Genomic DNA, 138,388 nt, shown 5'->3' with positions numbered 1-138,388 from the left:
TTTTAATTTAACATTGATTTTCTTCTATTCTTTGACTCCAAAAGCATTGTGAAAGTATTTGATAAGGCAACATTACAAGAAATTACTAGGGGATTAACCTTTTTTAAAGGATTTTATTTATTTATTTGAGAGGTAGAGCTACAGAGACAGAGAGAAAGGTTTTCCATCTGCTGGTTCACTCCCCAGATGGCCGCAACAGCCAGAGCTGGGCTATCCAAAGCCAGGAGCTAGGAGCTTCTTCTCCATGCTGGTACAGGGGCCCAAGTACTTGAACCATCTTCCACTGCTTTTCCAGCCCACAGCAGAGAGCTGGATCAGAAGAGGAGCAAAGGGAACATGAACCAATGCCCATATGGGATGCTGGTGCCACAGGCAAGGGTTAGCCTACTACATCTCCATGCCAGCCTCTGGGGGTTAATCTTAAGAATTTACACTGATGGCTTCTCTGCTCCTGTTTTTGATTTTCTTTCTTTTTCTTTTTTTTTTTTCTTTTCTTTTCTTTTCTTTCTTTCTTTTCTTTTTTTTTTTCTTTTTTTTTTTTTTTTTTTTTTTTTTGACAGGCAGCATGGACAGTGAGAGAGAGACAGAGAGAAAGGTCTTCCTTTGCCGTTGGTTCACCCTCCAATGGCCGCCACAGCTGGCATGCTGCAGCCAGCGCACCACACTGATCCGGTGGCAGGAGCCAGGTACTTCTGGTCTCCCATGGGGTGCAGGGCCCAAGGACTTGGGCCATCCTCCACTGCACTCCCAGGCCACAGCAGAGAGCTGGCCTGGAAGAGGGGCAACTGGGATAGAATCTGGTGCCCCGACCGGGACTAGAACCCGGTGTGCCGGTGCCGCAAGGCAGAGGATTTGCCTGTTGAGCCACTGCTGGCTGATTATCTTATTTCAACAATAGACTCTGTATGCTACTTTAATCAACCTTACTAACCTATACAATACTGATCATGCTGTCATCAATTAACATTTCATGAACATGTGCTATGTACCTGGCACTGTGCTAGGCACTGGAGACACACTTGAGAACAAAACACAGTCACTGTTTCCTTGGAGTTTACATGCTAGGGAAGCAGGGAAGGGAAGGTGGGGAAAAAAAAAAAGAATGAACATGCAATTATACAATATGTCAGGTGGTACTGAAGAAAAGTGCTATGAATACAAATTAATTGGGGTGTGAGTTGACAAAGTGATGTGGATGGGCATGAGAGGTGCAGTTTTATTTAAGAATGTCAGGGAAGTTCTCTCCAAGGAAATCTGTTGGAGCAGAATCATGGGAAGTGAGGGAGTGAGCCAGGTACCAGTCCTGGCCAAGGAGCAGCCCAAGCAGAGATCTAGGCAGGGATGTGTTCAGGTGTGGAGACTGCAGGTGTAAAATTCCTGAGCACAAATGTTCAAGCATCCCAATGTTCAGGGATGGCCAAGGGGCTAGGTGGGTGAGGAAAGGTGTGACCTTGTGGCCACAATGAAGATTTGGGCGGCCAACAAACACTTGGAACTAGTTCAGTGGGCAAAATCAAAAGCAGAAGGAATCAACCAAACTGCCAAGATAACTACGAGTGGTTTCATGACTCGGTTACATTGCTGCCTCAGGTGATGGAAAGCCCTGAAGATAGTACACACCGAGTAGAAGACAGCCAAGAAGGAGATGGCTCCCATGTAAAACATTGTGGGGAAGGATTGTTGGACAATTGAAAAGCACAACCTGCAGTTGTCTTTTCACTGAATTTAAGTACAATCAGTTGTGCTCTCAGGCTTGTTTTGAAAATGCAAATTTAGGGGGCCAGCACTTAGGTGAAACAGGTAAAATCCATCTGCAGGCCCGGCATCCCATATGGGTGCTGGTTTGAGTACCAGCTGCTCCACTTCAAATTCAGCTCTCTGCTATGGCCTGAGAAAGCAGTGGAAGGTGGCCCAAGTCCTTGGGCCCCTGCAACCACGTGGGAGACCAAGAATAAGCTCCTGGCTCCTGGCTTTGGACTGATTGGCAGGGCTCCTGCTGTCATGGCCATTTGTGGAGTGAACCAGCAGATGGAAGACTTCTCTCTCTCTGTCTCTGTAACGTTGCCTTTCAAATAAATAAATAAATAAATCTTAAAAGAAAAGAAAATGCAAATTTAGGGGCAAGTGCTATGGTACAGCCTGTGGCACTGGCATCCCATACAGCCAACGGGTCAAGCACCAGCTGCTCCACTTCCAATCCAGCTCCCTGCTAATGTGCCTGGGAAAGTAGCAGAAAATAGCCCAAGTGCTTGGGTCCCTTCCACCCATGTGGGAGACATGGAACAAGCTCCAGGCTCCTGGCTTTGGATTAGTCCAGCTCCATATATTGCAGAAGGAAGATCTTACTCTCTGCCTCTCCTTCTCTCTCTCTCTCTTTCTATAACTCTGCCATTCAAATAAATAAATAAATATTTTTTAAAAAAGAAAATGCAAATCTATTCCTCTTGAGTGGTATATTAGGGGATAATTTAAGTATCATGTGAACCAATTGATCATAATGATAGGACTAAGAACCAAAGGGATCATATAAAGAAGAATAGTGTCTGCAAATACTAGCTGATAGAATAAAAAAGGGAGAGAACGATCCAACATGGGAAGTGAGATACACAGCAGACCCATAGAATGGCAGATATCCTAAACAGCACTCTGGTCTCAGAATCAGCCCTTAAGGCATGCAGATCCAGCCCATGAGAGTATTTCAGGCATGGAAAGCCAAGACACTCTGGGGAAAAAAAAAAAATCTAAATGAAAGATCTCCACGAGGGAGATCCCAGTGGAAAGAACGGGTCATCAAAGAAGGAGGTACCTTTCTCTGAAGGGAGGAGAGAACTTCCACTTTGACCGTGGCCTTGTTTAAATAAGATCAGAGTACTCAGGGGGCTTCCATAGCCTTGGCAGCTCATGACAAGAGCCTAGGGTGATTACTGAGGCCATAAACAAGAGTGTCAATTTGTTAAGTCAACAACAGGAGTCACTGTGCACTTACTCCTCATGTAGGATCTCTGTCCTTAGTGTGCTGTACATTGTGATTTAATGCTATAACTAGTACTCAAACAGTATTTTTTACTTTATGTTTCTGTGTGGGAGCAAACTGTTGAAATCTTTACTTAATGTATGCTAAACTGATCTTTTGTATATAAAGAGAATCGAAAATGAATCTTGATGTGAATGGAAGGGGAGAGGGAGTGGGAAAGGGGAGGGTTGTGGGTGGGAGGGACGTTATGGGGGGGGAAGCCATTGTAATCCATAAGCTGTACTTTGGAAATTTATATTCATTAAATAAAATTTAAAAAAAAAGTATCATGTGAACTTTACATTTGCTCATGTGAGAGATTTTGTCTTGGAGAAACACTAGACAGGCACAGAAAACTGCACCCAGCTGATGGGAGCTGCATAGGAATGCATGAAATGCACACACACAGAAGCCCTGGCCAGGACAGTGAGCCACACCCACCCCCATCTGATGTCTCAACTTCCCCTCTGATTTCAGACACTCCTCCTTGCACCCCTTCACCAGAAAGCACAAGCAATCACCTATGCAAAAGCCACACTGCTGTGTGGCCCCAACCATCTCCCTCCCTTTAATTTCCCTTCCTACTTCTCAGCCTAGGATGGTATTTCCTCTCTCTTCTCTTTTCTCTCCCTTTTTTGTACTTCTGTACTTTTCCTCTCCCATATAGGTAGTAGGCCTGAAAGCTGGCAGATGACTGCGTGGGGGAGGGCAACCATTTCCGTGAGATAACTTCAGATCTCTTCCCAGCTAAGCAGCCAGGGTTGTAGCATATGTGTGCCTCATAACCATTGAACATACATTAAGTTGTGCTGCCATTGAACACTTGAGAGGCAGAGAGCCAGAGAAAAGAGAAAGAGAAAGAGAGCGTGGGCACTCCTAATCTTGGTTCACTCCTCAAATGCCTGCAACAGCCAAGGCTGGGGCCAGCCCAAAGCCAGTAGGTGAGAACTCAATTCAGATCTCCCACATGGGTGGCAGGAACTCACTTGCACCATCACCACTGCTTCCTTGGGTCTACATTATTTATCTCTGGTATGCAGGCATGGTTCAACATTTGCAAATCAATGTGATACATCATATTAGCCAACTGAAAAACAAAAACCATATGATTATCTCAACAGAGGCAGAGGAAGCATTGGATAAAATCCAACATCCATTCATGATGAAAACCTTAAGTAAATTGGGTAGAGAAGGAACAATCCTCAAAAAATCAAGGCCATTTATGACAAACCCATAGTCATCATTGAATGGGGAAAAGTTGGAAGCATTCCCACTGAGATCCAGAACCAGACAAGGATGTCCACTCTCACCATTCTATTCAATATAGTCCTGCAAGCCATTAAGCAAGAAAAAGAAATCAAAAGGATACAAATTGGAAAGGAGCAAGTCAAACTACCACTATTTGCAGATGGCTTGATTCCATATCTGGAGAACCAAAAGACTCCACTAAGAGACTACAGGAACTCATAAAAGAGTTTGGTAAAGTAGCAGGACATAGAATCAGCACACACAAATCAATGGCCTTTGTATACACAGACAATGCCATGGCTGAGAAAGAATGTCTAAGATCAATCCCATTCATAAAAGCCACAAAAAAAAGAAATACCTTGGAATATATTTAACAAGGAGATCAAAGAGTCCCATAATAAAAATTACAAAATGTTAAAGAAAGAAATAGAAGAAGACACAAAGAAAATGGAAACATCTTCCATGTCCATGGACTGGAAGATTTAATATTATCAAAATGTTCATACTACTGAAAGCAATTTACAGATTCAATGCAATCCCAATCAAAATACCAATGGCATTCTTCTCAGACCTAGGAAAAATGATGCTAAAACTCATATGGAAACACAAGGGATCCTGAAGAGCTAAAGCAACCTGATGCAACAAAACAAAGCTGCAGGCATCACCACAACGGATTTCAAGACATAACACAATGTAGTTATACTCAAAACAGCCTCGTACTGATGAAAAAAAAAAAAGATGTGTAGAGCAATGGGACAGAATAGAAACTCCAGAAATCAATCCACATATCTACAACCAACTTGTCTTTAACAAAGGGGCTAAAATCAATCCCTGGAGAAAGGACAGTCTCTTCAACAAATAGTTCTGGTAAAAGTGTACCTCTGTGTGCAGAAATTGAAGCTAGACCCCTATCTTACACCTTAGATTACACAGAAATCCATTCAAAATGGATCAATCTACAACGTGATACCATCAAATTACTAGAGAACATTGTGAAAACTCCGTAAGATACTGGCATAGGAAGAGTCCTTGGAAAAGACCCCTGAGGCAATCAAAGCCAAAACTGACAAAAGGGATTACATCAAGTGGAGAAGCTTCTGCACTGTAAAAGAAACCCCAGCAAAGTGAAGAGGCAACTGACAGAATGGGAGAAGATATTTGCAAACTATGCAACTGATCAAGGATTAATATCCAGAATCTACAAAGAGCTCAAGAAGCTCAAAAACAACACAACAAACAATCCAGTTAAGAAATGGGCAAAGGTCTTAAACAGGCATTTCTCAAGACAGGAAATTCAAGTGGCCAACAGACACATGAAGAAAGGTTCACGATCACTAGCCACCAGGAAAATGCAAATCAGAACCACAATGATGTTTCATCTCACCTCAGTTAGAATGGTTCTAATACAGAAATCAAGAAACAGTAAATGCTGACAAGGATGTGGGGAAAAAGGTACCCTAATCTGCTATTGGTGGGAATGTAAACTGGTACAGCCACTGTGAAAGACATTACTGAGATACCTCAGAAATCTGAAAATATATATATCATACACCCCAGGAATCCCACTCCTGGGAATTTACCCAAGGGAAATGAAGTCAGCAGGTTATATGGTTATGTACCCCATGTTCATTGCATTCAATTCAAATAGCTAAGCTATGGAATCAATCCAGATGTCCATCAGCTGATGACTGGATAAAGAAACTATGGCATATATACACTATGGAATATTTCTCAGCAGTAAAGAAAAAATTGAAATCCTATCTTTTGCAAAAAAAAAAAAAATGGATGCAACTGGAAACCATTATACTTAGTAAATTCAGCCAGTCCCAAAAAGACAAATACCATTTGTTTTCCCTGATCTGGGGCAACTAACAGACTACCTAAAATGTAATGTATTGGAGTGAAGTTTACATTGTTTATAGCCCTTGTCTTTACTGTTGTAGAACAGTGTTGTTGTTTTGTTCTTTCATACTGTTTGTTGAACACTTTACTTAGTGTATGGTTAATCTTATAAGTAAACTGAAAATAGATTTTTGCAAAAATTAAGAGTGGGTGTCAGTGCCACTGCTCAATAGACTAATCCTCCACCTGTGGTGCCAGCATCCAGGTTCTAGTCCCGGTTGGGGTGCTGGATTCTGTCCCTTTTGCTCCTCTCCAGTCCAGCTCTCTGCTGTGGCCTGGAAGTGCAGTGGAGGATGGCCGAAGTGCTTGGGCCCTGTACCCGCATGGGAGACCAGGAGATGCACCTGGCTCCTGGCTGTGGATCAGCACAGTGCGCTGGCCGCAGCACACCGGCTGCGGCAGCCATTGGAGGGTGAACCAACAGGAAAGGAAGACCTTTCTCTCTGTCTCTTCTCTCACTATCCACTCTGCCTGTCAAAAAATAAAAATTAAGAGTGGGAATAGAAGAATGAGAACATGGGAACATGGGAAGGAGAGAGGGTAAAGTGAGAAGTATATCTATGTTCAGAAATCTGTATATATGAAATACATAAAATTTGTATTCTCTAAATAAAATTTTAAAAAGTAAGGTGAGAGGGGCCATCGCTGTGGCATAGTGGGTAAAGCCACTGCCTGCAGAGCCAGCATCCCCTATGGGTGCCAGTTCAAGTTCCCACTGCTCCACTTCCGATCCAGCTCTCTGCTATGTCCTAGGAAATCAGTGGAGGCTGGTTAAAGTGCTTGGGCCCCTGCACCTGTGTGGGAGACCTGGAAGAAGCTCCTAGCTTTGGATTGTGGCCATTTGGGGAGTGAGCCAGTGGATGGAAGCTCTCTCTCACTCTCTCTCTGCCTCTCTCTAACTCTTCATTTCAAATAAAATAAGAAAATAAGTCTTTGAAAAAAAAAGTAAGGTGAGAGGAGAAAGAGGAAGAGAAGAATATGGTGGAAGTACCACTGCACAGCTCAGTTGGATGCAGGGAATGTGGTGCTGGCCAGTACAGTGCACAGAGACCCCATGTCCCCAGCTCAGCAAAGATGTGAGTGCGAATCCATTTCTGCAGCATGCCAGCTCCTCTCTCAGGTGACTCTGCTAAGCAGTTCCCAGAGGGCTGGTTCAAGCTTTCCTAGAGCCACATTTCAGTCTTGTTAGCATCTGCTGCCTTCTCCCTCTCCTTCCAGAGGTGTTGGACTCCCAGTGGGGTCTGCAGATGCTCCCTGCTTCCTCCTGTTCCCGCCTCTCTATCCTGCACACAGCCTGAGGGAGGTGTTTGGACTGACCGTGGGCCAGGGGGACAACTACCTCTGTGCCATTTACAAAGTGTGATCTCACCTAATCCTTACAGCAGCCATGTCAGGCGTACTTTACCAGAGAGGAAACCCGGGCTGAGAGTATTTAAACCATTGCCTAGGGTCCCGTAGCTAATAAATGGCATGGCCAAGTCCAGCGTACTATCTTCTGACCACACACATGATATCGTTTTCACTAATGTGATGATAGTCAACTGTTTGGAAATTGTTAAGGCAACATAAGACCAGAACCCAAACACAAATGTCTTCCTTTTTTTGCTTCCAAATCTGTTCTAATAGGCAAATTCTGCATACAAAGTAACCTTACAGTTAATATGGGTATCATTTTCACCTGTTTATTCCCATTAGCATGGTAATGTCATGCTTTTTCATGATCTTATTTTTTATACACTGCATTAATTATAGCACAATGAATCTAATCCTTTCTCTGCTATTAGCATTATATGTTATTTCTTATTTGGGGGCTCCTTTTAAAAATATTTGCAGTGACTACTACTCCTTCTTGCTGGGATTTATTTCCTCAAACTGTCTATCACAGAGTGGGATTACTGGGTGAAAGGACATGAAGCACTTCTGTGCCTTTGCTATGTGCAGCCACTACTGGGTGTGCAGACAAGAGGAGGACATAGAGAAAGACACTAGCGGGGCTGGCACTGTGGTATAGCAGGTAAGGCCGCTGCCTGCAGTGCCAGCATCGCATATGGACACTGGTTCAAGTCCCAGCTGCTCCATTTCCAATCTAGCTCTATGCTACAGCCTGGGAAAACAGTAGAGGATGACCCAAGTGCTTGGGCCCCTGCACCCACTTGGGAGACCTGGCTCCTGGCTTCGGATCAGCACAGCTCTGGCTGTTGCGGCCAATTGGGAAGTGAATCAGTGGATGGAAGACCTCTCTCTCTTTCTTGACCTCTCCTTCTCTCTCTGTGTAACTCTGCCTTTCAAATAAATAAATATTAAAAAAAAAAAAGAAAAAAAAACAGTAGCAACATCAGAGAAACAAGATAAGGGCCTTTCACCTGTACAGATCCAGGACAGATCTGCTTCTTGCAGAAGTCCTTCCCAGTGCCTCCCAGGGGAATTCACCTCTCCCTTGCCTCCACCATGTGTTCTATCAATAAACACAACACCTCTTCTTGGCTGGGAACACTTCAGCTCACAGAGCCTATCTACAATCATATAACTGCAGCAGTGCATTTATTCCCATTTTAGAGATGAGCACACGGAGACTCAGAGTAAACGCTTTGCCCAAGGGCACCCAGTGGCAAGAGGCAAGGCCAGGTCCTCAAACCCTGGCTTCTGTCAACTCGTGCAACAGTGAACTTTTTGTCCATGGAGGTGGCTGTCCAGAGAGTTGGACACTTTTGCTCTAGAAATTGTGCTGACTTTCCCACATGGCCAGGCAGCCTCTTCAGCTTTCAGAAATGCCACCAGGGACAAGGGAGTACGTCCTGCTTTCTTCTAGAACACTGGTTCTCAGCAGAGTGGCCAGAACCATTGTGTGGGGGGGAATAAGAACCACCTTTCTCAGGTACCGATGAGCCTGGTGGGAGGTGGAGGTGGGGGTGAGGAGGTACAGGATCTGGAGAAGGGTGAGGAGGCAAATGAGAGTTGGAACTAGAAAGAGTATCTGATAAGTACCTTAGACAGAGAATCATTTATCTACCCTGAAGATCTGCTGGATGTTGGAACTGGGCTTTCTTTCCTGGGTCTGAGTGGGAAATGCTCATTACAATGGGATATTTTATATACAGTTCATTTGATTCTGATGGCAAACAACACATTCCTTATACATATATGACTTTATAAGAACAAAGAAAAAATTTAAATAATTAATTAATTTGAAAGACAGATGGATAGAGCAAAAAGGAGGGAGGGAGGGAGGGAGGGAGGGAGAGAGAATCTTCCACCTACTGGTTCACTCTTCAAATGGCTGCAACAACCAGGGCTAGGCCAGGCCACAGCCAGGAGCCAGGAACTCCATCTAGGTCTCCTACATGGGTGGCAGGGGTCCAAGTATTCAGCTGATCTGTTTTCCCAGGCACATTAGCAGGGAGCTGGATTGGAAGTGGAGCAGCTGGGACTCCAACCATCCAGCACTCACAGGGAATGCTGGGATGCCAGTGTTGCAGATGGTGCCTTGAACTGCTACACCACAGTGCCAGCCCCCCAAACAAAGAAAGTTTAAGTGCAGACAATGAAAAAGGAGCCTCCCCATTGTCTCTTCATTCCAGGGCTTGGAAGAAAGCGACAGGGGCCTGATTCACCTCTCACTCATGGATGAATGGCCAAGTAGGGAAAGTTGTTTACCAAGGAACTGGAAGCCATCTGAAATGCACAGGGACTTATCACCTGCTGTACAACTGCAGGCTTTCTCTACTGGCCCCAGTGCCTTGAGAGCCCAGGAGGTATTCACCCTCCAAGTTGATGCACTGCAACCAGAGTGGGATGGTCGAGAGGAGGGTGGGTTTGAGCAGATTATAAGTAAAGAAAACACTGGTATGTTGTGGGCCGAATTGTGTTCCAGCACCGCCTAATTCATTTGTTGAAGTCCTAACCCTCAGTCCCCCAGAGTGTGACTGTGTTTGGAGATAGGGCCTTTTAAGAGGTAATTACGGGCCGGTGCTGCGGCTCAGTAGGCTAATCCTCTGCATTGTGGCTCCAGCACACCGGATTCTAGTCCCGGTCGGGGCACCGGATTCTGTCCTGGTTGCCCCTCTTCCAGGCCAGTTCTCTGCTGTGGCCAGGGAAGTACAGTGGAGGATGGCCCAAGTACTTGGGCCCTGCACCCCATGGGAGACCAGGAAAAGCACCTGGCTCCTGCCTTCGGATCAGCGCGGTGCGCCAGCGGCAGCGTGCCATCCACGGCGGCCATTGGAGGGTGAACCAACAGCAAAGGAAGACCTTTCTCTCTGTCTCTCTCTCACACCGTCCACTCTGTTCAAAAAAAAAAAAAAAAAAGAGGTAATTACGTTAAAATAGGGTTATTGGCTTGGTCCCTACATCCAAGACAATGGTGTCCTTATAAGAAGAGGAGATTTGGATGCAGATGCTCACATGCACACACACACACACAATCACACACACACACAATCACACACACACGCCAATGGTGTCCTTGTAAGAAGAGGAGATTTGGATACAAATGCTCACAGGCACACACACACACACACACACACACACGCCAATGGTGTCCTTGTAAGAAGAGGAGATTTGGATACAGATGCTCACATGCACACACACACACACACACTGGCAATGTGCACACACAGAGGTAATAACCACCTGAAGAGGGAGCAAGTGGGCAGCCACCTACAAAGCAAGGAGAGAGGCCTCAGAGGAAAGCCAGGCTTCCAAGACCTTGATCTCAGACTCCCAGCCTCCAGGACCTGGGAAAATAAATTCCTGCTGTTGAAGCCAGCAAGTCATGGATCTGTACTCTGGCAACCCCCGCCGACCACTACACAGCATAACGCCTCCATGTTCCTAGCATTCTAAGGCAAGCCCCTGTCCTTTTTCAGTGTTTATAACTATGTAAGGGGACATACACGGGGGAAAAACTGTAAGGCAACACAGCCAAATGCTAATAACAGATGTACCAGGATAGTTTGATTAGAAATGAGTTTTTATCTCCTCTATCCAAAAAGAATGAGACATAGTTGCATGACTTTTCCCATTTTTAAAAGAACTTTTCATTTTGCAATAGTTTAGGACTCGCCAGAGCAGACAGATCATTTTTAAGAAGGCCTGTGGTGGAATGTGGGGATCTAGAAGCAGAGTCCTCAAATGTGCATGGCCTTGGAGGGTCTGGCTCTGTGCCACACAATCCCCAGTTGGAAGCCCTGCCAATTATGTGACTCCTGTTTGACCCACTTACTCACTCTACCCGAATCCCCAGCCATCTGATAATAATAACAACTTGGAATGCTTGTCCAGCCTTCTCTCAGCTCTTGTTGATGTCTTCCTCATTCCTTTAGGTCTAATTAAATCCACAGCCCAGTGGGCCATCCTGGATTCATCTGGGGACAAGGAATTCCCACCTGTGTCTGAGCCTTGTTTCTGGATCAGGAACTACACCCTGCTTTGTAGTACATCACTTCGTGCTCACGTGTCCTCTTCACTATGTAAATATTTATTAACTGCTAAGTATATATGGAAGATGCTATTCTGGGTTCTGGGCAGAGAGCAAGGAGTAAAACAAAGTCCCTCTTTCCCATGGCACCTATGAATGTGAGGAGAAAGATAATAAGCAAATAAGTCTCTCCCGTGTCTGGAGGTGAGGAGAGCTGTGAAGGACTGTGGAATGGGGAGAGGGGTGGAGAGTGAGGAGCTGCCAACAGGAAAAGGAGCCTGATGTTTGGATGGGGGCATCGAGAAAGGCTCCTCTGGTGGAAGACTCCAGCCCTTGGTTCTCAAAATGTGGGGCATCTACAACACTTGGGAACTTGTTTTTTTTTTTTTTTCAGTAGGGCCACATTTATTGAACACATTGCAAGGAAGCAATGAGCAGGCAGGTCAGCTAGACATTCATTTGGGAACATTTAAAAGTGTCCATGCTCAGGCCTCACTCTAAACGTCTTAACTCAGAAAGCCAGTACAGCCTAGCAATGGGCATTTTACCAGGCACTCCGGCAGAGTCTGAGTAAAGTTGGGGTGCCACTGCTGGAGTCCCCAAGAACATCCAGCTGGAGTTTATGTGCTTACTTCTGAGCTGAGCCTTGCATGATCAGCTGGTAATCAACACCTTAGGAGGAATGGAACGGACAGGTTTCTGTGTTCAGTTGCTCACAATGTGCTGTTCTCACCCTGCCTCCATTAGGAGCAATGGGGTGTGTATCATAACACCCCTGATGTCTTGGTTTGATGCTCTCTTCTCACTTCCCTTCCCTTTACACATAATTCCCTTTATACTGTTCCCTTTTAACATTTTTTATTTATTTTCATCTTATTTGAAAAGCAGAGAAAGATTTCCCATTTGTTGGTTCACTCTAAATGCTCACAAAAGCTAGGGCTGGGCCAAGCTTTAAAGCCAGGAGCCCAGAACTCCATGCAGGTCTCCCATGTGGGTGTCAGAGAACCAAGTCCTTGAGCCATCACCTTCTACCTTCCAGGGTGTGCTCTGGCAGGAAGTTGGATCAGAAGCAGAATAGCTGGGACATGAACCAGGCACTCCAGTGTGAGATGAGGGTGTCCCAGGTGTCCCACATACAGGCTTAAGCTGCTGCACCAAATGCCTGCCACCATGGTTCCCTGTTCAGTCTTCCTTTTTCTTTATCCTTCAGATACCATTTCTTTCCTCCTATATTCTCTAAGAAAGAGAAATCCCCACTGTCTCTCCCTTTGATCTACGGAACTCTGAATGAACACTATTTTGCATTCACTTGAAAGGAATTCAGAGGCTGTGTCTAGAAGGAATTTGACTTTCTTTCATCCAGCATCTACTATGCACTGGGTGTTGTTTTAGGCAGGGGCAGGTCAACTTTCTCTGTGAAGGATTCAATAGCAAATAGTTTGGGCTTCAAGGGCCACAAGGCAATCTCTTCAACACTTTAAGCAACTTCTCTCCCTAAAAGGCTAAAAATGTGTTTTTTTTTATTTTTAAAATGTAAAAACCATTCTTAGCTTGCAGGTTATATAAACAGTGATGGGCTGGATTTGGTCTGTGAGCTGTAGATTGCGGTAGTCAGCCTTTGAACAAAAGAGGTGAACACTCTCTGTCACAGATCTTACACTCTAGTTGAGGCAGACAGAACAGAAGCAAAGTAAGTTATGTGACAATGAAAGAGGGCTCAGTGCCATGTGAGGACTGAGGATTGGGAATGTGGTACAGGAGAGAAGATAAGATGCTCAGGGAAAGTCTCACGGAAAAAGTGGTAGTTGAGCAAAGACTAAAAGGAAGTGAAAGAGTGAGCCATCAGGCTATTCAGGGGAGTCTTCCAGGCAGTGGGGAGTCAGTGCAAAGGCCCTGAGGCAGAAGCATGCCGAGCACATGAAGCCACCAGAGTGACCAGAGCCAGAGTCAAAGAGGGCAGTGGAGAGTAAGGTTAGTGTGTCTGTGTATGTGTGATGTGTGTGTGTGTGCAAGAGTGTATTTGATGTGTGTGGAGTGTGCCTGTGTGCATTGTGTGTAGCACATGTGTGCATTTGTGTGGTATATGTGTGCTATGCTACATGCATGTGTGTGTGTGCTGTGTGTATATGTGTGTGCATCTGTATTGTGTGCACATGGGTTCTCTGTGGCACAGAACACATACATGTGTGCATGTGTGGCACCTACGGGTTGCATTTATATGCTGGTGTGTAGGTGTGATGTGTGCCTATGTGATGGTATGGCTTGGGCATGGCTTTGTCCCCCAAAGGCTCATCTGCTGGAAGCTTGGGCTCTGATGCACTGGTATTGAGAGATGGTAGAACTTTTGAGAAGTGGGGCCTAGTGGGAGGTAATGAGGTCACAGGGGCGGCACCCACAGAAGAGAGGAACACCTGCTTCTCAGGAGTGGATTAGGTCTTGTGGAACTGGATTGGTTGCCACAGAGCTGGCTGGTACAAAGTGAGGCCACCTATGCATCTGGCCTTTCTGCTTCTGAGGCTCTGGCCACTCTGGTGTGCAGCCTTGCCATGTGTGGTGCCCTCTGTCATGCTATGGTGAAGCACCAGCCCCTCGCCAGATGTGGTTGGCTGAGCTTGGATTTTTTTTTTAAGCTTCAAAAATGTGAGCCAAGACAAACCTCTTGGAGCTGGCATTGTAGTGCGGTGGGTTAAGCCACAGCTGTGACCCTGGCAGCCTATACTGGAGCGCCAGTTTTGAGTCCCAATTCCTCTGCTTCCAATCCAGCCTCCTGCTAGTGCATCTAGGAAGGCAGCAGCAGATGGCCCAAGTACCTGGGACGCTGCCACCCATGTGAGAGAACAGGTGGAATTCCTGACTCCTGGCTTTAGCCTGGCCCAGCCCTGGCCATTGTGGCCATTTGAGAAGTGAATCAGTAGATGGAAGATTCTCTCTCTCTCTCTCTCCCCATCACTCTGCTTTTCAAGAAAATAAATAAATCTTTAAAAACAAACCTATTTTCTTCATAGATCATGCAGTCTAAAGTATTTTGTTACAGCAACCCTGACTAAGACGTGGTGTCTGTAGTGTGTGCATGCATGCGGTGTGTTTGAGCAGCTGTATGTATGGGGGGGGGCTTTTGAGTAGGGAAGAGTGGCTGCTGGAAAGGAAGATCCGGGGTCCCATTTGGCCCCATTCTCTCAGGTCTCTGCTCCCGGCTGGTGGGGAAACCAGAGGTGGGAAAACGGGCCGATTATGTTTTCAGGTGTGCTTAAAGGTCCATTAGAACATTCAGACAACTTCTCAGCTTGGAAATACGGGGGAAATTAAGGGTTTCCTATTACAGATGGAAGGTTCTGGCTTTGGAGAACCAAATGGGAAAGAATGGGTGTCTCAAAGGTAGCTGCTGTTCAGGGCCTTTACTGGATGGAAAAAAAAAAATCATGCTGGGGAAGGAAAGACACTGGCCCACTCCCATTCCAATCAAGGTTTACCAATAGGAGAAGGATGTGGGGAGCTCCTATGGTTTAAGGTACCCCAAGCACCACATCCAGGCCTGCTGTGGCTTAGGTCGCCTAAGTTCAGGTGTTAAGAGGACACTTTCTACACTGCAAGATAAACAGGAGCTTGGAATATGGGGTTCCCATTACCTCTTCCCACAATCCCCAGTTGTGTCCAGCCTGCCTGCCCCTAGCCCATCCTCCACATCACTGGCAGGGGGACTTTTCAGAAATGAAAATCTGGGCCGGTGCCACGGCTCACTAGGCTAATCCTCCACCTTGCGGCACCAGCACACTGGGTTCTAGTCCCAGTCAGGGCGCTGGATTCTGTCCCAGTTGCCCCTCTTCCAGGCCAGCTCTCTGCTGTGGCCAGGGAGTGCAGTGGAGGATGGCCCAAGTGCTTGGGCCCTGCACCCCATGGGAGACCAGGATAAGTACTTGGCTCCTGCCATCGGATCAGCGTGGTGCGCCAGCCACAGCGCGCCGGCTGTGGCAGCCATTGGAGGGTGAACCAATGGCAAAGGAAGACCTTTCTCTCTGTCTCTCTCTCTCACTGTCCACTCTGCCTGTCAAAAAAAAAAAAAATAAAGAAAGAAAGAAATGAAAATCTGATGGCGCCAACCCCTTCAAATGTCTCTGATGATCTATTTTAGTAATTTGCATAATGTTGGAATCTCCAGGCCTGTGCCACAAAAACTGGGGAGATGAATGGAGAATTGCAAATTTTTATTTTTATTTGTTCATGATCATTTGATTAACAAAAGGATGTGTAAACACCAGAATAGAGGAATGACACGGTGTCAGAGTATGAGAGTCATTTTAATTGAATACAGTTACCTCTACAAAAAATTCACTGTATATAAATTATGTATAGGTACATATAATTATATCCATAATGTGTGACTTTGTATCTATAATGTGTGATTATATATAATTTTAATAACATTCCCGCAGACTAATGACAGCTTTGGCACAGACCACAGCTGGCCCCAGGACTGTGGTTTGGAAGCGCCTCTGGCTATGGAGGAAAGCTCAGCCCCTTCATGTGGGGTGCAGGGCCCTGCTCTGCTCCTGGCTCCCTAACACTTCACACTCTAGACGTCTTTGCTCCTGACTCTCCTGAGCCGTGTGCTTTCCTTGGCTTGTCCTTTCTGCTTGGGTGCCCCCCCCTTTTTTTAGATCTCCTATGCATTTCTCAAAACCCTGCTCAGTTGTTACCTCCTGCTCAAGTTTTCTTTGTCCGCCCTCTGCCCGTAAGAGGAGAGACCCGATCACTCATGCCTCCAAATGGTGTCTGAGTTTGTTTGTGCTGTTGTGACAGAACATCTGGGATTGGCTGATTTATTAAGGACAGAGGAGGTGAAGCGCCAGATCAAGGTGCTGGCATCGGGTGCATGCCTTCCTGTTGCATGGCAGACGGCAGAAGGGTCGAGTGAAAATGAAAGCTTTGTCCTCCTCCTCACTGAGCAAACCCATTCCCAGAAGCCTTTTGATGGCTGTGTCAATTCATTCAGGGGGGCTCGGCTCTCATGTCCTGAATGCCTCCCAACACTGTTGCATGAAGGTTACGTTTCCAACCTATGCATTTAGGGGGATACATTCAGACCAGAGCCAAACGTCTTGCATTCGAGCTTTTGTCCTTCCTCACTGAACTCTGAGTTCCTAGTTTATGTAGGTCCCACCAGAGAACAAAGTATGTAAGAGGTGCTCGTGAAATGCTTACCAAACTGATCTGATTCTGGGCAGAAATCTTGCAGTTCAAAGGAAAGTTGACTTAATGAGTCAGTCATACATGAGCCAACTACGTAACAAAACCACCTCCCTGCAGTGGCGACACAGTGTACTCCACGGGGCACCAAGTCACTGGTCTCAGTATTCAGGAGGATCTTGAGAGAGAAAGATCATTTAAAATTATTGCCCACAGGGAACAGTGTTTTGGCACAGTGGGTTAGGGCACCACCTGCAACATCAGTATCCCACATGAGCACTGGTTCAAGTCCCAGCTGCTCCACTTCCAATCCAGCTCCCTACCAAGGGCCTGAGAAAACAGCAGAAGAAGACCCAAGTGTTTGCGTTCCTGCCACCCATGTGGGAGTCATGACATGTGGGAGAGATGCAGTTCCTGGCTCCTGGATTTGGCCTGGCCTAGCCCCCTGACTGTCACAGCCACTTGGGGAGTGAACCAGAGGATGGAACATGTCTCTTTCTCTCCTCTCTTCTTTCTTTGTCACTCTACTTTTCAAATAAATATTAAAAAAAAAAAAAAACTCCTGCCCACAAATAGATCTATATCTGTTCAGATAATGTTATTCTACAGATAATTTGGGAGAGAAAATACAGCTGATCATTTTATTTTATTTATTTATTTGAGAAGCAGAGAGAGAGAGAAAGGCCTTTCATCCGCTGGTTCACTCCGCAGATGGCTGCAACAGCCAGAGCTGGGCTGATCTGAAGCCAAGGGCCAGAAGCTTCTTCTGGATCTCCCATACAGGTACAGGGGCCCAAGCACTTGGGCCATCTTCTACTGCTTTCCCAGGCCATAGCAGAGAGCTGGTTCAGGAGTGGATCCCATCCCATATGGGATACCAGCACCACAGGTGGTGGCTTTATACACTCTGCCAGTCCCTCGTATTTTTAAAAGAGCAAACGAATCACACAGAGCTTATGAAGCTATTACTAAAAAAATACAAAGCACATTGTATGGTAGGTATATTTAACCTGCAACTTGCTCAACTGCTATTTTCTGCCCAAAGTCTAACTAAAGGACAAAATATCCTCTCCACTTAAAACTCGCTTTATCTGCAGTTCTGTGCAAGGCACGGACAGGCCTTGCAACCAGGCAGCTCTGCAGATTCAGAAACCGACAGGACTCCCTGAGGCCATGTGTTCCTGAGGCCCTGGTAACTCCGCTATGCATGCCCTGAGTTCTCGTTAGAAGATGTGAAACTAAAACAATCGGCAGAACCCACTGACTTCAGCCCAAATATGGTGCCACAATTGGGGTAGGGAACACCCCCCCCCCCGCCCCAGGGCTCTCACACACGCGGCAAGGTTTATGAGAGACAAGCACTTATCTTCTTCCAGGAACTCAAGTGCTAAATATTTACACAAGCGAGGAGGGGCTGTGTGCCGGAGACCCCTCTCAAGGGACCAGTGGCTGACGGACAGCATTCTTTCCCTCTTTGGGTTTCCACGGCAGAAATATTAGGGCGACACAAGGGCTGAGAAATGGGAAATGTGTTCAAGCAGTGTTTGGATGACCTGGCGCGGGCCGGCTGGCGTGGCCCATCTGCTGAGCTCTGTGGGGAGGCCGCCCCCTGCCTGACTGGTCACAGCGTTGGGCTCTCTGGGACCAGCTGTCCTGCTCGCTGGGAGGCCAAGTAAGCAATTAGGCCTGAGAAGTGGACTTTTTTTCTCTTTTAGTTGCATTTTGAGCTAATGCTACCACTCTCCACTGCATTTATTTTGCACCAGTATATCTAAGTTTAAAAAAAAAAACACTTTTTTGTTATTAAAAATAATCAGACTTCTTAAAAAATTCAAACATTCAGAAATGTCTAATATAAAAATATTTTTCCTTTGCCTTTCCTACATCCCATACTCCACAGATAATTTGGAATTATCCTTCCAAAATTGTTCTCTGTGAATCTAGTGTGGGGAACACAGACTGCCTGGGTGCTCCTCCCAGCCTAGCCACCTTGCTAGCGCTGTGGCCTTGGACCTGCTACTTGATCTCCTGTGCTTTGTTTTTCTCATCTATAAAATGGGTACAATTATGCTAGCCACCTCCTGGGTTTTTCTGAGGCTTAAACGAATTACATATGTAAAGTGCCTGGAGCAGTACTCAGTGTATAATAAGCATTAGATGTATGTTAATATTGTTGTTATGGTAGTAACAATAATACCAAAAATACACACTGTGTCACTTGCCAAGTAAGATTTGCGACTGGGACAGAAACCTCACGTTACAGTAGCTCAAACAAGGCCGAAGTTCATTCCTCTTTCTGGAAGCAGCTGGCAGAGTGGAACAGGGCAGGCAGTTGCCTGTTTCACAGTCCCATCCCCTAGCAGGAGACCCTGTTTGCATCAAAGCGTTATCTGTGGGGTGCAGCCACAGGAAGGGGAGACGGATCAGGAATGACAGCTGACTTCCTTTTGCAGGATGTGAGCCCTGAGTGGCATGTATATTTCTCACATCTCAGAGACTGGAATTTAGACGTTTTGCCAAACCTGGCTAAAAGGGAGGCTTTGGCTGCCCACTCAGCATGTGGGATTGGGCCACACTTTCTCAGGGATCTTCACACTCAAGCCAATGCAGGCTTCAGCCACCACTGAAAATGGGGCCAGACTTCTGGTACTAACAAAGAAAGGATGTGAGGAGCAGTGAATGATCTCCGCCACACACACTTTTTCTTTAATGGGATCATTCTGTACATAGAGCGCTACACGCTGATTGTTTCGTTAGCAACATATTTGGGTGCTGCTGCTCGTGTCGGCGTGCACAGCTCTGGTTTATGTAGTCCGTCAGCCCCACTGTGTTCTGGGAAATGGAGCTCCCTTAGTCCCAGCCAGGCCTTGCTGATGGCCACTGAGGTTCTCCGCCGTTTGCTGTTGCAAACAAAGCAGCAGTGGACATCTGTCTACAGTTCCCCCCAACCCAGTGTGGAGGTGGTAGTTCCATAACAAAGATTTACAGAACTGGGTTGCTAAGGGAAAGGTTTATACCTTTACAACTTTGATACATCATTCTGTGAAGCGCAGGGGAGTCCTCGCCTGGGAAGGCAGAAGACAGGCCAAGTTCTTGAGTCCCAACCACCCATGTGGGAAACCTGGATGGAGTTCCTGACTCTTGGTTTCAGCCTGGCCTAGCCCTGGCTGTTGCAGCCATTTAAGGAGTGAACCAATGAATGGAAGCCCTCTCTCTGTCTATCACACACACACGCACACACACACCTCCCCTCCAGAGAGATAGCGATTCCCATCTGAAGACCTTGGTACAGGACTGTAGGTAGCAACAACCCCCATCCCCATCCATAGTGACAGTCTTGATTCACAGTTGGCACTGGTAGAAAAGAAAGGAAAGGAGACAGAAGCCTGTGCTATACTGAGAGCTGAGCATTATTTTTCTTGCCTTGTAGGTGTGGAAATAGAGGCATGGAAATTGTTATATAATTTGTACAGTTTCCCTAGCTGATAGTTTTCCTCATTCATTCTTTCCTTAAATCAGCTTTACTGAGGCACTTACATGCCAAAAAATTCACCAACTTTTATTATGCAAGTTGGCAATGTTAACAAATGTCCACAGTTATGAACCTCCTACCACACTCATGATCTGGAACATTTTCATCATTCCGGAAAGATCTCTGGTGGTCTCTACACTGTCAATCACTTTCTTTCAATCCATTGCTGGAGAACTGGGATCTGAATCCTGCTGCTGGAATTTTGTTTTTAGTATTTCATATCAATGGATTTATATAGGATGTAATCATTTATGTCTGACTTCTTTTAATTAGCATAAGCATATTTGAGATTCAGTCATGTTGTTACACATAACTGTAGCTTATTCTTTCTTAAATTACTGAGTGTTATTTTATTTTATGGATAGACAAATATTTGTTTATCCACAAGTTGATGGGTTGTTTGGTTTGTTTCCATCTGGCTACCACAAAGAAAACTGCTTGAATGTTTGTATAAAAGGATTCTGTGAACATGTTTCGATTTCTCCTGAGCAATCCAGGAGTAGGATTCTTGGGATTAAAGGTGGTATATATTGAACTTTATAAGAAACTGTCCAGGGACTGGTGTTCCGGTGTAGTGGAAAAAAAGCCACGTCCTGCGATGCTAGCATCCCATATGGGCTCCAGTTCAAGTCCTGGCTGCTCCACTTCCCATCCCGCTCCCTGCTAATGGCCTGGGAAAGCAGTAGAGGATGGCCCAAGTCCTGGAACCCCTGTACCCACATTGGAGACCTAGAAGATTCTGGCTCCTGGCTTCAGTCTGGCCCAGCCCTGGCTGTTGCAGCCATTTGGGGAGTGAACCAGCAAATGGAAGATTTCTCTGTCTGTCTGTTTGTCTGTCTCTCTAAACTTTGCTTTTCAAATAAATAAAATGAATCTTAAGAAAAAGAAACTGTCTAAATATGATTGTACCATTGTACATTCCCACCAGCAACATTAGAGATACTCTAAAAGTTCATGCAATGCTCTGAATATAAAGAGGAATTGTACATGTTAGGAAGAATACAGCCAGTGCCACGGCTCACTAGGCTAATCCTCCACCTTGCAGCGCCGGCACACTGGGTTCTAGTCCCAGTCGGGGTGCCGGATTCTTTCCCGGTTGCCCCTCTTCCAGTCCAGCTCTCTGCTGTGGCCAGGGAGTACAGTGGAGGATGGCCCAAGTGCTTGGGCCCTGCACCCCATGGGAGACCAGGAGAAGTACCTGGCTCCTGCCATTGGATCAGCGCAGTGTGCCGGCCGCAGCGGCCATTGGAGGGTGAACCAACGGCAAAGGAAGACCTTTCTCTCTGTCTCTCTCTCTCACTGTCCACTCTGCCTGTCAAAAATTTAAAAGAAGAAGAAGAAGAAGAAGAAGAAGAAGAAGAAGAAGAAGACGACGACGACGACGGAACAGTCCCTCAGAGATTGTGAAGTCTAATGTAAGCTCCCTGGGATCTTAAGTTCATTTTTTTTTTTATTAAGATTTATTTATGTATTTGAAAGGCAGAGTTACAGAAAGGCAGAGGCAGAGGAAGAGAGAGAGAGAGGTCTTCCATCCACTGGTTCACTCAATCTTGACTTGTGTTTCCATAATGATGAATGAAGGTCAGCATCCCTTCATCTGTTCAGTATCTATTTGTATATTTGCTTTTTTAAAAAAAGATTCATTTATCTGTTGTGAAAATCACAGTTACAGAGACAGAGGACACACACACACACACAGATATCTTCCATCTACTGGTTTAGTCCCCAGATGGCCACACCACCAGCACTGTGCCAGGCCAAAGCCAGGAGCTTCATCTGGGTCTCCCACATGGGTGCAGGGGCTCAAACACCTGGGCCATCCTCCACTGCATTTCCCAGGCCATTAGCAAGGAACTGGATCAGAAATGGAGCAGCCAGGATACAAACCATTGCCCAAATGGGATGCTGGCATCACAGGGGGTGGCTTTTCCCACTATGCTGTAATGCCAGCACCTCAACATTCTCTTTTTAAAAAATATTTATTTAAGAGACAAAGAATAAATAAAGGAGAAGAGGAGGGAGTGAGGGAGGGAGGGAAGGGGGAGGGAGGGAGAGAAGGAGAAGGAGAGGGGGAGGGAGAGGGAGAGATCCCATCTGCTGGTTCACTCCTCAAATGCTGGCAATTGCTAGGATTGGGTTGGGGCTGGGAACTGGGAACTCAATCCAGGTCTCCCACATGAGTGGCAGGAACCAATTCCTTGAGCCACCATTGCTGCCTTCCAGGGTGTGCATTAGCAGGAAGCTGAAGTCAGGAGCCAGAGCCATGTATCAAACCCAGGTACTCCAAAGCAGAATGTGGGTACCTTAATGCACCATTTGTATATTTTCTTTGGTGAAATGTCTATGCACATATTTTGTCTCCAGATCCAACTTTAAAAAATAATATTGTTTGAGTTCTTATTATTGAATTATATGAGTTCTTTATATACAATTCCTTTAAAAATATTTTGCAACTACATTCTCCCATTCCATTGCTGTCATTTTTGTTTTCCAGCTGTGTATTTTGAAGAGCAAAAGTCTTTAGGTTTGATGAAGTACAATTTATCAATTGTTGTAGGGATCATGCTTTTGGTGTCATATTATGGTAACTGTGTTTTCTTATCTTCTGTACTTTTGATGCTCTAAGCCAGGGGGGATTGCCCCTCTCAGGGTTAGTTAATTCCTAGAGACTAAGGGGCTTGCCTAGTAGAGTGTCTTTCATATGCAAATCAACGATTCCAGAGCCTGCACCCCCAACCACCTCCCATACTAGGCTCTCACAGTCTGAAATCACTGTACCCCTGCCCTAGTCACCCCCAGGCCAGGTACCAGATGACTAGGGACAGCTTCCGTATGTCCCAGAGCCCATCAAAATTATCCATATTCTAGTTCTAAGGCCACTTACCTTGCTTGCCCTGCTTACGTCTTCCTTCCTGTGAAAAGTGCAATAAAGGCTGCCCCACCCCCACCCTACCACCACCCTCAACTGCCTGCTCTGCCCATCTTGCCTCAGTGGCCCATTATGGCTGGGGTTAGGCTGGAACAAAACTGGAAGCTGGGAACTCAATTGAGGTCTCCTACATGGATGACAGAAACACAACTGAGTCATCACCTGCTACCTCCCAGGGGCACATTAGCACAAAACTGTAATCAGGAGTGGAGCCAGTACTCAAACCAGGCATTTCTATATGGAGTGTGTGCATCCCACTTGCCAAGGCTGGGCCAAGGGTTGGAGCCAGGAAGTGAGACCTCAATCCAGGTCTCCCCAGTGGGAGGCAGGAGCCCCGTCATTTGAGCTATCACTGCTGCCTCCCAGGGTGTACATTAGCAGGAAGCTGATGTCAGGGCCCGGAGCCAGGCATCATACTCTGATACTCCAATATGGGACACAAGCATCTTAACCACTAGGCTCTGAGACTTTTCTTTTTTTCTAAAACAAGTGTTTATCACTGTATTCTCTCTAAGTGCTGTTGTAACTGCAGCCCCCAAATTTTGATATGTTGTGTCTTCATTTTCAGTTAATTCAAAATATTTTCTAATTTTCTTTATGATTTCTTTTGTGGACACAGGTTATTTAGAAGTATGCTGTTTAATTTCTTAATACACTCCAGGTATCTTTCTATTACTGATTTCTAGTTTAATTCCATTGAGGTCAGCACACATACTTTGTATGATTTCACATTTCTCTTGAGCTCCTTGAAACTCTATAACCTAGAAAAATGATCTACCTTGGTACTCAGTGGAACTTTATTTAGGACCTAGAATATGGTCTGCTTTTATGAATGCTTTCTATGCCCTCAAAAAGATGTGTACTGTCCTCCAACTGGATGGCTCATTCTACAATGGGGTGGTTAGTATTGCTGTTCAAAGCTTTTATATCCTAACTATTTGCTTATTCTTCCAACTCCAACTATGATTTTTCAGTATCCAGCTATGACTATTTCTCTCTCTCTCTTTTCAGTTCTGTAAGTTTTGGATGCACAGATTTTGAAGCTCAGCTCTTATAGACATTAACATTTCCATTTGCGTCTATTTCTTTGTGTAAGGAGAGGCTGCATTTCCAATGAAACAGTAGGTAAGACATGGATACCTATAGCTCTTGTTTTATGAGTCACAGGCTCTTCAAGGTGATAGGGATTTAGAAAGTTGGAGAACTTGGTGCAGAGGAGGATACAGGGCAATAGATCTTAAAGAAAATCAATACCCCAAGAAATAAAATGAGTCAGTAGAGTGAGAGCTGGAAGTCAGCTTTGACCCAGACTGTCTCCCAAAGTTAGAAGACATTAACAACAGCCTTTCATTTCTACACTGTCAATGTCCTACCAACCTAGAATATAGTTCAGTGGCTTCCCAACTGGTCTTGGGTCTCCCTGACTCCTCTCAGACCTGGAAGGTATGGCTTCTTTGCCACTCTTCTGGTGGATCTCCCTGGATACAACCCACGTGGCATGGACAGAAATGGAAGGGGTGGTCTGAAGGGAGTAAGTGAGAAGTCACCCGCCAGAAGAGGGATTTCTGGGAATAGGAACCAAGTAGCTGCAAGGCCCTCAGGGACAGAAGCCATCAAGGCAGACAAGAAGGGAGAGCATGTGTGAATTGGCAAGTGAAAACAGGAAGAGGGACAGGATAAGAGATTTTTGACTTTTAAAAAACATTGCTAAACTAATCTGAGTCATGAGGGACTATGCTGGAGATGCCCCATAGGGTTGGAAGGGCTGGGCTCTGTGGCAGGCAAGCTGCCTGGGTTCCAGTCCTGCCTCCATCACTTACTCATGCCTGGATCTTGGGAGAGTCACTTAACCCTTCTGTCTCAGCTTCCTCACTTGCTATGGTTATGGTAAGGATCAAGTTAATGCATGCAAAGTGCTTCAAACAATTCCTGGCCCATTAAGCACTAGAGACCTATTTGCTGTTCTTTCATCCTCCTCCTCCTCCTCCTAACCATTATGTACCTATAGATTAACTAGGCTGATTTCATGGGCATTCCAATATTACATGGGTACTAAAAACAGGTGTTCAGATTACACTCACTGTGCCCCCTCATCAGAGGAGAGGTAAGAATCATTACAGGGAAATGGGAGGCCCTGGTTGCAGCACCTCAGGCTTTCAGTTCTTGGGCAGAGTTGCCCGATACACATAGAGGAATATAGGGGAGCATCTTGTATAGATTTGCATGGGTGCAGAATTTGACAGGCAATGGGACAGATGGGGCGTGCTCCACATTAATCTCCTGTGAAGATGAGCAAACATCCAGCCTTCCAATCATTAGTTCAAACTTAGTCTCTTCCTAATATCTGGTTAGAGTTAATCATTTTGCTTGGATAAATATAGCTTCTTGCCTACCCTAGACATGTATGGTTTTGTTGCACAACTAGACATGCTTTCATGTTAATTAGAAATGCATGTATCTTTTGCAATCCCAAAGACTATAAAGTAGCAGCATTACATTCCTAGGGACCTCCAGCACTTCCTTCCTTCCTGGCCAGAGTATTTTACTGTCTTCTAAAAGCACTGTCTGGGGCAATGTGCCACGGTGGCCCTGGAGGAAGCTCCATGGATCTGGAAGTCAATTCAGGACATCTGGTCTGGCAGGCCACCCACGTAATGCATTCAGCAGACCTCAACACAGAGGGTCCCCACAGCCTCTCCCCAGTGAACAAAGGCAGAGGCAGGCAGAGAATTTGCAAGCAAAAACTATTTATTCATAAGGTGAGAAGAAAAAAGAGACAACTGAACAGAACAACAGCCCACTGCAGTGAGGTTTCTGGAGCTTCGGGAATCATCTTGTAGGATCCTTGAGGGCCACGTTGGTGTCTTACCTGTGTCTTACCTCTGTGAGTTGTTCAGTAGAAAATGAGGCACTCAGTGGGTGCAGGCTGAGGCCTCCTCTCCCTTGGAATGGTCCCTTCTGTATGGCCTCCCTCCTCCATCTGCGGCAACCTCCTGGCATCTTTGATGGTCTTCCTTCTTCTTGCCACCTTTGTGTGCTGGTGCTCTTGACATTCACCCCTTTTCCTGCTCTAAGGTCCCTTTCCACCTGATTTCCTGTCTTTGCTGGCAATCTCCAACTCTAGCCCCAATCTCTCTTCTGAGTGTCCCTTCCATTGATGGCCTACAGATACCTTACATTTAAAAAAGAAATAATTGATTGGTTTTATTTATTTGAGAGAGAGCACTCCATACATTTGGCCTCCAAATGCAAGTAACAACCTGGGCTCTGCCAGGAGCCATGAACTCAATCTGGCTCTCCCACATGAGTGGCAAAGACTCAACTACTTGAGCCATTCACCCACTGCCTCCCTTGGTGCACATCAGCAGGAAGCTGGAATTGGGAGTGGAGCTAGAACTTGAACCCAGGCAGTCCAACACAACATGGGTGTCCCTAGTAGCATCTTCCCTGCTGGATCAAATGCCCACCCCTCAAGATTTCCAAAACTGAAGTTCGTGGTTTTCCCAAATGTAGTCTTGCACCTGGATTCCTCATTCAGCTACAAGACACCATCTTCCCCTTCTCACACTTGTCTAGACACCTGAGTGTTTTGGCTTTTCCTCTACCACTTCCCCTCATGCCTAGTTGGTGATAAGACTCATAGCTCAGGGGTTTCCAAGATGGCAGAATAGCAACAGGATGGTCTGAAGCATGTGGGGCAAAATTAATTTTAAGAAAGGTTGAAACTACGCACTTGAGATAAAGCTGTGGGGAATTCACAGAAAAAAAAAAAAAAAACAGCGAGAGCAGCAGAGACAGTCTAGGTCCACCCTGAAAGAGCAAATAAGAAAAGAAAAGAAAAAAAAAAGAGGGTAGGGAGATGGCAGAGGATCCAACCAGGAAAGGAGAATGCAGGCCCCCCATGGACCAAGTGAGATGGGGAGGGGAGTTTGCGGATTCCAGGAGCTGCAGATAGCAGTGGGAGGGAGCACCTGGCGGACTGCTTCTGGAGTTACACTCGAGGGAAGAATAAATGAACAGATATGGAAGTGGTGCACCTCCTTCCCTCTCTCCCCACCCTGCAGGGACCGGCAGCTGCTGGAAGAAGCCATTTTGCTCCTCTGGTTTATTTGTTTTTCGTTTTTCTCCTCTAATTTTGGACCAAGCAGGTGGCAGCTGCCCCTGCCTCCTGTGCATGCACCCAGCAATAGCAGGGCTGCTTTACTCTCCACCCAAATGAGCTGTGTAGTGGTACTGCCACCATATTCTTCTCTTCCTTTTCTCCGGTCTCTTGCCTTACTATTTTTTTCAAAGACTTATTTCCTTATTTTATTTGAAATGAAGAGTTACAGAGAGGCAGAGAGAGAGTGAGAGAAAGATCTTCCATCCACTGGCTGACTCCCCAAATGGCCACAATCCAAAGCTAGGAGCTTCTTCCAGGTCTCCCACACAGGTGCAGGGGCCCAAGCACTTTAACCAGCCTCCACTGATTTCCTAGGACATAGCAGAGAGCTGGATCGGAAGTGGAGCAGTGGGAACTTGAACTGGCACCCATATGGGATGCTGGCTCTGCAGGCAGTGGCTTTACCCACTATGTCACAGCAACAGCCCCTCTCACCTTACTTTTTAAAATGTTATTTAGAGAATACAAATTTTATGTATTTCATATATACAGAATTATGAACATAGTGATACTTCTCACTTTACCCTCTCTCCTTCCCATGTTCCCATGTTCTCTTTCTTCTATTCCCACTCTTAATTTTTGCAAAAATCTATTTTCAGTTTACTTATAAGATTAACCATACACTAAGTAAAGTGTTCAACAAACAGTATGAAAGAAAAAAACAACAACACTGTTCTACAACAGTAAAGACAAGGGCTATAAACAATGTAAACTTCACTCCAATACATCACATTTTAGGTAGTCTGTTAGTTGCCGCAGATCAGGGAAAACAAATGGTATTTGTCTTTTTGGGACTGGCTGAATTTACTAAGTATAATGGTTTCCAGTTGCATCCATTTTTTTTTTTTTGCAAAAGATAGGATTTCAATTTTTTCTTTACTGCTGAAAAATATTCCATAGTGTATATATGCCATAGTTTCTTTATCCAGTCATCAGCTGATGGACATCTGGAGTGATACCATATCTTAGCTATTGTGAATTGAGCTGCAATGAACATGGGGTACATAACTATATAACCTGCTGACTTCATTTCCCTTGGGTAAATTCCCAGGAGTGGGATTCCTGGGGTGTATGATATATATATTTTCAGATTTCTGAGGTATCTCAGTAATGTCTTTCACAGTGGCTGTACCAGTTTACATTCCCACCAATAGCAGATTAGGGTACCTTTTTCCCCACATCCTTGTCAGCATTTACTGTTTCTTGATTTCTGTATTAGAACCATTCTAACTGAGGTGAGATGAAACATCATTGTGGTTCTGATTTGCATTTTCCTGGTGGCTAGTGATCGTGAACCTTTCTTCATGTGTCTGTTGGCCACTTGAATTTCCTGTCTTGAGAAATGCCTGTTTAAGACCTTTGCCCATTTCTTAACTGGATTGTTTGTTTTGTTGTTTTTGAGCTTCTTGAGCTCTTTGTAGATTCTGGATATTAATCCTTGATCACTTGCATAGTTTGCAAATATTTTCTCCCATTCTGTCAGTTGCCTCTTCACTTTGCTGGGGTTTCTTTTACAGTGCAGAAGCTTCTCCACTTGATGTAATCCCTTTTGTCAGTTTTGGCTTTGATTGCCTCAGGGGTCTTTTCCAAGGACTCTTCCTATGCCAGTATCTTACGGAGTTTTCACAATGTTCTCTAGTAATTTGATGGTATCACGTTGTAGATTGATCCATTTTGAATGGATTTCTGTGGAATCTAAGGTGTAAGATAGGGGTCTAGCTTCAATTTCTGCACACAGAGGTACACTTCTACCAGAACTATTTGTTGAAGAGACTGTCCTTTCTCCAGGGATTGATTTTAGCTCCTCTGTTGTCGCTCCCCGTCTTCGTGGAGGAACGACACAGGACCCTGCGCTGTTCTTTTGTCTGCTCGGCCCTCCCCGGGTTTGCTGCTGGTTCTTCCCGGGTTGGCTACCGACCCTTCCACCTCCGTGGATGGGCGGTTCCCCCTGCCACATTCCCCACTTCCGCGGGGGAGTGGCACACCGCCGGCCGGCTCTCTCGGGGGCTGCACAGGTGTTCCCCTTAGATGTTCCTCTTGCCGTCTCTCTCCTCCTTTATAGTCCTCCTCCGCCAATCCCAACTTGGCTGCCCACACGCCGAGTACGCTGCTCTCCTCCAATCAGGAGCAGGATCAGCTCCTGGAGGTCAGCACTCAAGTTGGCAAGAGGCAGCTGCGTAGAAGCTGTTTTCTCCTCTCCCAGTGCCATATTGTGGGAGAGCAGATGCATAGAACAAGTCGCAATTCCAGTAACTTAGTCTAGTCCGGGTTGCTCCCCACACTCTGTTAAAGACAAGTTGGTTGTAGATGTGTGGATTGATTTCTGGAGTTTCTATTCTGTCCCATTGCTCTACACATCTTTCTTTTTTTCATCAGTACCAGGCTGTTTTGAGTATAACTACATTGTGTTATGTCTTGAAATCTGTTGTGGTGATGCCTGCAGCTTTGTTTTGTTGCATCAGGTTGCTTTAGCTATTCAGGATCCCTGTGTTTCCATATGAGTTTTAGCATCATTTTTCCTAGGTCTGAGAAGAATGCCATTGGTATTTTGATTGGGATTGCATTGAATCTGTAAATTGCTTTCAGTAGTATGAACATTTTGATAATATTAAATCTTCCAGTCCATGAACATGAAGATGTTTCCATTTTCTTTGTGTCTTCTTCTATTTCTTTCTTTAACATTTTGTAATTTTTATTATGGGACTCTTTAACCTCCTTAATTAAATATATTCCAAGGTATTTCTTTTTTTGTGGCTTTTATGAATGGGATTGATCTTAGACATTCTTTCTCAGCCATGGCATTGTCTGTGTATACAAAGGCCATTGATTTGTGTGTGCTGATTCTATGTCCTGCTACTTTACCAAACTCTTTTATGAGTTCCTGTAGTCTCTTAGTGGAGTCTTTTGGTTCTCCAAATATGGAATCAAGTCATCTGCAAATAGGGGTAGTTTGACTTCCTCCTTTCCAATTTGTATCCTTTTGATTTCTTTTTCTTGCCTAATGGCTTGCAGGACTATATTGAATAGAATGGTGAGAGTGGACATCCTTGTCTGGTTCTGGATCTCAGTGGGAATGCTTCCAACTTTTCCCCATTCAATAAGATGATGACTGTGGGTTTGTCATAAATGGCCTTGATTTTTTGAGGATTGTCCCTTCTCTACCCAATTTACTTAAGGTTTTCATCATGAATGGATGTTGGATTTTATCCAATGCTTCCTCTGCCTCTGTTGAGATAATCACATGGTTTTTGTTTTTCAGTTGGTTAATATGATGTATCACATTGACTTGCAAATGTTGAACCATGCCTGCATACCAGAGGTAAATAATATAGATCCTAGGAAGCAGTGGTGATGGTGCAAGTGAGTTCCTGCCACCCACGTGGGAGATCTGAATTGAGATCTCACCTACTGGCTTTGGGCTGGGTCCAGCCTTGGCTGTAGCAGGCATTTGAGGAGTGAACCAATGATTAGGAGTGCCCACGCTCTCTTTCTCTTTCTCTTTTCTCTGGCTCTCTGCCTCCCAAGTGATCAACTTAAAACATTTTGTAAATGGCAGCACAGCTTAATGTATGTTCAATGGTTATGAAGCACACATATGCTACAACCCTGGCTGCTTAGCTGGGAAGAGATCTGAAGTTATCTCACGGAAATGGTTGCCCTCCCCCACGCAGTCATCTGCCAGCTTTCCTCTCCCATATAGGTAGTGGGCCTGAAAAGTACAAAAGTACAAAAAAGGGAGAGAAAAAGAAGAGAGAGGAAATACCATCCTAGGCTGAGAAGTAGGAAGGGAAATTAAAGGGAGGGGGAAGGCTTGGGACCACACAGCAGTGTGGCTTTTGCATAGGTGATTGCTTGTGCTTTCTGGTGAAGGGGTGCAAGGAGGAGTGTCTGAAATCAGAGGGGAAGTTGAGACATCAGATGGGGGTGGGTGTGGCTCACTGTCCTGGGCAGGGCTTCTGTGTGTGTGCATTTCATGCATTCCTATGCAGCTCACATCAGCTGGGTGCAGTTTTCTGTGCCTGTCTAGTGTTTCTCCAATACAAAATCCCTCACATGAGCAAATGTAAAGTTCACATGATACTTAAATTATCCCCTAATATACCACTCAAGAGGAATAGATTTGCATTTTCTTTTTTTAAAAATATTTATTTATTTATTTGAATGGCAGAGTTATAGAAAGAGAGAGAGAGAGAGAAGGAGAGGCAGAGAGTAAGATCTTCCTTCTGTAATGTATGGAGCTGAACTATTCCAAAGCCAGGAGCCAGGAGTTTGTTCCATGTCTCCCACATGGGTGGAAGGGACCCAAGCACTTGGGCCATCTTCTGCTACTTTCCAGGCACATTAGCAGGGAGCTGGATTGGAAGTGGAGCAGCGGGTGCTTGACCCAGTGGCCATATGGGATGCCAGTGCCACAGGCTGTACCATAGCACTTGCCCCTGAATTTGTTTGTTTTTTTTTTATAAGATTTATTTATTTATTTATTTGAAAGGCAAAGTTACAGACAGAGGGAGGTCTTTCATCTGCTGGTTTACTCCCCAGATGGCTGTGACAGCAGGAGCTGTACCAATCAGTCCAAAGCCAAGGGAACCAGGAGCTTCTTCTAGGTTTCCCACATGGGTTTAGGGGCCCAAGTACTTGGGCCATCTTCCACTGCTTTCTCAGGCTATAGCAAAGAGCTGAATTGAAGTGAAGCAGCCTGTACATAAACCTGCGCCCATATGGGATGAAAGCACTGCCAATGGTGTTTTACCTATTTCCCTAAAGTTCTTGTCCCCTAAATTTGCATTTTCAAAACAAGCCTGAGAGCACAACTCATTGTACTTAAATTCAATGAAAAGGGCCTCAAACCTCAGCCTGCAGTACTGCACCCCATATGGGCCCGGCTTCTGGTCCCGGTTGCTTCTCTTCCAGTCCAGTTCTCTGCTGTGGCACAGGAAGGCAGTGGAGGATGGCCCAAGTTCTTGGGCTCTGAACCCACATGGGGAATCCAGAAGAAGCACCTGGCTCCTGGCTTCAGATCGGTTCAACACCTGCCTTTTTGGGAGTGAACCAATGGAAGAAGACCTTTCTCTCTCTCTCACTCTCTCTCTTTCACTGTTTATAACTCTACCTGTCCAAAAAAAAAGGTTCAGTGAAAAGACAACTGCAGGTTGTGCTTAAATTGTCCAACTATCATTGCCCACAATGATTCACATGGGAACCATCTCATTCTTGGCAGTCTTCTATTCAGTATGTACTATCTTCAAGGCTTTCCATCACCTGAGGCAGCAATGTAACTGTGCCTTAATGGTCTCAAACTTTCAAAAATCTAAAGCAGTGTCTGACTCTGGTAGATTGTCAGGAAGTACGAACATACTACTGTACATTCAGATCATGATGGCTTAATAGTCACTTCGTGCCAGCTCTATGCTAGGAGCAGGTCATGAATCACCTTATCTAATCCTCCCAACAATCCTTTGCTTGTCTGCATGAACAATCTGTACACATGATGAGATTATTGAGGCTTAGAAACTGGCCCCCATGTAGACAACCAGCAAACGGGGAGTCTGCCCTCAGCCAGGCCAGACTCCAGGGCTTTGCTGAGCTGGCAAAGCAGAGAACTGCTCTCTTGCATTTGCCAGGAAAATTCCATGGACCAATAGGAGTTTCAGCAGCTGTCTGAGTACCAAAAAGGGAGAGAATGTGTGAGAGGGGCGAGAGCATGCAGGCACAGACAACACAGCTTCAGAGACAGCTCTGATGTGGCACAGAGGGTGGGGTGCAGGTTTTGAACAAGGGGAGTCAGACCGGTGGGCATGAAAGGGCCAGCTCAGCTCAGGTCTCCCACATCCACCAGGCACAGGGGAGCCGTGGGGCTGCACTGAGTGCAGGTGAACCCAGAGAAGACACTCCATATGGAGCTGTCAGGACGGGCTGCAGCCAGGCGCAGACAGGGATGGGGTAGCAGCCAGGGCTGCTCCAGATGGCATGGGTTACAGTGAGGATTTGCTTCTGGGCAGGGGAGGGGACTCTGCAGTGTTGCAGTGCCTGGAGGGGGCAGCAAGAAAAGCCATCCCCTCTGACAACAGACTGCAGGCAGCAGTAGTCACCCCCCCCCCCAGGCAGTTAAACAGTAAGAGAGAGAGAGTTATAGACAGTGAGAGAGAGACAGAGAGAAAGGTCTTCCTTCCATTGGTTCACTCCCCCAATGGCCGCCATGGCCGGTGCTGTGCCCATCCGAAGCCAGAAGCCGGGTGCTTCCTCCCTGTCTACCATGTGGGTACAGGGACCCAAGCACTTGGATCATCTTCCACTGCCCCCGGGGCCACAGAGAGAGCTGGACTGGAAGAGGAGAAACCGGGACTAGGACCCGGCACCCCAACCGGGACTAGAACCCGGGGTGCTGGCGCCGCAGGGGAGGATTAGCCAAGTGAGCCACGGCTCCACCAGCATTAGTCACTTTTTAACAAGAAGGGGGAAAACTTAACGTAGTGGTTGAAAGTGGTGTCCCTGTTACATGTGGGTTACATTAAGGCTCCCAGCCGTGCAACCTTAGCAAAATGATTAAACCTTTCTGGGTCTCTGTGCCTCTGTACCCAGGGGTGGTGTCTGCAGCCTGGCCTTATTGAAATGTTCTCTCTGATGGCTAAAGCATCTATAAGAAAGAGGAAAGGTATTAGGAGTAGATCAAAAACCGCATGCTCAAGTAGTTCATTGGCTTTTTCCTCATGTTTTCAGCTGGTGCCAGACTCAGGTCCACAGAGTGCTCTACAGAATTTGCTGTTTACTGGGAGAATGATTACAAAGTAGGTTCCAGGTCTTTAATTGTAGCTGCTGACAGCAACATGGTTGTCCTGTTAACAGGTCTAACATCAGACACGTGTCCCATGCCAGCTGTCCCAGTGCCTCTTCCTGGCCATCCAAGGCAGCTTTGCCTTTTCGTCCTCCACGCACAAAACCTGGAGCCCAATTTTAACCTCAGTTGTTCTCCTAGCACAGGTCTGGCTCCTTCTTCCATCCCAATGCCTCTCTGACTCGTTCCTTTTCCACTTCCACCTCCTTCTTTCTCGTCCGTGCCCCTCCCACCCCTCACGGGTCTCTACAGACCTACACCTGTTTCTGCTTTCACCTTTGTGCCAAATGAATGATCAACCGATATTTAGGATACCACTTAAACCGCTTATCTCCCTTCCTGGAGACTTTTCAATAGCTCTTTTTCTGAGTGCTAGGGCGAGGTTGGATTCCTCCATTTGTCATTCCAGGCTTTCCTTGCACAATCCTTCCCCGGATTCTTTGCTGGGGGCGGTGCCTTGAACCCACCGCGTTTTCGCGATCCTTCTTCCCCTCCTGCTGGAAGGCCTGCTGTGCGTCCCACCACCAGTTTCCCTGACCTGCTGATTTTTCCCACTTGGGATCCCCACCCAGGCCAGCACGGAACTATCTAATGCACCCGTGACTTTGTCTCAAAGGGTGGGACCCTGCTTTATGTTTTGTTTTGGTTTTTTTACTTGAACCTCCCCAACAGAGAGCGGAGGCTCAGACACCCAAAAACTGTTGAACGGATGGATGGACGTGGGAAGGAACACGCTCCTGGCTGAGCCTCTTCTTCCCTCATTCGCAGCGCCCTAACCGGGTTTTGAATGTAGGCAAGCGAGCCCGACCCCCAGCGCAGCCGGCGGACCTGTGGTGGGCTCGGTTCCCGAATCCAGAGCACGTCCTCGTCACCCGCTCTGGCCCGAGGACAGCGCTGCAGAGTCCCGCGCTTCGCTCCCTCTCCGGGAGGCGCCGCTCTGTGGGAACCGGGTGGGCTGCGGCGTCGCGCGCTCCGACGCCCACTCCCCCATCCCCGCCCTGGCCGGGGCTGCGGGGACTTGGGGGTCGCCCCTCGCCCTCCCCCTTGTGGCCATTGGGCCGCTCCGCGTTGCGCGGGTGCACGGGGCGGGGCGGGGCCCTCCCCATCTCCCCTCGGCTCCCCTCCCCTATTTCCCGGGGTGGGGACGTCGGGAGGCGGAGGCGTGGAGGGGCTGCGGCGGGGCGTCCGGTTACATCTGGGTCTTCCGCACCCGGCGGCCGCAGAGCGCTGAGTTTGCGGGCTCGCAGTTGGGCAGCATGCGGGCTGCGTGGATGCGGGCGCTGCTGCTGCAGCTGCTGCTGGCGGGGCCTGGGGGCTGCCTGAGCCGCCAGGAGCTCTTCCCGTTCGGGCCGGGGCAGGGGGACCTGGAGCTGGAGGACGGGGACGACCTCGTCTCCCCGGCCCTGGAGCTGAGCGGGGCGCTCCACTTCTACGACAGATCCGATATCGACTCGGTCTACGTGAGTGCGACCCGGGGCGGGCGGTGTGGGGTAGCTGGAGGGAGGCCGCGGGGGGCAGGTCGGCGTCGGAAGGAAGGCGGGGCTCGCCGGGGGCGCCCGCGGAGCTGGACGGACGTGGGCGTAGCGGGCGCGACCGCGGACCGCTGGCAGCCCGCGCACAGGGCGCGGCGCTGGGTTTCCGCGCCCGCAAGGCTCCTGCCGAGGTCTCCGCAGCGCGCGGCCGGTGTCATCGAGGGGCTCGCTCTCCGGGTCTGCTGGGCCCCGGGCGCGCCCTGCCCTGACTCTGGTTCCCGGGCGCCCAGGACCCCGGGCGGAGTTTCCTGCCCTGCAACTGTGGGCTGCATCGCCACCGGGAAGTCGGTCTCCGCCTCGCCTTTGTCCCGCGCATTTGGGGCCAGGACCCGACCCAGCTCGAGTGGGACCGGTGCAGGCGGTCCGTAGAAGGGCCGGAGTTGAGGACCCCTGCGGGTCCCGGGCCAGGAGGGACGACCAAAGCAGGCCTTGTGTGTTCGTGTGCGTGTGCGTGAGTGTGTGTGCGTGTGTGTGTGGACACGCCGGATATGTCTTGGCAGTGATTCTGTTCTCCAGTCGGTCTGGACCTAGAGTCCAGAGTTCAGGGCTGAGAACGCAGGACGCCCTAGGGATCCAATTTCCTGTGGCTGAGCCTTGTCACCGTGGTGGTGGTGGGGGGGGAGAGCAGATGTGTGAGGAGGGGGGTCATGTGACCTTTAGCTCTCTGGAGCCTTGGTAGACCTGGCAGACCTGGGGGCGTTGTCACCTTGGTGAAATCCATCAGTACAGCCGCCTCCCCCCCCTTCTCCCACCCCCTGCCCCCGCTGCCATGTGGCTTTCATATAAGGTCTGCGCGCATTCGAGCAGTGCGGGGGCGGGGGGGGGGGCGTCCACACTGCCAGAGAGATGGCTGTGCTCCCAGCCGGCCTGCTGGCGACTCTTGAACAGCATTCACGTGGAGCCCTCCACTTAGCACCCACAAAGAGCCCTGGCCCACCTTTAGCTAGCCTGATGAAGCCTGAAGACCCTCTTTCACCTTAATGCTTTTGAATGTACAAAATAAAATCCACAAGATTGCCAAGGAAACCAGATGTATCGAAGACCCAATCAAAATATATTAAAAGGTGCAGGCTTTGGCTTAGCAGTTAAAAGGTATTAGTTAGGACACCCATGTCCCATATGGGAGTGCCTGGAGTCAGTCCAGCTGGGTTCCTGACTCAGTCCTTCTGCTATGGCAGACCCTGGGTGGCAGCTGTGGTGGCTCAAGGAATTGTGTTCCTGCATTGAGTTCCTAGCTCCTGGCAGTGGTTGCTAACATTTGGAGAGTGAACCAGCTGATCGGAGTCCCTCTGTGTCTTTTTTTTAAAAAAAAAAAAAAACATATTTATAGAGTACTAGGTGTGCTTCCTGTCCACCACATTGAGTAACAGGGTGTAGCAGTGGGTCCAGCAGTGGATCCTGTAACTGTTGACCTTTGAAGATCATGAGGACTGAGCAATTCAGAAACCACTGCAGCAAGTGTAGTGTGATACTGAAATACCCATGAGTTGTGTTAGCGACAAAACCAAGACTTGCTGCTGGATTGGTTTGTTGCCTACATCCATAACCGAAGGAAATGCTAAATGGTGAGTATTAAAGCATTAAATTTCTGGGGCTGCTACTGTGACATAGCTGGTAAAGCCAATGCCGTTATCCCCTTTGGTCCTGGTTTGAGTCCTGGCTGCTCCAATTTGGATCCACCTCCCTGTTAATAGCCTGGGAAAAGCAGTGGAAGATGGCCCAAGTACTTGGGCCCCTGCCGCTTACTTGGGAGACCCAAGTGAAACTTCTTGTTTCCATCTGGCTCAGCCCTGGCCCTTGTGGCCACTTGGGGAGTTGACCAGCAGATGGAAGATCTCTCCCTTTGTCGCTCCTTTTCTATCTCTGATTTTCAAATAAAATAAATCTTTAGCAAAAAATCCTTTTAACATCCTGGTTAACAGATCCATGAAATTCTTTTTTTGAACCACTATGGAGATCTTTGGACCCTTTGTTAATTTGGGACCTGCTGCCCTCTCCCTGTGGCATCAGCTAGCCACACTATAATATAAAGACCCAGAAAATCTGTCCCTACCAAAAGAGTTCTTTGAAAGCACCCTTCCAGTCTAGTTAGATTTAATTTGCATTTAGGAATCCCAGAGGTTCCCTTGGGCTTTGGATTTGTGCTGCAGGTTGGGTTCTCCAGGAAGCCGACTCTGAGCTGGAGATTAGCAGCAGGTTACTTCATTAGGGTGAGCACGCCAGATCTGCACCTGTGGAAAGGAGAGAACTGAAACACTGAGCAAAGGGAGAAAGCCAGGGTACAGTGCAGTCCCAGCAAAGGACTCTGCCTGCCGGGGGTGGGGGTGGGGAGCTCTGTAGCTATCTCAAGTCAGTGTGAGAAGGCTGGGCCCCTGAGCCCTGGCCTGGGTTAGTGACTCACTGGATAAGGACTCCCCTGGGTGGAGATGTGCCCTGAGGTGAGGTAGTTTTCTGTTTGTTTTTGTTTGTGCTGGAAGCCATCTTCAAAGAAGGCTAACAATTGAGGGCTGCACTCCCGAGGGGGTGAAGGGCAATCTGCTGACAGCTCAGTGTCCACCCCTACCTGTAGCTGTGTAGATGCTGTTTTGAGCTGATGGAAACCCTCACATGACTCAGAGAAAAGGCGCATTGCTAGGGAGTATGGGTAAGCACTGGGTGGTCTGTGCAGTCCAGCTGTTGGGAGAATGAAAGGCATACCCAGCAAGAAAGAAAAGTTACTCGTGGAGTAGACTTGCCTGTGTCTGGTGTTTAATCCTCAAAACACTCCCTCCCATCTCTTTTCAGATAAATTCTCTCCATCCCACTATGGGATGCACAGGTGTGTACCACCAGTTAAATGCCAAAGCTTGGAGTTCAACCCCAGTCTGTGTCTGACTCCTAGCTCTTTCAAGCACCCAGGCTAACACGTGGTAATAGACATGCGGAGTTGTTGGTAGGCAGAGTAGTGAGAGAAGACTTCACAGGCAGGTCCCTTTGAGTAGGCACAGAGGGAAAGGACAGACCATTGCAGGTGGAAAGAACCTCAGGAACAAATGCCCGAGGGTGGGAATAGGCATGGCATGTGCTGGGAAAGTGAGGAATCTGACTGGAGTGAGGGTCTCTCTTGGAACAGGAGGTTTCTGTCCAACTAGGCAGATGGGGTCAGAAGATAAAATGTGTGGTTAGATTGTGCCATGTAACAACCAACCTGGAAACCTCAGTGGCATATGACACTAATCACTGACTGCTGTCCTTTCTGGGGACAGCTGGTGGTGGACTGATCCAAGGTGGCCATCATGGGGCAGTTAGGATGATTTGGGTCTGCTGCACAGGGCACTCATCCTGTAGCAGTTCCTTCTGATTCCATAGCCACTAGCCAAGCTTAGCTACCTTAATTTAAATAATTGCAACTCAGTAATAAGGAATTTTCAGGCTTTCACTCACACTAGCCACGTACCACGTGCTCAGGAATGCCACGTGGCTCATGGCTACTGTATAGAACAGTGCTGCTATAGAACATTTCCATCACTGCTAAAATTTCCACTGGACAGCCCTGCGTTAGAGGGCCTGTGTCCTTTCCAGGGAGACACCAAAGGCCCAGGAAGCCGGCAGAAAGACCTCCATGCTTCTCAAGACTCTGCTGGGGCCTATCTACTACTGTCTCGTGGACTAAAGCAAGTTGTATGGCCAACCTCAGTCAATGGTGAGGCATGTCACCCCACCCATGGTGACAACAGGGATGAGTCAGGGTGCAGGGGAGAATTGGATCCAAGTGATGCATGTGCCACCTGGAAGGTCCCTGAAAGATGGCCAGGAGGTTGGCGGCTGGTGGTGTAGCTGCTCACAAAGCCTTCCCATCTTTAGTAAGGTAACTCTAGTTGCTTGCAAGGTGGTATGAACAAAGGGACAAGGTTGGGGGGGGTTGGAAGCAGGGAAGCCAGTCCCATAAGTTACTACTTTGCCCAGATACAAGGTGATGGGGGCCTTCAGAAAGGGGGCAAGGAGAGAAGAGGATGGAGCTGACAGGTGATCTGAGATGATTCGCAGGATTTCTGTGTGGTCACACCTGAGACATCAAGGAGAAGGCAGGCAGCATTGGGGTGACTGGGAGACTGACTTAAGTGAAAGGGCATGAGCCCAGATATGACACTGGCATTGGGGACCAACAAGGGGACCAGAAATTGGGGATGCTGTGTAGCCAGTAGACCCTTGAGTAAACAGAACATTCAGGCTTGGGAGGAAAGCAGAAGCCTTGAGGCACTGGTTTACAAGGGGAAACAGGAGAGTTAAACAAACAGCCAGATTTGGGGCCCTGGAAGACACTATGCTAACACTCTAACAAGACAGTTCTCAGTGCGGTCCCTGGGTGTCCTAAAGCCTTTTGCAAGGAATCGACAAGGTCAGAACTCTTTTTTCCTAAATACCATGTTGTTTGTGTTTTAGACTCCCATGCTCTCACACATAACACAGTGGAATTCACCCGAAGTTATGTGATGTGTGATGCTTATCATAACGGGTTGAATATAGAAGCAGATAGAGTCTAGCAGTCTTCCAGTAAGCCAGACACCACATTGATTTGCCAGAAATGTATAGCAGTTGGGCCGGTGCCGTGGCTCAATAGGCTAATCCTCCACCTTGCGGCGCCGGCACACCGGGTTCTAGTCCCGGTCGGGGCGCCGGATTCTGTCCCGGTTGCCCCTCTTCCAGGCCAGCTCTCTGCTATGGCCAGGGAGTGCAGTGGAGGATGGCCCAGGTGCTTGGGCCCTGCACCCCATGGGAGACCAGGAAAAGCACCTGGATCCTGGCTCCTGCCATCGGATCAGCGCGGTGCGCCGGCTGCAGCGGCGGCCATTGGAGGGTGAACCAACGGCAAAGGAAGACCTTTCTCTCTCTGTCTCTCTCTCTCACTGTCCACTCTGCCTGTCAAAAATAAAAAAAATAAAAAAAAAAAAGAAATGTATAGCAGTGGCATTTCTTTTCTTTTTAGTTTGAGAAATAGTTATTTTCATTAAAATAGTCATTTATGTTAACATGTAGTGAATTGTTTTTTAAAAGATTTATTTTATTTGAAAGTCAGGGTTACAGAGAGAAAAAGAGGCAGGGAGAGAGGTCTTCCATCTGCTGCTTCATTCCCCAATTGTCTACAATAGTTGGAGCTGTGCTGATCTGAAGCCAGGAGCCTGGAGCTTCTTCCGGGTCTCCCACTTGGGTGCAAGGGCCCAAGGACTTGAGCCATCCTCCACTGCTTTCCCAGGCCACAACAGAGAGCTGGATGGGAAGTGGAGCAGCCAGGATTTGAACCAGCACCCATATGGGATGCAGGCACTGCAAGTGGTGGCTTTACCTGCTATGCCACAGTGCCGGCCCCTGAATTATTATTTAAATATGAATGTCTCAGTGTTTCTCAGCTTTAATTTCTCGTATGATCGATGTTGATTGAGATGACCTTCATAAACCAAAGCAAGGCAGGCATTTGGCCCAGTAGTTAAGATGCCACTTGGGACATCCACATCCCACATCAAAATGCCTGTGTCTAGATTGGCTTTGGTCCAGATTCTAGCTTCCTGCTAATGCCCTTTGGGATTCAGCAGTGATGGCTCAAGTAATCAGGTCCCTGCCACTTGTGTGGAGATCGGGATGGAGTTCCCAGCTCCTGGGCATTTGGGGAGTGAACCAAAACAGGGGAGGTGTCTGTCTGTCTCTCTCTCTTTCCACTACCCCCACCGCAAGTAAAAATAAGCAAATTAAAATTATAAACACAAGTGTTTGTGGATGTTCAATAGTTTTTAAAAGTGTAGAGAGAGTCTAAGACCAAACTCTTGGAGAACTGCTGGTCTCCTGCTTTCAGTTTGACAGATGTTCACAGACACGAGAAGGCACTGCCGAAGTGCCCTCTTCATTCCTAACTGCCTATGTGATATGGTCTGATTCCTCCACGGAATCATCTCCCTTGTTGAATGGTAAATCACTTTAATTCCTCCCTTAAAACAAGCTCTACTTTGGACCCCACCCTAGGACTGATCAGACAGCTCACCAAGCCACTGGACGTTGTACATGGAAGCTCTGCTGCCTTGGCCAATGCACTTCAGACTCCCCCGTTGAGAGGCCTTCAAAGTTATGATAAGTGGAACAGAATAATAAACAATGTGTTCTCCCTTTGGGATTTATCATCTCAGTTTATTAATGTCGGTTAGCTCATGCTGATTGGAAAGCTGTGATTGGATGTATAGATTAACAGAAGAATTTCTAGAACATGATTTTGTTGCATATAGAATTATTTGATTCATAAACATGAATAAATGAGTTGTTATTTAATAAGTTCAGTTTGTTTTTCCATGCCGTGGGAAAATACTAAAAGGACATCCTTGGTAGCAAAAAGATTATATACCTCTGTCCTGACTCATCTACTGGCCTCTGGTCTCTCTTCCCTTCTCTCACTTCCTCCCCCCACCCCCACCATCACATACTTGTTCACTCAGAACTACAACACTTGGGGCAGGAGTCTGGCACAGGGTTTAAGACACCACTTGGGATGCCTGCATCCTATATCAGATTTCTTGTGTTTAAACCTAGTTCCACACTCCATTCCAGCTTCTTGCTAATGTGTACAGTGATAGGCACAGGTGATGGCTTAAGTACCTGGATACTTGCCATCATTTGGGGGAGTTCCAGCTCCGGGCCCTGGCCTGGCCCATCCTTGGCTATTGGGGGCATTTAGGAAGTGAACCAGTAGTTGGAAGATCTGCCTCTCTCAATCTGTCTCTGCCTTTCAAATAAATAAACAGGCAATAATGGTCAGCATTTCTAGTAACTTTTTTTTTAATTTTATTACTTGAAAGGCAGAGTGACAGAGAGCTTCCATCCACTGGTTCACTCTCCAAATGGCTATAATGGCCCAGGGTTGGCCAGGCCAAATGCAGGGACTAGGAACTCCATCTGAGTCTTCCACATGAGTGGCAGGTGGCATTCTACTGCCCTTGCAGGTGCACCAGCAGGAAGCTGAATGGGAAACAGAGCAGCTGGGATGCCAGAGTTGAAGGCAACAGCTTAACCCACTGCACCACAAGGCCAGCCCCCTCTGGTAATCTTTTAGAAAGAACAAAAATGAAATGGCTCGAGGGAAGTTTATGAATTTGCTGGTTGAACCCACAGCCACCAACTGTGGCTGTGAAAGTTGTTCCCAGCACAGGAGCTCTGGCCCAGGTGACAAAGGAAGGTGACTTCTAGCCCCCATTCCACTCCCCAAGCCCTGAGCCTCAGCATGGGGCTAGGGGCACTGTCTTCCAATTTGCCCAGGTTGCTGTGTGCTCTAGCAGTGACCCTGGTTGAATCACAGAAGGTGTAACAGAAGATTGATTCCCAGTGGAGGCTGTAATGGACTCAATTAGTCATGTTGCCCAAGTTATAATCCAGGTAAAATGATCTCATTTTTCAGCCTGCTGTTACTCTGGGGCTTTTTATTTACAAACTGAAGATAATTCACAGGATTCTCCAAGGTCCGTTAGATACTTGTTTGAGTGACTAGTTGATGAGTAAATCTGACTGACTGTTTCAGGACACTAAGTATCACTTTTTGTAAAATGCAGTCCAGTATTAAGATCCATCATTTAGTCATCTGAGAGAGAGAGGTTCAGTGCTAGGCTTTGGAGGTTAGTGATAGAATATAAGACCAGTGTGGTTTCTGCTCTCGTGGAGTACGTGGTCTAGTGAGGAGGACAGACATTAAAACAATGGTTTTACCAACTGCACTTGTGATGCGTACCCTGAGAGGTCCAGGGAGTGAGTATACTGTGCTGGGAGGTGTCTGGAGAACCTCCTCCAACAGGGCTGGAGCTGTGGGATGAGTCCGGGTTAGCTGCATATGAGATCCCCCTGGAGTATAAAGAATAGGAACTTGGCCTGTGGTAGGGATCAAAAGCCAAGGGGAAAATGACCCAGGGAGCCAGATGAACTTGGTGAGTTAAGCAGTGCTGGAGCACAGTACCTTGTAACTCCGACCTTGTCACTCCCAGACTACAACCATCCAGGGGTTTTCCTTGGTGTTTATACTCCCAGCTCCTCACATAGCTCCCCAAAGCCTACCATGACCCAATCTCTCCATCCTTATACCTTGCTCTTGCTCCACACTTACCAGGCTCCAGCTGCCTAGACCACAGCCAGCATATCCTTCCAGGTCTTGGTGCTTCTCTCGTCTCTGCCAGGAATGCACAGCCAATCTCCCAGGGCTGTACCTTCATCAGGCCACCGCCCACAGCAAGCCTCTTCAGCAGCATGCTAGCTCCTTTTCATCACAGTGTGGACAAACCCCTAAGCTGGTTTGCTCCTACATTTACTTGTTGCTTGCCTGTCTCCCCCTTTACAGTCTGAAGCCCATGTGGGCATGTCTTGTCTGTTGAATTCACAACCATCTTCCCAATACTCAGGGTAGTGTCTGGGGACATAGTAAGTGCTTGTTGACTGAATAAAAGACTACCAGAGTGTCAAACTTTATTCTGCAAAATAGTAGCAAGCCATTAAGAGATTCCTAATGTCTCATTAGGAGATATTAGAGAGGTAGCTCAGGTGGGCGATCCAATGATCTTCATATTACAAAGGGAACTGACACACCCAGCTAAGGGGTTTGCCAAAATTCACCCAGGGGCAGGTGTTGTAGCATCCCATATCAGAGTGCCTAAGTTTGAGTCTCACTTCTGATCCAGCTTCCTGCTAATGCATACCCAGGGAGGCAGCAGGTGAAGGCTCAAGGACTTGGAGCTGCCATCACTTGGGAGGACTGCATGGAGCTCCCTGGCTTTGACCTGGCCCAGCCCCAGCTGTTGTGGGCATTTGGGGAGTGAACCAGTAGATGGAGAGTCTTGCTGTTGCTCTCACTTTTGCACACCTTTCACATAATTTGAAGTAAGTAGATACAACTTTAAAAAAATTCAACCAGTCAGCATCAGAGTTAGACCCTGAGCTCAGGTCTTCTGCCTCCTAGTTCTGTAGTCTTCCTCATGTGTCACACTGAGTGCCACTTGCCTCCCTCTCTCTGTGTAGACTTATAGGCTGTGTGTTGAGAGATTAGTGACAGGTGATGTCTGATATGACCCTGCCCCTTGAGGACATTATAGCATTACACTGTTCACTAATGCATTGCTTGTAAAAGTACTTGATTCTCAGGTCCTGGAGAGCAGATTCCTTAACTATCTGCCTTTGGGTAAATTTTGCTTTCTTTCTTATTATAAATGTTTTCAAACACACATACACAAAAGTGGAGAAAGTGGTATCATGAACACTCATAGATGCATTACCTAGATATAACAGTTGTTAACATCTTCCATATTTGATTAGTTTCCCTTTGCTGTTGTGTCTCAAGTACAATCTTCAGGCTATTTCATCATAAGATATTTTATGTCCAGTTCTAAAAATCAAGAACATTCCCTACATAACTACACTATTATCATTCATAATAAGTTCGTATTATCAAGTTATTCTCAGTCTGTATTGAATTTCCCCAAAGCTGCCCTTTATACTTGAAAATTTATTTAGACTGGAATCCAGAAAAGGACCAAGCATTATACTCTTGCATTATACTCAAGCATTATATACTCAAGCATTATTATACTCAAGCATTATACTGTGTCTCTTCCTTTTGATTTATTCACCTATTTAAGAATCATTGCCTGTTCTGAAGAATAGTTCATCTTCTACACTTAGCTGTTTTCTTTGTGACATAGTATAGTGTGTTACCCCATTCCTGTATTTTCTGTCAACTGGTAATTGTATCTTAAAAATATTCAGGTTAAACCCACAGGTTAAACATTTTTTTCTGGGGCTAGTGTTGTGGCATGGTGGGTAAAACCACCACCTGTGACACTGGCATCCTATATGGTCACTGGTTTGAGTCTCAGCTGTTCCACTTCTGATCCAGTTCCCTGCTAATGTGCGTGGGAAAGAAGCAAAGGATGGCCCAAGTTCTTGGGCCCTTGACACCCACCTGGGACACTTGGAATAAGCTCCTGGCTTCAGACCTGCCTAGCTCTGGCTGGTGCAACTATTTGGGGAGTGTACCAGCAGATGGAAGATCTCTCCCTTTCTCTCTCTAACTCTGCTTTTTCAGATAAACAAATAAATCTGTTTAAAAAAAAATTTTTTTATTGAGAAAACATAGAATTTTATTTTTAAATTAATTTTGGAGAATGGTAATACATTCAAAGGGTTAAGATAAATTTATAAAAACTGTAAAGCAGTGTTTCCTTGCTTCCTGGCTTCTAACCTCATAGTTCCCTCCCCATATGTAACCACCCTGTTCTTAATGCCAAATCAAAAATAACAAGGATGGACTCACATAGTGGTGCAGTGGGTTAAGCTACCAGTTGCAATGCTGGCATCCCATATGGATACTGGTTTGAGTCCTGGTTGCTCTGCTTCTGATCCAATTCCCTGCTAATACACCTGGGAAGGCAACAGATGATGGCACAAGTATGTGGGCCCCTGCCACCCTTATGGGATACCTGGATGGAGTTCCAGGCCCCTGGCTTTGACCTGATCCAGCCCTGGCTATCATGACTATTTGGGGAGCAAACCAGTGGATAGATTCTCTCTCTCTTTCTCTCAACTCTGCCTTTCAAATAAGTGACTCTTCAAAAAACTAGTACAATGTTTAAGGATAAAGGAAAGATAAGGTTTAACCTATCAATAGAAGAGGAGTGAATGAGAGTGTTACAGGGATTTCCAGGAGCTGGTCTGGTGAAATCATGAAGGTGTAGCTGGGGTAACAGTTGAAAAACAGATGGCAGTTGCCATGGCTTGTCGCTAGATTGATGTCAGTATGTTGGTTCTCTGTTTCATCCTGGTGGTTCTTGAGGGCCACAGGTGGTGAGATTAGTCCTAGGTGGACCAGGTCATCCTGATGTGGTTGTCTCTCATAAAACATTAACTGGATTAAGGTGAAAATGTTGACTCATTTCTAACTATTATCCATAGGCCATCCTACATCTTTATTTGCTAATCCTTTTGTTTCTATTTTTAATTCAAGTCAGCCATTTCTGTGGCACTGTGGGGTTAAAACATTTGCAATGTGGACTTGGGGTTTTGTTCTGCCACTTGATCTCAGCGAGTGATATGAACTGAAATTCTTTTTTTTTTTTTTTTTTTCAAAGAATGAAGATGATATCAGTGCTCACTGTGCTGGGTTTAATGAGAGAGCTGGAATAAAAATGCTTTGCAGACTGTAAAGTACTGTGCCAGTAGATTGAGTCCCGGGTGCATTTCTGTACTCTAAGGTGAAGTTAATCAGTCTCCACCTCAATTGCGTCCCAAATTCAGCCATTGCCTAGTCTTCTTTTCTGAGTTTCCCTTTTCTTAGGCTTTTGTTTTTTTCCATCTGCCTGTTTGCTAACCATGAAGACTTCACATAAAACTTTGCCGCTTCCATTGCTTTTGTCCCCCATTTCCCTACTACCCAGCCAAGTAGAACAGGAAGAGCATGGGTCACAGCCTCCAGCAGATATGCTTCCAATCTTGGTGCCATCACTTGTTGACTGTATGACGTGATGCTAAATTAAATTTCTTGTCATGTCCTTGTCTGTTTCATGTATGTGAAATGAGGGGATGGTTGTATTAAATGCCTGTCGCATGAAATTTTTAAAAGTGCAAACAACCTTAGTAAAGGACCGCAAGCTTAGCCAAAGCCGAGTCAATGTTTGCTGTGTTTCCAGTGTTTACTCTAAATTACTTTCCAGTATGTTCCCACTGCTCCCACCCATGGAGTCTGCTTTTCAAGTTACATTGTCTTCTCAGCACAGCTATTTGTGTTTCTTAAACCCTGCTTGTTTCCTATTTGTGCCTGCCTCCAGCATTCTCCATGCACACGTGTTTTGGGGGATCCTTCTCCCGACTTTACAGGCTGCCTGAGGACTGTGAGGTTCCTTTCAGCCAAAGAAAGATGGCTGTTCCTTCGCTTCTTTGGTGTGCATTCGAATAGAAGAAGCGCTAACATAAATTTACTGTGTATCTGCACTTGGACAGTAATTCGTGTTGTCTTTAAGTTCACATCACAGATGAAAAGGAGACACAAGTGCTTTTTAAGACGGGAAACACCCTTCTGTTGTAAGTTAGCTGCTCTGCTCATCCCCTTCTTGTCAGCTGGGGTTGGAACAATTGGCCTAAGTGGTTCCAGCTGTTGACCACGTGGTGCTTGGCATTTTCACCCTGGGTCCTTTGTGATATAATTGACATGTTCTGCCCTAAAGCAGCCGGCTGAAAGGCTGTATTGTCTGCTGTACTCCTTGGGGTGAGTGGGTAGACATGTTCTGTAAAAGGGCATTAAGTCACGCTAGTAACATTCTGAGCTGAAGTTTAACTTTGCCAAGGGAACTTTTTCCCATTGTCAACTGAAAATGTAAGCAAGATTTCAGGGCGATACTTACTTTGATGAACAGGGTGGAATTAGCTGCTTTTCAGATTCACCCAGAACCTCCCATGGGCAATACTTAGTTTGAGTTACCTTAAGTCAGTGATATATGATAATGATTATCTCTCAATAAATCAGATGGGCTTTCTTGGAATCTGAGGACTGCATTCAGTCCAGGAGCCTTTTGCAGGGTGATCTATAGCAAGGAACATGCTGGCACCACTCGAAGATGCTAATCACAAAAGTTACAGCAAGGGGCAGGGGTAAAGGAATAAGTGATAAACACCCCTTAGGAATCAGGAAGACTTCACAAGGACAAATGAGACTTTGCCAGGGGTTGGAGCCAAGAAACAGTTTTCAGGGTGGAAGAGCTGGTAACTGTGAAATAGGTGAGATACCGTGATAAGTTTGGACACAGTTTTCCTACTCCAGCCTTACCAACACTCATATAAAAGCTAAAGTGTAGTACCGTAATCTGTGTTACTCCTAAACTAGCACAGATGAGATGACCAGAATGTCACACGGGTGACTGCTGTGCAATACTTAGGTTTAATGATTGGTTCTCTCTGAACCCTGGGCGCTGCATGGGGCGCCTCTAGGCTCTGTAACTTTTCATTAACTTTCATTACTAAAGCTGCTTTTGCCAGCACCTTTTGCTCATTAACGCAGTCAGGCAGGGCCCGTGCAGCTGAGACTCCTGAGTCCCTGCGAGGGGAGTGGCAGGGCCAAGAAGGAAGCAGTGGGAAAGTGTGAGGTGGGAGGGACCACTAAGACAATCACAAAGCCCCACTTGGTTGGTGTTGCTTTTGCTGCCTCGGAGTTTGGTTTCATGTCCAAAATGTCATTGCCAAGACCAGTGCCGAGGAGCTCGTGCCTTCTGGGATTTTCACGGTTTCAGATCTCACACTTAAGTCTTTAAACCATTTTGGGTAATTCATATGGATGCTGTGAAATAGGGGTTCATTTTCATTTATCTGTATGGGGATATGCACTTTTTGCAGCATTATTTTTTTAAAAGATTATTTATTTGAAAGGCAGAGTTACAGAGGCAGAGAGGAAGCGAGAGAGAAGAAAAAGAGAAAGAAAGAAAGGGAGGAAGGTCTTCCATCCACCGGTCCACTCCCCAAATGGCCACAACGGCTGGAGCTGTGCCGATCTGAAGTCAGGAGCCAGGAGCTTCTTCCAGGTCTTCCACGTGGGTGCAGTGACCCAAACACTTAAGCCATCTTCCACTGCTTTCCCAGGCCATAGTGGAGAGCTACATCAGAGGTAGAGCAGCCGGGACTCAAACTGGTGCCCATATGGGCTGCTGGCACTGCCGGTGGCAGCTGTACCCACTACACCACAATGTCAGCCCCACAGCATTGATTATTGAAAAAACCTTCCTTTGCCCATTGGATGTTCATGGCAACTTTGTCAAATATTAAAACTCTAGGTGTCTCATGTGGGCGGCAGGAACCCAATCCCTTGAGCCTTCGCTGCTGCTCCCAGAGACTGCCTTAGCAGCAAGCTGGAGTCAGGAGCCAGAGTTGAGTATTGAACCCAGGAACTCTGATATGGAAGGTGGGCGTCCATAACCAGAATCTTAACCTCTATGCCAAATGCTCACCCTATAGGGCTTCCCAGCACAGTCCCCTTGGGGATTGTGCCTGAGTCTGTGCCTCGTGCCTCTTGGTCTTTCCCTTTGTGCTTCCTGCCATTGGACTATTGAGTTGACCAATGACAATTTCTTTCTTTCTTTCTTGCTCTTTTTCTCTCTCTTTCTTTATTCATTTATTTATTTGAAAGGCAGAGTTACACAGAGAGAAACAGGGGGTAGGGAGGGATCTTCTATCTGCTGATTTGTTCCGAAGATGGCTGCAATGGCTTGAGCCAGGAGCCAGAAGCTTCTTCCAGGTCTCCCGACTTGGTTGCAGGGGCCCAAGGACTTGGGCCATCTTCTACTGCTTTCCCAGACACATTAGCAGGGAGTTGGTTCAGAAGTGGAATAGTTGGGACTCGAATCAGTGCCCATATGGGATACCAGTGCCACAGGTAGTGGCTTTACTGCTGCTATACCACAGTGCCCGCCTGACCAATGCCACTTTCAAGAGATGGAGAACAGGAACAAGGCTCATCAGGAGCATTGTGAACTTGAAAGACTTTGTAAAATAAATCTCAAACCCAAATGTGAGGGGATATTGTTCATCAGTTTTGCCATTATTTGGTATATTGGGGCAGGGGGAGGGGCAAGTTTGTGGGGGAAAAATTTAAAGCTAAGAATCCAATGAAACTGTTGGCTATTCTGCATACTTCACTTATCTGTGAAGTCATCTTCATGACCACAGACAACCAAGTGAGTGTTTAGTGAAACTGGCTGAAAAGTATTTTGCAGCAATGCTAACTACTCCTGAGGGTTTCGTGTTGTCCAAAGGGTTGCATGGGCAGTGCTTCATGATGCTGGTCTGAAAAATTTGGTTCCTAAGGCCTTCCCTGGGAAAACACAAACGTTATGGTACCCAGATCCCAAAGGATAAGAGCCACTGAGTCTGTTTGCAGAATTGCTGGACTGATTTAAGTTTCACTGGCAAACGGCTTTTTGAGACCCAGTCGTCTGTGGCCTCCGTGTGATTGCTTCCCACTAGCAGCTGCTCACTGCCAACTCCGGTGGCTTGAGAAAGTGAGCGGTTCCCACGCTCCCACACGCCAGCCCAGTTGGGATGTTTGTGCTGGGAGATGTTTGGCATGGAGAGACCAGCTGGGTGAAGCTCCTGGCCTCCCTCCCTTCTCTGCAGCCTGTCGGTGTGTTCCAGAGAAGTCTTGCTGGTGCCAGGTGATGAGGGAAAATCTGTCACCTCAACAGTTAACAGCCCATGAAGTTGGGGCAAAAGAGGTGTTGTTAAATACACCTGTGACTCCCAAAGCCCTCTTTGCTTTCTCTACCTGCACACCAAAAGGCTCTACTTCCTTGAACCTTTTTGCCAGGTTCTCTTGAGCAGTCACCAGAGGGTCCCCTGTCCTGTCCTCGGGTAATGAGGTGTGAAGTGACTGAAGGGATGAGGCTGCAGGAGGGGGAGGGGTACAATAATTGGGCTGGAAAACCCACAGACATTTTAATCAATTCCAGAACAACTCAATGGAGAGTCACTGTTTTAGATCCTTGTGTTTCCAGGCTGCAGCCTTTTAAAGGACAGTATCAGGCACCATTTGCCAAATTGCTCCCATTTCATTGGGACATATTTTTTTCTTATACTTCAGATTCTCTAAGTCTAAGGATCATTGGGTTGGAATTCTGTGTTGTCAATGGATTGCACAGTAACGAGAAAGGGGATGCATGTCAAGCGTCACTCATTAGCACAAACTCAAAGCAGGCCCAGGGTCCCCTGTGCCATGGGGCTATTTGCCACCCTCCCTCAGTGGCTCATTTTCCCAAAGAAGTGTGGGTTTTCACTGAGTAAGAGTAATGGCACCTTTTAGTAGGCAGTTATTACTGATTTCCAGAAGGTTGTCCAAGTAGGAAGAGAGCCAACTTTGGGGCCAAGCTCCCTGGGTTCAAATCCAGTGTCACCCCTTTTTACTAAGTGAGTTTGGGCAGATTGACTGATTAACCTAATTCCCTCTATCAGAAAAATAGGTATATTGGTAGTCCCTAGTCCCATACGGTACTTCTGAGGGTTAAATCTATTTTTTAAAAATATTTATTTATTTATTTGAGGGACAGAGTTACAGAGAGGCAGAGGCAGGGAGAGAGAGAGAGAGAGGTCTTTCCTCCACTGGTCCACTCCCCAAATGGCTGCAATGGCCAGAGCTGGGCCACTCCAAAACCAGGAGCCAAGAGCCTCTAATGGGCCTGCCATGGGGGTGCAGGGGCCCAAGCACTTGGTCCATCCTCCACTACTGTCCCAGGCCATAGCATAAAGCTGGACCAGAAATAGAGCAGCTGGGATTTGAACCAGAGCCCATATGGGATGGCGCCACTGCAGGCAGCAGCCTCATCTTAGTAAGACATCTGGAACATGGTAAATAGTTAATGAACATTAACTATTATTCTAACACATTAAACTATCCAAAACAATTAGACTATAGTGCCCCATTTATATGTCTTTATTTTTAGATATATTTATCTTTATTTGAAAGATAAATAAATCTTGCCGTTTATTTGAAGGGCAGAACCAGAGAGAGAGAGCAAGAGAGAAACAGACAGAGAGGTCATCCATCCTCTGGTTCATTCCCTCAAATGGTCGCAATGGCCAGGCTGAAGCCAGGAGCCTGGAACTCCATCCAGGTCTCTCATGTGGGTGCAGAGGCCCAAGTACCTGGGCCATCCTCTGCTGCTTTTCCAGGTTCATTAGCAAGGAGCTGGATTGGAAGTGGAGTAGCAGGGAATTTAAGGGGCACCCATATGAGATCCCAGATCACAGATGGATGCTTCACCAGCTGAGCCACAGCGCCAGCCCAGATTTATTTCTTGATGCTTTGTTTTATCATCATCTTTGTTAGCCCTTTTCCTCATCTGGATTGTGGGTTCCTTGAAGGCAAGAACTGGATCCTACCTGTTTTTGTGCCCTAAGCACTTAACACAGTCCTGGTATGGAGTTACAATTTATTCCACTTAGAGAGTAAATGAATTCAGGCTGTTAGACTGACTTATGTTTCAATAATGCATGCAGTAAATGAAGCACTCTTGTTCCCATCTTCTTACTTGAGGTTAGGAGGGCGCATGCGAGGAAACCTGAGAGGTGAATCCCAAGACACTCACTTGAGGTCCAGCGACTGGCATGTGGCAGAGTCAGGCTGCCCTGCAGGTCTTGCCCGTGCTCCTTCAACCAGCCCCTCTTGCATAGAAAACAAAAGCTGGATTTGCAACGTAGGCTCTTGCTGTTCTCTGATTCTACTGTATTTCCCATATTGTGGGCATCTGTGGCAGCACCCTGCAAGTGGGTGCTTGGTCCATCTGGGGAAGAAGTCCTTTCTGCCTTGCTTCTAACCATACTTGGTTTTGTACAGGTCACCACAAATGGCATCATTGCCATGAGCGAACCCCCGGCCAAGGAATCCCATCCCGGGCTCTTCCCACCGAGCTTCGGCGCGGTCGCACCTTTCCTGGCAGACTTGGACACAACTGATGGCCTCGGGAAGGTTTATTATCGAGAAGACTTATCTCCCTCCATCATGCAGCTGGCAGCAGAATGTGTCCAGAGAGGGTTCCCAGAGGTCTCGTTCCAACCCAGCAGCGTGGTGGTTGTCACTTGGGAATCTGTGGCTGCTTACCAAGGGCCTAACCAGGACCCTATCCAAGAAGGCAAGGTAAGCACCTGCCCAGGTACGAGCTCCAGTCGTCTGACACATTGTGCTCTTTGTTCTTTTGGTTTGAAGTATCCTTATGCACCTTATGCCTGTGTTATTGATAAACATGAGACCCAAAGCAGAATCTGGCAGGCTGGCTATTGCAGGTCTGAAACTTCTAAAAGCTTTTTGGCAAGGCTGTAGAAATCTGCTTCAGTGGTGATCAGACAGAAAGAAAATAAATTCTGCATGCATAGAGTTAATAGGTCAGAATAAGGTTAATAAAGGGCATCTCTTGACTGTCCTCACTTGATATGGAAGATACTAGAAAGATAGTCTCTAATTAAATAGATAAATTATTAATATCAAATGATAGGTTAAAAAAAGTAATCCCAAGTGAGTGGAAAAATAAAGATAAGGCCTCAGGTCTAGTTAGAGAGACAAGAACAGATTTGCATTATGTATTAACATAACCCAGGTGTGAGCGTCTTTGGGATACTGTAATCAGCAAAGGCTTGAGAGACCAGGCTGCAGATGTTGGACTTGCCCTTGAAGAAAGGAGTGCCATTATATAGCATATAGCAGTGTTTCAGTCAACAACAGACCACAGGTACAGTGCTCTCCCTGGGAATCTAAGTCCCTGGTGCCATTGTGGCTGTTGATTTGTGTAAGTGTATTCTGTGATGTTTGCACAGTGACACAGTCACCTGAGGCATTTACTAAAAAGTATCCTTGTCCAGTGGTGGGTGTATGACTGTATTTGGGTAGGTCAGGATGCCATCACTAGACCAGCCTCAATCTTTCCTTGGGAAGACAGTTTTTCTCCAGCATGAATTTTTTCAGCATACAGAGTATAGAGAAATTTGAAGGATCCCAAAACACTGCACATGAATGAAGGATGCTCCAGGCTGGTAGCTCCCCAAAGTGTTTATCACAGAACACAGTCCTACGAGATAGTCCCTAGGGAAAAGTCCCCCTTGGCCATATTAGTCTGGCAAATGCTAAAACCTCCCCCTGACCCTAGGAGCAGGACATGTCCCATCCCACAGAACACACTTCAAGAAGGTCTATGGTGACCAGTGTCACATGTTTTGTTTTGCCCACTGTTATCTGGCTGAGTGCTGTACTTGGAAAACTGCTTAAAATCTCAAATTTCTTGAACAACCTTTTTGGTAATGAATGTCCAACCCCTTGGTACTGAGCCCTTGTGTGTATGGGGGGGAGGGGCTTTGTGTGTTCCACTTCTGTATTTTTTAATTCTTTTTTTTAACTTTTATTTAATAAATATAAATTTCCAAAGTACATCTTTTGGATTACAGTGGCTTTCTCCCCCCACCCAAAACTTCCCTCCCACAAGCAACCCTCCCATCTCCCGCTCCCTCTCCCATTCCATTCACATCAAGATCCATTTTCAATTATCTTTATATACAGAAGATCAATTTAGTATATATTAAGTAAAGATTCCACTTCTGCTTTTTTTCAACAGCATATAGAATTATTTGCAATTCCCTGTGGGTGCCTCTTTGTTTTTAGCCTGCAGTGTCTTGTACTTGCCATCCATTTTGCTCGGGAAGTCATCCCTCTGACCCCTACAAGTGGCAAACTCCTGTTTGTTCCTTCATACTCAGCCTTTCAATGAGGGCTGGACCAACCTTAGCCTCCCCCTCCCCCATTCCAGCCAGAGTCAGACACTTGCTTCTGAGGCTCCTATAGCACTTTGCACACAGCTCTGCTGCAGACTCTATCCCCACGTTGTGCACTCTGTAGTCCTGATTACGTGTCAGTCTTCCGTCCCTGACTGTAGGTCCCCCAATGCAGGGGCCATGTGTCTTTATTCTTCATTTCTGCAGAACTCAGGGCAATGCATGCTGCCTCGTAAAGCTAGTGCCATTTAAAGGATCCTTCTTGGTGTCTGGCCCTTCACGTGTTACTTCTTATAGGCTTCCTGACATTTCTAGGAAGTAGGTAGTTTTATCTCTCTTTTATAGAGGCAAAAACTGAGGAGTAGAGAGCTCAGTAAAATGCCCAAGGTCACACAACCAATAATGAGCAGAGCGAAGGTGTGGATTTAGGTCTGTTTCCTCCTAGAAGTCATGTTTTTTCTACTTAACTGTGGTTGTGCTCAGTAAATATTTGCTTCATAGTAAATGTGTTGAATGGCCATGGAAACAAATTCTATAGGTAAGAATTTTCCAAGTTTTATGAGACTTGGGCACCATCTAGCAAAGTGGGGAGTGACCAGCTGGTGGGCCATGAAAGGCTCATAGAAGCATTTGCTCTGGCCTTGTCAAGGCAACTGCAAGAAGTTCAGTAAGTGTCCAGCAGCTAATTTTTAAGTTGCTAACTTTGTATGACCCATGAATGATGCTGTAAATATCCACATGGCTCTGGGCAACAAAAAGTTTCTCCACCCTTGGGAGGAACCATCTGTATTATTTCAGTTATTCATAGAGTCACAGTTTTACAGAGGATTTTCATTCATTAATCAGGAAATTTCGTGTTGACATAGCCTTAGAGATATTTCAATGGAGCTGTCCTCAAACATGTGGGCCTTGCTGAAAAAATACTACTTTTAGAATAGGGTGAGACTATTGTGTCTCTATGGTACTTTTAGTAGGTAGTCTGGTGTGTAGCACAGCTTAAAATCTGCAGATATTTTCATTAGTAACTGACTTGTAACTCATCTTCACAGAGAAACACGTTCCAGGCTGTTCTGGCCTCCTCCGATTCCAGCTCCTATGCCATTTTCCTTTATCCTGAAGATGGCCTGCAGTTCTCTACAGCGTTCTCCAAGAAGGATGAGAACCAAGTTCCTGCAATTGTTGCATTCAGTCAAGGTTTAGTGGGATTCATATGGAAGAGCGACGGAGCATTCAACGTATTTGCTAATGACAGAGAATCAATTGAAAATTTGGCCAAGTATGCTCTCTTTGTTTTTTTTTTTTCCAGTAGATTCTTCCCTTAATAATACTATTATTCTTTATTGTCTTATCAAAGGTAATATAATGGACATTATAGATCATGACTTAAGTGTTCCTATGGATTTTAATTTTGCATATAGTTTATATAATGTGAGGTACTGTTTTTCTGATGTGTTTAAGGGAATATACTCTTAGAATAAAAAGGTATTCTATTTCTTAGATATCCTCATTTAAAACAGTTTGTACCGGTGTCTGTCTGTCTGTCTGTCTCTCTCTCTCTCTCTCTCTCTATATATATATATACACACACACACACACACACACACATACTCACACACATATATATAAAATAACCTTTATATATATACATATAATGAATTTTATATATATTTCTTTATTAAACTCTGTCTCTTGCTATGAACCCAAGGCTGAGAAAACCATTTTCACCCTGCATTGACTAAGGGAGACATCTTTATAATGTTGACCTATGTTCAATAAAACAGTGTTCACAGCCTATTTTGTAAAATTTATCAAAAGGAGAAAAGCCAAGACTAGGTTTTTTAAATTAAAATCTTTCCTCTCTGTTTTTACAAAACAAGGAATTCAGCCTGACCTCCCAATTTCATATCCTCAAACCTGGCCTGATGTTCCTCTGTCATTTATGTATTAATGTGCTGATAATTGCTTAATGACTGCTTTTATGGAGCCCTGATTTATAGCATTTACCTATTTCTGAGGTGTAAATTCTCCTACTATGGCCAATTTTAAGCAGCTTATATCTTGTCACTAAATGAAAAGTAGAGAAAAAAAAAGCCCCAGTGTATGTAATCCCACTATAAAGATAAAATAGACTTCACTTCAAGAACATGGATACTAGTAAAATAATAAGGACATGGTGAATTTTAAGTTATGTCTCACCTTTAAAATAAAATTTAAATTTTTGCCATGACTATGTTTAATAACTGGCTTTCAAATATCCTAAAAATTTAATAGTTTGCTCTGATGAACTGGGGCAAGTTCCCATATCCCATTACCTTTCAATGAGTTCTCGAAAGACAGATTGACTAGAAATCCTGTTTTTCAGGAATTTATTGACTTCTCATCTCCTAGCCCACTCGAGGTTTTGGCTCAACATCTCCCACTGAGTAACCTGATCATTCTATATAACTTCCAGTTATACAGCAATACTTCTCTCACATATCCATAAGAACAATAAAAATGGTGGAGCAAGAAGTAGAGAAGAGGGTTATTCTATTTTACAGTTAAAAGTTTTTGGCTTCATAATTTGCTTTTCACCACACTATTTAATCACAATAAGGTAAACTGAGACCTACCAAGATTCCACAGCCCAAGGAGTTGAGATTTCTAATAAACCATGTACAACTGGTCACTCGCAGCACTTCCTACACCAAGCATGTGGGCTTTTATGCCCACACCAACAAATTCGCCCATTCTCTCAAAGTCAGCTGGGTGGCGAACTGCTCAGTCAGTTCTGGCACTGACTTCTTGGAGTTGGTACAAACCCCACAGATGAAGTCCCACAAGACTGTCTCCACTTCAGTTGCCTGTTGCAAGCTCTGCAGTTAGAGTACTTCTGACTAACCAGGTACAAACCAGAGGTTTCCATGACCAGTCCTCCTATTGGATAATTTACTAATACAGCTCACAGAACCCAGGAAAGTACACCACATACTATTGCCAGTCTATTATAAAGGATGAAACTTGGGAACAGCCAATGACAGGATGCCTAGGGCAAGGTATGGGGGAAGGGAGGGTGGAGCTTCCACATCAGCTCCTGAAGACACAACCCTCTTAGCACCTCCATGTGTTCACCATCCCAGCAATTCTGCAGACCTTGCCATTTAGGGTGTTTTATGGCGGCCCCGTTACTTAGGCATGGCTGATTAAATCATTGGCCATTGGTGATTACCTCAATCTCCATTCAGCCCTCTGTCCTCCTTCGAGGTGGGGGGTGGAGGCATTGAACCTAGCAACTTTCTAATCCTGACTTGGTCTCTGTGTCCACCAGCCTCTATCTTGAAGCTGTCTAGGGGCTTCCAACCACCAGCTGACTTATTAGTATACAGAAACCACTCTTATCACTTTGCAGATTCCAAAGGTTTAAGGAGTCCTTGTGTCAGGATCCAGGGACAAAGATCAATGTATTTTCTGTTATATCACACCATGTCATGGAAAGAGAATAGTGGAGGAAATGAATGACTTCAGTTCCATAGCCACCCTTAGTCCCACGAACTGCCTCAGCTCACCAAGTAGGGCACATAACCAGTGATTAGTGTAAGTTGCATTTTAAGTCCTGATGGTGACACTGGAGTGGCTTCAGGTGAACCTTTGCTAGTGATGTGCCCATCTGGACACTGCTTCACCATACAGCCCTGGGCAAGCTTCTGCTTTCCCACCCTCCAGCTCCTGCTACAGGTGGAAGCAGGTGATGGCTTTCAGATCGGCAAGGATCCCTAGAGCTGACTTTATCTTGGTTAATGGAGGCTGTGGCTGCTGGCCTGTTTGCAAAGAAAGGTCTGTCTTTCCCCCTAGGAGCAGCAACTCTGGGCAGAAGGGTGTCTGGGTGTTTGAGATTGGGAGCCCAGCCACAGCCAATGGCGTGGTACCTGCAGATGTGAATCTTGAACCCAGCGATGGAGCAGAGTACGATGAGGAAGATGAAGACTATGACCTAGTGACAGCCCATCTGGGCCTGGCGGATGCTAGCACCCAATCCTTCCCTTATGGGACTCCGAGAAGGGGTGACACTGACACATACAGTGTGCCCAGTGTCCTCTCCCCACGCCACATGGCTACCGAGAGATCCCCTGGATCCCCCACGGAGAGAACCAGGTCTTTCCAGCTGCCAGTGGAGAAGTTTCCCCAGCAGCACCCGCAGGTCATAGACGTGGATGAAGTCGAGGAAACAGGAGTTGGTAAGGCCATTGGTGTCGGTAAGGTTCTTGGGTACTGGGCTTTCAGACAGGAGCTGGAGGGGTGGCAGCTGGATGCATTGTATGGTGGCTTGTAAGGGTGAGAACTTGGGAAGTGGAGGCTGATCTCCCATAGCTAGAGATTTGTGTGTCAGTCGATGACTTCAGACAAACCCAGTGACCGTGTGGGAGGAGACCTGTGGTTATGGAGACTGTTAATGTGTGTCCTCTTCCCAGTTTCCTTGTTTTCCATTCTGTCTGCTTTGAAGAGGATCATGATTTAGAATTATTCTGGAAGTCAGATTTTCTTATTCCAGACTTCTGAGATCAGCAATGCATTCACCCACCTGAAACAACACTTTAGAAATTCTTTTGGCTTTTTATGCGGCTTATCTTTGACATTTATTTCCTCTTGGTTTTGGAATTAGAATGGTTGATTATTTTTCCTCCCAGGCCCAGCTCTGTTTCAGAGTTTGTTTGCAAAGTCTCAAAAATAGAAAATAAGCAGTTCCCTTTTTCTTAAAGATCTCTTCTAACGGGGAACGGCATATCACATTGTTTGAAACCTAGCATGCTTTAATTGGTCTTAGAAGAGATGTTCAAGCTAAAGTGTGTTCATTATTTTTTTCCTCTTTAAGTTGACATATAATTCCATAAGAGTCATGTTAATGGGATGGTGCAGATTTTTAACTAGGTTAACCATGACTCTATTGCTTTTCCTGGGAAGTTAATCACAAGACCCCAGTCCACTCCACATTACTCACTCACTTTTTTCCTCTGTGTTCCATCTCAGCAGTAGTCATAGGTGCTTATTCTTATTGAGTATCCAAGGGACAAGATGCGGTGCTTTCCTGTGTGGCATGCTCGCTCACTTCTGAGAACTCACCGTTTGGTGGCAGGACAGGGGCAAGGTTTACATCACGCACCCTGTATCCTGGGATGATGCTGGTGTCTGTCAGCATTCTGCCATGGGTTTCAGAGTGATCTCCCCCAGATGTGTTGGATGTGTTTACTTGCAGATGCTGAGTTTTGATTCATATCCCGTTCCCACCCTTCCATAGAGATCTCCGAAATTCTCATCTGTGAAGCTATTCACAGTTAAATGGACCGTATCTAGCCCTAACAACTTAATGGTGGTATTGTTGAAACTGAGAAAAGCCTAGATTTGAGCCCAAATATGTCTAAGGCAAACGTTCTTCTCTCCCTTTGTCCCAGTTATTCACTGTGTTTATTGGTAAGCTGGGTCTTCTGTCGCCAGTGTTAGTTGAATAGTCACTCACAGATCCATGGGCCACAGTAGACCCCCTGAGGGCTGGGCCCACTGCTGGGGCTTATGCAATCAGTAGTGTCACATGTACTTGGTTCCAAGTGTTCCCAGCTCCACAGGCCTCTTAATGCACACTGGGAGTTCCTTTCTGTATGTGCAAGGCTAATAGCATCTACCTGGGCCTGAAATGCACTTGTCTCTTCACTTTCCATAGCCAGGTTACACATGGGATCACTCTTCTCTCTCAAATCCACTCCACTTACACTTTTCTGCTTCATCCCAGATTAGTTTGCTCTGGATTATTAAATCTCATGAGCATTTTATGGTTTTAGTAAGTGAACCTGAGAGGGAAACTTAAAATAGGGAGACATGCTCTTTGCTGAATATAAGAGCTTGCCTTGGGGAAAAGGGGAGGCATTTAATAAAGTGTCAGGTTGTTAAAATGGCAGATTTTATGTTTTATCACCAAAGAAATCATTAAAAATACACTTTAAGGTCCTGCCTTCCCCCCTTCCCACCGCAGGAAGCTGGACTTTCTGACTATATAACAGGAACATCACCTTAAGACTGTTGTTGGCAGACACTCACCAAGGTCACTGGATTGCAGCAGTTTTTAATAGTTCTTCCTTGTGATTTCTCAACTCCCTTTAGACCTATTTGCCTCTGTGGTATGAGTAATGGAGCCCCATTAGCAGCTAAGTGGTTCCATGCAGTAGACTTCAGTCAGCTGTGGTGATTCTGGGTCCTTGGCTTGCCTAGCTGAGGTGACTTCCTGCAGAGCTCAAGGGCACCCAGGTGAGGAAGCCAGCTGGCCCAGAGCCACCAGACTGCTCACAGGTGTGTCATTGTGTTTCGGTAACAGTTTTCAGCTACAACACAGACTCCCGCCAGACGTGTGCCCACAACAGACACCAGTGCTCAGTGCACGCTGAGTGCAGAGACTACGCCACCGGCTTCTGCTGCAGCTGTGTCGCTGGCTACACGGGGAATGGCAAGCAGTGTGTTGCAGAAGGTAATTTTCTTGTGTATGTTCGATCTGTAGACGTGGAGCCATCGATGTAGAGAGAGACAGAGATGTTCCATCCTCTGGTTCCCATCCCAGAAGGCTGTGGGTCAGGTGTATACCAGTCTCCCCTTGTGTTTCTCTTTCCTTGGGCCCCTGAAATTGGAGGATGGATGTGGTAGACCATACCAGACCCGTTGTGAAGCTAACTCCAAGATAGATTCGGCTGGACGCTGACATTAGTTTTAAACTCTGCCCTCAAAAGGACCACATCCTAGGTGGGCTTTTGGCCTAGTGGTTAAGATGCTCCTGGGGATGCCTGCCTCCCATCTCAGAGAGCCTGGGTTCAAGTCCTGCCTCCATTGATTCCAGCTTCCTGCTAAAATAAACCCCAGGGAGACAGCAGGTGATGTCTCAAGTACTTGGGTTCCTGCCACCCACATGGGAGACCCAGATGGTGTTCCCAACTCCATCTTCAGCCTGGCTTGATCTAAGCTGCTGCAAGCATTCGAAAGAGCCAGGCACTGGATGGAAGCTAACTCAGTCTCTCACTCTCTCCCCTCTCCCCCTCTCTCCTCCTCTCTCCCCCTCTCTCCCCCTCTCGCCCTCTCTCCCTCTCCCTCCCTCTCACCCTCTCTCCCTCTCCTTCCCTCTCCCTCTTTCTCCACCTCTCTCCCCCTCCTTCCCTTCCTCTTCCTCCTCCTCCCCCTACCCTCTCCCTCTTCCTCCCCTTCTCTCCCCTTCTGCCTTCCAAATAAAAACAGATAGATAATTGTGAAACACCAGATTTCATGTTCTCAGCAGGTCAGAAGAATCCTTTCTGTACAAGTATACAGGGCCTTGGTTACAGCTTCCTGTGGGAGGTCAGAACCACATACCAGAAGAAAAAACAAATGAAAAACCCCAAACCCCACTATATTGGACATTTGCCCCTTCATATGCAGAAAAGTTGTCTGATGCATCACAAGTCACTTTTCCTGTGTGTTTAATGGGGGAACTTCCATTGCTTTGCAAAATGTAACTAAATAAAACTCCATTGGAGGAATGTTTCCTGATTTTGAGATTTCCCCTACCAGAGCTATAGTTAAGTTGTTATCATTTTAATTTGCTAAAAACAAAAACTTGTTTCCTTCTAGGTTACAATCAGATAAAGTGAGTATTTTTTAATACTTCCTTTTGTAATGAAAAAAAATTTAGCATGCTTCTCATATCTGGGGGATGTTTTCAACATGTTTAAAGTGTTTTCTGTTCCAAACCACATCACCCAGGGGAACAGTGTGCCTTTGCATCTTTGTTTGAGGCTTGGCTTTCTCTACTTCTCCCACCCTGTGCAAACCTTCCAGTATCCACAGCGAAATCTTCTTCTCAAGGAGCAACCTATTACCTCTTTGCACGCCAAATAAAAGAGCTCAAAAGCTGAACAGTTTGTGTTTGGCGGTTAGCTCAGATGCAACAAACTGTTCAACCACATATTTGGCATTGTATCTATACCCTTTAATTGTTCTGTGGTTTAAATATTTGTTGGATTCTTGATATTTAAAATTTTTTTTCCTAGTTCAAGGTTTGGTGGAAAATTTTTGTTTGGTTTCCCGAACTTGGTGTTCCTTCTTGTTTCTGCAGTGGTTCACAGGATGCATTTTTGTGCTATTAACTTGCTAACTTCACAGCATTCCCAAGTGTAATGACACAATGTGCACACAAGGTCTCTGGGTTGAATGTATCCTGGCCTGTCAGCAGCCCCATAAACAGGGCTAAGTTTCTGGAAGACGGAAAAAGGTCAGCAAGACCCGAGTGACCCTCAGGTGCAAGCCCATCTGTCTAGGGTTATTCAATAAAATTTTCCAAGAACTTACTAAGTGAGGGAGACTTCCAAGAATAAGTGAGGGAGCTGGGTATGAAAATTATGCTGCTAGTATATTTGTAATCTAGGAAGATAAATAAGATACATGATCATCAACAGAATTAAATTCTACAGCAAACCTAAACAATCCAAGGTGAACTTTGTTTTACTGCTTTCTTTGCCTTTTGCTTTTTTGAGATGTAATTCACTTTAATTTTTTTTTTTTTTTGACAGAGTGGACAGTGAGAGAGAGACAGAGAGAAAGGTCTTACTTTTTGCCGTTGGTTCACCCTCCAATGGCCGCCACGGCTGGCGCACTGCGGCCGGCGCACCGTGCTGATCTGATGGCAGGAGCCAGGTGCTTCTCCTGGTCTCCCATGGGGTGCAGGGCCCAAGGACTTGGGCCGTCCTCCACTGCACTCCCTGGCCACAGCAGAGAGCTGGCCTGGAAGAAGGGCAACCGGGACAGAATCCGGCGCCCCGACCGGGACTAGAACCCCGTGTGCCAGCGCCGCAAGGCGGAGGATTAGCCTAGTGAGCTGCGGCACCAGGCCTACCTTAATTTTTTTTAAAAAAATTTATTTGCAAGACAAACAGAGAGAAAGAACTGTACATTTACACAAAATGCCCACAATGCCCACAATGGTTAGGGCTGAGCCAGAGTGAAGCCAAGAGCTGGGAACTTAATCCAAGTCTCCCCTGTGGGTGGCAGGAACCCATTGCTTGAACCATCACAGCTTCATCAGGAAGTAGTAGTCAAGAGCCAGAGTCGGACTCCGATATGGGAGGTGGCATCTTAACCAGTGTCATGACTTTTTGAAGTATACAGTTAGGTGGGTTTTGATATATTCATCAGGTTATGTAACTACCACCCCGAATCTCGATCATTTCATTTCATCACCCCAAAGGAAGCATTGTGCTCATTCGCAGTCACTCTTCATTCCCTCAAATTCCCCAGCCCCTGCCAACTTCTCTTCTACTCTCTGGCACTACCTCTTTTCCTGTTCTAGACATTTCATGTAAAAGGAATCCTGCCACATGTAATCTTGTGCATCTGGTTTCTTTCACTTGGCATATTGTTTTCAGAATTCATCCATGTTTTAGCATGTGTCAGTATTTCATTCTTTCTTCTAATGGAATAATTTCCCTATGGGTGGATATTCCATATTTTGTTTATCCATTCATCAGTTGATGAGTACTTGGGTTAATTCCCTTTTTAGTTATTATGAATAATGCTGCTAAGAGCATATGTGTACAAGGTTTTGTGTGGCTTTATGTGTTCCATTCTCTGGGGTGTATTCCTTGGAATTAGAATGGCTGGGTCATATAACAAGAGCAACTTAATTTCTCTAGGTCTTATTTTCTTGTGATTAGACAATAATCAGTATATTAAATTATAAGTAAACATTATAGAGATGCATGTGACAGAAAAGGACCATTCACCGTATTGCCTTGTGTTCCTGCGGTAAGCAGTTTTCCCCAGGTACATGCTAACATTATGGATGTAATTTTTAAGCATGAATCCTATATAGATATGCTATGTGTCAGTTTATTGAGAAGGCTTTTTAAAAGTTTTTATTTATTTATTTTCACTTTATTTGAAAGGAAGAAACAGATCTTTGATCTGCTGTTTTACTCCCTGCAAGACAACAGCAGCTGGGTGGGGACCACATGAAAGCCAGAAACCCAGAACTGCCTCCAGGTCTCCCACGGGCACGGACCCAAGCTCTCAAGCTATCATCACCACCTGCAGGGGTACACATTAGCAGGAAGCTGGATCAGAAGCAGGGTAGCCGGGGCCCGAACAGGCACTCCAGTATGGGATGCAGGTCTCAAATGGCAGCTTAGCCTGCTGCACCACAACATGCCTGGTCCTTAAGAAAGCTTTTAGAGTTGCCATACTAGGTCTGGTTACATCGTTCCCAGCTGTCTAAGCAGAACAGTCAGTGACAGAGGCCTGCCTGTGGCCTGTGATGTCCTCCCAGTCTGTCCTGGCTTGCACAAGACATGGTTTTGGGACTCAGCCCATCAATCCCAGCCCTGGAGGGAGAGCTTTGTAGAGCGTGAGGTGTGTCTGTCACCATCAGGGCCATCCAGTCAGCCCTGCTGTTGAACAAGATGCGTGCTTCTGTCCCCTTTACCCTTAGCAGTGACCGATTCCACAGTCACTGGCATCCTAGATCCCTGGTGACGTGCTCTACTCCTCACTTCTCGCATGGCCCTGAAGTTCCAGTGGAGCCAGCTTTCGTGCCGTCTGTTAGCAGGCACGTGGAAGAGTAGGAGTGCTGGGCTTTCCAAGGCTCGTGGCACACGGATCACGAGAACTCTCAGGAAGCACAGCTACTCCGGCTTGGCTCTCTCTCTCCATGTGTGGGTCCAGGTCCTACCAGACGTGTCACACTTCTTTGAAAGTGATCCCTGCCTGCTTTCATTTGTGCCTCAGGTTCCCCTCAGCGAGTCAACGGGAAGGTGAAAGGGAGGATCTTCGTGGGGACCAGCCAGGTGCCCGTGGTCTTTGAGAACACCGACCTGCACTCTTACGTGGTGATGAACCACGGGCGCTCCTACACAGCCATCAGCACCATTCCCGAGACCGTGGGGTACTCTCTGCTCCCTCTGGCCCCCATCGGAGGCATCATTGGATGGATGTTTGCCGTGGAGCAGGACGGATTCAAGAATGGGTTCAGCATCACTGGTAATTTATATCCAACATTAAAATCACACTGGGGGAGGGGAGGGGCCTGAGAATAAAAGGAAGCAATTGCTTGTCTGCAAATGAATTACCAGTGCATCCTTATTGTCTAGAGAGACAGAATGGAAATATGAGCAGGTACAATTCACAGCGATGTGTCACTGACATACACAAACTGAGGCTGCCTGAAATCGTGTTTTGGATCACGAAGTGATTTCACAGTTGAGATTTAGAAGAATCCAGCAAATCAAATCACTTCAGCTCATTCACCCTCGCAGCCCAGAGCGTAGGGCTTACAGCTCCCTCATTCCCTTTATGGAGCCCGCCTCCTGTTCTAAACACCTCTGAGATGGACACATGGCATCCTCAGCATCTGCTCAGGGAAGGGAACTAGAGTCTTAGGGACTTGGCATTGCCTGGGAGTTTCTTAGGGATGGTGCCCTGTCAAGGAAAACTCAGTCTTCCAGAGACATGTGGGCAGGTCCCATGGGGGGCATTCCCTTGGCTGTGCCTGGGCCAGGCCCCTTGTACTCGCTGGGGCCATTCCTGGGAACAGCTGGAGTGGAGGAGCCTGCATCTTGCATCTGTGAAAACATATTTGAAAGAGGCCGAATCTGCCTGTAGGAATCACTCATTTAGGGCCCCGTGTTTTCTCTCCCTATTCCTCAGGCGTGTGTGTTCTGAGTGTTATAGCCCTATCCGCACTCTCAGGTGAGCAGGATGCTCTTTCCTTTGCTGCAGGCCCACTCACAGCCCAGCTTCTTCCCTGCAGGGCTTTGCACACTGCTGTTGCCTTGACTGTGGCCTAACTTCTCTTGGTGACGCTTGGTAACGTGCATCGGCTTCAGCAGGTCCCAGGGAGAGGAAGCCTTCACACAGGCCCTGCAATAGCAAATCTTGGTGAATGACGCTGATCCTTCTAAATTCCCCCAGGACCTGCGGTCCCAGCTGGCTGTCTGCATGGGACTTGGGTGACTCTAAGCAGGGCCAGACAGTAAATATTTTAAGCTTTGTCTAAATATTTTAGGCTACATGACCTCTGTTACAACCACTCAACCCTGTCCTAGTCCAGAGAAAGCCACCATAGATCCTATGTATATGAAGAAATGTGGCTGTGTTCTGATAAAACTTTATTAATGAACCCTGACATTTAAATTTTGTAGGATTTTTACATGTCACAAAACAAAATTCTTTGGATTTTCTTTTAAAAACTGAAAAATTTAAAGGATCCTTTAAATTGAGGGGGAATACTGAAACAGGCAGTTGGCCAGGATTAGCCCTGGGACCATAGTTTGCCAGCCCCTGCTGTAAAGGGAGTATACCATTGTGGGAGAGAGAAGATGGAAAGGTGGTGGAGGGGGGATATTTGTATTTTTTCTTGTGTGTGACTGCTGTGTCATCCAGACCGAGGGAAGTTCCTGAACCCACAAAACACATGGGATCCTACGGTGGTTTCTGGAAATGGTGTTGGTTTGCCCTGAGCAACTTGTCCATTCTGACCAGGACTTACCTATTTCGATAATTATCACCGCACTGTATCTGTGGAGCACTCCATCACATTTCAGCATACTTTGTCTCTAATTTCCACAAGATAGATTGTGTCCCTTTTTAATCACCAGCAAACAGAGGCTCAGAGGGGTTCAGCAATTTATTCAAGATCACTCAGCCAGGATCTAGCAAAGCTCCAGTCCAGCCTGGGTCCCCTGCTGTTTCCCACATGACCCCTGAGCCCCCATCTCAGATGCTGGTTTGTGGCTGGGAAGCAGTTCCTCTCCTCTGTGCCTGGCTCAGTTGGGCCACGTGGATGTCCTCAGTGTCAGCAATCCCATGATCCATTGGCCAAACTGAAGCCTCCTCCAAGGAGGTCCCTGCATATTCCTGTCTTGGCAGCACCACCCAGTGAGCTGAGGGTGGGAAGGAGGGCGTGCTCACGCCACAGCCGAGTGACAGGGCCGATCTTGTTTTCCAGGGGGCGAGTTCACGCGCCAGGCGGAGGTGACCTTCGTGGGGTACCCAGGCAAGCTGGTCATTAAGCAGCAGTTCAGCGGCATCGATGAGCACGGACACCTGACCATCGACACAGAGCTGGAGGGCCGCGTGCCACAGATCCCATTCGGCTCCTCCGTGCACATTGAGCCCTACACTGAGCTCTACCACTACTCCAGCTCAGGTGAGCCCCAGGGCCACCCTCAGGGAGCATCACTGCAGCCTCATAGGGCTGGAGCACTCTCCAGGGTTTTAGAGGGAAATGCACTGGACCTCACCAAGTTGCAATCATTTGCCCCCTAATTATAGACATAGCAGACGCTTGTTGTAGAGAACTTAGTGTGAAAAAGAAAGTAAGTGTAATTCAGAGCTGTAAAACCTGGGTGGAAATAATAGTTAATTGCATTTAAGTGTCTTTCCTTTCAGCCTTTTATGAGCAAAAACACACCTCAGTCTGTATCAAGCATCCCAACACATTCTATCATTTAAAGATAAAATAATATTACTACAATACATACCTATATGTAGTTTTTACAAACTATATTTATTCTTGATTTGGTATTGGCTTCAAATAATTTCAAGCTTCCAGAAGAGTTGAAGACAGCCCAGAGGGTTACTGTGTGCTGTCTACTCAGCTTCACTAATTCACATTTTGTCACATTTTCTTCATCAATTCTTGCCCTATATATATATTCTCCTCCAGCCGGTCATTTGAAAGTAAGACATCATGAGGGTTCATCCCCTAAACATTTCATGCATTATTCATAAAAAGAAGGACATTCTCTTGTGTGGCCATAGTACAGATATCCAAATCAGCACATTTAACCCTGATACATGCTGTTATATGATGTAGAGTCAGGTACATAATTTTTATTTCAATAAAATTGTAATCATCGCACCTTGTTATATCTTAACCTTTTCAGTTAGCATCAAATTTGACTATTTAATAGTTTTTGTTAAATAGACTATAGCAACTCTTTTTTTTTTTTCTAAAACAGGATCTATACAATTGTATTGAATGGCTATTTATTGAAACTGGTCTCTTATGTTCTAAAGCTTGGGTTATTTCCAGCCTTCCCCTCTCATAATGATTTGAAATGAGTGTCCTCATTGTAAACGTTGGCCACATTTCTGCCTGATTCTAAGCCTCAATCCTAGGAGTGATGAGTCAGGTGATAAGGCCTTTTGAAAAGCTCTTACTAACTGAATTGCTGCCCAGCAGGGCTGTACCAAGGATGAGGGCTTCATGGCTTGGCTAAGCTCCCCTTCTGGGAGAGAGGAGAGCCAGGGAATGGGGTTGGAACCAGCAGCCAGACCCCAGTGTGCAGCCCGCCTGCAGCCAGATGGCCTTTCTGGCAGCCAGCACGTGGGAGCTGGACAGGAGCAGCTTATACTGATCTTTTATTTATCCTCTGGCTTTTATGCTTCTAATATAGAGCTAACTGCAGCAGAGCACAGAAGGATAAAGAGTCTTTGATACTTTTTTTTTCAATAGGAAGTAAGGTTTTGTTGCATGAGTAAATAGCAGCTCTCTTGTGAATGGGGTGGACTGTCTCTCTCTCCCTCTGTTGAGCTTCGCATTAGTTAGGTTTCCCAAAATTGGCTGCTGAAACCCATTTAATGTCTCAATTTTAAATACCATGGAACTGCTGAGTCCAGGTGGCACGCAGTTAGCACTGTGTTGGATCCTGTGAGGTAACCTCCATCCAGCAGTGAGCACACTGCCACTCACAGGGCACGTGCTCAGTAAGTGGCAGGTTATCTTGACTCTGGCATTGGCTTGCTTGATTCCAGAAGTTGTACCCCTGTTACCTGACTGAATCCCACATGTTACCCCAACCCATTTGTAAAAGAAGCGGAGGCTAACGAGGCTAGTAACCGACTCCTGGTTACACAACTTGGGCGGGATTCGAGGTGTGAAGTCCAGTGTACTCTCTCGAAGTGTGTGTTCTTTCCACCAGATCTCACTCTTTACTTCTGGGAGTCTCAGGAACTTATGGGGAGCCCCCGGGTGAGAAAAGCAAGAATTGAATACTACCAGTGATAGTGTGGGAACCTAGGTGACAGGGAGTCTGGGCACAGAGAAGTCATCTCAGTGAAGCTGTTCCCTCTGCCCTGTCATCTGGTAGCAGCAGGGGCAGGGGCTGCCACTGGTGGCTTTAATGCCCTGGATAAGCTTCTCGCATCTTTATCTCCCTGCCTCACCCCCTCTTCCTGCCGCACACCAGTGATCACTTCCTCCTCCACTCGGGAGTACACGGTGACCGAGCCCGAGCGAGACGGCACTGCCCCGTCACACACCTACACTTACCAGTGGCGTCAGACCATCACCTTCCAAGAGTGCGTCCACGATGACTCGCGGCCAGCCCTGGCCAGCACCCAGCAGCTCTCAGTGGACAGCGTGTTTGTCCTGTACAACCAGGAGGAGCAGATCCTGCGCTATGCGCTCAGCAACTCTATCGGGCCTGTGAGAGGTAAGGGCGTCGGTCAGCTCCGGCATCGTGTGGGTGCCGGCACGTGGTCCTCTCCGGGCTCACTCATTCTAAATAATCTGGCTTTTTGAAGACTGTGTTTTGGGCTCTACTGTCAGGCAATGGAAGAAAACTCTGCTAAAATACCTTCTGATCAAGAAAAAGGTCACCTGTGATTCTGGGAAAGCCAACTTGCCTCTGGCCTTGTCACTGAAGGTCTTTTTGTGACCCTGTGTGGGGTCAAGTGCACAGTGCTCACCTGTGGAGTTACCTGGCGGAGTGCTCCATCCAAAGGCTGCTGGATGGGCTTCTAAATACTCTGCTGTTCAACCTTGAAGGGTGTGCTAAGGGTCTGAGAAAATCTAAATAATACGGAGCCTAAAGCAAACTCTTGCCTGTGTGTGACAGCACATGGCTGGTGCTGTGGGAGGAGCCGACATTTAGAGCAGTTTTGTGACGAATCAGTGTGGGGCTTCACATTGTGCACGTATAGGGTTCCTGCCTGACTGGGCTCTGGGCCTGAAAGTCTTTCCCCTTTTCCCCTGTGTTGGTTCCTTCCCCATACCCAGGTCTCTTCTCCAGCAACTTGAATTTACTGTAAATAGCAGCAGGAGGTAGGTGACCTCCCTCCTTTGACAACTATGGTTCTGGGTACCAGGGGTCAGCACATTTGTTCCCAAAGGACCAGATAGTGGTTATTGAAGGCTTTGCCTGCCATCCGTGATGTCTTGATTGTGTCATCACAGCACAAAGCAGCCATGGACCACACGTGAGCAAATGGTTATGACTGGTTGTCAATAAAACTTTATTTACAAGAACAGAGATGGGAGCCAGAGGCACAGTGTTTCTGATCCCACCCCAGGGCTATCCTGTACTCCCATTGTTGATCAAAGTTTGAACAGTATCTCTCAGTGCCAGGAGAAGGCCTGCAATGGTTGCCGAAGGCTCATTTGGTTCCAATGTCTCTGCCTTCACAGATGGCTCCCCTGATGCCCTTCAGAATCCTTGCTACATTGGCACTCATGGCTGTGACACCAACGCTGCCTGTCGCCCTGGCCCTGGGACGCAATTCACCTGCGAGTGCTCCATTGGCTTCCGAGGAGACGGGCAGACCTGCTATGGTACAGCCTTTGGTTCTGGCTCATGGGGGAGCCGGGGAGATGGGCAGGGAGGAACCATCCAGATTCTATAAACCAGAGTGCTGGGGCGAGGAAGTGTGGTTGGGGTAAGTACAGCTAGGGGTGCCATGCCTGGATTGTTTGCGACCGGCACTCGCTGTGTCCTCTGTAAAATTAGGGCATTGTCCCTGTCTTCCCTCTGATTTAATGCAGCAGTGCTAAGCAGCAGAATAGAATTTCCACACACTTCACTCCATTGGAGCTGTGATTTACCCAAGCTCTGTTTGTGTTAAGTTCTTCACAAATACCATCTCGTCTAATTTTACAATGATTCTATTGCTATAGATTTATTTGTTCCTTTCTTTTTCAAAAATGTTTAATTTTGATCAAATGCACATAACATAATTTCCATCTCACCCACTTTAAAGTGTGCAGTTCAATGGTGCTAAGTACTTTCACTTTATGGTGCAACCATCATCATCTTCCATCTCTAGCACTCTTTTCATCTGGGAAAATAGACTCTACCCATTCAACCATAACTCATTCTTCCCTCCCCCAACCCCTGGAAACCATCATTCTACTACCTATAGCTATGAATTTGGTCATCCAACATTACTTAACATTCAGCATTTGTCTCTTTGTGTCTGGCTTGTTTCATGTAACATAATGTCGTCAAGGCCCCCCCTCCACCGTGTTTTTGTGTGTCTTGGAATTTTCTTTGCTTTGTGAGGTTGAATGATATTCCATTATATGTATTTGCTACATTTTGTTCATCCATCCATCCATCAATGGCCATGTGGGTGGTTTCCATTTTTTGACTGTTGCAAATATTACTGTTAGAAATGTGGGCATGCAAATATCTGTTAAAGTGTCTGCTTTCAGCTCTTTTAAATATTTACCCAGAAGTGGGGTTCCTGGATCAAAGGGTTTAATTTCTTTTGTGGAACCACCATATTGTTTTCCAGACTACACCATATTATATTCCCACCACAGTGCACAAGGGTTCTAATTTCTCCATAACCTTGACATCTCTTGTTATTTTCTTTTTTTTTAAAGGAAGATTTATTTATTTATCTGAAAGTCAGAGTAAAAGAGAGAGAGGAAAAGACACAGATCGAGATCTTCCATGCACTGGTTTACTCCCCAGCTAGCCACAACAGCCAGGTCTGGGCTAGGCCAAAGCCAAGATCCAGGAACTCCATCCTGGTCTCCCACATGGTGGAGGGCCCAAGCACTTGGGCCATCTTCTGCTTCCTTCCCACGCGCATTATCAGAGAGCTGGATAGGAAGCAGAACAGCCAGGACCCCAGCCGGCTCTCTGATATGGGCTGCCGGCATCCATCACAAGCAGCAGCTTCATCCGCTGCACCACAACCCCAGCCCCGCTTGCTAGTTTCTGGTTTTTGTTTTCATTCTTACAGTGGCCACCCTAAGAGATGTAAAGTTGACTGCTCTTTTTACATATGGGAAAACAGGTTCATTAAGGTGAACCACAGGTTAGTTACATTTGAACTCAAGTCTCTGATTCAAGCCTTGATATTACTCTGCTTTCTTCCTGCATTTATTTTTTATAATTTAATTTCAGATACTTCCATGGAGATGGGTTTCTCCTCTGCTCATTATCACATTTTAATCCACTACCAAAGGGCAGTTAGTCCATTGCCAAGGGTGAGGATGTGAAGGCCTTCCTTCAACCAGCACTACCTTATCTGCACCAGAGGGCTCGCTAATGAGCATTAGGAATGCTAGAAGTGGGTGTCCCTGCTGGAATGAGGAGTAAACCCATATGTTGTTGGTCGGAACGATGGATGGCTCTCTACACCCTTGCTTGAGTAAAGTGAAAGAACCTGGCAGACCCAGTAGCCTCAGAATTGGGGCATAATGTCCTGGTCTGCAATCCATCACTCCCAACTAATGGTGCATTTGAAGCGCTGATTGAACATGAAAGGTCCTGACAGATCCTGCTTGCAAGGAATCGTGCTGTCCTGTAAGATACTTACTGGGTTGCCTGAAATGTTGGAGGGTGGGGACTTGTGCTTACAGACAAAGGTTGTGTGCTTATTGACCAGGTTGCTGATAACTTTGTGCATGTGGTAGGAATTAACCTGAGGCTCAGGGAAGAGACATTGTCCCTACTCACCTGTATCATCAGCTTCCCAGTATTTCTCCAGAGAGCCAGACAGTCTTCAGTGGCTGAAGTGACTCAGACCAGTTTGGAGCAGCTTGACACAGTGTGTATGTGTGTGTGTGTGTGTACACAAGTGGAACCTGCCCAGGCTGTGAAGATGGTGACAGACATCATTCTGGAGAGGGGCTGCTTCACTTAGACTTATCACCCCTGCTTCAACTTGATGGGCCACCTGAATACTGATAAAGTATGGAGATGCCCCAACCTGCCCCTGTTGAAACATGCCCTTTGGACTGATTCTGCTTTGGTCTCTGAGCATGCCAGTGTGAGAGTACTTCATAGAGGGAGTGCTTCATTTCAGAAAGCACAACTGGCCAGGCTTTTAGGTAATCTGTTGTTGTCGTGGAAAATCCCTGGATGTCCTTTCCCAGGGACACAGGTGGTCGCATGTGGACTTGCTTTTGTCCTGGGGTTAGTGACTGTTCTGGCGTGTTAGCTCTGTGGAATGTGTGGATGTCCCAGTCAGCCTACTCATTGTTCTTGGCCACTGGTACGTGCCTCAAAGTGTTAATGCATTGAGACATGAGGCTTTTAATAGGAAGTTGCATTAAGCAGACCACTTCATGTGTTCTTTTGACTGGGAAAGTATCTTATAGGAGAATGAGGATGAGTCTTTTTTAATCATTGTATGTAGCACTGCTATAAGAACACATGGCATCCAAGACAGGGATAGCTTTGGATAGACATCTTCCGGAGAATCCCCAGGGTAGTTTGGAGCTGATGCTGAGTCGAGTCCCAGAGCTCTCTGACTCACTCTGTGGTACATGGTGGAATGGTTCCCATAGAACTGTCAGCTTGGAGTCTCTAGAGATGGTTTTGGTTAATTGAATCATTTCATTGAATAATTTTCTAGTTTGTAGAAGGCATTTAATGAGTCAATGATGAGAAGATCTTGGCCTTTGCATAAGGAGACAAATTGCAGGACTTAACAGTCATTGAAAATATGTGCAAAGTAGCCACTCTAGAAATAATAAAAAGGGAAGCAGTACTTACAAGAATACTCGAGGGTTTTCCAGCTGAATTAGGGAGTGATTATGTGAAAGGAAAACTCTTTCTAGAGAAGTTGACCAGTTGCTGGACAATAAGAATACTCATCTTTAAGCAGATACTGTGGTATGTTGTAAGAAAGTTATCACGGGTCCACTAAAGAAAAGGTTAAGGTCTTGGCCCCCGTTTCTAGGAGACGAGAGTTAAATCACACATGAGGAAGAATTTCCAAACTGCAAATACTGTGTGATACTAGTGGGGAGTTTCTAGGGTCTTGTTCCTAAAGAAAGGTGTCAACCATGAGGCGGGTGTTTGGCCTGGCAGGTAAGTTTCTGGTTGAGTGCCCACATCCATATCAGGGTGTCTGGGTTCTGATTCCGGCTCTGGATCCTGACTCCAGCTTCCCACTAATGCAGACCCTGGGGTGTGGTGGTGATGGTCTGGTGCTCCGAGTAATTGAGTTCCTGTCACCCACATTGGACATCTGGATTGAGTCTCTGGATCCTGGATTCAACCTCATACAGCCCTGACTATGTGGGCATTTGGGAAGTTAGCCAGTGGATGGGTGCTCTGTCTGTCTTCCTATTGAATAAATAACAATTTTTAAAAGGGTATCTGCCAGGATAACTTCTGTGCATTGGCCTTCATGGAGGTGGAGGTGGTGCTCAGGAGCCATCCACTCCCTCATCCCATTGACCTTGAGCTCTGACTCACCCGTGGTTGTTGATGTCAGACATAAGAGTGCTATCACCTTAGAAGCTTTCTTGTAACCCTTGACTTGTCTTTCTGTCCAAGTTCCCAGGGCAGAGTGGAGCTTAGACGTGTTTCCCTGGTGATGGTAAGCCTGCTGCTCTGAGCTCTTGGTTCTGGCAGTTGTGTCTAGGCCATCAAGCCCTGCAGTCTGTGTAACATGTGTAGCCATCCGTGCGGGGACATCCTCTGAAGAGTTGCAGTGCAGAGACAGCAGGCACAGGAATGATCTTTCTTCTCCTGTGTTGTTGCTGTTCATAGCTGGCAGATGGAGCTGGAAAGTCCACACTTGGTGGACAATCCCCTCATTCCCACCCTCATCTCTAGCTTGTGCCTGAGGCTGCTTTGGGATGGCTTGGTTCTAGAACATTCCAGTGGTGCCAGTTTGAGATCTTGTGTCTGAAACCCTTGGTGTGCTCTCGCTCGCTCTCTCTCTGTTTCCAGTATAATTTCAAAAAGATGAGTACCATTTAGTTTGGGTTTTTGCCTGGTTACAGAACAAACTGTGGTGCTGATGTGGCAAGAATGCTTGTCTTGTGCTATGTCACCCAAGAAGACAGCAAGGCGCTTGTTTCACCCATGAAGTGAGTGGCTTGACTGGCCATGGAGGTGGACACATAAGGCTTTGTTTCTCCCGACTGTCAGGGAGAGGACTGATGGCGGGGTGGGGGGGAGTTGTATGATCTCAGCCATTATAAAATCCTCTGCACAGAACCTCAGAGTTTAGAAATGCCAGCAGGAGCTATGTATACTCTGAGGTTGGGATGGAAGAGACCTGTATAGGTAACTGTTCATGTCAACCTGTCAGCAGACAGGAAACCAGAGTAATGACAGGCCAGCTCCACGTCTTGACTGGTTCATTCAGCCTTTCAGCAGCAGCAGCCACAGACCAACCCTCAAAGTCTGATTGTCATCTGAGGGCCGTGTTCCCTGAATCAGCCAAAGCCATCACCGTGGCTGGGGTGTAGGAGGGATCCCTAATCATTGTCATTACCGCTATGTGTCTGGAACACGCCAGGTGATCTGTTTTCTGGAATCCTCAGAGGGACCCTCAAGATGAGGACTATTGTGCTTGTTTGCCAATGGAGAAACTGAGGCAGGGTGTCTAGGTAGCTTGCCCAAGACTGAAGTTAGTACCTATAGGAGGGAAGATTTGTACCTAGCTGTGTCCGACACTGAGGCATAGGTTTTGCTCTGCAGTACCTGTGGTGATCCTTGTAGTGTTCTCCTGTGAAGGACATCCTCTTACTAGTTAGTTCATTCACCATCTAACAGATTAACAGATCCCTTTGAGGGCATTAAGCTCAAGATAACATTCAGAAATCCCATTGGGCTTTAAGTGGGCAACTTTTGTTGGTGACTGTAGTTAGAGAAAAGTACTCTTTTCAAACAATCGCATATTTAAATATGCTCTCAAGTTTAGAAACCTTATTCGCTGTCCAGACACCGTCTCCATGTCCTTCCCACACAGTTTGCCACACTGATGAGTGACTCATTTTCCTGGACCCCAGCCTCAGCAGCGACCTCCAGGAGAGGGAGGGGAAAAAGCAACCTTTACTCAGAAAAAGCGCCTGGGGTTCACTCCCTAATGTGGGGCCTGTGCACACACATGCATGCATGTGCACACACAAACACACACACACACATCTTTATTTCCACTTCCTTTTGGACAGAAAAAAATTTGTCTGAATATTCATCTATTGAGGCCATGGTGTAGTAGGTAAAGCTGCTGCCTGCAGCACCAGCATCCCTGTTGGGCTTCAGTTTGAGTCCTGGCCGTTGCACTTCCAAACCAGCACCCTGCTAACATGCCTGGGAAAGCATTGGAGATGGCTCAAGTGCTTGGGCCGCAGCACCCACATGGGAGACCTGGAAGAAGCTCTGGACTCCTGGCTTCAGCCTGGCCCAACCCTGGCCTTTGTGGTCATTTGGGGAATGAACCAGCAGATGGAAGACCTCTCTCTCTGCCTCTACCTTCGTCTGTAACTCTGCTTGTCAAATAAAAATAAAAATAAAAATAAATCTTTAAAAAATTAATCTATCTCAGGGTTTTTTTTTATTATTATTTGAGAGGTAGAGTTATAGACAGTATGAGAGATAGACACAAAAAAAAAGATCTTCCTTTCATTGGTTCACCCCCAAATGGCCGCTATGGCCAGTGCTGCACTGATCTGAAGCCAGGAGCCAGGAGCTTCCTCCTGGTCTCCCATGCGGGTGCAGAGCCCAAGCACTTGGGCCATCCTGCACTGCTCTCCCAGGCCACAGCAGAGAGTTGGCCTGGAAGAGGGGCAACCGGGACTAGAACCCAGAGTTCCTATGGGATGCCGTTGCCGCAGGTGGAGGATTAACCAAGTGAGCCACGGCACCAGCCCCTGAAGAAGATTTTTTAAAAAGCTTGCATTTGAAGAATTTTTTTCTTTTCTGCAGATATTGATGAATGCGTAGAGCAGCCGTCAGTGTGTGGCAGCCACGCTCTCTGCAACAACCACCCAGGCACCTTCCGCTGCGAGTGTGTGGAGGGCTACCGGTTTTCCGACCAGGGAACGTGTGTGGGTAAGTTCCCCAAGTAACTTGTCAAAACATCTGTTCCTGTGCAGGAGGTCACCCCCTAGGAAATAAAAGTTGTCCCAGGTGATGATCCTGCCTGAGACGCAAGGGTCCCAATGTGCCATCAAGAAGGGCAGCTCACAAAGGCGAATCAGACTGAGCCCTGCCCTCAACAACCTGGGAGCCACAGCTACCAGCAGTAGGCGGGGTCGTCTAGACCAGGAGCCCCATCAGCCCACCTGCTACAAGCTTTTGTCTTATCCTTGTTTCTTTTTTAAAAAACATTTATTTATTTACAAGTCAGAGGTGCAGAAGAGACAGAGAGAGAGAGAGAGAGAGAGAGAGAGAGATCGATCTTGTATGTACTGTTTCACTCCCCACATGATCGCAACACCTGGGACTGGGCTATACTACAGCCAGACCTACGTACCTAGGCCATCTTCCAGGGCCTTCCCAGGTGCATTACAGGGCAGCTAGATGAGAAGAGGAGCAGCCAGGGCTGGAACTGAGCTCTGATATGGGATGCTGGGCATTGCAGGTGGTGGCTTAACCTGCTGAGCCACAGCAGCAGCCCTAACCTTCTTTCTTACAAACTTCTTGTGACTATTTCAGTATCCTTTCAGTCACTATCACCGTTAGAGGTTTCTTCTTGTTATTCACAGCCTTGGGATTCATGTCGAGGGACCATCTTCTAGGCACTTTTGTGTTACCACCTGTCATAGAGTGAATTGTACCTGAGTTACATGCAGAATTCCATTTGAGACCATTGTATGTATGGATTTTGTTTTACAACCCTAACTCCTTAGCCTTCTGGAAGTAATTGGATGCTATTCATTAGGCTGATGGTGCTTTTGGCCAGTGATGATTTGGGAGATGGTGCTGCTCATAGGCCAACCGCAGGAGCCAGGTTGTTTATATTTTTTTCTCTTTTTTTTTTCTGGCTTTGCTTTGCCTTGTTGGTTCTAAGAATTTTCAGTTCCAAGATTCTCAGAGATTTCCAGGTCTGGAGGGCCATGTGCTGAGTGGGCGTCTGCACTCCACATGCCTTCCCGATTGAAACCAGATTCCTCCTGTGCTGTGTCAGCAGGCATCCCCTGCCCCTTCTTGCTGCTTGCTGCACTCGGGAAACTTGCTCTTTGCTCTGTCTTAAAACCCAGGGGCCGAGGGGGCCGAGGGGGCCGAGGGGGCCGAGGTCCCAGGATGCGGCAGTGTCTCCAGGGCGGGAGGGAACAGGCCGTTCTCATACTTGGACTGTGACCCAAACATCTGTGCTCTCAGGGGGCCAGCTCCCTGTGCACAGAGTTGAGATTCCAGCTCTGTTGAAGTGACTTTCCTGTTTTGGGCTCCTTTTCTGTGTGTTTGGCCTCACTTCCTTCCCTGCTTCTTGAGGTGAAGGAGATTCCAGAGCTTACTTTTAACGGCAGCACTTACATCCCGTCTGGCTCAGCCTCGGTCAGCAGGCTCTTTGCTGCTGGAGCGGTGACGTGCACAGTCACAGAGATCCTGGGACAGGTGGGTGGGAGGCAGGTGACCTGGGTTTTGAGGTTGTGTCTCCGTCACGGGGGAGCTGCTTTGCAGACTGCCATATTTGGGCATTTTCCATAAACCTGGGACTTCCTCTTTTCTTGCAAAGCATGTTTTTGTGGAGGGAAGACAGGCTTCAGCTTGCCCATAAGTCCCTGTAACGTGAAGGCACAGATGCCTCCGAGTGGGCCCGGCCCTGATCCTGGCCTGATGTATGGGGCATGGTCCAACTTCGAATTTCACTTACCCGTCACTTGGGTGTCTTTGTTCAGTGTGCAACACTGTGCCCCAGCCCTTATGTCATGGCGAGAAGAGGGCCAGGCTTAAGCAAAAGGCTGTGGTACACACCACACCGGGCTTTGCCTCCCCCAGTGCTCTGCTCTCCCTCCTCTGTGGGTCAGGAAAAGCCATGGAAAGTATTCAGTGCGGGCCTAGTTTTAGAATTTCGGGTACCCAGAGGCTGTGTGAAAGCACCCGAGCTCCTGTGCCCTGCCCTTTTCTTCTCCTCGTGAGTAACTTCCTTGCCTTGATTTGTCTTTCTTCCTCGTGAAGCCTCCTTCCTTGGCTTCTGTTGCCTCATTTCCCAGCCTCCACCTGCCCACGTGGGTCTCCCAGGGACTGTGTCAGGGGGACAGTAGCATCTCCAGGCTGGCCACCCCTCATCTGATCGTTCCAGGTCAGAGCACAGTTCTTTTCCAGGGTTCAGAAATGAAGGAACCAGGAAAGCAAAACCCCAACTGACCATCTTTTGATTCCTGGCTTTGTCTCTTCTCTAAGACTTCCCCTTCGTTCATCCTGCAGTGCCCATTAGTTGAATGGGCAGGGTCAGATTTGCAGGGAGCCTGCAGGTTAGGAGCCTTGAGGGAAGTGGAGCTGCACATGTTGGAGAAACCTGAAGAGGTACCTGGAGGTCTGGGGTCTGGGCAGATCCCCCTTTACAAAGCCCCACTGGACAAAACCATTGGTGTGGAGGGAGTTTGGAAGAGCAGTGGGCCCACTCAGGGACCTGTTCTAACACTGTGCATCAACTTTTGTTCCGAAGCTATCATGGACCAGCGTCCCATCAATTACTGTGTGACTGGCCTCCACGACTGTGACATACCCCAGCGGGCTCAGTGTGTCTACACAGGAGGCTCCTCTTACACCTGTTCCTGCCTGCCGGGCTTCTCTGGGGATGGCCGAGCCTGCCAAGGTGCGTGGTTGCTGTGTAGCTGTTCCCTGGGTGGTACTTACTGTGTGCAAGTTACCAACTCACCCTCGAATGCAAGAGAGACTTATTCAGTCGACTGCATTGGGCAGATGGGCTGCTTGAATGATGCCTTTTCTTCTGGGGGGCTGTACTGGTTGGTGTAGACATTAAGCCTTCCCCCGACTACTGTTTTATTCTGTGTGACTTGCTCACCCAGCACAGTTAGACAGCTGTTCTCTGCTAGGAATGGAGGATGTTGTTTGAGTTTCACAAAAAGACAAACAGTGTTCACATGCACGGGGCTTAAAGTCCATCCTTTTATTTAATAAGATCTATATTTTATTCACTTGGCCTCCTCTAAGAGCAAAGTTCTCTTATTGAATAAATAAATGACTGCCAATTATTGGTTGTCAGGGTGCTCTTAAATGTAACTTCAGGTAAGACAACAAATGAACATAGTACATGGGTGTCTGGGTTTGTAGAATTACTTAGCAGTATACCATAAAAGTTTTCTGAAAGTTCCAGACTTCATTAGTAGACCATTTCTAATATACTTTCTCTTCATTATTGAACATGTGGATTCTCTCATCACTGAAATTTTGCTGTCAAGCACTAAATAATATGTCTCTAAACACTAAGCCATTTTCTAAGCTCATTAATGATGGCAAGGATCATTTTATAATGGAAAGGAATCCTTTCTTCCTTTTTGCAAGCTTGATTCTTCATGAAATTGTAAATGTCAATGTGTTTGTAAATGCACTGGATAGAATTGGGGATTTATTGTTTTGAAAATTCTTGTTCAGTAAGCTGTAAGTCACTGCTCCCCCGTCAAAAGCAAGTTCACATAGATTTGAGCAAGTGACTTAAATTCTTGTGCAAACTACTAATTCTGAAAGAGTCTCATCATCCCTGGGCCCGGTGGCTGTTTTACAGATGTGGATGAATGCCAGCCGAGCCGATGCCACCCTGATGCCTTCTGCTACAACACCCCAGGATCCTTCACGTGCCAGTGCAAACCTGGCTACCAGGGAGACGGCTTCCGTTGTATACCTGGAGGTACGGCGATGGGGTGTGTGGCATTGCTGGCTCATTGCTGTCTCCATGAGTACCAAGTACAAGGCTCTGGTAGAGAAGCGGAGGTACAGAGTAGGTGTTTGCACACAGCATCTAAGGTTCAAGAGGTGAATCCTCTGGTTTCTCTTCAGGTCGTATAAATCTTTTGCCTTTTACTAAAGGATGTAGAGGTGAACGATCAGAGAATGGGCTGGTGCTGCCCACATGGGCCCTACATGTGCTGGCAGCCTGGGGGCTGATCATCCATATAACTTGAGCCAGCAGTGCAGGGTAAGACCTGGGCTGTGTGTCAGGTTCCCCAGAGAGACAGAACCATGAGGTTCTGTCACACATGAAGACACATATGATTGCATATACATGCATGTGTGTGCATATGCATATATATGTGTGTATATATGTGAGCATAAAGAGATTCATGGTAAGATTAGCTCATATCGTTATGGAGGCTTACAGTTCCCAGTGTCTGCATTCAGCAAGCAGAAGACCCAAAAAAACTGATGGTTTCAAGAGGGCTCAGAACCAGGAGAGCTCACGGTGTAGTCCAGTCTGAAGCTGGCAGGCTTGAGAACCGGGAAAAGCTGATGTTTAAGAAAAAGGGAAAAGAAAGGATGGTCTAGAGGTGTCAAGAGGAATCCTGCCTTTCACTCAGGGCAAGGTCAGTGTTTTTGTTCTGCTCGGGCCTTCCACTGGTTGGATGAGGCCCACCGCACAAGGGAGGCCCATGGTACAAGGGAGGCCCATCTGCTCAACTGAGTCTGTCAAGTAAAATGTTCATCTCATCCCAGACACCCTCGGAGAAGCACCTAGAAGAATAGTTGACCAAACAGCTGGGCCCTCTGTAGCCATCCCAAGTTGACACATAGCCAGCACAGGTTCCTTTGTGTCCGGGGCGTGTGGGGTGTGGGGTGTGGGGTGTGGGGTGTGGGGATGTAGGCTGAGGCCTCCGTAGGATGGTCTGCATTGATCTGTGTGGCTTCTCGGGTTGCTGCTGCTCTGAGACCCGAGCAGCATCTTGTTAGAGCGTGAGGATCATGACAGCTCCAGTCCACTACCTGGCCTGAGTCGGGGAACTCGGGAAGCACCCAGCCAGTGCTGTGGGATCAATGCACACCCCCAGCTGCCCTTTGTGAGGCTCCTGCTGTGTGCTCCTGACAGATGCTGTTTCACATAAGGCTCATAGCTGTCTTTTGAAGTAAGTACAATTACTCTCTCAAATCACAGAGGATGCTGAAATGGAAAAAGAGAAAGGTGTAACCAAGGTCACCCAGGGAGTCGCTGCCAGAACTGAGATTGAAATCCAGCCTGCTGGATTGAGTCCAAATCCACATTCAGACTTCTCAACCACACACAGTGTTCTGACATGAGATTGCAGATGTACTTGACACATCAGACTGGAGTTTGCCTGTTGTATTTATTTTTAATGACTGCTACTGTGCTGGTCAGATACATTCATGCCACTAAAAATGTTTTCAGTAAGAGATAAGTGGGATTTTCATCTCCCCACATTCTAAAGCGGTTAATTATTGCTTAGATGTCCATCCATATCACTGGTCTGTGATGGAGTCTGTGGCTGTGGTGGGGCTCACAGCTGTTAATAGTTGTTGAAGAAATAAGTGAGCACACCTGTTTCCATTCCCACCAACAGTTCATGGAAGTATTTATTTATCCACATTCTCCCTAGGTCTAGTTTTTAGGAGAAAATATCAGATTCAAGTCTGAACTTTGATATATCACACTGCATGTTGCTGATCTGCTTTGAACAAGAGTCAGCAAACTGCAGACCCTGAGCCAAATCTGGCCCATGGTTTGTTTTTGTAAATAAAGTTTTATTGGAACACAGCCATCTGTATAATGTATGGCTGCTTTCTTGTTACAGAGGCAGGGTTCGGCGCTTGTCCCAGAGACTATGAAGCCTGCAAAGCTTACAAAGTCTGCATAGCCTCCTGGCTGGTTCCTGACAGAAGTGTGCTGACTCCTTGGCTTAGAGGGGCCAGATGGGGCCAGCCTTTTTGATCCTGAAACTATGGGTCATGACCACGGTATTGCTCATAGATTTTGATAGGCAGATTCCATAAAGACCAGTTCGTGATCATTTGAGTCAAGGCATTCCAGCAGCTATTAAAAATGACTAGCATTCATTATTTCCTTAGGCTTGCTTCACATCTCCAGTTCAAAGGGAAGCAGATGTTTCATTTTCTGAGTTTTGTTTTTTTTACCCTGACTCCTTGTCCCCTTGTTAAGGCTCTGTTGACTAAACAGAAACAAATCCAGACCTGTAGACTGGGTTATAAAGATGGGCCAAGGATAAATCCAACAAGAGCTGTTTGCCAGAATTGTTTATGTATTTGGTCGTGTCCCTTAAGAAATTCCTTATCTAGTTATAAACTCAAGAAATGGCTAAGAACACTCATTGAGTGCAGTTTGCAATAGCAGAAAGTCTCAATGGCTGTCAGCAGGAGGAGTGCACAGAGGACTTAGGGCAGAATCCATGCCATGAAACAGCATCCAGCAGCTAGAACAAATGAACTCAAGTTAATGGATAAACCTCAAAACCATATGTTGTTGGGGGGCAGGGGCTACAAAAAGATCTGTACAGTATGATTCCATGTGTAGAAAGTACAAACCAGAATGAAAATAAACCTGTGCATAAACATGCAAAAGAAAACAAAAAATGCATGTATGAGAATGAGAACGAACTTCAGGATAGAGGTTATGTCTGTTAAAAGGGACAGTTGGGAGTGGGGTGGGCTATGTCTTAGTGTGTTTGGGCTGCTGTAACACCTTAGCCTGAGTAATTTATAAACCACAGGAATCTGTTCTCACAGTTCCAAGGCTGAGAAGTCCAAGATCAAGGTGCTGGCAAATTCAGTGCATGGTGAGGGCCCACTTCCAGGTCCACAGGTGGCCAGAGGGGCTCACGTGGCAGAACGGGTGAGAGTCTCTCTGAGGCCTCTTTCATAAGGGCACGAATTCCATTCATGAGGACTCTGCCTCCATGACCTAATCACCTCCCAAAGGCTCCAGCAGAAATGCATGGGGGACACAGATATTCAAACCGTAGCCCTGGGGCTACATTGGCATTATTTTTCAGCTGAATATAATGTACAGATTTTAATTATATTCTAAATGTTGTATGACTAAAATATTGTGTGAAATATTCCAGAGAGAAAAATAATGTGTAGTGTCATGTGGGCTCCTGGTGCTATACATAATGAAAGCCAGGGGTCCAACAGCACCTGTTGGTACCTACCCTGTAGAGAAGGCCCAGTTTCCAAAAAAACTGAATGGAAACTTAAAGGTCAGTCCACCAAGATCCTGGCTGCTGCAGTGTTGACTGATGACAGAACAGAAGAAATAACACTTGGTTCCCCTCTCTCCTTCTGCACTCTTCCCCACAGCCCAGGTAGGGGTTGTGAAACCAGCTTAGTGGATCACACTCATCACTTCCTTCTGAATCGAGTGAATGAAAACAATAACCTAGAAAATACCAGCACATAGAGTATGTGCAGTAGGGTCGAGCGTTGTTTCATTAAACAATACTCATATGTATGCTGGTGCATGTGCATGGGTGACTACGTGTGTGTGTGTACTGAGATGCCAAGTAAAATGTGTTTCTTTTCCTGAGTCATGGTTAGTAAGGTTGAAAGCCACCATATTGGTTACCTATTGTTGTATAGCAAGTATAGGTTGAATATACCTAGTCCAGAAATATGAAATTATCCAAAACCCCAAATTTTTTGAGTGCCACTTTGTTAGCAAAATTTTAGACTTTTGGAGCATTTCAGATTTTCAAGTTAAGAATGCTTGACCAGTAGTTTAGACAAATATCCGCAAGTTCAAAATCTGAAACAGTTCTGGTTCCAAACATTTCAGATAAGGAACACTCAGTCCATATCCCTAAACTAGCCACTTAAGACCATAAGCATTTATTATCTCACTGTTTCTGGAGGTCAGGAATTTAGGAGCTGCTCTCCCGGGCTGTCCTGGCTCAGAGCCTCCTATGAGGTCACTGTCAAGATGTTATACAGGCTGTGGCCTTCTCTGGTGGCAGAGAAACGTCCCCGCTGCAGGCCCCATGTGGTTGCTGGCTGTCCTCAGTGTGTCACAACATGGATCTCTTCAAGGCCTGAGAGCTGGCTTCTTCCCCAACAAGTGATGGCAGGGAGGGGGCTGGAGAGCTGAGCCCAAGAAGGAAGCCACAGTCTTTTATATCCTGCTCTGAGTAGGGACATCTATCACTTCCGCTGATCCTCTTAGTGTCAAGCCAGACCTCTTAACAGCGTAGACGGAGCTACCCAAGGGTGTGAATTCCAGGAGGTGGGGAGAAAGGGGCCCACCTTGGAGGGTGACCAGCCCAGCTGCTGACCTGCCTGGACAACACCAGGAATGACTACTGCCTAGAGTTTTGTAACAAAGGGCGTTTGCTAGTGGTCTTCAAAAGTCCTGGCTGGAGGTGTAAGCCCTGTCATTAAGGGCAGGCTCCAAGCCTGTGGCTGCTCCCTCGCGTCTCTCAACCCCTGGCACCAGTGTGTTTCCCAGCATACTCCCAACGGTGCACACCACACATTGTAGAGAGAAGGCAAATGGAAGAGTTCAGAGAGCAGCACTGCAAGGAGAGAGGGAAGCGTGCAGGGTAACACAACCTGGAGAGGCAACAGGGGATGATTCAGTACACAGGCTTTTGTTTAGTAGCCTTCTGTGGCTTGTTTTATGGTTCATGTTTCAAGCAAACCCCAAGTGAAGAAGCCAGGATTTCCTAGTCCAAGCTGAAAGGGGCTCTGGAAATGCTGTAATTCATCTTTTCATTGTATAAACCAGGATTGGGAGGCCTGAATAATTTCTTAGCTTACAAAAAGCTTGCTTGAATTTTTTATATAAAAAGGCTTTTTCATAGCAGTTTTTCTCAAAATATAGTCATATCCAGACCTTGAAGAAACAGTTAAGATCCCTGGAGTTTATGCAAGTTATTTTGATTATAGATAAAAAGCCCAGTATCAACTCTCTTTTCTTTTTCAAAAAGATTTATTTATTTGTTTGAAAGGCAGAGTTACAGAGAAAGAGATCTTCATCTGTTGGTTCACTCCCCAGATAACCCACAATAGCTGGGGCTGAGCCAGGTTGAAGCTGAGGGCCAGGAGCTTTGTCAGGATCTCCCATGTGGGTGGCAGAGGCCTAAACATCTGGGCCATCTTTCATGGCTTCCCAGGCACATTATCAGGGAGCCGGATCAAAAGTGGAGCAGCCAGGACTTGAATACGATGATGGCATCATGGGCTGTGGTTTAACCGCTGACCCCTCAACTACTTTTCTAAGAGCAAAAGAGGTGTACACATTAAATGCAATTACAGATGATAAATTTCCAGTCAGCAGTAATTTACTGGGTGGATTGCTGTTTGAGATGAAATTGTCACTCCTGCTCTTGGCTCCTGTCCTGGGCGGGCACCTTTCTGTCTTTGCTGGTGATTCCAATTAACCTGCGTAAGAAGCTGTGATACTGCTCACCCAAAAGATAAATCAAAGTGAATCTTCAGGCAGAGGTTTGACACAGCCATTAAAACAACAGTTTGCAGTGGGGGCAGGAGGGCAGCTCCATGGCACAGTAGGTTAATCCGCCTGCAGTGTCGGCATCCCATATGGGTGCCAGTTCTAGTCCTGGCTGTCCCTCTTCCAATCCAGCTTTCTGTCGTGCCCTGGTAAATCAATGGAGGATGGCCCAAGTGCTTGGGCCCCTGCACCCGCGTGGGAGAACTGGAAGAAGTTCCTGGCTCCTGGCTTCGGATCAGCACAGCTCTGGCCGTTGCGGTCATCTGGGGAGTGAACCAACACAAGGAAGGCCTCTCTGTCTCTCCCTCTCAGTGGCTGTAACTCTACCTCTCAAATAAATAAAATCTTAAACACTTGGGGTGCCTGTATCCTATATTGGAGTGCTTGAGTTTGAGTCTTGGCTCCACTTCGGATTCCAGCTTCCTGTTGCTGTACACCCTGGAAGGCAGCAGGTTGTGGTGCAAGTAATCGGATCCCTGCTACCCATCTGGGGGCCCCAGTGTGAGTTCGGGGCTCCTGGCTTCAGCCTGGCCCAGCTCCAGCTGTGGCAGGCATTTGGGGAATGAGTGAGTGAATGGCCGATCTCTTTCTGTTTCTCTCCCTTTCAAGTAAAAATAATGAACATTCTCCTCAGTTGTGCACCCCTCTGTTGCTGGCCTCTCATCTCACTCCTTGATTTTGTAGTTTAATTCTTCATCAGAGGTATCTGAAATCGCTGCCTTCCATTTCTTTTCTCCGATTATTTTTTTCCCTACAGTTTTCTTATAAAATAACACATAGGTACAGAAAATCATGCAGAACACGTGGGTAGTTCAGGGAGTTATTCTGAAGTGACCCCCTTGTCCCCAGCACCCAGATCAAGAGTTAGAACTCTGCCACCTGCCCCAGAAGCCCCTCCAGGTGTTCTGCCCCCCCCCCCCATCGCCTGCTCCCTCTCCTCAGGGCAGCACAAACCTGACTTCTGTACTAATCAGTGCCCTGCACTTCTTAGGATTTTTCTCACACTCTCGAACATTCCTTGACACTGCAGGCTGAGTGCTGCCCACGTGTCTATCACTGGCTCCCTCCATCCATCCTTTTCCTTGCATTTGGTCTGCTCAAGGACACACACCTTTTGAGTCTTGTTTCCCAATTCTGGATTTGGCTGATCGTGTACTCCTGGTATAGTTGAGCGTGCTCCTCTGTCCTCTACATGGCCTGCCTGTGCCCTCTCTGACCACGGCCTCCCCCCTCCCTCCCTTGCATCTCTTGAACAGCCCCATTTCCAGGTGAGCAGGCTCCTCATTGGTCCTTGTGGTTCTGCCACGCCTTCCCTTACTAGAATTCCTCTCTTACTTAAACCCCAGGGACCACCTGTCACACAGCCACACAGCCGATCTTACCATGCCCTGAGTCTCCTGGCTTCGTTTCTCTGCTCCCCTAGCATCCTGTTTAGACCACTACCAGCCACTTCCCCTACTGTGCTCTCCTGCCCAGTGTCCTCATCTTTCCCATTAGCCTGTGACCTCGGGGACTCACCTGTGAGCGGGGCACCTGGCTGTCAACAGTAAATACTTTTATTTATTTATTTGACAGGTTAGGGTTATAGACAGTGAGAGAGAGAAAGACAGAGACAAAGGTCCTTCCTTCTGCTGGTCAACTCCTCAAATGGCCACTACGGCCAGTGCACTGTGCCGATCTGAAGCCAGGAGCCAGGTGCTTCCTCCTGGTCTCCCATGTGGGTGCAGGGCCCCAGCACTTGGGGCATCTTCCACTCCCTCCTGGGTCACAGTAGAGAGCTGGAAGGGAAGAGGAGCAGCTGGGACTAGAACCCGGCACCCACATGGGTTGCCAGTGCTGCAGGTGGAGGATCAACCAAGTGAGCCTTGGTGCCAGCCCCAACAGTAAATTCTTAACACAACAGAGAGGTGATTCAAGCTTCTTGGTGTGAAAAGTTTGCTGAATACAGTGATTCTTTAAAAAGGTTTATTTATTTGAAAAGCAGACTTAGAGGGAGAGAGAGAAATGTTCTATCCACTTGTTCACTCCCTAAATGGCTGCTACAGCCGGGGATGGGCCAGGCTGAAGCCAGGAGTCAAATTCCGTCTGTGTCTCCCACATGGGTGGCAGTGGTCCAAGCTCTCGGGCCTTCTGCCTCCTACCCAGGTGCAGTAGCAGGGGGCTGGATTGGAAGTGGAGCAGTCAGGACTCACTGGGGATGCTGGTGTTTCAGTTAGAGGCTTAATGTCAGGGGCACCACCATGTCAGCCCCTACATACAGTGATTTCAAAGCCTACAGCAGCAGGGTTTTGGAAGGGGGCTGGGGGGGAGCACTCTGGGACACAGGGATGAAGAAAGCTCAACAGTGCACTTTCAAATGGTGACAAAAGATTTGGCACTCACAAGCTACAGGGCTAACTGCTTTTCCTGGTGTTGCATGATCTTTTTTTTTTTTTTTTAATACTTTTATTGTAGCTGGTGCTGTTGTGCAGTAGGTTAATCCTCTGCCTGCAGTGCTGGCATCCCATATGGGCACTGGTTCTAGTCCTGGATGCTCCTCTTCCAGTCCAGCTCTCTGCTATGGACTGGGAAAGCAGTAGAAGATGGTCCAGGAGCTTGGGCCCCTGCACCACATGGGAGTCCTGGAAGAAGTTCCTGGCTTTGGATCAGCACAGCTCCAGCCATTGTGGCAGTTTGCAGAGCGAAGAAACAGAAGGAAGACCTTTCTCTCTGTCTCTTCCTCTCACTGTCTGTGACTCTCCCTCTCAAATTAATAGATAAAATCTTTTAAAAAATACTTTAATTTATTTGAGAGAGTTATATAGAGAGAGGTATCTTCCATCCATTGGTTCACTCCCCAAATGGCCTCAATAACCAGAGCTTAACTGATCTGAAGCCAGGCATCAGGAGATTCTTCTGGCTCTCCCACTTGGGTACAGGGGCCCAGGGACTTGAGCCATCCTTCACTGCTTCCCCAGGCACATTAGCAGAGAGCTGGATTGGAAGTGGACCACCGAGACTTGAACTGGCACCCATATGGGATGGTGGTACTGCAGGCTGGGGCTTTAACCTGCTGTGCCACAGTGCTGGCCCTTCCATGCCCTTTCTGTTTTCCACTCTTTGTCTGTGCTTTGCTCATTGCCAGCTCCCTGGACGTGCTGCTTCCTCCCCAATCCTGGAAGGCTGGGAGAAGCCTTGAAGAGCATTCTGCTACTAGAAGGATCTACTGTGTTTTCTACAAGTAGTAGTGTTTGTAACAAATCCCTGGGGACAGCAGGATCAAGACCATGTCAGGCTGCCAGTGTCTTCTTTACTTATGAACCTCGAGCCGGCGCCGTGGCTCAATAGGCTAATCCTCCACCTTGCGGCGCCGGCACACCGGGTTCTAGTCCCGGTTGGGGCGCCGGATTCTGTCCCGGCTGCCCCTCTTCCAGGCCAGCTCTCTGCTGTGGCCAGGGAGTGCAGTGGAGGATGGCCCAGGTGCTTGGGCCCTGCACCCCATGGGAGACCAGGAAAAGCACCTGGATCCTGGCTTCTGCCATCGGATCAGCGCGGTGCGCCGGCTGCAGCGGCGGCCATTGGAGGGTGAACCAACGGCAAAGGAAGACCTTTCTCTCTCTGTCTCTCTCTCTCACTGTCCACTCTGCCTGTCAAAAAAAAAAAAAAAAAAAGATTACTTATGAACCTCCACTCTTGGAAATGTGCTGTCGGGAACATTTGGCAGCTAATGAGATGAGGCTGTGAGCTGTGGGTCTCAATGCCAGCAGAGGCCAGGCGTCATCCGCCACACTGGCATTACTGCATGCAAAGATGTGTGCTGTGGAGGTGCTGAGAGCAGGTGTAGCCCTTGGGAGCAGCACAGCTCTGACTGTGCAGGAAGGTATTGGATAAACAGTGTCTCCCCATGAAAATTCCATTTTTAAAAAAAGAATTTATTTATTTGAGAGGTAGAGTTACAGAGAGGAAGAGAGAGGTCTTCCATCCGCTGGTTCACTCCACAAATGGCCGGAGCCAGGCCAATGCGAAGCCAGGAGTGAGGAGCTTCTTCTGGATCTCCCACAAGGGTACAGAGGCCCAAATACTTGTGCCATTTTCCACTGCCTTCCCAGGCCACAGGCAGAGAGCTGAATTGGAAGAGGAGCAGCCAGGACATGAACTGGCGCCTTGGGATGCTGGCACCACAGGCAGAGGCTTAGCCTTCCATGCTAAGCTTTCTGTGACACTTCCACTCTTAGGTAGCCCACAGGTCCTGCTGTTGCTTCAAGTCTTTTCTTCCCAGAGCGGCTCCACATTTCCTGACCACTCCTCCCCTCCCCGACTCCAGAGTGTATCCAAGACTGTAATAGCCATTATTTCACAGAACACAGACACAGCTTTAACCTGACGAGGGAGTGGAATGCAAATCTGGAGATCAAGAATGCGCTTTCTTCATAATTTCCCTCCCTCTCATTCCCTGGCCTTCACCTTGAGAAAAGTCATCCCAAACTTCCTGCCACTGGTCAGGTAAGTATCAGGTCTTCCTCCTGCAGCAGATCAGAGGCAATGAGTAAGAGGCAGCTTGCCAGAGTTATTTTATCAGCCAGAAGCAAGCCTAGGAAGTATGTCCATGTGAGTGTTACTCCAGCTCCCTGCCCCTCCATCCTCTGGGCCCTTGATGGAAAAATCCTCCATGGAGGCCTGGGGCCCTCAGCGGGAGGCTCCCCTGGGAGCCCCTGGGCTGCTCCCACTGCCTGCTGGCCAGGCTGAGGAACCATCCCAGGAATCCCACTGAGCTCATCACATCATCAGCTTTCCGTAAGCGTGCTTGAAATTCCATTTCCTGACTCAGAATTGAGGCTTCCTCCTTCTTTTTGTAAGTTCAAGATTACAGCACTTTACAAGTCCCACTGAAGAAATTCTAGATCCCTCAAGATTTTGTGTGTTGACCAAATACCACATGAACACAAAACAGTCAGCCACATAAAATGGAAGAATCTGTACTCTCTTAAAAGTGTGGCTTGGTCAACAATACACACAACACCAATCCTGTGTTTTAGCTGGAAATCAGCACTTTGTCCAGATGTTGATGAGAAGAAGTCCAGTCTGTGGGTCCACAGAAAATTGCAGTCAGTAGTTAAGGAAACGTGTGTGTATCATTGTTGGTGTCACAGGTTTAGTGCGGACAAGCTGTTACGGGCAATGGGAATGTGGAGACAGAGACTTGGGGCCAGGAGGGGCGGGGGCTGGACCAGAAATCCAAAGCTTGCCCTGTGGCCTCCGGGCCATCCTTCACTGCCTCTGAGCTTCAGTTTTCTCCTGTGGCTTTCAACCACTCATGTAGATCACATAGGATGACAATGACAACTCAGTGAAGTATGTAGGTGAATGGGGGTAGCTCCTATGGAAACTCTGTACCTCCAAACAAATGTAAGATTTTGAGGAAGTAAACAAGCCTTATGTCCAAGAGTGTATGAAAGTGACAGTTTTATTCTAACCAGATGGTTTATTCGTATCTTTGTTTGGCACTTCCATATATCAGATGTTTTGTTTTCATACTAGAAAAGCATTCCCAGATTTTCTTTGCCAGGTTCAACAAATATTTTTCCCTTACATGCTAACTGCTTCTAATCAAGGGAACCATTGTAGCAAGCAGGCCAACATGCAAATTGGCAACACAAAGGGTACTTTAAACAGTCATTGGCTTGCACCTGCTGAATGTCACTGTGCCTGGTGCAGGTGCCATCACAGATGAACACTTGAGTGCAGATAAAAGTCCACCAGTGTGCTTTGTGTTATCATGAATGCCTCAGTCCTCCAAGTAATTCTGTGAGACTCATTGGGTCAACCATCCCCATTCGAAGGGGAAAGAATCAATAAGCTTTCAAGTTTCAAGAGGGGCCAGTGCTGTGGCATAGCACCTGCAATATTGGCATCCCATATGGGCGCCAGTTCAAGTCCTGGCTGCTCCACTTCCGATCCAGCTCTCTGCTTGGACCTGGGGAAGCAGAAGTTGGCCCAAGTCCTGGGGCCCCTCACCTCATGAGAGACCTGGAAGAAGCTCCTGCCTCTTGGCTTCGGATAGGCGCAGCTCCAGCTATTGCGGCCAATTGAGGAGTGAACCAATAATGGAAGATCTCTCTTCTCTCTCTGCTTCTTCTCTGTGTAACTCTGACTTTCAAATAAATAAATATTTTTTAAAAAAGGTTTCAAGTTACAAAATTCTAAGGACTATGTAATATTGTGATACTACACATATTATTAACTAGTATATGCTAATATAGATTCACCCACAAGTATATTATATAACATAAATACAATCCCCCAACACAGCCAGTAGAGCCCTAGGTAAGGGATTGCCAGCTGTAATCGCCATAAGCAAACCTCTCTCTGCTTTGGTAAATTAGGTTTCATTGGAGCACAGCCACACTAGTTCATTTACATGTTCATTTACAGGTGCTTTCACACTACAACCACAGGGTTGGGTAGCTGCAGGCCCACAGAGCAAAATTATTCACTCTCCTACCTCTTAACAAGGAGTCCATGGAGTGCTGCCCTTGAGCTTTTTAACTATAATCTTGCAGTCAGGTGCAGCTAAGGAAGTGGCAGCCTCTGCTTTCCATGCCCTGAAGCCAAGTTCTGTGAGCAGCAGGGCCCTGAGCCTCTCTGTTCAGTCCTGCCCTGATTGGCAGTTGTGGGGTCATGTTTACTTGGGGCTTCCCCCAAGACTGTGAGCTGCTGGAGGGCAGGCCCTGCTCTTCCTGTGACCCAGCCCAGAGGTGCCCCTTGAGGGGAGGGTGGGGACAGTCTGCGTTGCCTGCTCAGAGCTGGGAATCTACTCAGGCAGGCAGGAAAGGGGTCCCCGGGATGCAGGCTGGCGGTTGACAGGTCTGGGGTAGTGGGAAGCAGCCAGTTACTGGGCCTGGCTTTCCTGTCGGGCTGACGGAGATGCACCAAAGCTGGATTGTGGTGATGCTCAGGGAACATCAAAACATTCAAAAATGCTTCATTTTATTGTTCTTCATGTCAGTTGTACCTCAAGATTTAAGATTTTTTTCCTAAAAAGAACTGCTTAGAAAAATATAATCTTGATGATTGAATCTATCATATAATCACAATGTTTTAAACTTTTTGAAATTAATGAAACAAACCCCATGGTGTTCAGGAAGCTTCCTGAGTTCCGTGTGGACACCCAGAACCCCAGCCCAAACCCACAGCCCTCCTTTGCTTGTCTCTGACAGAGCTGGAGAAGACCCGGTGCCAGCTGGAGCGAGAACACATTCTTGGAGCAGCAGGGGCAGCAGATGCACAGCGGCCCCGCCCACCAGGGCTGTTTGTCCCCGAGTGTGATGAGCACGGACACTACTCGCCTACCCAGTGCCACGGCAGCACGGGCTACTGCTGGTGCGTGGATCGCGACGGCCGTGAGGTGGAGGGCACGAGGACCAGACCCGGGATGAGGCCCCCATGTAAGTGGAGGGCGGGCTGTGCTTGGATTCATGCCCCAGCAGGGCCTCCGGAGCCGAATAACCAGTGCCTGTCCCCTTCCCTGACCCCCTTCTACCCTCTGCCCCTCTCCATCTTCTCACCTTCCCCTCCCTCTCCACGCACTGGCAAGTTCTGTCAGTCCTCAGTGCGACCTGCTGCACCGCCACTGTGATGTGGCAGGGAGCGGATGGTGCTCTGGTGAACACTGGTGGTCCCCCAGGTGAATGCTGGGATGCGCCACAGCAGGACAGGGTGGGGGTGGGGAGGCGAGCCCTTCCTTGGGTCTCTGCTTCCTCGGGGTAGGGGGGAGCTGATTCTCACCCTTGCAGCACTCGCCTCTTTCACAGTCAGGGCCCAGGGCCTTGAGGGGCTCTGGTGGATTTTCAAATCCAAGGCACAGACCACCACAAAGGTTGCTGTGCCTGCCTATAGCACTGGGAAGGCGCCATGCTGAGGGCTGGGGGCCCTGTCTGAGACCCTGCTGGGCTACGTGGCTGTGAATGAGGCTCCTCCAGCCTCAGCCTCAACAGCAGATAGGAACAAAATCATCCTGAGGCGCGCCCTCAGCTCTGAAATGCTGGTTCTGGCCCGGAAACTGGTCACTGTCACAGATGCCACAAGCAGACCTAACCAATCCTTGAGTCTCTGTTCTCAAATTACCTAATAATCATCATAGATGGACAACCTCCCCCACCCCCACATCAGCTGCTAAGAGACCGAGAAGTGGTTACTCACAGCCTTCACACAGCCAGTGTTAGCCGAGCGTCAGTGCTGTGGATACCCAGCGGACAGTCATAGTGCCAGCCCCTGAGGACGCTGAGGGACAGGCCTGCAGCCGGGGGCAGTGCAGGGCTTGTGCAGGGTGTTGGCTGGGGGGGGAGGGCGAGGGTACTTTCCAGAGCATGGAGCAGGGAGTGAGCTGCAGGCAGGGTGGAGGGAGTGAGGCTGTTGCTCCGGGCAGCAGAGCAGTGTCCGTGCTAAGCTGTGGACCTGGGTGTTGGTCCCGAGGACAGCAGGGAGCCCAGAAGGCTTTGGGAGGCTTTCGAGTGGTCATCAATGATGCGAAGCAGATTTCGGTTTTAGCGATATCACTGCTGGACAGCAGGAACTGGGATGCGGGCATAAGAGCCCTCAGCCTCTCTTGCCAGGCTTAGGATTAAGCCAGGTGAGGAATGGGAGGGGCCGACCCAGGGTGCTGGCAGTGAGACTGGAGTGGACTGATGGAACTCGGAGATTCTAGAGGTGCACTGGACTGGTTTATGTCACTAGTTAGGTGTAACAGGCAAGACAGACAAGGGAGAGAACTGGAAATGACCTTGGCAATGACCTGGTCCAGGTCTCACTTTTGAGAGAAGAGGACAGAGCCTAGAAAGGTGCACACACAATGAGAGAGTGACAGGGCCCAGTCCTAGGTTCCCCCAGGTCCCCCAGCACCTGGTCAGTGCTCCTCCCCTGCAGCACCAGCTACCTGTGCACTCCTGGGACAGTGTCATCAGGTGAGTCAGGAAGTGGTGCCAGGGGCCAAGGTCAGCAGTTGGGAGGACAAGGCTGAAGCTGAGGGAGAAGGAGTTCCCCACCATCCCTTAGTTCTTCAAAGCCCAGAAGGAACATGTTCCTGTTTGTCCCATGCGCAGCAGTCCCAGCCCATGGCCGTGGGACAGGGCCCATAGGGCAGGCTCATTCTGCTGGGCTCCTGCAGCGAAGCTTCCATTAGAAGGCGACTCCCCATGGCAGGAGATTCAGGCTGCTGCTGTTAGTGCTTGGTTCACCAGTGGCCAGCCCCAGTGTGCAAAGCAGAGCGTGAATAGCCAAGTGATCTCTGTTAAGAGGGAAGCTAAGCACTTTTTCCCCCACCTGACGCTGAATGTGAAGCCCCTGCCTACATTATCTCGTCCACAAATGTCATTTGGCTGAGCATATCCTACTTCTGCTGCTTCCAGGTGAGAAATGAGTGTTGTGTGGCTACACAGTTTGTTGGGCCATGAAGGTTATGTTACTGATGTGTGGGTGTGCACACACGGTGTGCATGTGTGTATGTGTGCATCTGTGTGTTCCTTGTGTGCACTGGCCTTGCTCATCCACCTCTACTACAACCTAGGTCTGAGTACTGTGGCTCCACCGATTCATCAGAGACCCTTAGTACCTACCGCTGTGATCCCTCTGCCCCCTGGAACCCACCTCCTCTTTGCCCAGACTGGGAAGATAGAGAACGTCCCACTGGATGGAAACACCATGAAGAAGACGGAAGCCAAGGCTTTACTGCATATGCCGGTGAGTGCTGGCTGATTGTACCTGGTGACAGCTCCTGCTCTGTGACCTGCAGAAATAAACAGGGGCCTGGGCTCAAACCCTGGAACGAGGCTTGCTCATCTTCATGGTCCTGGGTTCACTGTATTCCTGAGCTGCCTGGGAGGCTCAGAATGAATGGGAGCAGACTTAGGAAGGCCATGCAGTGATGCCTTGGTGGGGCCTTTGCAGACTTTGGTATCTCACCTGCATGCACCTGTTGGGTTTGACCTTCTGTTCCTGCTAAGTTGATCATGATTCCATCTTTCCAAAGACACCTCGAGGTCTCCTGTCTGCCCTGCTGCAAGTAGCAAGCTCTGGCTTCAAGGCCTTTGAAAGCTTCAGAGATGCGTTTGGTGAATAGGACATTTTTGTGCATAAGTCAGTCACTTGTGAAGCTATTCTGTTTATTAGGGACCCCTGACCTCTGCCAAGAAACCACACAGACCTGGGGGCTTTCACAGTGGACTTGGGGCCGAGTTGCCAACAGAGTGGGAGGGGTGTAAGAGCCTCATGAGGAATGAAGCAGAGCCGGGGGCCCAAGTCATCAGCCCTTGTAAAATAAATTCCAGCAGACGGGTCCATTATTCCTGAGTGGTCACACCAGGGCCTGCTGGGAAATCCTGGAAAGATTCCATGTGTGCATCTTGCCTGTCTCAGGCCTTGCTTCCAGCTTCTCTTTTCTTCCTTGCTGCATGGATCTCCACATCACAGATGCCACACCTACCATATCCCTTCTTTTGGGCCAGAGAAGAAACATCAGCACAAATGTATCCAAAATAAAAGAGGATTCTCAAATGCCTCTTCCGAAGCACCCTTCATCAGATTCATGTCCTTGCCCTGCACAGAACCCTCAATGGGTCCCCAATTGACTTTAGGAGAAAATCCAGTCCTTCCTGGGACTTCACAACTGCAGGCAAGGTGGTGGTTGTGGTGTAGCAGTTAAGACGCCCTTTGGGAAACCCGCATCCCAGATCAGAGTGCCTGGTTTGAGTCCTGGCTACTCCACTTCCTATCCAGCTTCCTCCTAAGGTGCACCCTGAAAGGAAGTAGATGATAGCTCACATACTTGGATCCCTGTCCCCGATGTGGCAGACCCAATTAAGATCTGGGCTGATGGCTTTGTGGGCGTTGGACTGATGGATGGAAGATCTCTGTCTGTCTCTTTAAATTTCCAATAATATGAAAGTAAATAAATATTTTTTTAAAAAAACCCTATAGGTAACATCTGTAGCATAGTAAGTTGCCAACAAGTAGTTGACCATAATTGAAGATTTCAAAATAGCTAATAGAATTTTGAATGTTGCAAACATAAAGAAGTGATATACATCTGAGGTGATAGATGACAGATCCACCAATTACCCTGATTTGAAATACTATACTCTACCCCATAATTATGTGCAGCTAAAAATATAAATTATGAAGGTAGAACAAAAGAGCCCCAAGGGTCTGGCCTCCTGCTATCTCTCCCACCTCATTCCCTGCCACTCCCAATTCACTCACTGGCTTCAGCCCCTGGCCAGGCCTTGAAAACATGCTTGTTCCCATTTCAAAGCCTTTGTACTTACTGTGTCCACCCCACCTGGAGTTCCATCACCCCCAGACACTTGCCCAGTTTATTAGCTCATTTCATGCAACTTCCTGCCAAAGCAACACATCTCAGAGAGGCTGTCAGATGCCCCATCCAGAGAGCAACCTCTGCTGCTCTGTGCCTCTGCTTTGTGTCTCACTGTATTCCTCGCACTACCTGCTACACTGAATATCCATGTATGCGTTCTGTATCTGATGCATATCTTTCCATCAACACTATCAGCACCACAAGACAGGAAACTGTCCATCTGTTTCATGAAGATACTGGTTTCCAGATAGATAATAGCTAGACACACACACACACATAGACACAGGCATGCACACACATATGCATGATATGTACTGGTTTGAGTATCCTCTGTCTGAATTGGCTTGAGATTAGAAGTGTTTCAGATTTTGGAATATTTGCATATATATAGGGGGGATATCTTGGATAAGGGACCTTAATCTAAACATGAAATTCATTTCTCACATATATGCATAGTGTAAAAACAGTTTTATTCAGTATTTGTGCACCTGCATTTTGACTGCAACCTGTCAGATGCAGTTGGGTGTGAAATTTTCCACTTACAGCATCATGTCAGTGATCAAAACTTTCATATTTTGTAGCAATTCAAATGCTGAACCTATAATATATTTATAATGTGAATGCAAATGTATAATGTAAAATTATATTGATAATACAATAAATTTAAAAGCACAGTTTTATCCAAAGTGGTTTGCAGTTACCATTTACCATTTTAAAATTTTTATTTATTTATTTATTTGTTATTTGCAAGGCAACGGAACAGAGGAAAGAGATAAAGTGAGGTCTTCATTCACTTGTTCACTCCTCAAGTGCGTATAGTATCCAGGGCTGAGTCAGGCTGAAGCCAGAGCTTGGAACTCAATCCAGATTTCCCATGTTGTGGCAGAGACTCAGATACTCAAACCAGCACCTGCTACCCCACAGAGGGCACATGCTCCATTTCTTATTCCAAGCACCATGGGGTGCAGGTACCCAAATTGGTGTCTTAATCACTGCCCAAATGCCCACTGTCCACCTCCCCAGCCCCACCTTGTGAAGCTGCCACTTGCAACACCCACATTCCACACCAGGGTGCTGGTTCCAGTCTCCGCTACTCCATTTCTGATTCAGCTTTCTGTCAGGGCATGCATGGGCCCCTGCCAGCCTTGTGGGAGACCTGGATGGAGTTCCTGGTTCCTGGGTTTGGCCTGGCCCAGCCCTGGATATTGCAAGTATTTGGGGAGTGAGCCAGCAGGTGGAAGCTCTCTCGTTCTCTATTGCTCTACCTTTCAAGTGGGTGAAAAATAATCAAGTAAACAGGCAAAAAAGAAGGGTGTAAAGATATTTCATTATGATATCTTTAGGCTCTTGATAGTTTCAGCTTTTAATTTTTGCCTATGGGTAAAGTCAGGTTGAGATTCTTTCTTGCCACATGTTTATCCAGCTGTTCTAGCATTGTTTATTGAAAACACTGTATTTCCTCACTGGCATCTTGGTGCCCTTGTCATAGAACAATTCTTTGTGTATGTGAAGTCTGTTTCTGGGGTCTGTTCTGGCAGATTGATCTATTCATCTCACCTTATGTCTATCACACTGCCTTGAGTATTAAGTTTTTGAAATCAGGGAATTTGAATCTTCTAATTTGTTCTTTTTTGAGAGTGTTCTATTTTAGATTCTTTACATTTCCATATAATCTTTTAGAATAAGAATGTAAATTTGATCAAAAAAGCCTACTAGGACTTTGATAAAGATGATACTGAATCTGTAACTCTAGGGAGACTTGATATCATTAGCAGTTCTCAATCTTATGGTTCACTGTGCTAACTTACCTCTTCATTTAGTTGGATTGTCTTTAATTTTACTCTGTAATGCTTTGTTGTATTCAGTTTGGAGCCTCACACCTTTAAAAATGTTTATTCTTACATATTTTGTGTTTTTTGATGCTGCAAAAATTGTTTTTAAAAAATATTTTCTATTCTTTTATTTACATATAGAAGTATGATTTTATGTTGACCTTATATCCAGCAACTTTGCTAGATTCATTTCTAGTTGTGATAAGTTTTTAGGTTCTCAAGGACTCTCAATAATCATATTCTCTTAGAATGGAGTGGTTTTACTCCCTTTCCAATATTTATGTCTTTTATTTCTTTTTCTTTACAACCATCAGGGAGGCAAAGATTCCTTAAGATAGAAAAAGCATTAGTCATAAGAGTAAAAAAAAATTGATTTAATAAAAATATATGCTCTTTAGAAACATCATGTAAAAAATGAAACAGCCTCTCTGTCTCTCTATCTCACTGTCCACTCTGCCTGTCCAAAAAAAAAAAAAAGAAGAAGAAGAAATAGCAGGCTACCTGAGAGAAAGTAAACATGTACATGTTTCCATGTCTAAGCATATCTGCACATGTGTGTATGAGAAAAGGGTTTTGTCTAAAATAATATATGAAGAACTTGTACAGTTCAATAATAAAATTTTAATAGACAAAAGATTTTAACATACTTCATTTAAAAAGATGTCCAAGTGCCTATAAGCACATGCCGAGGTTCTCATGATTATTAGGCATGCAGGTGGTTGTGGGTAGAGAGTTCTCATTGGTCTTCTCTTTTAGGATAAAGTCATCATCGGACTGGCCTTTGACTGCGTGGACAAGATGGTTTACTGGACGGACATTAGTGAGCCTTCCATCGGGAGAGCCAGTCTACATGGTGGGGAGCCATCTACCATCATTCGACAAGGTGGGTGCATTAGTCAGATTTTGTTACTACAATGAAATACCTGAGACAAGCTATGCAAGAAGGAAACAGGTTTATTTTGGCTCAAGTTCTAGAAGCTCAAGTCCACAATCAGGCATCCCCTTGGTTTGGCCTCTGAGGAGGGTGGTGTTTGAGAATGACAGCACTGGCAGAGGTAGGATCACATGTTGAGCCAGGAAGCAAGAGTGGTTGGCCCAGCTGGGTGTTTATGACCAACTCTGTAGACAACCAGCACAACTCCAGTAACCGAAGGACCTTCCACAATGCCCAGCTCCTAGACTCCATAATTAGATTAAGTTCCCATGTTCTTATATATGAAATTTTTTAGAATGCTTCTACATTTATATTTTACTATCCTCATAATATTCCCATGAAGAAACACAGAATAAACCTCAATTTAAACATGGAAAAAATTAATGCCACAAAAGCATTAAGTCCCACAACATACAGCAGATGCGTGAAAGAGACTGATGGCAATATGACATGGTAGAAAGATATGTACTTTGGAATTATACAGAAACAGGATTCTAAACTTAGCTGCCATTAACTTACAGCTTTTGGATTTATAGTCCATAATAAGTTTGGGGACTAAGTCATGTTCAAGGAGGTGCTTCTCTCCAAAGGGAGGAGAGAACTTCCACTTTGTTTATGGCCTTGTCTAAATACTGACAGAGTTTGTGGATTCAGAAGGCTTCCATAGCCTTGGCAGCTCATGTCACAAGCCTTGGGTGATCACTGATGTCATACGTAGGAGTGTTAATTGTTAAATTAAACACAAGAGTCACTGCATGAACTTCCCATGCAGGACCTCTGTCCTCAAAGAGTTGTATTATAAGTGCACACAAAAGATATATCATTCTGAGGTGCTTCTTTAAAGTTAATTAAGCTTCTAAAGAAAAAAAAGTGAAATTAACTTCAAGATGCAATGACTTTGAACAGCCTTTGTCTCAACAGTAGAGGAACAGTTTATTTTGTTTTGTTTTTCGTCTTTTCTTTTCTGTGCAAATTGTTGAACTCTTAGTGCCAAGTTGGTCTTCTGTATATAAAGCTAACTGAAAATGGATCTTAGTAGAGAAATGGGACTGGGAATGGGAGAGGGAGGAAGGGGAGGGGTGGGAGAGTGAGTGGGAGTGTGGGAATGCTGGGAAGAATCACTATATTCCTAAAGTTGTACTTATGAAATGCATGAAGTCTGTTCTCCTTAAATAAAAGGTTTCTGTGAGGGGGGAAAATAAATTAAAAAAAGAAAAAGAAAAAAATTATGTTCAAGCCATAGCATTGGGCAAGCAAGTATCATTTTTCCTTTTTGGTTTGACGTCTAGCAGCCTACGTGGCTGTTGACACAGTGTGGAGGGGTGGAACACACAGGCAGACACAGGGTCTGGTGGTGTGAGAAGGGCCAGTCCTCTACTTCAAAGCACCACTGTTTCTAGCTCCCATGAAGAGTTCTCCAAGGACTCTTAATTAAATCATGAGCCCCTTTGTTGCAAGCCTAAGAAGGAGAAAATTGAAACAAGGCTAGTGCCTAGGCCTTTCTCTGAAAGCTTTATGTCATCAAGTTTTCATGAACAATAAAAGTCAGACTCGCCAGCAGGGTTGAACATGCATTCTTCCTCGAGCTTCTAAGCCTGGAATTGATTGTCTGAGTGTCTGTCCCATGAGGCGTTCCACTTGGATTTTCCCAAAAGCAGCAAGAAGATGAACCATAACGTACAGAGAATCACAAGCATGTAGCAAATAGCAACTCCGATGGTTGCACCTGTTCCCAACACAATTGTCCAGTTAAGGGGTTGTCACTTCAGCTGTCACATCACAAGCTGGGGTAGGTTCCCTTCTTCACCTTGTCCCCACTGCACTCGCTCTGATTGCCTGCACCAAAGGACAACAGATCAGGCTGAATGCTGCCGACATTTCTGTTTTTTTGTTGCGTCACTGATGATAAAGTGTCTGATGCTTTGGCACAGCCTGCACTTCACCACCTAACCCCAATCCCTTAAGGATACCAATTGAAATCAAGAACTCTACATTGTTTTATTGCCTACATTCAACAAGTCAGGACTGTTTTACAACAGGTGTCCTTTATCTGGCTTAAAGACCATTACAACAAAAATCCAGGCAAAAATGACCCTGTTCTGAAAAGGTCAAGAATTACATGTTGCTTAATAGGTCAGTGACTCATCAGCTTAGCTGGGAATGTTTTTGCTCAAAAGACATGATCAAGCTGATGGTACTTGTTGTGAAGTTACTTTTGTTCCTCTGTCAAATGTACACATCAAAGGGCCATCTTTGAAGTCTTTGAGCCTTATTTCATGTTTCTTTTTATTTACTTATAAGGTTCATTTTCTTTATTTTAAAGACAGAGTGAGAAGGGAGAGAGAGAGAAAGAGATCTTCCATATGCTGGTTCACTCCCCAAATGGCCATGATGGTTGGGTTTGGGCTAGGCTGAAACCAGGAGCCAGAAACTCCGTCCAGGTCTCCCACGTGGGTGCAGGGGCCCAAGTACTTGAGCCATCATCTGCTACCTTCCCAGGTGCATTAGCAGAGAGCTGGATCACAAGTGGAGCAGCCGGGACTTGAACTGGTGCCCATAGGGGATGCTGGCACCTCAGGCAGCAGCTTTACCCCCTATGCCACAGCCCTGGTGCCCTGACCATTAATTTTCAAAACACTCAAAACACTAACTCCCCAGTTCATATCTAGGGCATTTACAGCCAGGACTAGAACTAGCACTCATAGAGGATGCCAGAGTCGGCAGGCTGAGGCTTAACCCACTGCACACAGCACCACCCCGTCATATTTTCTTTTTATTTAGGAACGAATGTAGCTTTTTCGGTTTCCAGCTTACACGTCTCCCTAACAATTGATGTTCTGGAAGCGTCCCTATCCTGGTGAACAACCCCTGGGGCATGTTTTCCCTTCCTTGGCTCCTTCACAGGAGACAAGAAGCTGAGGCTGAATTCACTATGTCTGGCTTTGGATACAGACCCCAAATCCTTCTCTGGGAGCCAACAGACTATATAAAGTCTGCTCGTTTTCATGCTTTGGTTTAATGAAGTTCAAAAATGCCTTTTTTGCATCTTCTCTCTCTCTCTCTCAAAAATGTTGCTACTATTATCTACTATTTGATTTAAAAACCCAGTGGAAGTGGGGAGTATGTCATCATTTGCTATTTCCTGTTGTTTTTGGACCTGATAGTCATCCAAGAAAACTTGAAGCACAGCAAGAAACATTCCAAGCAGAAAGCCTACTCACTGGGGAAACAGAACACAACCAAAACAGGATCTGTGCAAAGAAAGAACTCTATGTATTTATATATTAATATGAGGGACAGGAACTTGCGTGGTACAGGTTGGATTTCCCTAGTGCATGAGAGTGGCGGTGGTTATCTTTTCTTCCTTATTTCATTCAGTCCGAATCCTGGACTTCTCTTCCCTTGAGGTGAAGTCCCAGCCAAATATTCTAGGAACGATGGTAATCTGTCTCCTCTGACAGGAGCAGTGCAGCTCTGTCACCTCTGTCACCTTGCTCTCTAGGCTTCTTCCTCCCACTGAACAGTAAAGGGCAAGCCTTCCCAGCACAGCCCCCGAGGGAGTTCTTTCTGGTTGGGGGTGGAGAAGGGCTTTGGTTGTCAGGACCAGATGTTATAGAGAGACGGCGGGACATGGAGCTTCCTCCAGGGTTTCCCTGCTGGTATCCTATTGATTTTCTTGTTGATCAGCTTTGGTCCTCCTCCCCCTCCCCTTACCCCTCTCCAAGTCTGAGCCACTCGTGTCTCTCACACAGAATGTGCTCATTTCAAATACACCCCCACAGTGATCTGCTCTGTCTGAAAGCCACAAAGGGACTGACAGGGGATCAGTTTCCCTGTCTCTGTACCTTCAGGGAGGTGGGAAGTATTTGAATACTGTATACTTCCCCACTTTATTTTGGGTAGTACAGACCTCGTTCAAGTGTGGTTTCTGAGTCTTCATAAATGTCCCTTGGGAATGTCCTTTCCCGGACTTCAGTGTTTCTGTTTTAGGGGCCCAGTGAAGGCCTGAACCCAGGGAGCCGAGGGTCTGCAGTGCTTTTAACTTGATGGAGGAACCCAGTCTTCACAGCCCAGATTCCTCAAATGGGGCATCCTCTTCCCCTTCCTGTGTACACTGTACTCAGTGGCCTTCAGTCCTCTCATCTGTAGAGGGAAAAAATCATCAGTGGTACCAATAAAACCCAAGTTGCCTTTCTTTGTTTTTGTTTTGTTTTGTTTTGCTTTGTTTTAAAGTTTAAGAAAAGCATTGCTATCTTCAACAAATATGACTTAAAAGGGAGCACAAGACTCACATTGCAAGTTCCCAGTGGCAACCCTTGGTTTGAAACCAGTTGTTGTGGACCAGTGGAGACCTCCAGGAGGCTTATTTGTAATTACTGTCACTCCATCTATGTACCCCTTATACTTCTATGAAGTAACAGCTACAATTTCTTGGAGGTATTGTTTCTCTGAAATGACCTTTCTAACACACAATTATCAAATACCATAGCTCCATGTGTTCCATTCCCCACCTTAAGATCTTTCTGGGCCTCCCCTTGGCCCATGAGATAAGCTCAAAGCTTGTTATCTCAGCACCCTAACTGCATCTCTGGCCACTGTCCCACCTCTTGTCTCCAGCTGTGTAAGATTACATACAGTTCACATCAAGCCAGGTCTGAGCTTTCCTTAAATTCTGATCCTGCTACCTGAAAACCCTCATATAGCATCTTTGCCTGACACACTCTTATCCATCCTTAGGAGCCAGCTTCAAGAAGCTACTTCCCTGGGAATCCCTCCGTGGCTTCCCCAGGCTGGGCCCTGGGTCTCTCCTGGGCTGTGGGCAACAGCACAGTTGTCATTACAGTCCTGGTCCCCAGCGCAGTGAGCAAATGAATGATGTCGGATTTGTCACTCTGAGGGTTGCTTGTCTATAAACAGCAGGCATTTCACATTCAAAGCCACAGGGAGTGGACGTCATGGGAAAGAGCACTGAGTAATCAGAAACAAACCAAGTCGGCACCTGCTTGGACAAAAAAAGTCAGCGGCGCTCTCTGTGTGGTTCTAGATCTCGGGAGCCCGGAAGGCATCGCCGTTGACCATCTGGGCCGCAACATCTTCTGGACGGATTCTCAGCTGGACCGGATAGAAGTTGCCAAGCTGGATGGCACCCAGCGCCGGGTGCTGTTCGAGACCGATTTGGTGAACCCCCGAGGCATCGTGACGGATTCCGTGAGAGGGTATCATTGCGTGAATATGTGTGTGCCTCTGTTCCACCCACATCTGCCCTTCCGGATGTTCCCAGATGTGAGGCTCTGACTCCAGTGGTGAAGTAGTACAGGATGGAGGGTGCTATACGTGACTATAGTCAGTAGAACGCGGGGCACGTGTTCCAATGTGGACTTGCGACCATGCCCCGCTTGCACACCTTTTGCCAAGGCTTTGTAAGGTGACAGCTCAGAAGTTGGGTATTTTCCCTATGGATTGAGTACAGATCAACACTCCAGCTGTATAAACCCCCAAAGAGCACCTAGGTGTACCCCTGGGGAGACGTGCCTGTGGGGTTCTTCAGCTCATCCCCACCTTTGTTAGCTTCCCCTCACTGTAGGCTCTGAACCTCACACCCCAGGCCTGCAACTCCTTCATGCTTGGGTTCCTTCCCTTTGGGACTACATCCTCTCATTCTGTGGCCCCTCAGCCAACTCCTCAGGGGCAGACACCTTGACCGCAGCCTCTGCCAGCCTCTGCATCTTACCTCTGTCTGGCCCCCTGCATCTGTTGTGCCCTCTGGACTGGTGGCATAATACAGGGAATTCTCAGCAGTTAAAGGCTTTTGTTTGATTAACAACCCTATTGACATAGCCTATCAGTTATGTTAAAGGGAACTGAATGTGTTAGTAACAGAATAAGCAAATTCCAGGGTCTGCAAGAGAGCTCATGTCACATCATCTGCAGATCATGTATAGCCATTCTGTGTTTTCTTTCTTTCCTTTTCTTTTTTCTTTCTTTCTTTTTTTTTTTTTTTTTTAGATTTATTTATTTGAAAGGCCGAGTTACAGAGAGGCAGAGAGATAGAGGTCTTCTATCCTCTGGTTCATTCCCAAAATGGCCACAATGGCAGGAGCTGCACCAATCCCACGCCAGGAGCCAGGAGTTTTTTCTGGGTCTCCCACCTGGGTGAAGGGGCCCAAGGACTTGGGCCATCTTCTACTGCTTTCCCAGGCCACAGCAGAGAGCTGGATTGGAAGTGGAGCAGCCGGGACTCAAACCAGTACCCATATGAGATGCTGGCACCGCAGGTGGTGGCTTTACCCACTATGCCACAGCACCAGCCCCCTCCATTCTGTTTTCACATCTGCTCATCTCTTTGGAAAAGAGTTGTTTCATAAACTTTTTCTCATAGGTCTTTCTTATTTCTCTTCCTCTTTCCCCTTCTTTTCGTCCTCCAGGAACCTTTATTGGACAGACTGGAACAGAGACAACCCCAAAATCGAGACTTCCTACATGGACGGCACCAACCGCAGGATTCTTGTGCAGGATGACCTGGGCTTGCCCAACGGGCTGACCTTTGACGCGTTCTCATCTCAGCTCTGCTGGGTGGATGCAGGTGATGGCTTTCCCCTGTCCAGGGAGAGTTCTCCATCTTTGGCAGACTACAGCCTTGGCCAAATCTAACCTGCCACTTACTGTCATGTAACCCAGAAGTTTTATGGGTTTTGCATTTCAAAATGTTACATTTTGTTTTATTTGTTTTTAAAAAATTTATTTATTTATTTGAAAGTCAGAGTTCCACAGAGGGAGAAGGAGAGAGGTCTTCCATCCACTGGTTCACTCCCCAATGGGTCACAACGGCTGGAGCTGTGCAAATCCGAACCCAGGAGCCTCCTCTGGGTCTTCCCATGTGGATGCAGGGGCCCAAGGAGTCAGGCCATCTTCTGCTGCTTTCCCAGGCCATAGCAGAGAGCTGGATTGGAAGTGGAGCAGCCGGGTCTCAAACCGGCACCCATATAGGGTGCCAGTACTGCAGGCAGCAGCTTCACCTGCTACACCACAGTGCCAGCCCCAAAATGTTACATTTTAAGTTGTTGTATAAATACCTGCCTACTGTTCCTGGTTTTGCCTCACAGCCAAAGCTGTCTGACTCCTGTTCTAAGTGGTACCACACAGACCTGTAGACATCCTGATATCTGTTAAGCAATTCACAGCTTACATTTTTCATAGCTCTCTCTGTCCCCCAGAAGCTTAGGCAGGACTTGGAGCCAAGAAAGATAAAGTAAGAGCACCCACAAGCAGTCCCTGCTGTATGCCCCTTTCCTGGCAACTGTGGGGTGTCCCTCAGGCCAGGGATGTGGGCAGAATGCTCAGTCAGGGAGGAACATCTATCTTCTCTCTCCGTAGGAGTCTCTATTGAGTAATATCTGTTCCAGACACTCTGTCAGGTGCCACGTGGGATGCAGAGGCTATGAGGCACAGTGCCCATCCCGTTAGGACAGAGTGAGGCATGAGCACTTCAGTGAAATCCCAGGCCTTAAGATGCAGTCATCATGCAGGCCTTTGATGGAAGCCGGGTGCAGCTGCTCACCAGTGCTGTGGGTTAGCAATCCTTAAAGGCTCTGAATTCATAGAGCAGGAGGGGCTGGAGAAGCTTCAGGAAGGAGGAACTTGGACAAGAGCTGGAAGATGATGTATTTCCTCCCGAGAGAAAGGAGCCTGGGGGTAGGAGCAGACCTAGGCACCAGCTGCTTCCAGACCAGCTGAGCCGAGTTGCATTTTCTCTGCCCCAGCCCCCGACTCCCCAGCAGAAGCAGGTGTGGGAGCCAGAGTGGCAGTGGGTATCGATCGTTGAAAGGGGCAAGGCACAGGAGCGAGAGACAGCTCTCCAGTTTTAAGACCAGGCTGCATGTATTCTCTAGGATTTGTCACTGTAATGCCAAATTTCTCCCACCTCTGCCCCTGGCACCCTCCAGTTGTGACACAAAGGGCCCACTTCTGGTGCGAACAATGAGGGACTTGTCTTTGCTGCACACAGGCACCAACCGGGCAGAGTGCCTGCACCCCAGTCAGCCAAGCAGACGCAAGGTCCTCGAAGGGCTCCAGTATCCTTTTGCTGTGACGAGCTACGGGAAGAATCTGTACTACACAGACTGGAAGACGTAAGTTGGCTGCTGCTGAGGCTGGGCGGGCCTGTGCTCCACTCTGTCTCTGGGAAGCCAGGCCCTTTCCTCTGGCCCCTTGTCTTGACCTTGACATGCAGAGATGTCCTTTCTTCCTCACCCTTGGGCTGTCAGGATGCAGGTGGGGGTGGAGGAGAAGGGGAGCAGGAGGTGCCCCTTGTCATCTGGATGCTCCTGGCAGGGCAGTTTCAAGTCTGTGAACTTGGACTTCCTGAGCACGTCTGTCCCTTCCCCCCATGTCCAGTCATGCCTGTTTATGGTTCTTAAACCGCAATGTTCCCACAGCCCCTTGTTGACCACCCTTTCTGCAAAAGGAGGGGTGAAACTGAGGAGGCAGCTGGCCAGGGCTCTGAAGAGAAAGCCTGTTTCCTGCCTGGAATTTAGAGAGGGAGGAGACAGCTGGCTGACCATCACCTTTCTTTGGGAAGCCAGAGAAATGCAGGCCTGATGCACCCCAGGAGGGAGGGATGTCTCAGGAGCAAGGCCACCGTATCTGCTTATGGCCTCCAGTTTATACCCAAAACTGCAAAAAAGTCACTCCCTGGAGAAAGGTTCAAACCATCAGATGTACTTCTGAGCTCCTGACTTTTGTGCTCTGTAGGAATTCTGTGGTGGCTGTCGATCTGGCTGTTTCCAAAGAGACGGATTCCTTCCACCCCCACAAGCAGACCCGGCTGTATGGCATCACCACGGCCCTGTCTCAGTGTCCCCAAGGTAACTCGCCTGTACTGTTACTCCCCATACTCCTGGGGGCAACCTGGTGATATAGAGTCCACGCTGTGGCTGCTGCCGGTATAACTGCTAGCCGTCCTGTCTCTCAAGGATCTTCATTACTGAGTACATGAGCCAGGTGAATACATAGAACACACCCAGGCCTGAAGTAGACAGAGATAAAGTACTGAGTCTTGGACTGGGTCTAGAAGTATACAGTCTTCAGGTTCCAAATGGAACATTAATGTTCGGATCTCTGCTGATTTAAAGTCCATATATTTGGCCAAACAGTGATAACAATAACTAATAAAAATAATTTCAAGTATATGTTTGGCATTTACTGAGAGCTAGTAAGTTGGCATAGATCAACTCGCTTTGTATTCGTAGTTCATTTCATCCTCACAGCAGCCCTATGAGGTGGGCACTGCTGTGCTCATTTTATAAATGAGGAAATGGAAACAAGTTCAAAGTCGCACCTCTCATGGTGCCAGCCTGGCTCCAGAGTCCATACCATGCTGCCTCTCAAAGGCCTCTCCGCTTCTCTACTTTTCTCCTTCTCCCCGTTAGAGTGAAACCAGGAGTGTAAGTAGATAGAAAGTGCTCTATGCTTTAAGAGTCTGCCTCCATGTTCTAATGAGAGCTGGAGAACCCTCCCTGAGATCTGTTTTATAGCTTTAGTGGTAAGTTTGTATAGCCCCCAAATTGAGAATCAGCGTTTTTGCCTGTCTGGTTTAACAAACAATGGATTAGCTTAGCTGTTCTCTGTTCCCCTGGAATGGGCCACAATTTTGGCCTCTCAGAAAATGAAGTAAGGTTAATACGGTGTCCTGTCTCTCAGTGGCTGTTGAGTCAGGTCAGAGAAGGCTGTTGAACTGATTTCTGCCTTTTGCAGGCCACAACTACTGCTCTGTGAACAACGGCGGCTGCACTCACCTCTGCTTGGCCACTCCAGGTAGCAGGACCTGCCGTTGTCCTGACAACACCATGGGAGTGGACTGTATTGAGCGGAAATGAAGACAAGACTGCCGTGTTTCCTCTCCAAGTATTTCACAGGAGCATCCTACTTGAATCTACTTGGTCCAGACTGAAAAACTGTCCTCTGCCTGAGTGACCACTAGGTTCAGGCCCATCCCAGCCTGAGCCCCAACAACTTTCCCCCCACTATTCCCCACAACATACACTTCTTTAATGGGAAAGTTTCTCCCCCTGTATGAGGACAGAATTCCCACCCTGGCCCAACTCCAGATAAGCTTATACAAGCCTGGGTGATGATTACCTACCCCATCCCAGTTCCCTGGACCTTTCCCAAAACCTAGTCTCTCTCCCAGTGGTGAGTAGAACCAGCCAAGGCCTAAGTCATCCCCCTCTTTGTGGCCTTAAAAGCTCAGCCTCATTCTGAGGTACCTACCATCCTATCAGCTGCTTAACACACCAGCCTGGGTCTGCCTAGGTGAGGTTGTGAGTGAAGGAGGGAGTTAGCCCTCCCTTACTTTTTCTCTTGGTGCTCTGATTTCCCTCTTTATATTCCCATTTTTTTATTCCCTAGTTCCTCATCACCTTCATTCCAAGGCCCTCATTGTAATGACCATGTTCTGCCTTTTGATAAGAAATTACCCATCCTAGAGGATATATGGGTACTTTGTGGATGATAATGAGCATCCTTTTCCAGATGAGGTATTGGCATTTCAGTAGTAGCCTTTGATACTCAAAGGCTTAAGTCAAAGGAGTATCCTATGATAGGAATTTCAAAGTGTAGAGTCAGATGTTTGAGGATGAGGAATTATTTTGATGTGCCTTAAATTATACCAGAGATTACCAAAGTCATCCTGTTTTCCCAAAGCTCCTGTATTCCAGCATGTGGTCTCTGGTGCTGTGTTGGTCTTCACCTTCATTGCTAGCACTGAAGTCCACTCTCCTCACGGAGATTTGTCTGAGGTCTGAGACAGACACAGTTTAGAGCTGGTACAAGGTGATGACTTAACCAGTTCATCAGTTTTTGTCTTTGCTCCAGAGAACCAATTTATAAATAACCATGAATCTGCTTATCCTTTTGTTCTCCATCTTTGAACTTTAGTGGCTAAATGTGCATCTGAAGACACAGTATAGGAAGAGCAAATTGAATAATTATCTTAATGGTCCAGACTCTTTATTGCTCGTTTGTCTAATTAAAGGGACCACTGCTACATTTAATATTTATGTTTTTACAATTTGTTTAGAGAACCTCTTCCATTAGTAGCTAGTGTTGTCTTTTGTCAACTGCTTCCCAGAGTCCTAAAGCAATAGAAATTTTGGACTGAAAGTTGAGCATAAGGTGTTTGAGTCAATAAAGGATGGGATAAGGGAGTACAGAAGACTCAAAGTATCATGAAGAGATTATCCAAGAGCAGGAATGGAAAGCCCAAGAGAAATGGGTGAGGGGAGGGGATTTATGAATGGCAATTAAAAAAAAAAAAAACCCTTAAATAACTACACAGAGAAAATGACATATTTTGCCAAAGAACACTTATACTTGAGAACATAGAAAAAATTTTCCTGAAATTCTCCTTGGACAAGAGATCCCTCCCCATTTCTTCAAATCCCAGTGTACTCAATGCCTCCACCTACATACCCTCCTACCATTGTCCTCACTTGCTTGTGCAGCACATTGGAAACTAAGTTGGGAGAAAGTGTTTCCTTAAATGATTGGAGTTTGTTTTCAGAGTCAATTTTGTCCCCAACAATCATAAGCTTTGGGGAACATCTGAGTCTTTTATATAGTGCAACCTCATAAATTACTCTTTCTTCTTGTATTTATCATTCCATATCAAGCCTTCTGTATCAAATGTTCATCATGATTTTATAAGTTTTATAACTATTTTATTCACTTTACTAGATTCATTCTAAAAGTTTTTAAATGGTAAATTCCTAAACTGTGGAAACCTCTGAAGGTGCTTAATAACTGTTGCCCCAGATTTATACAAATATTTGATGACTCCTTGAGTTTATCACCATACAAATACTTGTACATGAAATAAAAAAAACTTTTGTTAAAAAAATCTTTATCTTTTTTGAGTTAAGAGATTTGATGTTGATAGGGTAATTCATGGCACAGACATACAGCCAGGGTCCAGTGTTGTGGCACAGTAGGTTAAGAGACCACCTGCAGTGCCAACATCCCATATGGGTGCTGGTTTGAGTCCCAGCTGCTCCACCTCTGATCCATCTACCTGCTAATGTGCCTGGGAAAGCAATGGAAGATGGCCCAATTATTTGGACCCCTGCCACTCACATAGAAAACCCAGATGGAATTCCAAGCTCTTGACTTCAGCTGGGGTGGCCATTTCAGGATTGAACCAGCTGATGGGAAATCCTTCTTTCTGTAACTCTTTGTTTCAAATATATAAGTAAATCCTTTTTTTAAAAGCCATTTAATAGGCTTCAAAAACCTAAAGACTCAGAAAGTCTTACTCCACTGTTATAACAGGTGATATATTTTGTGAACACAAGTTTACAAAAGATTTACGGGATTGTAATTGACTTAAAATTAATGATGTCACAGATACCAAACCACCCTTTTGGACATTGCATTCATTTTTTGTTTTTTTTGGAAAAATGTATTCTAGTTACAAGCAATACAGAGGTTCCAAATTCAGCTCTTAAGATGAGCTATGTATTTTATCCCCCTCCTCACTTTTGACCATCAAGTGAGATCATTGATAGGCATTACCATCCATGCCAGTCCATGGGTGGGATGAGAATGGCAACTGACTTGGACAGAGCGGAAGGAGCTTGAAGTTGTAGGAACGAGGCGCCCAGAGCTCAGTTGTAACAGAAGGAAACTGGTACTTTGGCTTCCCTGTGAAAGATACAATTGACAGAATCAGCATGCAGCCTGCCAGTATGAGTTGGGTGGAAGGGAAAATTTTTATTGGGACTAAAATTCCCAGAGTTCTGGTCAAAAAAATCTAGGTACCTAAAGATGACATCAGGAAAGATGGTGGAGTAGGAAGTGCCAAGAATCGAACCCTTTATCCGAACAGCAATTGAACTGACAGGGGCTGACTGAGCCAGCTATTTTGGAAGTCTGGTTTTAACAGCCCCATTGCAGCACCAGCAGAGAGCTTAGAAGAAGCTAGTAAGCCTGAGTCAATTTTAGTACTTTTTTTTTTTTTTTTTTTTTTGGACAGGCAGAGTGGACAGTGAGAGAGAGAGACAGAGAGAAAGGTCTTCCTTTGCCGTTGGTTCACCCTCCAATGGCCGCCGCAGCCGGCGCACCACGCTGATCTGATGGCAGGAGCCAGGTACTTATCCTGGTCTCCCATGGGGTGCAGGGCCCGAGCACTTGGGCCATCCTCCACTGAACTCCCTGGCCACAGCAGAGAGCTGGCCTGGAAGAGGGGCAACCAGGACAGAATCTGGCGCCCCGACCGGGACTAGAACCTGGTGTGCCAGCGCCGCAAGGTGGAGGATTAGCCTGTTGAGCCACGGCACCGGCAATTTTAGTTCTTTCTTACAAGTGGCTACTATGCCCCATCAGGCAGCCACATTCCTGGTGTGCCTTGCTGGAGCCAGAGTGGATACTCAGACTTTGTTCTCCAAAACTCAGATTTATTGGTCTGATTACCAGTTGCTGCTTTTGATCATTGATGGGCCAGCACATAATAAAATCTTCATGACACTGGATTTAGCAATGATTTCTTGGGAATAATACCAATAGCACAAGCAATAGAAGAAAAATAGGTAAATAGGACTTAAAAAGATTTGTGCATCAAAGGATACTATTAACAGAATAAAAAGACAACAATTTGGAGAAAATACCTTCAAATCTTACATCTCTTATGACATCCAGAATATTCAAAGAACTCCCTCCTGCCACTTAACAACAAGCCATTCCAAAATAAGTAAAGCGTGGGCACTCTGGCATAACTGGTAAAGCTGCCACCTGCAGTGCTGGCATCTCATATGGGTGCCAGTTCCAGTCTCGGCTGCTCTACTTCCAATCCAGCTCTTTGCCATGGCCTGGGAAAGCAGTAGAGGATGGCCCAAGTCCTTAGGCCTCTGCACCCATGTGTGAGACCCAGAAGAAGCTTCTGGCTCCTGGCTTTGGATCAGCGCAGCTCTGGCCGTTGTGGCCATCTGGGTATGAACCAGTGGATGGAAGACCTCTCTACCTCTGCCTCTCTATAACTCTGCCTTTCAAATAAATAAATAAATTTTTTTAAAAAAATAAGTGATTTGAATAAATGTATTTCCAAAGGAGAATTACAAATGGACATTTAGGCATAAGAAAGATGCTCAACATCATTAGTCATTACAGAAATGCTAATCAAAACCACAACTTGGTACTACTTCACATCCTTTTGAATGGCTATTATCAAAAACAAGTGTTTAGGAGGATGTGGAGAAATTGGAACCCTTGTTCATTGCTATTTGAAATGTAAAATGGGGCAGACCCTGTGGAAAACAGTTCAGTGGTTCCACAAAAAACTGAATATAGAATTGCCATATGTTCCAGGAGTTCTACTCCTAGGTATCTACCTGTCGCTCCCCTATTCGCGGAGGAATGACACAGGACCCTGCGCTGTTCTTTTGTCTGCTCGGCCCTTCCCTGGTTTGCTGTTGGTCCTTCCCGGGTTGGCTGCCGACCCCTCCACCTCTGTGGAGGGGCGGCTCCCCCTGCCACTTTCCCCACTTCCACGGAGAAGCGGCACACCGCCGGCCGGCTCTCTCGGGGGCTGCACAGGTGTTCCTTCAGATGTACCCTGGTGCATGTTGTCTCTCTCCTCCTTTATAGTCCTCTTCCACCAATCCCAACTCTGCTATCCACATGCTGAGCACGCTGCTCTCCTCCAATCAGGAGCAGGATCAGCTCCTGCAGCTTGTCAAACTGATGAGGCAGCTGCATAGAGGTTGTTTGGTCTCTTTCTCTCAGCGCCATATTGTGGGAGAGCAGATGCATAGAATAAGTCTTAATTCCAGTAACTTAGTCTAGTCTCAGTTGCTCCCCACATCTACCCAAAAGAATTAAAAGCAGGGGCTGAAACTTACGTGCCAGTATTCTTTGCAGGATTGCTTACCCCAGCCAAAAGGTAGAAACAACCCAAATGTCTATCAACAGATGAATGGATAAAAAAATGAAATGTGGTATATCTATAAAATAGAATGTTATCCAACCATAAAGGGGATGAACTTTGAAGACATGCTACATGATGTAAGCCAGACACAAATATGACATGATTTCACTCCTAAGGTAGCTGTACCTCAAATTCATTGAGACAAAGTAAATTAGAGCTTAGGATCTGGGAGGGGGCAATGGGGAGTTATTTCTCAGAGGTTACAGAATTTTTAATTGGGGTAGTGAAAAGATTATAGAAATAGATAGTGGTGATGGTTGCACAACATTGTAAATGTTATTAATTCCACTGAATTACTTAAAATGTCAAACTTATGTTATATGTGTGTGTATATTCTACAATTTAAAAATAATGTAATAGGCCAAAAACATTGTATATTCACCTTAAATAGTGAATTGTCTGGCTTGTGAATTATATCTCAAGTGTTTCATTAAAATCACAGTAGTTAAAAGCAAAAAACCCTGGTTATCCAAGATTGACACATTGTTGATCATTGCTGTAGCTGGCTGATTCACTAAAGATGTCAAGATTCTAATTCAGGTACTGCTGTGAAGAAACTTTGCAGAACAATTTAAGATTAATTTGTTAACTTTAATAACAGGAAAATTGTCCTGGATTATCCAAGCATGCCCTTAAAAACAGATGAGCAAAGAGGAAGAGTCACAGAGATAAGGCAAAAATAGAAACCAAGCAAGATGAGGATGAGGGGGTCCCAGGGCCTGCACCTGCCCATGCTGGCTTTGAAGATGGAGAAGCGCAGTCTTGAGCCAAGGAATAAGGTAACTTCCAGAGACTAACCTCCTGGCTGATAAGCAGCAAACGGGGACTTCAGTCCTATGACCGCAAGGACTGGGTTCTGCTACAGCCTAAATGGGCATGGACACTTCCAGAGAGGGATACAGTACTGTGATTTCAGCCCTGTGAGACTGGCTAAGCAGAGGACCTGGCTGAGCCATCCTGTGCTGGACTTCTGAGCTGTGAATTAATAATCATAATAATAACTGTGAGATAATAAATGGCTGTTGTTTTAAGTCACTAACATGAGATGCTCTGTTACTCAGCATTGAAGAACTAATATCCTTGCTGCAGCTGGGTGTGGGTATGTGGGATGGTGGCATACAAGGTGTATGGCATGTGTATTATATCCATAATTCTGTCTACCTTCCCCACCCTGATCTGGGCCTCAAGAGGCTTAGCCACATGGACATCTATGGCTCCCTTGTATCCTGGCTTCCTAGCAGGAGGAGGAGAAGGGAAAGTGAGACCAGGTATTTTCCCAGACTCCCAGCCAGCTGAGTGGCCCAGGGCTGCTTGTATTACTTGATAGAAGGTCGCAGCCCCTCTGGTAGTGTCTGTCTTTGCCTTCACTCTACCATGATCCCAGGAACCATTCCCTCCCTGGTCACAGGGGTGCCAGGCTCTTGTTATTCTTCCCTGGTACTGCTCTATTCCCCTTAATTCCTCACACCCTGCCATAACTTCAGACCTCTCTCAACTTACCCAAATTTGAGTACATCTGGTTTTTGTTGACACCCTGAGACAGGAATTTATAAGTCTATAATCTATACTTTTGTGTATCTTTGAAAATTTCTGTAGTTCAGGTTTTTAAAATTTTTTTAAAGATTTATTTATTTATTTGAAAGGTAGAGTTGCAGAGAGTCAGAGGCAGAAAGAGAGAAAGAGAGGTCTTCCATCTGCTGGCTCATATCCTAAGTGGCCACAACGGCTGGAGCTGGGCCAGTCTGAAACGAGGACCCAGGAGCTTATTCTGGGTCTCACATGTGGATGCAGGGTCCCAAGGACTTGGACCATCTTCCATTGATTTCCCAGACCATAACAGACAGTGGAGCAGCCAAGACACAAACTGGCACTTATATGGGAAACAGGCACTGCAGGTAGCAACTTTACCCATAAGCCATAGCACCGGCCCCTATTTTTATTTTTTAAGGACTTATTTATTTGAAAGGCAGAGTTAGAGACAGGGAGAGACAGAGAGAAATCTATCTTCCATTGGCTGATTTACTCCCCAAATGGCCACAATGGCCAGAGCTGGGCCAGGCCAAAGCCGGGAGCCTAGAACTCCATTGAGGTCTCCCACATGGCCATCAGGGACACAAGTACTTGAGCCATCATCTGCTCCTTCCCATGCACATTAGCAGGGGGCTGGATCTGAAGCAGAGTAGCTGTGGCTCAATGGGATATCAGTGTTGCAGTGGGCTTTACCCACTGCACCACAGTGCCCACCCTCCACTTTTTCCTTGGTCCATTCATGGATTTAGTTTTTTTTTAAGAGTTATTTATTTATTTGAAATTCAGAGTTACACAGAGAGAGAAGGAGAGGCAGAGAGAGAGAGAGAGGTCTTCCACCTGCTGGTTCACTCCCCAATTGGCCGCAACAGCCAGAGCTGTGCCGATCTGAAGCCAGGATCTTCCTCCAAGGCCCCCACTTGGGTTCAGGGGCCCAAGGACTTGGGCCATCCCCCACTGCTTTCCCAGGCCATAGCAGAGAGCTGGATCAGAAGTGGAGCAGCCGGGACCCAAATCAGCATCAACACGGGATGCCAGCCCTGGGGCAGCAGCTTTTCCCACTATGCCACAGTGCCGGCCCCTGGATTTAGTTTAAAACAACCATCATGAGCATTGAGCATGTACTCATGTGGCTAGGCCTCAGATAGCAAATGCTGCTTTTGGGATTTCTGACACTACGGCAGGCAGGGAATGAATGAATGAATACCTCATGTTTTCCCTTCTAAGAACAAGAGGGTCGGAGTGAAGCCTGATTACGTTCATTACAGATGTTCTCACAATGGGGCACCTGCTGCCTCCTAAGCTGCACATTAACAGGCAGCTGGAATCAGAAGCCGAGCCAGCACTCAATATATGGGATGTGAACATCTAGGTGCTGCATTAGAGGCCCACCCCATGTTTTTGCTATTCTAATGCTATCTACCACACCCTAGAAGGAGCATCTCTTTGTAACTAAGCTCATCCATGATAGCAAATATTTCCAAGACAATAAAAATGTAAAGGGAAACATGGTTTTGCAAAAGTTCTTTTAGAGGGTACATTTGAAGAGCACAGGTGTAGAATGGGGAGGATACAGGGCCCGGAGCCCTCCCAGGCAGAAGGGTCTCTGCCCAGCTCTGATTCTCACATGGGTCGCTGGCTCTGCCTTCTCTTCCCCCAGGAGTCAGGTGCTGCTGACAGCTGCATCGGAGGGCTGTAGAGCCCCTTACAGCAGAAAAGGACCCCTATGGAGGGCTCTTGTTAAATTAACATGGGAATTTAGGAAGGACCAAAACGTCTTGAAAGCGGCTTCTTAGTAGCGTGGGGACCCATGAGCTTAGATGACAGCCTGAGCTCTCCTCTTCAACCCTGTTACTCCTCCAAGTTTAGATCTGGGCGGGTGTTCTCAAAGGCAGTTCCAGAACAGACCACGTGAGGGCAGTAAGAGCCTCTCAATGCCTTTGTGTGGGGGTGAGGAGGCAGAGGGGGGGCCTGTAGCCCAGAGAACTTCCCAGAAAAAAAAAAAAAAGTTGTGCCCAGGCTTTCCCAGTGCCCTGCTCGAGAACTTTAATACTGGTCAGCTGCCCAGCCTGCTGCCAAAGGAAAAGCCAAATGTGGAGACTCAAGCCTCTGCATTTTAAATCAGATTTCCCCCCTACTTGGGGGGAAGCACCTTTCCTCCCAAAGCCATCTCTTCACTGAACATTTGTAGATATCCGTCACACTAAGGCTAGGGCCATGTGCTTAGCACCAGGAGGAATACACAGAAGTATTCCTGGGACAGGCATTTTGTACTGCGATTAGGAGACAGCTTGGGACACCTGCATCCCATACTGGAGCATTTGGGTTCAAGTCCCAGCTCCAGCTCCTGATTCCAATTACCTGCTAATGTGTACCCTACTTAGATCCCTGCCACCCACATGGGAAACCTAGATTTGAATTCTAGGCTCCTGGCTTGAGCCTGGTCCCAGCCCAGCTGTTGTGGGCATTTGGGGAGTGAACCAGCAGTTAAAAGCTGTCTCCCTGCCTTTCCTCCCTTCCAAATAAAATGAAAATAAATAATTGTTTAAACATGAAACATTCCTAAATACATCCTATGGACACGTAAGTGTATACATTTCTTCATGGACAAGGTTATGAGTGAATCTAAATGGAGAATTACACAGGAGACCAAATCCAGAAAATGCAAGACCTTTGCAAATAAAACAGTGCATGTCTGATTCCTAACTAGGAATTACTAACAGCTGGTGTTAAATGATTAGTTCAAAATCACTTCTAGTTAAGGAGGTGACAGAATCAGGGAAAGGAGAGGTCTTGGTAGGATGGCTTTCATCTGTTGAACGACAGAAAGGAGACGCCTTGCTCACAATGACGTCGTGAGGAAGGATCAGTTATGACCAGCGTGTGAGCAGGAAGCTGAGCCTCCAGGAAGTGGAGTGACTTGGCAGAGGGCATGCCATCCGCAGGTGCAGAGCAGGGTCCAACTCCAGCTCTCGGTTGCTCCAAACATCCCTTGCCACCTTCCTTCTTACAAGACTTTAAATAAGATTTAGTTTTACTTTATCTCATTTTGTTATTTGTGTTTAACACATTTGCATTTAGAAAATAAAGATAATGTGCCAAAAAATACATCACAGGAATCTCATTATTCAACAATAGTCTCATCAATGCTTGAATATTTTATCCCAGAAGTGTAAATACACACACACCACCCTGTCATATAGTTTGTAAAATCTACATGGCAAACATTTTGTTAAATGTATATAACAAAAAACTGGGTCTTACTCTACTTTTAGTACTTTAGTTTGCCTTCTAAATAAATGTACATATGAATATCACTGTTAATGACTGCATAATAGTATTATAATCCATTGTTTAATGGACAGGCAATAAATGCTCACAGACATTGTTACTGATGGACATTTAGAGTGTTTCTGCTTTTTTTTTTTTTACTGTGGTAAATAACACTTAATAAACACCATCATACCATCAGTGTCCTTGTTTCTATCTCTGGGATAAATTCCAACTTACTGTTGTTCAAAAAATTAAAAATGTCAATAGGTATCTACAGAGAGTTTGTACCAATTTACATGTTCATCAGTGTTGTTTAGGACCGCCCATTTTCCCACATTTTTGATTTTTGATAGTTTCTTTCATCACTGCCCATCTGATAATTGAGTGTGGAGATAGGGTGATGTCTTGTTATACTAAAATGTACATTCTTTTAGTTGAGGTAAACTTTTAAGATGTATATAACTGTGACAGTTTCTGTTGTGGATTGCCTTCAAGTCCTTAATTCTTTCCTCTTCCTCTTCCTCCTCCTTCTTCTAAGAAAATGTATTGATTTGAAAGGCACGTGACAGAAGGAGAGGTAGAGAAAGAGAGAGAGAGAAAGATCTTAATCTATAGGTTCACTCCCCAAATTCCCGCAACCAGAGCTGGACCAAGCTGAAGCCAGGAGCCAGGAACTCTGAGTCTCCCACATGGGTGGCAGGGGCCAAGTACTTTAGTTTTCATCTGTTGGATCCCAGGTGCATTGACAGGAAGTCGCAATCGGAAGTGGAATTGGGACTGGACCTCAGGGACTGCAATACGGAATGCACAGGTCCCATACGACAGCTTAACCCGCTGTACCACATCCGTTCCCTTTTCTCTTCTGGGTTGGGACAAGCTAATTGATTTATAAGGGCCTTTTACATTTTAAAGATAATTAGCATTTTGTCATATACAAATAATATTGTATGTGTCATATAAAAATAATATTTGTATATGTCATATACAAATAAATTGTCATACAAATAATATTTTCTTGAGGGCTTTTCTGTTTGCTTTTCAGTCAGGCTTTTAGTTTTTGACATACAGGAAATTGGAATTTACTTGTAGTTAATTCCTTCTCAAAGCAGCATGAATGGGAATAAGTGCATCTACTGGAAGTCCCTAGGCTGAGAATGTCTAGGCTCCATCCTGTGCAGATCGTATTTACCGTCTCCCCTCCTTACAATTCTGTGTTGATGTGAAGCTGATGTTCGTCCCATCCAGAAGTATGACCTATGGCCCCTCTCCTTGAATCGGGGTGCGTCTGTGAGTCTAGCAACAAAGGGATAATATATGGCTTCTGAAGCATAGTAACGCAAGGTGAGAAGGCTTCCACTTGGTCCTCCCGGGGTCCTCGCTCTAGGAACCCAGCCTCCATGATGTGAGGAAGCTCAGGCCACAAGAGGAAGCCAACATAGGTGGCCTGACTGGCAGCCTCAGAAGTCTGTCTACAGCAGGAACCATTCACCAGACATGCAGGTAAGGAGAGCTTTCAGATGCCTCCAGCCCCAGCCACTGTCTGACAGCCATCTCTCTAGAACAGCCCAGGAGATACTAGTCAGCCCCACATCCCTAAGAGACAATAAAATGACATTATTTTCAGCTCTAAGCTGGGGGGATGAGCAGCATTTTTTCATGACACAGCAATGGGTAAACTGCATTTTCTGGGGACAGCTGACATTAAAAGCCAGGAGCCAACACTGTCCTGGTCTCTGCCCTGTTCTGCTTGGAAGATGTAAACTGACAAAGCAAGCAGGCGTCCTCTCTCAAAATTTCACAACCTCAGCACTTGTAACCCTTGATCTGTGAGCAACATGTGGCCTTCTCTCTCTTGAGAAACAGCTGTAGATCCATCTGCTGGACAGGAAAAACAAGAAGGAGGCTGGCCAGCGCGGCGGCTCACTAGGCTAATCCTCCGCCTGCAGCACCAGCACACTGGGTTCTAGTCCTGGTCAGGGCACCAGATTCTGTCACGGTTGCCCCTCTTCCAGGCCAGCCCTCTGCTGTGGCCAGGGAGTGCAGTGGAGGCTGGTCCAAGTGCTTGGGCCCTGCACCCCATGGGAGACCAGGAGAAGCACCTGGCTCCTGCCTTCGGATCAGTGCGGTGCGCCAGCCGCAGCGTGCCGGCCGCGGCAGCCATTGGAGGGTGAACCAACGGCAAAGGAAGACCTTTCTCTCTGTCTCTGTCTCTCTCTCTCTCTCTCTCTCACTCTCACTGTCCGCTCTGCCTGTCAAAAAATTAAAAAAAAAAAAAAAAGAAGGAGGCAAATTATTGCTCAGTCTCAACTCAGCCATGGAGCGCATTTGGCAAGTGATCAGATTCGAAATGGCCTTTCACCTAAGTTCTCTCAGTGCTATTGGGACATAAACTGATTTAAATAGGAAACACCTTTGTGGCACTAAGCTACACATGGGATACTTTAGGAGAGGAAAAAAGAACTTGGGGAAGTCTGAGGTCAATAGCAGCATTTGGTGTATTTAGGGGCTGAGGAGGGTTAAGGCTAAAATAACTCCTAAGTCGGAGTTGGTGTGCCAGCCAGCCCTTCAGCCTCAGCCAACTGGGGAGGAGCTACTGCAATCCCCACCCAGGGTGACTTCCTGTAGTGCCCACGTAGACATGCGTACCCCGTGGTCACTGGACTTGGAGTCAGAGGGCCTGAGAGAGAGCCCTGCACCCACCACCTGGTGGGCAAGTCCCTTCGCTCACCTCTCTGAATCTCTCCTTACTTCTTGGCAAAATTAGGACGTAACAGTTCACCTTGTAGTCCCTGTGGGGCTACGCGGGCTAATTAATGGAAGTGCCTGACACGTGCCAGGAACACAGCAGCTGCTGCTTGGTGTTGACATTTGTCCAGCACTTGAACGTTCACAAAAGGCTTTCACCTTTATTGCATCGGTGGCAAATGCAGAGTAAACATTGCTGTCCCCATTGTAGTGGGATTAGCCACAGGGACGGATGGAGAGGATCTGCTCTGTTTGTTTAAGGTCTGGCAGTGGCAAAACTGGGATTCAAACCGAGCTTTCTCCAGTAGCCACACCCATGCTGTTTTTATGGCCCATGCTGCCTTTCTTGAAAGCGCATGCGTGTCCCGTACATTCACCAAGCAGATCCTGGGCTAGGAACAGGATGTAGAGGTAAACAGGGGGGTAGGGAAGGTTGTCCCTGAGCTGAGTCTTGAAAGGAAAGAGCAGTTTCCCAAGCCAATAAAAGAAGACAGGGCATTCCAGACAAAGGAGTAAGCAGCACAAGCTAAAGTGTGGAGGTGCTGCCTAAGGAATCCCAGTGCTGTCAACCACGGGCCAGTTTGTTAGTGAGGTCTGGGAGTGGGGAGGTAGAGGGTCTCCTTGAACTCATCCCTGAGGTCTTCAATGAGCCTGAGTTGTGGTTTATATCCCTGCTAATGCCGTGGGAAGGCAAGAGGGGGAACTGGGGGCACGGGTGTTTGGCGAAGTGGTCACACTCCCGCTTGCAACATAGGAATCCCAGATGAGAGTGCCTGGGTTCCACTCCCAGCTGTTTCTGATCCAGCTTCCTCCTAAATGTCACGCTGGGAGGCAGCAGATGACGGCTCAAGTAGTTGAGTCCCTGACACCTACGTGGGAGCACTGGATTAGAGTTCCAGCTCCTGGCTTCCACCCAGGCTGTTGCAGGCTTCTGCAGAGTAAACCAGTAAATAAATAATCTCCATCTCGCTTTGCCTTTCAATAAAATTAAGATAAATGATTTTTTACAGAGGTGGGGAATTTGGACGCAGAGACAAACACACACAGGAAGAATACCAGGGGACGATGAAGGCAGAGACTGGGGAAGTGCCATCACAGGTGCAGGAGTACCGGCTACTGCCAGCCACGGCCGGAAGCCAGCAAGGAGGCCTGGAACAGATTCCCCCGTGCAGCCGCAGAAGGATCTGCCTGGTCCACTCCTCAATCTCGGACTTCTGGTTCTGGAACGAAGATCAACGTGTGTTGGGAAGATGCCCGGTTAGCGGCGCTTTGTTGTGGTTGCCCTAGCGGACTGACGCATTATCAAAAATTGACTCTGAAGGAAGATGACACACCATTACCCCCTTGACCCCCAATTCCTGCCCCAAGTCCAGCACAGGGGGACCATGGTGGAGTTGCACGGACCATCCAGGAAGTGAGCAAAGACACGTGGAAGCACTTCATAACGTCTTAAATGGTATGACAATGCCAGCTGTTGCTGTGAAGGGGTGGGAAGGCCACGAGGCTCCTGGGCATGGTGACGTCAGCTGAGCCAGGATGCCCGGTGGGTCCAGATAACCATGCAAGCACTCAAGGAAGTTATTCCAAGTCTCCATCTGCTTATAGGTGTGGAAAGCATACGTCATTGCCTCCTTCATTGTTCCAGGTAACTTGGTTCAAAGGGCAGGATGCCTCCAGGTGTAACTAGTACAGCTGCAATGTAGCAGGTAGACTGCTAGCATTCCACTTAACATTATTGATCTTTCTTTCTTTTTTTTTTTTTTAGTAACGACTTCAAATTGAAGCCCTCATTTATTTTCTTTTCTTTTTTTGTGCTTAATTTTTTTTACTTTTATTTAATGAATATAAATTTCCAAAGTACAGCTTATGGATTACAATGGCTTCCCCCCCATAACGTCCCTCCCACCCACAACCCTCCCCTTTCCCACTCCCTCTCCCCTTCCATTCACATCAAGATTCATTTTCGATTCTCTTTATATACAGAAGATCAGTTTAGCATACATTAAGTGAAAATTTCAACAGTTTGCTCCCACACAGAAACATAAAGTGAAAAATAATAGATGATTTTTAAAATGATGATGAAATCAGATCAGACCTATTGTCATGTTTAATCCCAGTGAGAGTCAAGTTGGGAATTGATAATTTCTTTTTTTTTTTTTTTACAGAAGATCAGTTTAGTATACATTAAGTAAAGATTTCAACAGTTTGCACCCCCATAGAAACACAAAGTGAAATATACTGTTTGAGTACTCGTTATAGCATTAAGTCTCAATGTACAGCACATTAAGGACAGAGATCCTACATGAGGAGTAAGTGCACAGTGACTCCTGTTGTTGACTTTACAAATTGACACTCCTGTCTATGGCATCAGTAATCTCCCTATGCTCCAGTCATGAGTTTCCAAGGCTATGGAAGCCTTTTGAGTTCTCCAACTCTTATCTTGTTTAGACAAGGTCATAGTCAAAGTGGAGGTTCTCTCCTCCCTTCAGAGAAAGGTACCTCCTTCTTTGAAGACCTGTTCTTTCCACTGGGATCTCACAAAGATCTTTCATTTAGGTGTGTGTTTTTTTGTTTTGGTTTTGGTTTTTGTTTTGCCAGAGTGTCTTGGCTTTCCATGCCTGAAATACTCTCATGGGCTTTTCAGCCAGATTGGAATGCCTTTAGGGCTGATTCTGAGGCCAGAGTGCTGTTTAGGACATCTGCCATTCTATGAGTCTGCTGAGTATCTCGCTTCCCATGTTGGATCACTCTCCCCTTTATTTATTCTATCGGTTAGTATTAGCAGGTACTAGACCTTTCAAGCCCACGATGCTACTTGGACGATGCATCTGGAAGGAAAAATGCAGAAAATGATAGCACTTAACATGTATTTTGACAGTGTTTAAACATGAAGTATCCTCAAGGGAGATGAGATTTTGGCCAGTATGTTGTTTGATGAAAAAAGCCAGAACCGGGTTTATAGTACCCACACCAGAAGCCATTTGAGTAAATCTGTCTGAAATGCCAGGAACAGTTTGTGTTCTTCACTACTTCAGGAAGCTTGTAGTAAGTGCAGACTACATCCTGGTTCCTCCCCACCCCTATTTGAGAGACAGGGAGACAGAGAAACAAAGCGTGAGACCTCCTAGCTGCTGGCATACTAGCCAAGTGCCTGCAACGACTGGGGCTGGGTCAGGGCCAGATCTGGGAACTCAATCCTAGTCTCAATCCTAGTCCTACATAGTGGCGGGGATCCAACCACTACAGTCCTCAACGCTGCCTTCCAGATTCCGCACTGTCAGGAAGCTGGAATTGGGGCTGGAGGCAGAATTAGAACCCAGGCACTTCCAGTGTAGGATGACTGCTAGGCCATATACCCACCGAGTCAAAAGCCTGCCCCTGCCTTTGCTTTTCAACAGATACTATAATGATTCCAAAGAAGTAAATGATGATTCCTACCTGAGGGAACTTGGCCAAGTACTTCTTGTAGAAATAAATAGGAACATATTACAGAACAAGACAAGTGCCAGCAGGGTGTAGCACCAAAGCATCTCCTTCATTCCTGCAATAAGAAGAAGCAATCAACCGGTTAATGAATTAAGTTTTGCTTATGTTGCTCTTCTACATATAAACCCTGTTATGTCAATTTCAAAGCAAGTGTATGGGATGAAAACAGAACACTTGGAAACTCTTAAGGCTGTCACCGCCTAGTGCCCTGCAATGAGCAAAATGGATCTTTAAGCACCACAATCAGCACTCATGTGTGAAGGAGAAACAGGGTAATAATGAGTCTGAATTTCTTCCTTTCCCTTTTTTTCAGGTCTTCAGTCTTCCCTGTGGTGCTGGAGAAGGTAGGCAGGGAGCAATGTTTTCCAATACTTTCAAGTAGATGTCCTTTTTAATGTAAAAATAAAAAAGTCTCAGGATCCCCCCCCCCCTTTTTTTTTGGACAGGCAGAGTTACTCAGAGAGAGAGAGAGACAGAGAGAAAGGTCTTCCTTCCGTTGGTTCACCCCCAAATGGCTGCCACAGCCGGCGCACTATGGCGGATCCAAAGCCAGGAGCCAGGTGCTTCCTCCTGGTCTCCCATGCGGGTGCAGGGCCCAAGCACTTGGGCCATCTTCCACTGCCCTCCCGGGCCATAGCAGAGAGCTGGCCTGGAAGAGGAACAACCGGGACAGAATCCGGCACCCCGACCGGGACTAGAATCCCGGGGTGCTGGGAAAAGCATGTGAAGATCAACTAGTACTAGGTGAAAGAATTTAATATAAAGCTCGCAGAGGACTGGTGAGGAGGGATGTGGCTGATGTTGTATCTCCTGTGTAGTTCAAGTTTCCAATGGTGTGGGAAGCTCCAGCTCCTCTGGGTCCAAGGACTCCACACTGCAGACTTCCGAGCAGTTAAAGATGTCTGCAAGAAAGACACAGGAGCAGGGGTCAGTGGGGAGGACAGGGATGAGGCTGGGGTGGGGACAGTGGGATGGGTGTGCAGCTCTCAGAAGGCTCCTGTGCCCTGGGAGGTAACCGTAGGTCCTGAACTCCACAGCAGTCAGGGCCATGGGGCACTGAGGCCCATTTGGATGGGGTGTGGATGTCCTACAATTGTGAATTCCCCTAGGCACTCACCTGGGCAGCCTTCATGGGACTGGCTACTTTGGCAGTGAACCTGATGCACAGGAAGGGGGAGGTCTCTTGGCCCCTGGGATTACAAATCCAAGGCCCACTCCCCTGGGTCTTGTGAGGAGCAGGAGGTCTGATGACACAGAATGGGAGTCCTGACCTTGCCCACTCAGTCCTTACCCCACAGGTCTGGGGTCTGTGAGCTGCATGTTAATTATGGACAACTGCACAGAGCCTTTGGTTTCCTTCCCTAATCTTGTAGAAGTTCGTTCTATCCTCCCTGTAATCTGTGGCATTAAAACACCACCATTATTGCTTTAGTAAAAAAAAAAAAAAAAGAGAGCCAGCCGGGGCGGCCATTGGAGGGTGAACCAACAGCAAAAGGAAGACCTTTCTCTCTGTCTCTCTCTCTCTCTCTCACTGTTCACTCTGCCTGTCAAAAATAAAAAAAATAAAAATAATAGCTGTGTTTTGAAGACATTGCCATTGAGATGAGAGGTCCTAACAGAATGGTTACTGTGAATTCAATGGCCCTTCTAAATACAATTGCTAATTACCACTCAGAACAGTTTCTAGATGCATTGCAAAAGGGTCCCTCACATAACTGCTTGACAAATTACTCATCGCTTTAGGCAAGGCTTGGTGCACATTAAGGGCCTCTGCTCCCTTGCAAGGGATTGTCCGAGGCTGGGGACTCCTGGCAAGCAAACTGGGATTGTCAGAATAGCTTCTCTTACATACTGTCACGATGGTGGCCAGGGATATGGTGAAAGCCATGACAAGGTCTGCAGAGAACCTCAACTGCTTTCTAACAGCTCATCTAATCTCACAGGGCCTCCTTTTCCTCTTCTGGAAATGCCTCTAAGTCCTCTAAACGAGGTAAGGCTTCCCACAATACACTGTATACAGAAGAATAATTCCTACTGTATGACAGAGCTGCCTTTTCACTCATCCTCGGCTCTTATCATATGAGAGCTCCCAGGAATAACAGAGCACTTGGGTTCTAGAAAAGAAACCAATGTTAGCTGCAAATATAGAGGACCTCGAACTGGGACCCTCCTGCCCATTAACTGCCTGAGGGCTCACCACCACCCTGTGTGTTCGACTGTGCTAGCCCTGTTTTAAGTCTGAGCCCTGAGGCTGGGGTCAAGTAGGTGTATTCTTTTTGACTCTCCACAAGTGTATTCCAATGTGCAGTGAGATTGAGAACCATGGGGAAAAAAATCAAAGTGGGGGTTAGGGGGCAGCCTGCTGGGATTTTCATATGCATTGTATTGCATCTCTAGTTGACTCTGGGGAGAATCATCATCTGGAAAACATAAGAAGGGCTTTAATTCTAGAGCAGATATTACCCTCTGGCCTTTGGCCTACATCATACATAATCTGCATTTTACTGGTGTGACATATGACTCCGAGACATTTTGCAACCTTTGAAGATGACATACAAAGATTCTTCAAAAAGTTCGTGGAAAATGGAATGAAACAATAATGCACATTTTTCTGCAAACTTTTTGAGGTTCCCTAGAATAGCTAGCAGGCTGAGATTCTAGGGTCAAGCTGTCCAATTCTGCTTCGATGTCTCTCTAGCCTCATCTATCAAGGTGGTCAATAGCACCCTGGCCAAGTGTAAGTTAGGGCATGCCATTGGCATAATCAGCTGCCTTGCAGGAGAGATGATTGAGTAAAAACAAAAGGGAGATCGGGACATCTAATAAAGCCATGGAAATGTGTCCAAGATACAAAGATAAGCAAACAGGAAGTTACTAACTATGTATATTCTATGACTTGTTTTTGTACAACCAATGGCATATTTGTATTTGCATATACAGAAGACCTGGCAAGAGACCCAAGAAATTCTTCACAGTGATTCTTTACAGGAAAGGTGAGGGTGGTGGTGGTGATGATGGTTATGAGAAGGGCTTCAACTTTTCCTTTTATAGTGTTCTCTACTGTCATTAGATTCTTTCACTGTAAGCATGCATTGTAGCAAATATAGTTGGGAGAGAGATGGGGTAAGATCTCACCCTATTGCCAACTACAGTGCCTTGAAAATGGGAAGTTGCGTGGGTCTCCTACACAACTGTAGTGACTGTGGAGTAATTCTGTTCTCCTGAGGATGCACTTTGCAAGGGGGAGGCTGGGGGAGGGAGATGCACACAGACCCACATGCCTGGGGGAACAAATGTGCACTTGTCTCTTCTCAGAGTCCTCTGCTAGGCTGACCATGAGTGTAGCCATAGCTGCTGCCCTGAGATTAGGCTGCGAGTTTCCTGTCTAGAGTGCTCAGGCCACTTACCCTCATCTCCAGATCCACTTCACCCATGGCTGCTTTGGGCCTTGCAGTAGTTCCTGTTTGGGTACAAAGATACCATGTGAAACTGACAAAGAGGAAGCTATGGCTGTGACAGTGATAATGGAGTGTGGGGAGGGCACCCTGCCCTTGACTCTCTGGGGCTAAGATGAGCCTTCTGGGCTCAGCAGGACAGAGAATGATCCCTTGTAGTGCCACGGGAGACTGTGGAGTGGGGTGATCTTTGTTCTGATCCCCCTTCTACTCTGTCAGTGCTCCCCACCAACAACCTTCCTCAACATTCACCCATCCCCAGCTTTTCTTCATCTCATTATTTCTCACACTGCACGGAAGCGATGGCTTTCCAGACTGGCCTGTGAGTGTTTTGAAGGCAGGAACTCTGTTTCATGCATCTTTGATTTCCTGATGCCTCTACTCAAGCAGGGTATATAGTAGGAACTCCATGAATAGCAGATGGACAGATGGGTGGACAGACTGACGGATGGTTGGAGGAAGCAAGCGAGGGGTGGAGGAAGAGATAGAGCTAATGCTGTGGAAGCTGACATAATTTTACCTAAAATAAATGTTCCTCCTGCCCAAACTCTCCTACTGCCTAGATGTGGCACATGTCAGCCTGCTGTCTGGCACCTGGGCCAAGAGAGGTGTATTTCTGCACACATCCATCCTCATCAGCCATCTTCAGTGTCTGAAAAGAGACAGTGAAGCCTAATGGGATAAGAAGACAAGCCTCACGCTGAGAGAAAATGTTTGCAAGATGAATGTGCTAATGGACTGGTATCCAAAGTATACAAAGAATTCTTGTACTCAAAAATAGGAAACAACCCAATTAAAAAGTAGACCAAAGCTCTGAGTAGACATTTCACTAAAGAAGATACACAGATGGCAAATAAGCAAAGGAAAAGAGGATCGATATGAGGTGATTAGGGAATTACGAGTCAAAATAACAATGAGATACCACTACGCACCCATTAGGATGGCTTAAATCCAAACCACTGACGATGCTGAGAGCATGCTGGTGGGTGTAGAGCAGCAGGAACTCTCACTCATTGCTGGCAGAATGCAGTAAGCTACAGCTACTTTGGAAGACAGTTTGACAGTTTCTTACAACATGAATCATACTATTACCATAAGCTTCAACAATCATACTCCTTTACCCAGATGTGCTAAAAGCATGCGCAAAAGCCTGGATGGAGTTGTTTATAGCACTTTTCTCTGTAATTGCCAAAGTGTGGAAGTAATCAAGACATCCTTCAGCAGGTGACTGGATAAAGAAACAATGGCACACCCAGACGATGGACTGTGATTCAGTGCTAAGAAGAAATGAGCTGTCGAGCCACAAAATGATGCAGAGGACAAGTCAGTGCTTATTACGAAGTCAAAGAAGCTATTCTGAAAATGCTTCATACTGTAGGATTCCAAATATATGACATTTGGAAAAAGGCAAAACCATGGGGACAGTCAGAAGCTCAGTGATTTGGGGTGAGAGGACAGGGATGAATTGGTGGGACATGGATGTTTAGGGCAGTGAAACCGTTCTGCATACCACAGTGGTGGATGCGCGTCATTATACTTTCGTCCAAACCCATAGGCTGTGCAACCCCAAGAGTGACCATAATGTAAACTCTGGTCTCCAGGTAAGAATAATGAATATGGGCTCATCAATTAGAGCAAATATGCCATACTAACACAAGATAATAATAGGGAAAATGAGGCGGGGCAGTGGGCAAAGGAGTATCTGGGAGTTATCTGTACTTTTCTTTTTTTTTTTTTTTTTTTCAATAGCTTGGAACAGTTTGAAAAATACCGAGTTTCTTAGAGGGAGCAAGCAGTCCCAGCAAGCCAGTTACTTGGCCTGTGGAAGCATGAGGGTAGTCACAGTAACATTCTGCTGCTACGACCACTGGCATCTAACGTTTACAAACCAAGGTCTTCCCTGGGCCCGAGCAGAGGTGCTGTGGGCAAGTCTGGTGGGGGCTCCATGTCTGGCTGGTACTCTCCAGGCCGCCAGCTCGGAGTCTGCTCTCAGTCTTGTCGTGGCTCCTTCATCAGGAGGCCGCAGGGAGGCCCCGGTCTCACCAGTGCCCTTCTAAGGACACGAATTCCTTTGGCAACCCGGGAGACACGGCAGTTCCGGCTTCCCCATGGGCGTATCCCTTCGCCTTCTCTGCAGTCTTCCAGTTGCTCTTGTGAAGGAGCTCCTGGGACGGAGAACCAGCACGGGGTTTGGGCTCTGCTGCCCTCTGAGACCTTGGCCTGTGCTCGGGGTGCTAGCTCCTGAGAGCTCAAAGCACGACCAAGAAACGCCTCTGGGTGGCAGGATGGGACTAGAGGCAGGAGCTGCCTTTTTCATATAAAGCTTTCTGGAAGAATTGGATTTAAAACTATGCACGTTTTAAATGCAGAGTTTAAAATAAGATGAAAGATCAATGCACAGGTCTTGTTTTGCGGGCTAAAGGTAAACGCGTTGGAATTGTCATGGATGATGTAGGGTTGTGCAGGTCTGGTGGCCTTCTGGGCCACGCTGCATACACAGGGCCTTCGGAAAGTCTGTGCAGTATTTTCATAATACGTTTGCATGGACTTGTTGGAGCCCTCCCCGTGAGGGTCTCCACAGCTGAAACCTCAGAAAGAGATTCTCAAACAGTATGGAAATTAGTATGCAGTGGGGGGGCGGGAGGGACGGGGAGGGCGGAGCTGGTTCCTTTGAGGGTATGAGAAGAATGTTCCAGATCCATCTCCTTGGCTTGCACAGGGCCATCTTTACCTCCACATGACATTCTCACTGTGGGCTTTCAGTTTCCAAATTTCTCATTTTTGAAAAAAAATTGTGTTTATTGATTTGAAAGGCAGAGAAGCAGAGAGAGATCTTCCATCCACTGGTTCATTCCCCCTAATGCCCACAGTGGCTGGGCCCAGGCCAGGCCAAAGCCAGGAGGCAGGGATTCAATCCGGGCTCCCACAGAGGTGGGAGAGACCCAGGCACTAGAGCCATCACCTGCTGCTTCCCAGGATGCACTAGCAGGAAGCTGGAATCGGGCGTGGAGCTGGAACGAGAACCCGAGCACTCCAGTGCAGAATGTGGACATCTCAAGCGGTGTCTTAACCAACCGCTGTGCTAAATACTCCTCTCCTTTTCTACAAAAAATAAGGAGCTCAGTTGGATCAGATTAGGGTCACCATAATGACCTCATTTTAACTAAATTATACTACAGAGATCCCTGTTGCTAAACATAGAGATATTCCGAGCTCCTAAGAGTTAGGACTTCAACACAGGAATCTGGAGGTTCACGATTCAACCCATAGTCCCAGAGCATCTGGCTCTGGTTCCACTGGAAGGATGTTCCAAGTTGCCACCATCCTGGGAGTGGCAAGGAACACAGAGACCCTCCAGTTATCTCAGGAGAAAGGTTTCTGCGCACAGGAGCTTGGGACAAAGGCCTCATAAGCTCCTGGCTCCAGCCAAGGCTTACTCTGTCCCCTGTTCCTCAGCTCTCCCCTTTCTTCTCTTTAGGCCACTACTGTGACTTCTACTTGGTTTCTGCCCCAGGACTCTGTCTTGCTCACTTGGGTCATGCCTCGCATACCTACTCTGGTTAGTAGTGGCTGGGATTGGGGGACAAGGCAGGAGGAAGGGCCTGTAACAAGAAGGGGCTGCTCCGAGCAGTGGGGGTCATGGTGGCTACAGAGGCACTGCACTGTCAGCCAGTGGGGCCAGTGGGAACTGTACAGCTTCTCCCATTGGGGGCTCTGGGAAGGCTGGTAATTGGTTTGTCCATTGTAAATAGGTTGTTTTGGAGAGAGTAATGGAATTGTATACTGGTGGGAATTGCTAATTTAATTGGTTCTACGATGGAATGGGTGCAAGCATTGTTCTCTGGAGCAACAGGCACCACTCAAGGCCATTGTGGAAGAGGCTGCTATGCCCTTGTAAGGGTGCTATGGGGTGCTGAAAGACCCCTATGCCTGCATTAGAGCCAGTGCAAAGGGGGCAAGCCTGTTGCAGCCCAGGCCCTGTCCAGGCACAGCCTTTGCAGTCCTGTCAGAGGCAGGTTTGGGGATCCCAGGGTGGTGGCAGCGCTGCTGTTTGAGAATAATTGGGTGTCCCTAAATGGAAAAGAGATGGGCTGCAAGTCTAGGGAGCCCCAGCTTGCAGTGTGGGATCTGCTGCATGCAGACACGACTCGGAATCCCGTCTGCCCATTTTCTCTGTGGAGCCAGACAGATGACATAACAGAGGACCTGGAAGAAAGCTGATACTTGGTGACTGAGTCCAGAGGAAAGAGTGGGGCTCCTGCCTGGTCACCCCAGGGTTTATTTGGTGTGGCAGGCACAGTGGCCCTGAGTATCAACAGGTGGGCTTCTCATCTGCTTTGAGACTTTCTGCCCAGAGGTATATCAGCTGCTGCTGTCTTAGGACAAATAATTGGATCTAATGGTGGTATATTTGTTTTATTTTTATTTGTATGAAAGGCAGAGTTACAGAGAGGCAGAGGCAGAGGCAGAGAAAGAGAGAGATCCGTCTGCTGGTTCACTCCCCAAATGGCTACAATGGCAGGAGATGCACCGATCTGAAGCCAGGAGCCAGTAGCTTCTTCCAGGTCTCTCATGTGGGTGCAGGTGTCCAAGGACTTGGGCCATCTTCCCCTGCTTTCCAGGCCACAGCAGAGAGCTGGATCAGAAGTGGAGCAGCCGGGACTCAAACTGGCACTCTTATGGGATTCTAGCACTGCAGATGGAGGACACACCTGCTGTGCCACAGCACCAGCCCCATATATATTTTACAGGCAGAGTGGACAGTGTGAGAGTGAGAGACAGAGAGAAAAGTCTTCCTTTTTGCCGTTGGTTCACCCTCCAATGGCCGCCGGCGTGCTGTGGCCGGTGTACCGCGCTGATCCGAAGCCAGGAACCAGGTGCTTTTCCTGGTCTCCCATGCAGGTGCAGCGCCCAAGTACTTGGGCCATCTGCCACTGCACTCCCGGGCCATAGCAGAGAGCTGGCCTGGAAGAGGGGCAACCGGGACAGAATCCGGCGCCCCGACCAGGACTAGAACCCAGTGTGCCGGCACCGCAAGGTGGAGGATTAGCCTAGTGAGCCACAGCGTCGGCCAATGTTTTAAAGTTTTATTTGTTGGGGCTGATGCTGTGGCACAGTGGGTTAACCTGCAACCTCTTGGGAGACCTGGAAGAAGCTCCTGGCTCCTGGCTTTGGATCGGCTCAGCTCCGGCCGTTGCAGCCATCTAAGGAGTGAACCAGCAGATGGAAGACCTCTCTCTCTGTCTCTACCTCTCTCTGTAACGCTGCCTTTCAAATAAACAAATATTTTTTTAAAAAAATTTATTTGTTTATTTGAAAGGCAGCATTACAGAGGGGCAGAGGCAGAAAGGGGAGAGAGAGAGAGAGAGAGAGAGAGGTCTTCTAATCCACTGGTTCACTCCCCAAATGGCCGCAACAGACAAGGCTGGCCCAATCCTAAGCCAGGAGCCAGGAGCCTACTCCATGTCTCCCATGCAGGTACAAGGGCCCATCTTCTACTTTCCCAAGCCATACAGAGAGCTGCATCAGAAGTGGAGCCGTCGGAACTTGAACCAGTGCCCATATGGGATGCTGGCACTGCAGGTGGTGGCTTGACCCGCTATACCACAATGCTAGCCCCTGGTATATGTTTATACCTCACCTCTTTCCAAAAGAGCCACCCATATTGTAGGTTAAGTTGGTGTTCTGTGTGCTAAGTAGTTGTGTGTACTGGAAGGCTTCGTTTGTAGCCATTTTCACATTAGCTTCCCTTTACCCTGGCTTCAAGGGAAAGTGGAAAGTGAAACAGAGCAGCTGGAAGCAGAGCAAACTGCCTCAGAGAGCTCTCTGGGTGCCCAAAGTGTCTGGGACAAAAGGGCCACAGTGAGGAGCTCTCCCACGTGGCCTGGCCCCTGGCACAGTGCAGGCCACCGAACTCCCCCTTTCACAGCGGAGGAGCATCCCAGTGCCATGCTTAGTCCTTGAATGTTTGGATTTCCTGAGCTCTGCTGAGGTTACACCCCAGTGATACAACCGTGGACTAACTGCTCTACTTTGAGAAGTTGGTCATACCTTTCATTTTTTTAATTTAATTTATTTATTTTTTTTTTTTACAGGCAGAGTCAGACAATGAGAGAGACAGAGAGAGTTATAGATAGTGTGTGAGAGAGAGAGAAAGGTCTTCCTTCTCTTGGTTCACTCCCCTAATGGACAGTATGGCTGGCACTATGCCAATCTGAAGTCAAGAGCTGGGTGCTTCTTCCCAGTCTCCCATGCAGGTGCAGGGATCGAAGCACTTGGGCCATCCTCCACTGCCCTCCTGGGCCACAGCAGAGCGCTGGACTGGAAGACGAGCAACAGGGACTAGTACCCAGTGCCCCAACTGAGACTAGAACCCAAGGTGCCAGCGTCGCTTGCAGAGGATTAGCCAAGTGAGCCACAGCACTGGCCCATACCTTTCATTTTTAGACTTACGTGTGTGTGTGTGTATGTATGTATGTCAAAGGCAGAGCAACAGAGGGAGAGGGAGAGAGAGAGAGAGATCTTTCACCTGCTGGTTCACTCCCCAAATGGCTACAATGGCTGGGGCTAGGCCAGGCCAGAGCCAGCAACTAAGACCTCCATCAGGGTCTCCCAAGGGAATGGCAGGGGCCCAAACACTTGGGCTATTTCCTTCTGCCTTCCCAGGTACATTGGTAGGAAGCTGGTTGGGAAGCAGAGAAACCAGGACTGGAACTGGCACTCCAATACGGGATGTGGGTGTTGCAAACAGCAGCTAAGCCCACTGTACCTCAATACCGGCCCCTGCATTTATTTTTTATAGAATTTTAGTTCACACTTGGAGTTTAAGCAAAAAAGAAACTGACCTCCCCTCATGCTGATGCATCATCAGCTCACTGTTAACAAGGCCTGTGCAGTGGGCATTTGGCACAGTGGTTCAGACTCGGGACAACTGCACTCCATATCAGAGTGCCCACCATCATGTCCCATCGCTGAGCCACCTTCACTCCTCCATGGTTGAGTTCCAGTCAGGCCATTTGCCCAGAATGACAGGTTGCCTTCTGGAATGCACCGGAGTCTGCACCCTGGTGTTCAGTCCCTATGGGCTCTGTCGTCCATCATCTCTCTGAGTGTCAGTCTCTTCTCCACATGTGTGGACCCACAGCTCTGATGGAACTTCTCGTGGGAGAGCAGCTGGCAGAGTGTGGGGTCTGTGGTGCCTCTCATTGACGTCCACTTCTCACTGTCACACGAGAGGCGATTATTACAAAGGAGCTCACAGATGGGTAGCCTAGATGGGGGGTCTTATCCTCAGTGCTCCTGTCTGGAAGTCACCTCGGGGACCGTGAGTGGTTGACACACCCACTCAACACTGCACACAGTTCAAAATGCCCCAACCCGTGCTCCAGCCCTT

General features: G+C 46.9%; 1 protein-coding gene across 1 annotated transcript; it reads left to right on the top strand.

The window, feature by feature from the left end:
* The first annotated feature begins 34,946 nt into the window (after positions 1-34,946).
* NID1 (nidogen 1) lies at positions 34,947-113,431 on the top strand. The gene is made up of 20 exons (XM_070055550.2): positions 34,947-35,678; positions 53,110-53,409; positions 56,081-56,307; positions 58,863-59,245; positions 61,372-61,521; positions 65,796-66,047; positions 68,014-68,214; positions 70,259-70,504; positions 71,479-71,622; positions 77,972-78,097; positions 80,658-80,807; positions 81,738-81,860; positions 94,619-94,846; positions 96,964-97,136; positions 101,358-101,484; positions 106,580-106,751; positions 107,961-108,118; positions 109,541-109,664; positions 110,287-110,399; positions 111,289-113,431. The coding sequence occupies exons 1-20, from the start codon at positions 35,475-35,477 to the stop codon at positions 111,408-111,410; spliced, it is 3,723 nt and encodes a 1,240-aa protein (XP_069911651.2). The 5' UTR covers positions 34,947-35,474; the 3' UTR covers positions 111,411-113,431.
* The last annotated feature ends 24,957 nt before the right edge of the window (positions 113,432-138,388 follow it).

Source organism: Oryctolagus cuniculus, chromosome 13 (assembly GCF_051225735.1).
Source record: "Oryctolagus cuniculus isolate XC-2025 breed Fujian yellow rabbit chromosome 13, ASM5122573v1, whole genome shotgun sequence".
NCBI classification, from domain to species: domain Eukaryota; kingdom Metazoa; phylum Chordata; class Mammalia; order Lagomorpha; family Leporidae; genus Oryctolagus; species Oryctolagus cuniculus.
The sequence above is the reverse complement of the archived record's forward strand: the minus strand, read 5'-3'. Positions and strand labels throughout refer to the sequence as shown.

What these genes read in the sequence shown, in the direction of transcription:
- NID1 (XM_070055550.2), top strand. Translation starts at nt 35,475, where the DNA reads ATGCGGGCTGCGTGGATGCGGGCGCTGCTGCTGCAGCTGCTGCTGGCG. An exon ending in TCAATTGAAAATTTGGCCAA is followed by an intron (nt 56,308 to 58,862) that starts GTATGCTCTCTT and finishes CTTTCCCCCTAG; the next exon opens with GAGCAGCAACTCTGGGCAGA. An exon ending in CCTGTCTCAGTGTCCCCAAG is followed by an intron (nt 110,400 to 111,288) that starts GTAACTCGCCTG and finishes TGCCTTTTGCAG; the next exon opens with GCCACAACTACTGCTCTGTG.